This window comes from Gopherus evgoodei, chromosome 2 (genome assembly GCF_007399415.2).
Source record: "Gopherus evgoodei ecotype Sinaloan lineage chromosome 2, rGopEvg1_v1.p, whole genome shotgun sequence".
Taxonomy (NCBI): domain Eukaryota; kingdom Metazoa; phylum Chordata; order Testudines; family Testudinidae; genus Gopherus; species Gopherus evgoodei.
The window spans coordinates 82,270,685-82,414,863 of NC_044323.1; the positions used below are offsets into that span (position 1 = coordinate 82,270,685).

The following is a 144,179-nucleotide window of genomic DNA, read 5'->3' on the forward strand; positions in this document are numbered from 1 at the left end:
AAGTGTGACTAACTTCGCCTCGGCTCATGATACTGAGGAAAATCTTAAAGTTGACATCTACATGAATGAAAAAGGCGAAACACTGGATGACATGACATCAGACTCTGTCTGGTAACTCTAAAGAATGCTAGATAATTCCTGTACTCCTGAAGCTTTCCTGTAGAACTTTATCTGTATTTCTAAGCACCAAGAGGGTTTTCTTTTAGAACTTCTCTATTATTTTGAGTTTGCAGCTGAACAATAAGAGGAAGCTTGAATATTTTCTATAGACAGTTCCCTGGTAAACCTGCATCTGAGAGGAATAGACAGTTTGGGCTCTAGCCGGGTTTGTGTTATAGCCTTAGCAGCCGCTGTAGTTAAGGATTCCCAAGCTGTTCCATTCTAAGCTCTTGTTTTGACCTGCTCATATCTTTCTGTTCTATCCAGCTGAAATTTTGCATGCTTGGTCTTTTTTTGAAGTTGAATTTTCCTGTAAACCACATGGAAAAGTGTTTCAGCCATCTTTGTGGGTGAAGAAAATGAAAAAAATGCCATTTTTTTTCATTATGAAAAAAAACCCCTTACATATTACTTAGTTCTAGTGTCCACATGGTTGGTGCTTGACGTGTGTCATGGAAACAACCCTTGGACCAGACCAAGTGACCTGATGCAATTTGGGGTTAATTTGGCCACATTATGAGCCTTTGAAAATCATACTTGGCCCATGAGCAGTAAGGACCTAATCCAGTGCTCTTTTAAATCAATGGAAGACTTTCATGGCCTACAGTGGACATTGGATCAGGTTGTACATTTTAAAAAATAACGTTTAAGGGTCTTTTTCACAAAGATCACATAATGGTCTGAGCAAAGGTAGATGGCGCTGTGTGTGAATCAAAAGCCTAGCTGATTTATAGTGAACGAGGCAGGTCACATTTAGGAGCCCCACTTCATTCTGTGCCCAATCCAAAGCTATTGACATCAGTCATAAGATTTCTATTAACCAAAGCCAGCAGGCTTTGGACGAGGGTCTCACCTGCACAGGTGCATGTCCCTGTTCCCTCTCCCCAAATAAAGGGCCAGACTGTGGCATCCTGGTTCAGGCTGAGTAGCACATGGCTCCCCAACTAGTCTCATTGCTACCAGTGGTAACGCTGGGGTGTAAACTACCAGTCAGTGTGAGTAAGGAGAACACAATCTGACCCAGTCAGACAGTTAAAGACAGAAAGAGGTAAGACTGCTACAGTGGTTTACAGCTCTCTTCTCACCACGTGCAAAGGCCATAATGCATGAAAAATACAGATTTTTTCCCCTCCATTCTTTAAAAAAGTATATCTGCCATAAAAATGAGTCAGGGTACAAAACTGAGCCCATTTCTTCCTCTAGGGGATCAATATGGTCACTCTGCTCTTTGGGTCCTGAACATGCATGTTAAATTGCAGGGTGCAAATAATTTTGTTTTTAACTTTGCAACCTAATTGCATGTAGGAATTTTCACGTGTGGAATGATGTGTGGATGAAAAGACCAGACTTGCCCGAGGGTTTTGATGGTTGGCAGGCACTTGATTCCACCCCACAGGAAATAAGTCAAGGTAGGATTTACAAACAAAGAGACTCTATTGTGATTTGGGGGGGTGGGGGATATTTTACAAGGAAAATTTTTCAGCAAAGCCCTTAAACACTTTAAGCACTTGCCTAGTCCAATTCATGTCAAACATGAGTGAAGTGAGTTGCCCAAGTTCACACAGGGGTAGAGCTGAGAATAGAAATTAGATCTCCTGGTTCCCAGCCCTATGCTCTGACCTCTTAAATGAGAGTCCTTTGGCCTCACTGCTGGTGCCATGGATGTAAATGTTATGGCATTTTTGCAATCAGAAAATCAAACATTTGATGGCACTAGGAAATGAAAATGGTTTAAGGCGTTGGAGCATGGGCTCCTGATCTGCGTTCTGTTCTCATCTCTACCCTGATTTACTGGGTGACCTTGGGCAAGTCATTTTGCCTCTCTGGGTCTCAGTTTACCCATTACTGAACAGGAGATGATAGTTACCTGCCTAAAAGAGTGTTGTGAAGACTAATTGGTGGTTAATGTTAGCAAAGCATTTTGATGTCCTCAGATTACAAGCACTACAGAAAGGCAAAGCTCTCTTTTTATTTTACAGTAAATTCTGCTGACACACTTTTTTCAGCCTTTACCTTCCAACATCCATCAGCATACATCTCTAGATCCTACAGATAAAGCAGGTTCCAAAGGATTGGCCTGTGCATTAGCCCTTATTACAGATGACATTTAATATGCTGTCCTTTGCCATTTCGGGTTTGGGAACAGAGTAATCAGCAACTGTGTAACTGTAGCAGGAGTCAGAAGAGTTGAAATAAAGAAGGCCTAGAATTATCATTGCAAACTGAAATATGCTGAAATCTAGCACAAGCAAATAGATACAAAGGGCCTGATCCTGCAGTGCTGCGTGGTGCTGAGCACTGTCAACTCTCGTTATAGTCAATGGGAATTGAGGGTGCTCAGCACCTCGCAGGAAGTGCTCAGGAAGTGCCATGATTTTGGGCTTTGGAAATCTTTTGCTGCTTTGTAAAACCTGCTTAGAAATTGCATGTCTGCAGCTGGTTTCATAGGGGAGAATGTGGTAGGATTCCTAGCAGCATACAAGTGATACAAGTCACATTTCATCGTGTAAAAAATCTGCTACTTAAAGGACCATAAAAGTTTTGAGCTCAGAACTAGTGTGGAGGAATATTTATTGCCAGGTTCAGTCACCATGAGGGTGGGCCGCTGCTGTGGGAGGTCAGGGATATTATGTGTATGTGGTGATTGAGGAAAATGGAGCTTCACTTAATACATGTGAAAAGCAAGTAACATTCAACATACTCTTTAGGTGTTTACCAGTGCGGCCCTTGTCCACTAAAAGCCATCAGAAGTGGAGAAGTCTATTTGTTGTATGACTCCAAGTTTGTGTTTGCTGAAGTGAATGCCGACAGGGTCTTCTGGCAAGTGAAGAACGTGAATGGCAAACAGAAACTTGTCAAACTGCATGAGGAGGCCAAGGCCATTGGGAAGAACATCAGCACCAAAGCTGTTGGGAAGAACACAAGGGAAGACATTACAGCACAATACAAATTCCCAGAAGGTGACCAGTAGTCGAGATCTTTCCAGCATCCTGTAGAAGATAAGATGAGACTGTTGGTCATGTGATTTTCTGCAGACACCAGAGTAGTCACATGCTTTATCAGTGTGGAAATCCAATCGGCTGCTTTAGTAATATACATTTAAAGTGTACTACTCAGCAAAATACATTCAGAAACAGTGAGGGAATCAGGAAAATTGGTGTATGAGTATTTTTGTGTCTGTAGTGAGACCTGCTGGCTGTTTTCTAGTAAGAGGTTGTAACAAGCATGCTAGTAACAAGAGAAGTAGGCCCAATAGATTCAGCAGTTCTGTTTAATCCAAAATTGCCCCATTTCTTATCATCTTCTATCAACAAATTATATCATATTTCAAGAAACAGCTCCTCCTCACCCCTTACTACGTACCCAAAACTTGCTGTGTTAAGCAATGTGACTATTAAAACATCTCATTTGAGGAGCAGCCAAGTTGGGAAATCAGAGGGACATTGCAGAAAGGCATAGACTCTGCATTTGATCCTTCTTCTCACTAGTTTTCCAATATAGATATTTTAGATAAGTTTACTTCTCCTCAGCTCTTGCAGTCTTAGGTTTTGTTCTAGCCTATTCCTGAACAGAAGTCTGGGTTATCTGAACCTGCTTCATGCTCCATTCTATATGTACAAAGTTCTATGGAACACTTTAAGTGTGGTTTTTGGCCACCACATATATTGATATTGACTCCCAGTCATCCTCCTTCACCCTTGAGTTGTGTAAACCTGGTGGCTTAAGTTTTCAAAAGAGTAGTGTGTTTTGGGTGCTCAACTTGAGAGACTGATTTTCAAAAAGTGCTGAGCACCTATCTTCTAAAGATCAGGGTCCTCTGAAGTGTCTCAAATTGACAACCCACAAAATTAATGGTCACTTCTGAAAATCTGGCCTGGTGTGTTTGCTGACTGTTTAAATCCTATGGCAGAGTAAAATCAGGAGAGATACATAGACTAGTTTAAACATACAGTGCTCAGTGCTGGGAAGCATGTCCTGCTGTGCTGTCTATATTTTAGCATAAGGATAAACAGAAAAATTGGACCAGATTGAGGAAACTACAGTGCACATTATTTATTATGACTTTAGCTTTGCTTTTCCTTTTCCTGGTATTCAGGCTCTCCAGAGGAAAGGAAGGCTGTGGAAAAGGCTTGCTCCTATCTGAACTCTTCAAATTTGGCAGTTTGTAAGAGCACAACTCCTCTTCCACCCCTCCAGGCTGGGATCCAACTGGATGTAGAGAGCGAAAAAGTTTTATGGCTGGGAAATCCCATTAATTTGAACATCATTGTACAGAACAGTTCTGCTGGTGCATGGACGATCAATCTTGTTGCTTCTTGCCAACTGCAGTCCTACACGGCGAAAGTAAAGGCCAATCTTGGATCCATCAAACAGACTGTCCAGACCGAAGGCAAACCTGGTGGGTCTATGAATCTGTCATATCCCATGTGCTTTCTCTTATGATACTGCAATGTGTCTTCAAGAAAGCTAGAGTGGAATGACTGTGAATCAACATAGGTATATGACCTGTGGTCTGACAATGCTTATGGAATAGCGAAGAGGGATTTGTGCAAGGGAAAGTCTATATAATTATAATTATTATTTATTTCTTCTGTGGTAGTACCTTGGAGCCCTAGTCGTGGATCAGAACCCCATTGTGCTAGGTTCTGTACAGACACAGAACAAAGAAAGACATTCCCAAAATGTTTCTAATCTGAAACATTTGCATTTACTTTGATGGTCTTTTGATTGCCTGAGTGAAATAAGTTTGCTAACTACAGTCCAGTTTCCAGTGGATGAGTGTCAATAGCACTAAAACCAACACACCAATTGGTAGATTTTGGCAGCTAAAATTGATTGGATTATTGGTGGTGAGATCATTAGGGATTGTGAAATTAAACCCGTTTGTGTTGTTTCTGTTTCTAAACTGTTGATGAACTGTTTCAGGGCTTCTGCAAATGTATTCATTCTTGATTGTTATTTGCAGAATAGTTTACACAAACTAATTTCAGACGATGGGCTGCCTCTGAACTGTTATTCATGATGTGTCACTGGGGTCACGGGAAAGTATTTCCGATCCCTGACTAGATGACTGAATTTTTTTGAAAAAGGAGACTAATGAATGACAAATAATTAACAGCAAATAAGACACTTGCAGTAAGAGTCTTCAGAGGACTAGTCACTCAGGCTAAAATACATTCAAGTCTGTGGATTCAAGAGTGTTATTACATATATAAAATGGCCATCTGAATACACAGAATGTATGTGTTAGGACACTAGCTCTGCTATAAGGCGAGGGTGGAGGTCTGCTACATAGGTTGACACTTTAAAGGTGAGGACAGGAAATGTAAAGAGGATTAGTTGGAGGAGGTTTTGTGCTAGATAGAATTCAGTTTCTGACAAGTCAAGTCTGGGGGCCTTTCACAAGCGCTAAGGAAGTTTTCCAGAAAATTTGGAATAAAATGCAAAGTTAAGAAGAGGAGATAATTTACATAATCACAATAAATACCTTATGTCCTGTGCCTCTGGCAAAGAAGTAGAAGTATCCCAAATGCATCTATGCATTTCATATGTCCAAATGCACTTAGGCACTTTACAATCCTTCCTATCAAACTACTTCTGAATCAAGGAAACAAACTATAACTAGGAAGTGTTGAGAGCTGCTGCCAAGAGAGTTACATATGGGACAGAATCTTCCTTTGTCAATCAGATATTGCTCACTTGAACTTTTCTCCCAGAGGGTCTTCATGTCCCTGATTCTCACACATATAGGCCCCATCATTATTGTGCCAAGGCTTGGGTGGGACTTTCTCTGGAGTTCCATTCCTCAATCCTAACCATGGCTTGCTTAGTAACTGCAGCCAGACCTCTTTCTGTGAGTTTCAGCCCAGGCCTCTGCAGATAATTCACCTTCTGCCCATATTGGAACTAGGGAGCTAAAAGTTTAACCGGTTAATGGATAAGCATCAGTCTTATCTGTTTCGGTTAATGATTAAACTCCACTGCTGCTTGAGCACAGGACCTCCTTGCTGCCCCGGAGGTGGCAGCCAGGAGAAACCCCAGGCACAGGGGTGGGCAGCAGAGTCCCCGGGCACTGGGGCCAGCGGCCGGGATTCCCCGCACCGGGGACTGGTAGTGGAGCCCCGTGTAAAATTTGGGGATCCTGCAGCACCCCCAACATCCCTAATTCCCCAGTTAAATGTTTAACCATGTAACCGATAAAATTTTATTCAGTTACATGGTTACTTTTTTTTAAACTGTTATTTATATCCCTAGTTGGAACCATGTTAAACCAGAAGCAAAACAGTCACCATTTATTGGTCCATAATTAAAGCTATGCTGCACATCAAGTCTACGTAGAATAGACATCACCAAACATTTTCATGAAGATCACTGACTTTCTGCTTCAACCTTCTGTTGTTGTGTACAGAAAATGCTGCATTAACATCTTTTTTTTTTCCTGTTGGTCCAGTTATTCAACTCCCTCTGAATATATCAGCTGATGCTTATATGAAGACTGTAACATCTGTTGCGGATGAACTTCTCATAAAAGTCAATATTATTGCTGAGATTCAGGAAACTAATGAAAAGCTCACTGATGAGCTAACACTAACATTCCAATACCCCCCTCTCAAGGTGGAGGTAAGAAGTTAAATGATGGATGAAGCTGTGCATAGATACCCTGGTTATGGGTGTTATACAAATACCCATGGATGGATGGCTAGGTAAATAAGTGAGCTAGAATTGTGACTAGAAAGGATAGTGAGAACTTTCCAAAATAGGGACATGGAACCCTGCTTCCGGATAAATGTAGGTGCCTCAAACTACTCTAACATCGCAGCAGAGATTTTCAAAAATTGGAACCTAAAACTGTGTTCCTCAGTCTATATTTAGATACCAAAATAAGTGGCTTGATTTTCAGATGTGCTGAGCACTCAACACGCCTATGGGAGAGCTGCTGGGAGCTCAGCTCTTTTGAAAACCAGGCCTCTTGTTATAGGGCTAAGTACCAGAGCAAGGATCCTGACTTTCAGGTCCTCTGTTACAAAGGTGACTGCAGTGTCTGACTGGGCACTGCTGTGGCATTTGAAAGAGGCCATAAAGATGGACTTTAAATCCCTTGGCACAGTCCCTCACAAAATCCTGGCTGAAAGATGAGTTCCAGTTGGTATAACTCTGTGTACATTCATGTGACTTGAAAACTGCCTCAGAAGCTACTGACAAACAGATATGTACCAAGTCAAGGGCAGGTAGGCCAGTGGGTGCCGTATGGGGGAAGAGCATGTCTTAATGCATCTGTGAAAAGGAACAGCTACGTGTGCTGACTGCAGCTTACATGCTCACTGGCCTGTGGACTCCTAAAATACACAAGTCAGCATTGTAGAGGGACATCCTCTTCCCTTAGCAATCTCACATTTTAGGGAGAGATCCTAGATCCTTGCATGAAAGTAAGGGGCTTTATCAGCCCTCTTCCTCCCCTAGTCCATCAGTGCAGCACAAGACAGGTATAGAAAAAAAAAAAAAAGAGAAAAAAAAAGAGAAAATGATGATGTTAGAAATAATACACCTTGACAGAGAGATGTTTGAAGCAGAGACAGGAAATACAAATGGTATTTACATCCTGATAAAATGCAAACTGATAGAACCGGGGAATAGTTATCCAAAATATAGCTATCTGATAAAGGGTAATATAGTCCCAGAGCCCTAATATTTCACCTGATCTACATGAAGGAAGGGACTTTTTAAACAGGATTTTGATGCTATTCAGTGGAATTAACCCTGCAGGGCAGAAAATTCAATCCAGGATAGATTGAATTTCAAGGCCCCAGAACTTAATTGGAAAGCAGTAATGGAAAAAAACCCCTATTTTAGGATTATATAGGACTACAAATTAGATGGAAGTTTGAAATGCAAAAAAAAAAAAGAAAGGGCAGCCAGTGCTTTGGTTCTCTAGGGCATATAAAGTAACACCAAATATAGGCTAGAATCACAGAGGCTTCACCTCAGACAAAAGGGAGGTAATAGTCTCACTCTGCCCAGGACTGGTGAGACCACACTGAGAATGCTATGATTATTTCTAGGTAGAGATGAGCCTAGAGTCCACAGATCTTCAAAATCTGGACCTGGGACTGCAGCCTAGATAAAACCTCCAGCCCAGGGCTGTTTAGCTCTGAGTTCTGGTTTGGCCATTATCAAGGGTAATCATAAAATGAAAATCTAGCTTCAGGGTAGAACTATACTTGAAACATTACAGTGGCGCAGCTGTGCCACACTAAGTCTTCAGTGTAGACATGACCTATAGATAATCCACTTTCCTGAGAGGCAATAGCCTCTTCCATCGACCTAGCACTGTCTACACCAGGGGTTAGGGCAGGATAACTATGTCTCTTAGGGATATGGATTTGTCACAGCCCTGAGAGAGGTAGCTATATCGACGTAAGTTCCTAGGGTAGACCACGCCTCAGATTCCAAAGTCTGGGGATGTTCAAACTGGGAGGTTTGGTTTGGGCCCATTTCTATCTTTAGGCTCTTTATTCCCAAAAAGATGTTAACAAATTGGGGAGAATTTAGAGGCCAAATAAATAGAAGAACTGGAGAGAATGACCTCAAAGGAAAAATTAAAAGAGTAGAGTATTTTGTCTGAATGACAGGAAGGATGGTCATGAGAATCCAGCTACCTGTATATAAACACTGAGGAGTGGGAGGAGCATGGGCGGCAATAATGAAGGGGCATGGAATGAAACTGAGCAAATGAAATGTTGGGTTGAATATTAAAAGACTATTTCCTGTCAATGAAATCTATTAGATGGTAGACTTCTAAGGAAAGTGGTGGAAACTACATTGTTTGAGTCATTTAAAATTGGAGCATACAAAGCCCTGGAGAATCGATGTGGAAAACAATTCTGTCTTGGCAGGGAAATGGACGAGATGACTAACATCTCTGGTTTTGGTTAACTCTCTGACCTCAGCTGTTTGGCTTTTTGACTAAGGCATGACTTTCTCATGGTCAGTCTCTCTTTTAATGCCATCTGCCATAGACACCTTCTATGCTGCTTTTTAATAAGAGGATGCACCTAATCTGTGCCGCTGTAATCCGTCTTTATTTTGCAGATGCCAGAAACTGCAAAGATTAATGAAGATTTTACCTGCTCCTTTATCTTCAAAAATACCTTGTCTATTCCCTTGGAAAATTGCAAATTGCATGTAGAAGGACTGGGCATTTTTAAAATGGAAACAATTGATCAAGGGTGAGATTACATTTAAGATAATTGCAGTACTTTGCATTAAATTAATGTATAATTTCTGCTGTCTATAGAAATTTGTACACTTTTAAAAAGCAATTAGGTACATCCAATAATATCTCCCATTGCCTTTATAAAGTCTATTGGCCCTAGTCAGACCTGATGCAAGCAGTTGCAATGCTGCACAATGTATGTCTCTACGTAGCAGCCCATCTAACCTTGGTTTATTCAACATATACAGTTGAAGAATTGACTTTCTTTGCCTTTTCCTTTCAATGACTTTAGCCTTATAAGAGGGTGGGATGGTCTACCAAGGAAAGTGGAGGAAGCCCCATCCTTGGGAGACAGTGAAAAGAAACCTAGGGCTAAATACACAGGACACTTAGGCATTGGCATGCTGGACTTCATGTCAGCCTGCCGCCTGATGGAGTCCACAGCCCCAAATTTAGGCACCTAGGCTCCGACCATACAATGCTTGAGGAGAGTTAGGTGCCTAAGAAGTTGATTCCCAGAAGCCAGCACACTGAGTGGAGAGCAAGTAGGAAACGCTGAGGCTAAGTCCCACTCCTCTCAGGGTGCTCAGTGCCTGAGTCCAGGCTGGAGGGGCGCATCCTCTCCTGGAGTTAGGTGCCTACGCCAGGTGAGTTGCTTAGGTAGCCTGTGGCCTTGCAGCCAAAACCCAGAAAGAAAGAGCCCCACAGGCCATTCTAGCTGATAGCCTAGTGGTCAGGGCACTCACCTAAAATGTGGGAAACCTAAGTTCAAGTCCCTGCTCCAAATCAGGCAGAGTGGGAATCTGAAATATACCCCAGTCTGCAAAATTCCCCAGCAGTCCATTGTAAGGATTTAGACCAGCAGCATAGCTGGGGGGGAGCAGGGCAGCGGCCACTCCCTCACTGAGCACAAGTGGTTCCTTATCAATTTCTTGGTGCCTTTTTACTCACTCAGGGGAGTGATTAAAAAAAAAGGTGCCACATACTGCGGCGCTTTTATTTTACTCACCTGGCAGCACTCCGGTTCTTCAGTGGCACTTCGGTGGCATTTCAGCGGTGTGTCCTTCAGTGCCGCCAAAGACACCCAGAGCGAGTGAAGGGCCCGCTGCCAAAGACTCAGAGTGCCGCCGGGTGAGTAAAAGTGCCGCAGCGGGTGGCATCTTTTTGGTTTTTTGTTCGCTCCCCTTGTTCCCTCCACCTGGCTTTGCCACTGAATTTTAGACATGTTCTAGGAACACCTAATGGATCAGTCACTGAAGGCAAGATAAGTGGGGAAATGCCTATTCTGAGAATCCTGCTGGGACCTAGGTGTGAATGACGGTGCTGAGCAGGTTGGAGCACCAGGAGTTAGGCAGTTTTGTGCATACGTACCTGCAGAAATTTAGGCACTAGTGTTAGGTAGAGCTCAGCAGTGCAGTGCCTAAACGTTGTCCTTTGGTGCCTAACAGCCACTGTAGGTGCCTATGTCCCTTTGTGGATCTAGTCCCTAACCACCAAGTGGCTCATTAGTTCATTCCCCACCCACCCACCACCCCCAGTAGAATTTTTGTTGCACTTTACATTCAGGCTGCAGGAAATACCAGCTCTATGTTGACTACGAAAGCTGTATTTCATTCGCAAAGAAACTGTTAGAAAGCAATGAATACATATAGCATTGTGTTAGTAACGGTCTTTTTTCCCCCTCTTCTCCTTAGGGACATAATGCCTGGTAGGATCTTTAAATCTCAAATAATATGTGCTCCAAATAAAACAGGAGAGAAAAAAATTGTAGCCAAACTGACGTCTAACCAAGTCAAAGGAATATCTGTGGAAAAGATGATTACCATCACCGCCTAGGGGAATTATTCAATATCTTAACAGGGTGTCAGTCTTGGTCTTGCTGAATATGTACTAGAGATGGATGTCACTGGCACTTGATTAGTGGATTATAGGCTATCATAGGAGATAAAGTAATGTAAGTGGCTTAATGGCACAGTTGCTTTGATTCTAGTTAATGGGGATTTAATAAAGATTGTTAAAATCTACTCTCACATGTATTAATGTCAGTTTATGATGATTAAGGACTTGTTTGATAAAGTGGGAATGGTTAGATTGTGGCTCACGCTGAGGTTAGCTTTTCCTTTTGTAACAATCACAAGCTTTGTGTAATGGTAATGCCATTAGTATTTGCACACTGTTTTGCCTTTTTAAACTCCTGTGTTGGGTGAAGTAATGATTTATCTGTAATTACTGTCATGTCCATTTTGGTGTTCCACGTATGCCTCAATTCATAGGATGGATTGTGCTGTACCATATGTTACCGGACTGACAGTATCATGCACTGTCGTGGTCGATATGCAGGTATTATACATTATTGTGCTCATTGTAGCATACCGTGAGGTTTCACCAAACAGAACATGGCTTTTCTTAAAGAAACAGCCTAAAACTGGTTCCCAAGCAGAAGTCTTCTGAACAGTCCCCCTTTTGTTAACTGTTGGGTAAATTCTTTTTAATTTGCACCTGCCTCTTTCATCACAATAAACCTTGTTACTCTCGGGTTCTGTAACTCTGTTATTGCTTCTTATTCCTATATGAATCTAGTGTGCTACAGTCAATGAGCGTATATAAAAAGGCTTGGATTTTTGTGGCACTCTGGTTAAGACTTTCTCTCCCGGTGTGTGATTAGGCTCTAACTGATTTAGGCTCAAACCCACAGTGCTGTCTGTGCAGGCGAATCCAGAAGTCTGCCTCTGTGGTCCTCCTGGCAGGACTGGAGCCTTACACCTGATGTAACTGCTCATCTTGTAGAAGGAAGTGGATGGTCATTGTCTGTAAGATGAGGGTGACCATATGTCCTGTTTTGCCCGGGACAGGCCCTTTTTTAAGCCCTGTACTGACTTTTTTGGCAAAAGTGGGCATTTGTCCCATTTGCTCTTGCTGACTTGATCAGTTGACAAGAGCAAATGCCCACTTTTATCAGGAAAGTGGAGTGCAATGCGGAGGAATGTGCAGGGGGGTGAGATGTGATGCCTGCTCCGTGCAGAGGGGGGAGGCAGGGTTCCAGCGAGCAACGACCGCCTCACGGAGCGGGGGTGGCAGGGCTCAGGCGAGCAGCAACCCCAGCCTGCCAGGGTCAGCCTCATGGGGGGGAGGGGGGAGCACGGCAAGGGGTGACCTCAGGCTGGTATCATATGGTGTCCTGTTTTCCCTTTGGGAAATATGGTCACCCTCCGTAAGATGCTTTTATAGGAAGCTGGTAGAAAAATACCAGTTATTCTTCACGGGGAATTGAGGGGGGGGGGAATGTATTTGTTAAAAGCTCCCATGAACATTTACAGTGGTTTTTTTTAAATAAAAAAAGGAAACCAAAATAATTTTACTTTTGAAAATCCTTTTACTGAAAACATTTCCGTTTCTGGTTTTCCATTAAGAAAGTGGCAAGTGTTGTCAAAAATGACTGTTTTCCATCAAAAGTTTTGTTTGCCAAAAAGCCAGTTTTCATCTCAATTACTTTGACAAAAAATTTCAACCAGCTCTGTTGCTATATTTGAAGGAATTGGCAACTACCATATCATTACAAAATACTGCTGTAAATAGGGTGACCATATTTCCTTATGCTAAATATAAGATACCTAGAAAAATTACAGTTATTCAAGTGAGTTCAATAGCAATCAATCAGAACCCCGCAGTACAAACATTCAAATAAGTCAATTTGTTGAGCCCCCATTAAAGAGAAATACTGTATAGTTGGATTCTTTTTATTTACCTTCTTTCTTTAAGGCTTTAGGGTTCACACAGGGATGGGTGACACAAACACTCTCTACCTCCCTCCCCACAATCACATGGGGAAAGGTGACACACACACACTCCTGTACACCTGTGAAAATGACCGACCTGACCCATGCTCTCTGCCCACCATGCCTGACTGGGCCCCCAGGATAGACCTGCCTCGCCTGGTACCATGTCTTCCCACTGCAGCACATGGGCAGGGGGCAGACAGGGTCACATGCCCCACTCTACAGATTTCTGTCAGGGTTCACACCAGAATGTGGCCAACAGCAACCTTTCAGCACTGCGTGGGAAGGAAGGGATGGGAACTGCTTCCAGCTGCAGGGGATGAGGAGGTGGGAAAGGGATGACCTGGCCTTGTCTTTGCAGAGCTCATCTCTCCCCTGGCTCCCTGTTGGCTGGAAGCAGCTTGTCCCTTCCTGTCCGCACAGTGTTGAAAGGCAGCTGACGCCTCCAGGCTGCTGTTGACCACCAACATAACCCAAACGCCTCCTGACCCTGGGCTACAGAGCAGGCAGGAAGGGGTTAAGCCTAAGGATGCATTGTGCACCAGGGCTCAGGGAACCTGACTGCAGGAGTGTCAGCGAACCCAGACAGAGGGGGCTGAGCAGGGGAGGGTGCCTAGGGGACAGAGCAGCCCGTGCTCCCTAGGGGCAGGACCCAGGGCCGGGGGGACGGGGGCAGATGAAGAGGGTGTTAAGCCCCTGCCTGGGGGCTGCTGTGAAGCCTGCAGGGTTAGGACACAAACAGGTTGGAGATTGCTTCCCCCATCCCCCAGCTCCAGAGCGTAGCTGAGGGGCAGAGAGGCTTCCCCATACCAGCATGCTCTATGGGGCTTTGGCACATGCAGAGCTTGGCTCCTCCTAATTGCTGTGGCCAGTGCCCCAGGCCAGAGGATCTTGGACTTTCCCAGGGTCCTGGCCCAGCCAGAGGCAGGGGGGGAAGGAAGGAAGGAGCCTGCTGGCCCAGGGGTGGGGGGGGGCAGGTTCTCTGCACAGTGCTGAGAGCGGGGTGCACCCGCTGAGGGGGGGGGATATGGAGGAGCAGTGGGACTGGGCGTGGGGGTGAAGGGTCAAAGCAGGGAGAGGACAGTGAGGGGAGTATGTAAAGGGCTGCCAGGTGGGCAGCAGAGGTGACACGTAACTGGCCACCACCGAGTACCTGCCCACGCTCACCAGCCACCACAATGCACAGCCACTACTGGCTGGAAATGGAACGGGGCCCTGCTGGCTGAGAGCTGGCATGCAGTAGGGGGAGTGGCCGGCCCCATGCACTGCAGTTTTGCTCTGCCACCAGCCTTGCACACCCATCCCCATTGTCGGCCACTGGACCTCACCACTCGTGGGCGGGCAGCTGACAAGAAGGGATCCAGCCAGCAGCAGGACCTACCAGTACTCATGGGTGGGGAGAGATAGAAAATACTGGACAATTTGCCTGTTTTTAAGAAAAAGTCAGGACGCCTGCAGGAGGGCTTAAATATGGGACTGTCCCTTTAAAAATAGGACATCTGGTCACTCTAGCTGTAAACTAGTTCAGTATTTAAAAAACAAAACCAAACCCACCATAGCTAAAGACCCACTCTCTTCCACAATTAAATCTAGATTGTAAATAAAGTTTTTAACGGGCTGGGTCTTCCGGTCACACCAGTACAAAGAGTGTGTGTGGTGTCATAAAGCGGACTTCCTTTGACCCTGTTCCACTGTAGGGTATATGGAACTTACTGGCACAAGCTGGATCAACCCTGAGGCTATTGTATGTAGCCATTAGCAGTCTGCCGTGCTGAAGTTTGTCACTTACCTCAGAATGTAGTAAATCAGACCTCCAGCGGACTCTGCCACTGTGCTTCTAGGATTTCCTGTAATCTGATGGTGTGACTAATACTCTGTCAGAGAAAATACAATGTCAGAGTTGCACGGTAATTGACAAGTGGGTTCTTTTGATCAATCACCTGCTTAGAAAAGCTACTAAAAATGTTGAGGGCTGTGCTGTCTTCTGGTGTGTTCTGTATGGGTGTGTACAGTAGAGGAAATGCCTTAAGCCCAGCTTGAAGCATCCTTCTAGAACTCAGGCTAAAGCTGCTCCTGTGTGCTTGAAACATTCTGATGTCAGGATACACCTGTGGGGTTCATTAATGTGACAATTTATACACTCCTGTGGTTATGCAGGGCAGATGCGGCTGTCCCGCCATCCATCTGGGACGGAGGCCAAGCCCCCTTCCTACAAGGCCTCTGGAAGGGCACAGTTCAGGGGGAATTAGCACTGGGGCTCCACCACTTGGTGGGGTAGAGTAATCAATAACCTCAGAGCCTAGATCCTCAGGCAGCGCAGTTGTCATAAACAGATAGTTAAGGGTTAATAGAACAGGAGTACTTCATGTCTCTTTTGACTGTAAAGGGTTAACAAGTTCAGTGAGCCTGGCTGTCACCTGACCAGAGAACCAGTCAGGGGACAGGATACTTTCAGATCTTGAGGGAGGGAAGTTTTTGTGTGTGCTGTTAGTGTTTGGTTGTTGTTCTCTCTGGGTTCTGAGAGTGACCAGACGTGCAACCAGGTTTCTCTCCAATCTCTCTGATACAGGCTCTTATGTGCTCAGAATAGTAAGTACTAGGTGATAAGGTGAGTTAGGCTTATGTTTGTTTTCTTTATTTGCAAATGTGTAGTTGGCTGGAAGGAGTTCAAATTTGTATTTTGCTGAAAGGATTTTAATTTGTACTTGTATACTTAGGCTGGGAGGGTATTCCCAGTGTCTACAGCTGAAATACCCTATACCTATTCCATCTTAAATTTACAAAGATAATTTTTACTGTTTTTCTTTAATTAAAAGCTTTTCTTGTTTTAAGAACCTGATTGTTTTTTTTTAATTCTCGTGTGAGATCCCAGGGGACGGGGTCTGGATTCACCAGGGAATTGGTGGGGAGAAAGGAGGGAAGGGGGAGAGAAAGGTTAATTTCTCTCTGTGTTAGGATGACTTTCTCTCTCAGGGAGAGTCTGGGAGGGGGAAAGAGAAGGACGGGAGAAGGTGGATTTTCCTCTCTGTTTTAAGATTCAAGGAGTTTGAATCACAGTGATCTTCCAGGGTAACCCAGGGAGGCGAAGTCTGGGAGAGGCAACGGTGAGGGAAAGGGTTTACTTTCCTTGTGTTAAGATCCAGAGGGTCTGGGTCTTGGGGGTCCCCAGGCAAGGTTTTGGGGGGACCAGAGTGTACCAGGCACTGGAATTCCTGGTTGGTGGCAGCGCTACAAGTACTAAGCTGGTAATTGAGCTTAGAGGAATTCATGCTGGTACCCCATCTTTTGGACGCTAAGGTTCAGAGTGGAGGATTATACCATGACAGCAGGGCACCAAATAGTTAGACTCTGGCCTGTAGTCAGGACAGAGCAGTGCTGTCTATAAGCTCAAGCCCTCAGGCAAGGCAGGCAGCAAAGTCTATATGCCCAGACCCCCAGACAAAGCAGGGCACCAAACAGTCAGGGGTCCTGGCTGGTTCTGGCAGACTGCGCACAAATACAGGCCTCTTGGCCTAGAGTGGGGAGCCTGCCAAACCCGGGTAGGGTGGCAAGGGGTAGGAGGACACAGGCCCAGCTGGCTTCACCAGGTCCCAGCCCAGAACCCTAGCAGGGGCTGACTGTTCCGCCACTGGGTCAGCAGGGATCCACCCACAACATGCTGGCCAGCTGTCAGTCAACACCACAGCCAAACAATATTCAGCCCTCCGCGGCTACTTCCTACGCTTCCATTCAAGGGGGGATACTTGGGTCCCGGGATCATTGTTCATCTCGCCAGGGTAAACAGCTAACAGCAGCCCCAACAGCTCCGGCAACCCTTCTAGGTCTTAGTTGCTGTAGTGGCCGCTGTTGGGTCCAAGCTCCAACAGTGCATTGGAGACATCCTCCTCCGGTGATCCCTTTCCAATTGAGCTGGAGGGCCCAACTTTTATATTTCCAGTTCCTGTCCTGCCCCTCTGCTTCTGGTGGGATGGGCATGAGTGTCCTGGCTCTACCCCCTAGGAGGCAGTCCTGTCTGTCCCTTCCTCCATCTGAGAGGTCATGCCCCTTCACTACAGGTTACTTAAGGAAAGGCAGTAATTGCAATGTGTGGTTCAGGCACCAAGTGACACTGATTGGCAAGAGAGTTCAGTAGGCCCATTTTCTTGTTTCCCTAAAATAATTCTGTATAATACTGTTTTTTAAAGCAAAATTTTTATCAGTTCTGTAAATCCCTTTGTGCTCTCACAATTAGTTGAAATGTTTTGCATAATAACCTAATCCTTCCTGCTTTGCTGCTTAACTGTATGCTTTGAAATTTTGTGATTTTTAACTAGGAAAATCCAGTCACCTTTTGTATAAAAGAATAGATGCAAGGAACCACATAGCAAAACTTTCGGGGGACTGTGAAAGGACTCATGAAGCCAGAATATCTATGGATCATGACAGACACATCAATGACAGGTTGTGAGGGTAAACACACTCCAAAAATTCTGCTTAGGTCACTGCCAGGGGGGAAAGTGGATGGCAAGCTAAATACCCAGTAATCCAATCAGTTAGCTGCATAACTATAACCCTAGCTGACCATATAAACCCTCCTCAGAAAAACTGATAGTGATGAGTATAAGAAACAAGAATTTGATATTGGCAGGAAAGTGGCAGGACTTTATTGAATGTGGATCATAAAAATGATAGCTCCAGTCACACTTTTTTGGCTATCCAGGGGGAAGATAAATCCCAATGGACCCATTTTTTGTGTAGATTCCTACTTCCTTCTATGAATTCCATTATAAAATAGATATAAAGAGCTAGACCTACAAAGGGGAATTAGGCTCAACATTACAGCACCCAACTTTAGGCATCTTGCCATTCAACAGAATCCTCACTCCTGGGCTAGACAGTCGGGCTCCCTGTATAATGTATGTGGAGAGTTATTCACCTAGGAATGAGATACACAAAAAGGCAGCACTGAGCAGGGAGCTGCCAGAAATGGAAAATGCCAAGGAGAAGGATATGGGATAAGATCTGCACCTGAAGAGGTTTAGGGCCAGATTTAAAAAGATATTTAGGTGCCTAGTGGAATTTTCAAACACATCTAGGGCAGTGGTCCCCAATCTTTTTACCTCACGCCCCTCTTTATTGCTGTCCATGCCCCCCAGGAGCCATGATTGGGAGTGAGGCCATAGGGATGGGGCTGCAGCTGGGCTGCGGTTGGAGCTAGGGCCACAGACGGGACCCAGGGACCAAGGCTGTCTGCAGCTGGAACCACAGCCAGCCCGCAGTTGGGCCAACAGCTGGGGTCATGGCTGGGTGTGGAGCTACAGCTAGGCTGGGAAACAGGGGCTGAGGCCACAGCTAGGGGTGGGGCAGGAAGTGGAGCTGCAGCCAGCGGCAGGTCTGGAGCAGGGCTGCTTTCTCTCCACTCTGTGGGGGCTGGCCCCACCATGCTCCCCCAAACATTTCTCTAGTCCCCAAAGTTTGGGGACCACTGATTTAGGGTGAAATCAATGGGTATTAGATGCCTAGGTGCATTTGAAAATCCCACCTAAATATCTTTAAAAATCTGGGCTTTAGGCAGTTATTTCCACTAAGAAGTCACAGTCATGAATCTTCTCCTGGAGTTAGGTACCTAAGCCACGTCAGCCATTTCTCACAAAAAAACAACATAAAACACAACATGATGGTCATGCTCTCCTTCTATACTCATTTCACCAGAAAGCAAGAATAACTCTCTAGCCCAATGGTTAGGGCACTCACCTGGCATATGGGATGGCAAGGTCCATGGCCCTGTTCCAACTCAGGCAGAGTAAGGATTGAACTTGGGTTCCCACTTCCTGGCAGTGTGCAGTAAGCACTGGAGTATAGGGTGTAAGGATGTATTTTGTATGGGGCCTGACCCAGTAAACCTACTCTAAGGTTGGGCTGTGTAGGTGAGATAGGTGGGGGCATGCCTAATTTGTGAATCCTGCTGGGGTTTGGGCAAGGACTAAGCATCAACACTGAAGCATGCACACAGCAGCCTACCATCAGAAATGTAGGCACCATGGGGACTTTACTGGTGGAAACTTAGGACCTAGGACTTTAGACACCTACAAGGTTAGGTGGCAGCTGAGTCAGGGTTCTGAGGTTCTCTGCTTTATACTTCGGCACCTAAGTCCTTTTGTGGATCTATTCCTAAATTTGCATGAGTCTAAAAGTTAGAGCATATAGTATAGAAAAATCATAAAATCATTTATATACAAATATCTTTATTTAAAAAGTTACACAATTCCAGAAGGCCATTACTACTATATATTATAAACATATGCCATAAAAAAGGGTACAAATTGTATTACCATAGCTGCCATACTTGTTCCCTAACAGTATTACAAATTCTGCAATACATCAGATAGGCTATCAAGTGGGTCTGACCTACTTCTACACTTCACAGCTATCAAGGGCGAGAGTATTGCAGAAAAGGAAGCCTTCATTTGCCACAAGGAATGAAGGGAGCAAGAGTTGAGGTCATCTCTAAAATTACTTCATCTCTGGAAAGAAGTGAATTTCCTGAGTAAGTCTAAATAGGGCAAGTCAACACCCTGTTTTCTGGAGGCTCATCATTAAAGGTTTGATTGCCCTTTTCTCTTCTCTTCCTGAAGAACTTAAAATAGAAGCTACTCTGGAGTATTAGGTTACTTTTAATACATAATATCTGAATTTAAAATCACTGTCATTTAGGCCCTAGTTAATTACAGTAGAACCTCACTAAACTTTATACCCTATAGTTCAACACAAAAATGGTCTCTCCCTTCTTCTCAGCAAATATTTAATAGTGAAGTGCTGTAGTAAGGAATTGCATTACTAAGACTTCATTACTTATACAAAACATTACAAAATATTTACTGACACTATCAAATAGCTAAAACTAAACTAACATTTGTCCAATTAATATTGTGATGCATTATCAATACTTCCCCCTCCCCCCATTTTGAATATTCCAGTCATTTGCAACACATCTCCAACTCTTTAGGGCAACTAATGAGGTTGTACTGTATTCTTACAAGATGTTGCATACATTTAAAACTCTTGATATGGGTTGGACTTCTGTTTGATAGAATTTTTTGTTATGCAGTGCTTAGACAAGTCAGTCAATGAGGTCATTTTCAACAACACTAGTGCAAAATGGTTTCTTGTCACTACAGAAGTTCCTGTTTGAAGCTTATTCAGTGAAAAAAAAACATTTGTTTTGAGCACTTGAAACCCAGAAAGAGTGGAACAAGGGAAAGGAAGCAAATATTATGCCACAAGATTCCAAATATTCACAGTACTATTTACAAATCAATTAACTATTAAATTGCCATTCTTGCTTTATTGAAAAAAAAACCTTAATATAAAACATGTATTTTTGAGCAATAAAGAAATATGAATCAGTTCACAACTTGACAAGTGAATTTCATCATTCCAGCATCAACATTTAGACATCCATAAAAACAACAGGCAGAAATTGTTTAGGTACTAGTTGAATTTGTACCAATTACCTTTCTACAAATTGAGGTAATGTGAAAAACCCCTAGCATTAAAAAAAAAAAAAAAGAAAAAAAAGCATTGACCTGAATTAAAGTACAAAAGGAAGCAAGAAATAGCGAATGTTCCAGTGAAAATTAGTCATTTTTCCTGTACAAGCACAAAGTTGAAAGGAAAATCCTGCACCACCTATGGATAAAGCTGTAGAACAACTTCAATAAGTGGGGGGGGGGGGGGTTAGAAAATTGGCCAGATGAGCTGAAGCAGACTGTTCTACTAAAAACCACCACCTGGTATATTACAAAGACTGAAATAATAAAATATCCTGAGTACATCTGATGAAGGGCTCTAGTTAATAGTGATGAAGGACAAGCTTTACTTTTTAGAACTCTCTCTTTAAAGTCTATCAACATTTTAAAATGATCGGTTTTGAAATTTATTTGTTGTTGTGGCTGATCAAGGTTCTTGACATGATTCAGATTTTTTAATTTCCTTCAAAAAGGTATTTTCAACACGCAATTTTTCAACCTCCTGTAAAGAGAGAGAAATATGGTACTCAGAATTAGAAGAAAGTCTGTCTTCAAGAGATTATACTTATTCTAAATTGTAAAAAGAAAAGCCACTAAATGACATTAACAACTAATTTTTGCAAGCTGTACTACTACTTTAGTGTTTTATAACTACAGGAATAATTAAGAAAATTGAACAATACTGACATTGATGAAACTGACTAGCTATGAATCAAACACTGTTGCATGGAATTGCAGGATGCCAGGAATAGTTAAATAGGGGAATGAGAATTCTAGTCTCCTGATCAAGCTTTTGCTTTCTGTTCTACCTCAAATCATTTATTTAATCTGTATTCTAACTTCTGGGACACATACCTCAGTAAGTTTGGCATAATCTTTCTTCAGTTTCACAAGATACTGAATCTTCTGGTTTAGGTTTTGGTGACCTAATAACTTCCCGTTCTCCACAGCAAGAAACTCTACTTGCTTCCTTAGCAAGTCCATCTCCTGTAATTAAATAATAAATTAAATACAAATGTGTGTCTTTTTTTGACATGTTCAGATTTTAAGAAAGCTGTTTCTTGTGAAATTGGCAATACTGCTACCGTAGAACCTCAGCGTTACGAACACCTCAGGAATGGAGGTTGTTCACAACTCTGAACAAAATGTTATGGTTGTTCTTTCAAAAGTTTACAACTGAACACTGACTTATTACAGCTTTGAAACTTTACTATGCAGAAGAAAAATGCTGCTTTACCCCCTTTTTTAAAGTAGTTTATGTTTAACACAGTACTGTATTGTATTTACTTTTTTTTTGTGGTCTGCTGCTGTCTGTCTGTGTACACCCGGTTCCAAACAAGGCATGTGGTTGACTGGTCAGTTCATAACTCTGAGGTTCTACTGTATTTAAGTCTGTTGTAGCATATAACATAGCTGTCGGTCCATCCACCAATTGATACCTACTCGTTACTCACTCTCATTGGCTACTAGACTAGATTTCTCTAGAGGACAAGTACAGTTGGCTGATCTTTATTTCAGATCACATGTTTGCATAGAACTCCCCTTGGCATTTGATTACTACACTACGAAATACAGTTGAAATAAAAATAATCTCTGAAGTAAAAAGCTACATTTTGGGAGGCAGTCCTTGATTCCTTTACTGTTTGCTGGTTAATTCACAATATTGACTATTTATCATGGGTTTGTCTCCCAGTCAATGAGGTTCCAGTGAATACAATTGGTGAAAGGAAGTCACACATTGCTTATAACCTTTTCAATTTTGTGTCTCTCTTCACAGGTTTCTTCTAGTTTTGATCTCATTTCTTCTTTTTCCTGGAATGTTTTTGACTCCAAAGCTCTTGTTCGTTCTATTTCCATGGTCATTTCAAGATAGGCACTCTCTGTGCTCTTAAGGGCATTTTTGGTCTCTGCTAATCTGCAGATATAAAAGTATTATAAAACACGTCAAATTAACCACGTTAATGCATTCACATCACTCCTCTATATCCCATCACATTCTTTTATTAAAAGGTCCTTTTGGCATACATGCCCTGGTATATGTTAATAGGTACTGTTTAACACTGGTACATAACCACCATCTTCAATTGCCTGATCTTTTAAGGGTATGTCTACACTGCAATTAAAAAGCTGTGGCTAGCCTATTCCAGCTGACTCAGGCTTGTGGGGCTTGCACTAAGAGTCTGTTTAACTGTGGTGTAGGCATTCAGACTTGGGCTGGAGTGCACACTCTAGGACTCTGCAAGGTAGGAGGACCCCAGAGCTCAGACTGCAGCCTGAGCCTGAACATCTACTCTGCAATCAAACAGCCCCTTAGCCTGAGCCCTCGGAGCCTAAATCAGCTTCATGGCCCAACTGTGGTGTCTAATTGCAGTGCAGACATACTCTAGCTAGTGTCCTTCACTTGGAATTCAATGCTGGGCAGAAGTACTCCATTTCAAGCTTAAATTTCCAACTCTTTCAACTACGCTAATGAAATTGGAAATGGAATCATAGCCTACAAGAACTTTCTAGAGTGCACTTCACCCACAAAAATTCAGCACTCAGAAGGTGAACTCAGAGTCTCTTACATGAAGATTATATTACTACTACATTTGATTGCATACTGGTGAATCTCTCTTCACATACAGAATTTTGGCTCACAATTCATTTAGCCTGATGCCGTAAACATTTTTTTTCTCGATCACAAGAAGTGCTCAGGAAACATTCTGCTCTGCCAAAACCTTTCTAGCCCTGGCAGGTTGTGAAGTGTAAGATTTTAAAATGTATGTGTTACCAGTATTTCCACTGTTAATGAATATACACTTGTGAACCTATTAATATTTTACAAAAACTTAATACAGTTTCACTTCTATTTTTCCTCCCCAGAAGTCTGAGAGTACCAGCGCTGCTGCAAAAAGCAGGTCCTGTTTCCACATTGAAGAGGAGCAACAAAAGGCCTAAAGGTGAAAAGAGACACTAATAGACAATATATTTTCTGTCTTTTGTCTGATATTTTCTCCACTTAAAAGATAACTTGCAAAGGTGGAAAAAACCAGGCCTCGTGTCTTACTGCTTCTTTATGATGCAATAAAAACAGCTTGAAAGGTTTGTTGGAAAAGGTGATTCCTCCCATCCCACCTTGCTTTTTTACATTAGTAATTCAGGTCTTTTCTACTCTAGAAAACTCTTTGGTGACCAGAGCACTAGTAAAATATGACACTCCAAGAGATAAGATTAAAAGCTGAGCATTAGAGAGGAGATGAAAATTTTTGTCTGACTGGTTAAAACACTTATTTAAATCTAGTGCTTAATGAACATGGGGGATACAAGGTGTCTTTATTAAGGATTCAACATTTTGCCTCTTCAATTTAGGTGCAGGTGCTCACAGTGCATACCCTGAGACACTTACTCACCCAAGAAATCCTCTAGCTAAGCCGGGGAATTCCAGATTTGACATTCTCTATATTTCCAAGGTTAAAAACATCAATTGGGGAAAAAAAATAGATATTCATGTCATCTTTATATATAAACAGCAAAAACAAAAAAAACCAACCCATTTTTAAAAACATTCTTTGCCAGTCACCTTTAATTCTTTTGGCCCACTGACATTTTTCTTGAATGTAAAAAAGGAACTGCTGATGACAGCAGGCTGCATGGGGCTTTGCTGGAAGAAGAAACCACGGAAGTGATACAAATAGACTTTAATATTTAAACTCTAAGCAGCACCAAAACTACTGTAGTCATAGGAACATTAGAAAACAAAACCAAGTTAAATAGACAAACTAGAAGTTCTATATAATGTTCAACAGCAAATACTGACAAAAATGTGAGGAAATGCATGGTTTAAAATCAGCTTCTTCCCTTTAGAATTTTGCTTCCCTCCCATTCCCACCATTTGAAATCTGATATCACAGGAGAAACCAATAGTCTCAAATTCCTAAAATTGCAGATTAATGGGGGGGGGGGAAACCACGGTGGGCAGGAGAGTTTATGGCAATCAGAATGCTGATGTGAATGTAATGTACAATACTAATGTGACATCAAGGCTAGGAACGAATGCTATACACATTACTGGAAAGCTTAATTTTCCATCTCTCTAAAGGTGTATTCATTTCTAGCACTAAAGACTCAAGATATGAACATTAAATGAAGCAATCTGCTTGGTTCCGCATACCAGCAGTGTTACTTTGACACTGATTCAACTCTTGGAAACTCTCTCTCTTTGTTTACATGAGCTCTGCCCTATTAAAGCGGATTTTGAAGAATATTGAGGCAAACTTGAAAACAGTTTTTTTGACAACTACTACATTTTGAGGGTAACAAAAAATTCCTGCTTACAATTAAAAAGGGAAACTGTCTGGTAGTTCAGGCCAAAATTTAGTTTTTAAAGACAGGTTTTAATAACTAATGACTAAACTCAGAATCGTTTCAATTTTTTACAAGTTTTATTTGCATGGAAAATATGCCCCTGCAGGGTTCATAGTCTAACTATTGCAGCACTGTTATTGCATGAGTACCTGAAGTGACATGGATTAGCTAATGATAATATCAGCACTATTTCAAGACCGATCTTCATCCATTCATCCATCATGTCTTGACTACTGCCCACCCAATATGCAGCGTATACTGCTGAGTTTCTAGCAGCAGGGACTAAATATGGCTCCCCTCATATTTATATGGCATAGGGCAATCTAATGGCACTCAAATAGTAAATTGTTTATTTTCATCATTCATTGAAACTCACTGAAAGGCAAAAATTAAGTAATTAGTACAATAAATGGTGAAAAGTTACATTTTTAAAATTCTTCAGTTTTAAATCTAATGTATTGTTTTAATTCAAATAATCTAAAATAAAATATTAATTTTAACATGAGTGGCCCATATTGCAACCTCTTTCTCATATGCACAGTTCCATTAAGATCAGCGGGGCTACTCACATACATTTTATGCTTCTTCATAGGACTGGCCCTCTTTTCTGAATGAAATTGACTCTGAAAAATCTTACAAATGAACAGAAAAACTACAGTTACTTACCCTGTCATAAATGTAGTTCTTTAAGATGTTGGACTTAGTGTGGATGCCACTGTAGGTATGCAAGTGTCCATGTAGGTGAAATCAGATTCTTTTTCATAGTTGTTTCCGTTGGGTCTATATGATGGCATAAAGAGCAGAGTGGCCTTGACTCTCCCTCATTTCCCTCACAATTTGAAACCTATGTTAGTGAGGACCTTGAAAGTGGGAATGGAGGGTGGGTTGTGGGATCCACACTGACTACAACATCCTGAAAAATCTGTCACTATAGGGTAAGCAATTGTACTTTCTTCTCCAAGAATATGGCAGTGTGGATGCCACTGTAGGTGACTGGCAAGCAATATCTTCTTCAGGATGTTGAGAATGAGGAATGCCATCTGCATCAAAACAAAGATCTGTGTACAGCTCTCTTCAATGAGGCATGGGATCTGGTAGCCAAATCCAGTGCACAATGTTTTACAAATGTAAGCAGACTGCACCACATAAGCAAACTAGCAGATTTTGGATGTCAGCATGTTTGGAACAGGCCGAGGAATTTGCCTGAGCTCAGGTAGAGGGGGTCTTGATGGACAGAAAGGGCGGTTTATTCACCAACAGGTAACACAGGTGATGGTGACTGAGTTATCCATGTAGTCATTGATATGAAATGGCCAGGTCTTTTGAATGGCCAGTTATTGCTACAAAGAGGCATGTGGACGATTGACAAGATTTAGTCAGGTCAATGTAGTAACTACAGGGCATGAGATATGTCTGAAGTGTTCAGTTTCTTCTCCCTAGGTGTGACTTAAGGAAGAACAGACATGGCTTGATTTATGTGAAAATCCAACAACACACTGAGATTAGCTTTGCATGAGGTCTCAGAACTCCTTTGTCTTGTGGAATGAGGTTATGAAGGTTCTGCCATGAGCCCCTGAAGCTCACTCATTCTCCTGGCTGAGATGATGGCCATCAGAAGACTATGGTGGGAGAGCTCAAAGGACAGCCCCATCAGCTTTAGGAAGCCCTGAGGTTTCATGCTGGGCTGAGTCTGCAAGCATGCATAAGGCCCTTAAGAAATTTCAAAACCTTTGATAGGAAAAAGATTGAAAGTGACTATATCAGAAGCTGATAAACTGATATTGCAGCCACATGATCAAATTGAAGGATAGTCTGGAATGTTTCCAATGCAGTAAATAATCCCGAATTTTAGGTGCTGAGGCCTGCTTTGATATTAGGTCATGTTGGGTCATAAATATAGAAAACCTCTTCCACTTGAAGGAGTAAGTCTTCCTTGTGGATTGTTTCATGCTAGGATCTCCTGAACATGTGAAGAGCAGTCGTTTTCCAAAGTACTCAGCCAATCAGCTGTAGAGTCATGACATCTGACTATATATATTTGTCCCTTGTTCAGTGACAAGAGTGGACCATCTGGAAGCCTGATTGGAAGCTGTGCTGACATGCAGGAAGTCCATCACCCAGAAAAGACGGTTACTCATCTTTGTAACTGTTGTTCTTCGAGATGTGTTGCTCATATCCATTCCAGTTAGGTGTGCGCGCCGCGTGCACGTTTGTCGGAGAAACTTTTACCCTAGCAACCCAGGCGGGTCAACTGGGCGCCCCCTGGAGTGGTGCCGCTATGGCGCCCAATATATATCCCAGCCAACCCAGCCACCCTTCAGTTCCTTCTTGCCGGCTACTCTGACAGTGGGGAAGGAGGATGGGTTTGGAATGGATATGAGCAACACATCTGGAAGAACAACAGTTACAAAGGTGAGTAACCGTCTTTTCTTCTTCGAGTGATTGCTCATATCCATTCCAGTTAGGTGATTCCCAAGCCTTACCTAGGCGGTGGGGTCGGAGTGAGATGTGGTGGTATTTAAAACTGCTACGCCAAAGGCTGCATCATCTCTTGATTGTCTGACTAGCGCATAGTATGCGGTGAACGTGTGGACCGATGACCAGATCGCTGCACGGCATATCTCCTGGATAGGCACGTGCGCCAGGAAGGCTGCCGACGCCGCCTGAGCTCTCGTGGAATGTGCCGTGAGGTGGCTAGAGGGGACACGAGCTAGGTTGTAGCATGCGCGAATGCATGCCGTCACCCAGGAGGAAATCCTCTGAGAGATTGGTGGACCCCTCATCCGTTCTGCGACCGCCACAAACAGCTGAGGGGACTTCCGGAATGGCTTTGTTCACTCAATGTAGAAAGCGAGCGCTCTGTGTACATCTAAGGAGTGTAGCTGCTGCTCTCTCCGAGAAGAGTGTGGCTTTGGGAAGAAGACCGGTAGGAAGATGTCCTGGTTGGTATGGAAGGCAGAAACAACCTTAGGGAGGAACACCGGGTGGGGTCGCAGGTACACTTTGTCCTTATGGAAGATGGTGTAGGGTGGGTCCACTGTGAGAGCTCTCACCAAGAAGGCCGTCTTCCATGACAGGTACGTGAGCGAGCAAGTCGCCAGTGGCTTGAATGGCGGGAGCGTGAGCCTGTTTAGGACCAAGTTAAGGTCCCAGGTAGGAGCAGGGCGGCGTACGGGGGGGTAGAGACGCTCCAGGCCTTTAACAAATCTGGCGACCAAGGGGTGGGAGAATACGGAGCGGCCACCCTCTTCTGGTCGAAAGGCGGATATGGCCACTAAGTGTACCTTTAAGGAGGATGTCGCCAGGCCCTGCTGCTTAAGGTACCAGAGGTAGTCTAGGACCGGGGGAATCGGGGCCTGCGTAGGGTTCACCCCCTGAGTAGCGCACCAGCAAGAGAAGTGCTTCCACTTGGCCCTGTACGTTGAGCGAGTGGAAGGCTTCCTGCTGTTAAGGAGGATGTACTGGACCGGTGCGGAGCAGCTGAGCTCCGCTGTGTTCAGCCACGCCGGAGCCACGCCGTGAGGTGCAGGGCTCGTAGGTCTGGGTGACAGAGCCTGCCGTGATCCTGCGTAATCAGGTCTGGGTGGAGAGGAAGGGGGATTGGAGGGTCCACCGATAGGTCCAGCAAGGCGGTGAACCAGTGCTGTCTGGGCCACGCAGGTGCGATCAGGATTAGATGCGCTTTGTCCCTGCGTAGTTTCAACAGGACTTTGTGCACCAGAGGGAATGGAGGGAAGGCATACAGTAGGTGGCGGGTCCATGGCAGGAGAAATGCGTCCAGGATCGACCCGGGAGAGAGACCCTGAAAGGAGCAAAACTCCTGGCACTTCCTATTGGACTTGGTAGCGAAGAGGTCTATGCGGGGAAATCCCCACCTCTGGAAGATGGAATGGATGACATCCGGTCTGATCGACCATTCGTGGCATAGGAAGGATCGGCTGAGTCTGTCCGCCAGCGTGTTCTTGACCCCTGGGAGGAAGGATGCCACCAGATCTATCGATTGGGCTATGCAGAAGTCCCAGAGTCGAATGGCTTCCTGACATAGGGGAGACGAACGGGTTCCCCCGTTTGTTGATATAATACATGGCTGTTGTGTTGTCCGTGAGTACGGAAACACAACAGCCGCGTAGGCGTCGTTGAAACGCCTGGCAGGCGAGGCGGACTGCCCTCAACTCCCGGACATTTATGTGGAGTGACAGCTCTTGGGACGACCAGAGGCCCTGGGTAAGCAGGTGTCCTAGGTGGGCTCCCCACCCCAGGGATGATGCATAGGTTGTTAGAGTCATCGATGGTTGCTGTGGATGGAACGGCATCCCCGCGCATACTAGGGATGGGGTCAGCCACCAGTCGAGGGACTGGAGAGGGTCGGGGGGGACCATCACCAATACATCCAGGTGGTCCCTGCCCGGGCGGAATACAGAATGAAGCCACGTTTGGAAGGGCCTCATTCGGAGCCTTCGTCACGTAAGTGCATGCGGCCATATGCCCTAGTAGTGTGAGGCAGGTGCGAGCTGAGGTGATTGGGGAGGCCTGCAAGCTCCGTATGATCACGACGATCGTCTGGAAGCGAGGTTGAGGTAAGTAAGCCCTGGCTTGGGTAGAGTCCAGGGTCGCGCCTATGAAGTCCAACCTCTGTGTGGGGACCAGGTTGGATTTCTCGGCACTGAGAAGCAGGCCTATCTGGGAGAAGAGGTCCGTAACGGCCTCGACATGTCTCCGCACTTGTGACGGGGAGGACTCCTTCAGGAGCCAGTCGTCGAGGTATGGAAAGACGTGGATTTTCCGCCGACGGAGGTGGGCGGCCACAACGGCCATGCAGTTGGTAAACACCCTCGGGGTCGTGGAGAGGCCGAAGGGTAGGACTGCGAACTGGAAGTGCTGATGTCTGACCGTGAAGCGAAGGTACTTCCTGCGCGGTGGAAAGATGGCGATATGGAAGTACGCGTCCTTCATGTCGAGGGCGGCATACCAGTCTCCAGGGATGGGATAATGGTTCCCAGGGAGATCATGCGGAACTTCAACTTGAGCATCCATTTGTTGAGGCCCTGCAGGTCTAGGATGGGTCTGAGACCTCCCTTGGACTTGGGGATTAGAAAATATCGGGAGTAGAACCCCTTGCCTCTCTCGCCTAGAGGTACCTCCTCTATAGCTCCCGCCGCGAGGAGGGAACGAACCTCCTGCAGGAGGGTTTGCTCGTGAGAGGGGTCCCTGAAGAGGGACCGGGAAGGGGGGCGGGAAGGGAGCGAGGAAGCAAATTGCAGATGGTATCCGTGCTTCACTGTGCGTAGCACCCAACGGTCTGAAGTTAACCGGGACCACGCCGGGAGGAAGTGGGAGAGGCGGTTGGAGAAGGATCCTGTCTTGCGCCTGGTATGTCGTCCCCATGCGCACCTTCAAAAGCTGGACTTGGAGCCCGGTGGTGCCTTGGAGGGCCCTTGGCTTTGGCCTCCCTGGGAGCCGGATTGGCATCTGCGGCCCCCCCTGCCACGCCGTCTATTGAGGTCCTGCCTCTGACGGGGTGGGAAGTATGGGCGTCGTGATTGGGGCCTGAAGGGTCTACACTGGGTGGAAGGTGTATGCATCCCCAGCGAGCGTATGATGACTCGATTGTCCTTCAAGTTTTGTAATTTGGAGTCCGTCTTGTCCGAGAACAACCCTTTCCCGTCAAAGGGTAAGTCCTGGACTATATATTGGAGTTCCGGAGGTAGTGTGGAGGCTTGAAGCCTTGAAATGCGCCTCATGGTTATTCCCGAGGCTAGGGTTCTGGCTGCTGAGTCAGCCGCGCCGAGGGAAGCCTGGAGGGAGGTCCTGGCCACCTTCTTACCCTCCTCCAGGAACGCATTAAATTCCGGGCGTGAGTCCTGGGGTAGAAGTTCGGAGAACTTACCCACCTCCGCCCATATATTATAGTTATAACGTCCCAGTAGGGCCTGCTGGTTGGCCACACGGAGTTGCAAGGCCCCAGCCGAATACACCTTGCGCCCCATGAGGTCCATTTGCCTAACTTCCTTGGCCTTAGGGGCCGGAGCCTGTTGGCCGTGCCGTTCCCTGTCGTTGACGGACTGGACAACTAGGGAGGAAGGAGGAGGGTGGACATATAGGTACTTGTACCCCCGAGAGGGTACCATGTACTTCCTTTCCACTCCCTTAGCTGTCGGCGGGATGGAGGCTGGTGACTGCCACAGGTTATCGGCGGTAGACTGGATAGTCTTTATGAATGGGAGGGCTACCCGGGTAGGTGCGTCGGCCGAGAGGATGCTCACTACCGGGTCCTCGACCTCTGGGACCTCCTCCACAGGTAGGTTGATATTAAGGGACACTCTACGGAGGAGGTCCTGGTGGGCCCTGAGGTCTATCGGTGGGGGTCCTGACGCTGAAGACCCAGCCACTGCCTCATATGGCGAGGAGGAGGAGGAGGAGGATACTCTGGGGATGAGGGCCTCCTGTGCGGTCTGCTGTTCTTGGCCTGGTTCCTGCTCGAGCTGACCCAGGGAGTCTGGTGGCGGCTGTTTATCCGACTCAACCACGGGGGGGCGGGAAACAGTGGCCTCTGGCACCCGATGCTCTGAGGCGGTAGAACGTGTCTGGGGCACGGGGGCACCCTGGGTCTGATGATATGCCCAGGGTGTCCAAAAACCCCACTGTTGGGCACCCGCGTCCTGCAGGTGGGGGTCCTGGAACACTCCCAGCGGTACTTCGGGATCCTGGTCCCTTTCATAGTAGCTACCCGCCTGGGAGGATGCCGACATGTCTCTAGATGGCCAAGGTGGAGCGGCGAAAGTCGGTGCCGAGGTACCGACAGACCTTACACCTCTGGGTAGTGGTGACCGGTGTCGGTATTGGTGATGGTGTTGAGAGCGAGACCGGGACCTGCGACCGGCTCGGTGCTGGGAGGTCGACCGGGATCCTGAGTGCCTCTGTCTCGATCTGCTCCTGGAGGCGCGGCGCCCACCGCGGTGCCGTGAGCTGGAGCGGCACCGGGAGTACCAGGTTGACGCTCAGGACGTCGACCGGTGCCGGGAGCCTGAGCGGTACCGAGGTGACCGGTGCCGGGAGCTCGACCGGTGCCGGGAGCTCAACCGGTGCCGGGGTGATCGGTGCCGGGACCGAGATGGACGTCGAGAGCATGAGCGACGCCTCGATGCAGAGCGACGCCTCGATGCAGAGCGCCTGCGGGACCGTGATCTGGAGCGGTGCCGGTCTGCTACGCTGACCGAAGCTGGTCTGGTCAGGGTCGGTTTGCCCATGGAGTGGAGTACCCGCACCGGCGGTGCCAGGGGTAAGGGCAACGGTGCCTCGGTGATCGCGATCAGATCCCTCACTGTGGCAAACGTCTCCGGGGTAGAAGGCGAAGCAGGCTCTACCCCTGTGTGCACCGGGGAGCCGGCAGGTGCCGGACTCGACGGCCCTCATGGGGTCGGAGTCAACAGTACCGGCTTAGACGGTGCCACGGCAGGTATCGGTGCCGGGCGATCCGTCTTTGGCGCAGGCTCTGACTGCGAGGCAATTGGTGGCAGGATGATCTGCGCCTTCGTCGCCTTCGGCCTCGGGGAGAGGGAGCGGCTTGGAGTCGGTTTCGGTGCCGTCTTCTTGGTGGCAGCACTCGGTGCCGTGGCGGTACCCTTGCTTATTGGCTGACTTGTGCTCGGTGCCGAGGGCGGAGGTGTCAGGGCCGCTTCCATAAGGAGCTGTCTTAATCTAATGTCCCGCTCCTTCTTGGTTCTCGGCTTGAAAGATTTGCAGATTGAGCACTTAGCCTATAAGTGCGACTCCCCGAGGCACTTCAAGCAGCAGTCATGGGGGTCTCCAACTGGCATGGGCTTGTGACAAGCCGAGCACTGCTTGAAGCCCGATGAGCAGGGCATGAGCTTCAGCTCCCGGTGCGGGGAAGGGTCCCCGATCCCCTCAAACTACAACTAAGAACTACACTAATAACACTAGATAACTGACTAACTAAATATATATATATATATATGAATGAGCTGCTAGGGAGTGTGGAGGTCAGCGAAGCCGCGCTCCACAGTTCCAACGACCGACACGGGCAGTAAGAAGGAACTGAAGGGTGGCTGGGTCGGCTGGGATATATATTGGGCGCCATAGCAGCGCCACTACAGGGGGTGCCCAGCCGACCCGCCTGGGTTGCTAGGGTAAAAGTTTCTCTGACAAACGTGCACGCCACGCGCGCACACCTAACTGGAATGGATATGAGCAATCACTTGAAGAACTGCCTCTGCCTGCAGAGAACTATGAGTATGAGTTTGGTTCAATCTCGTATGGCTTTGGCAATCACCCTGGGGATTAATGGGATTGGAGAGGCATACAGTAGCCTGTGGTTCTTTGGGCAGGGAAGGAATCTGGAGTGTTTCCCAGGCCTGTCCTGTCAGATTTCCTGGTTGCTCCTCTGATTCTGGTGAGGGGGCTCTTGCTATAGTTATGCTGAGGGGGACCAGGATATTCTCTTCATGAAGATATGTGGTGGGCCACAACTGCAAAACTGGTGGGATGGTGGATCCCACTATGACCAGAAAAGGCCACAGTGGCAGATTGTGGGTGGTCTATCCGCTGCCAGTCTTATAGGGGTCAAAGGGATTGGGTGTTCTTAGGGAAAGGGTCAGCAACCTTTCAGAAGTGATGTGCCGAGTCTTCATTTATTCATTCTAATTTCAGGTTTCACGTGCCAGTAATACATTTTAATGTTTTTAGGTCTCTTTCGATAAGTCTATAATATATAACTAAACTACTGTTGTATGTAAAGTAAATAAGGTTTTTAAAATGTTTAAGAAGCTTCATTTAAAATTAAATTAAAATGCAGCGCCCTCTGGACTGTTGGCTAGGACCCGGGCAGTGAGAGTGTCACTGAAAAGCAGCTCACATGCCGCCATCCGCACACGTGCCATAGGTTGCCTACCCCTGTCTTAGGGTGTATCCTAGGGTTTTGTTACAGTCTCTCTGGTGAAGTCAGGAAATGAGAGGCCTGGAAAGAGGGAGAACTCCTCCTCTGGGAACAATAGTGCCATCTGACACAGCTGCAGTGAAGATAGTGCTGGATGAAAGGTGAGGGTGGATCCTCAAAAGTACACCTAGGCAGGAATGGGTCATCGGCCCGCGCCAGATCAGTGCCAGAAGGGGGCTCAGTGTCAGGACGAGGCAGAAGTCTCTCCACTTTCTTCCCCTAGGTCTAAGGTTATCTGCATGGATCGCTCCAAGAGAGGCTTCACATACCTGGATTTCCAAGTGTGGGAAGAGATGCAGCAGCAGACGGAGCATATTTTAGGGAGATGAGCTTCCCTGAGAAAGAAAACATCTCCTATACCCATATGTCAGACAGATAGTTAAGGGTTAATGTCTCTTTTACCTGTAAGGGTTAAGAAACTCAGTAAACCTGGCTGACACCTGACCAGAGAACCAATGGGGGGACAAGATACTTTCAAATCTTGGTGGAGGGAAGTCTGTCTTTGTGCTCTTTGTTTAAGGGGTTGTTCGCTCTTGGGACTAAGAGGGACCAGACGTCCATCCAGCCTCTCCAAATCTTTCTGAATCAGTCTCTTGTGTTTCAAACTTGTAAGTAACAGCCAGGCAAGGCGTGTTAGTCTTATTTTTGTTTTCTCAACTTCTAAATGTTCCTTTTTGCTGAGAGGATTTTACCTCTGTTTGCTGTAACTTGAACCTAAGGCTAGAGGGGGTTCCTCTGGGCTATATGAATCTGATTACCCTGTAAAGTATTTTCCATCCTGATTTTACAGAGATGATTTTTACCTTTCTTTTTAAGAACCTGATTGATTTTTCCTTGTGTTAAGATCCAAAGGGTTGGATCAGTGTTCACCAGAATCTTGGTGAAAAAGCCTCTCAAGGCTGCCCAGGGAGGGGAAGGTTTTGGGGGGACAGGAAGTGTTCCAGACACTGAAATTTCTGGATGGTGGCAGTGTTACCAGATCTAAGCTAGTAATTAAGCTTAGAAGTGTCCATGCAGGTCCCCACATCTGTACCCTAAAGTTCAGAGTGGGGGAGGAACCTTGACACCATATATACAGGCATCAGGCCACTGCACAGAGGGCTTAGAATCCACCATTTTAAATGGCTGTGCAACTTCGCCCTGGTGCATGGGGAGGGACGGGGTATGTGTTTCCTTTATTTCCATTTTTTGTTTTGTTTTTTGGAACATCCAACTAAAAGGAAGAACTTAAAAATCAAACAAGATGAATATCTTTTCACAGGTAAATTTGGAGCTTAGACAAAAGCCTGACTGGATTGGACACAGTTGGGATTTCACCTTGCTGCCACAGGTGGGTAAGGAACTGAGGGAGTTTCGAGGCCACTCTGCCCTTTATGCCCCTGCATGGGAACCACAAGGTCATGAATGGTCCCAACCGACATGGCTGGCTATGCAAGAGATTCTGAGCTCACTTGCATGATGTGCATGCATACCTTACCGTGGAAACCACACTGACACATACTCAAAGAATCTCATGCAGTTTCAGCATATTTCAGAGCATTTTACCTAGACAGTAGCTTTGTATCAAATTTAGAAACTGTTACTGCCACCTATTGATAAAAAATGCTATGAACTGAATGTTTATTTTAAAAGGTAGACAGGATTTCTGGTTTGAAGCTTTTTTTGTTCACATCTTCAATGTTAGTTGGAAAATGTTTTTTTTTTTAAGAAGTAAATTATTTTCAGTATTTAAAACAGTTTTTGTGATCCATTTTCAGGGTGATGAAAAATATTTAACTTACTCTGATCTAATTTTCAGTATTTCTTCCATCGCTTTATTCTGAAAAGATTCAAAATAGGAAGCGTTACAGTAGTAAAATTTAGAAGTTATGACAGCATTTATATACGATTATTTAACAGCAAGCTTCTTAGTCTTTTCTGACACTGAAATAATCTTGTAACACTGCTTGACTAATATTACCAACATTCACAGCTGACTATTAAGCGGTATGGTGTCCCTGTTATGTAAACATAATCCCCCGACTGGATGAACCACAACCAGCCAGTGCAGCTGTAAGACCGGGCTGCACTGTCTGGGAAGTGCATAGCCGGGGCTCATTCAGCACATGCCATGAGCAGCCTCCGCTGTAACTTAATATTGCTTTCTTTGGACAGAAACTTCAGGAGAGGAAAGCGGTACAAGCTGCAACTCCGGCCTTGTCTCCACTCCAGGGCAAGTTGACCTAAGTTACACTACTCCAGCTATATGTTTTGTTCTGTTTCATATCAATGCAAAATTTATAATTCTAGTGAATTCTAAAGGATACTGGGCCTGATTCAAATCTAGCATTGCTTTTACACTGGTTTAACTTGATTGAGTTCAACAGTAATAATGAAAAATTCACGGCCATGAAAAACATGTCATGGACGGTGAAATCTGGTCTCCCTGGTGAAATCTGGTCTTGCGTATGCTTTTACCCTATATACTGTACAGATTTCAGGGGGGAGACCAGTGTTTCTCAAATTGGGGGTCCTGACCCAAGAGGGAGTTGCAGGGGGGTCATGGTATTGCCACCCTTACTTTTGTGCTGCCTTCAGAGCTGGGTGGCCAGAGAGACATGGCTGTTGACCAGGTGCCAAGCTCTAATGGCAGCACCCCACCAGCAGCAGCACAGAAGGGTGGCAAAACCACGCCACCCTTACTTCTGCACTGCTGCCATCAGAGTTGTGTGGCCGGAGAGTGGTGGCTGCTGACTGACAGTCCAGCTCTGCAGACAGCAGCATAGAAGTAAGGATGGCAATACTATAGCATCCTTACTTCTGCACTGCTGCTGGTGGCAGCTCTGCCTTCAAAGCTAGGGTCCCTGCCAACAACCACTCCTCTCCAGCTGTCCAGCTCTGAAGGCAGTGACACTGCCAGCAGCAGTGCAGAAGTAAGGGTAGCTGTACTGCAACCTCTTCCCTCCCCCCACAATAACTTTGCAAACCCCACCTATCACAGCTCCTTTTTGGTTCATGATCTCTACAATTACAACACCGTGAAATTTCAGATTTAAATAGCTGAAATAATAAAATTTATGATTTTTAAAATCCTATGACTGTGAAACCGACCAAAATGGATCTTGAATTTGGTAGGGCCCTAGTAATGATGATTTACAGCAGAGTAAGAGAGGAGAATGAGAACCAGTGAGCTTGATTCATCTACATTGGGATATGGAGGCCATATCTACACTTACCGGGCATCGATGCTGCCGTGATCTATGCACAACGCTCTCCCATCAACTTATTTTACTCCTCTCATTCCGGTGGAGTACCTGAGTTGACCGGAGAGCGCTCTGTGATTGATTTAATGAGTCTTCTCTAGACCCGCTAAATCAGCCCCCGCTGCATCGATCGCAGCAGTGTCAATCCTTGGTAAATGTAGACATGGCTTCTATGTCCTGGTGAAGGTTAATCAAGCTCAGTGGATCTCATTCTCCTCTCTTATTCTGCTGTAAATCATCATTACTGTTGTTGAATTCAATCAAGTTAAACCAGCGTAAAAGCAATGATAGATTAAAATCAGGCCCAGTATCCTTTAGAATTCACGAGAATTATAAATTTTGCATCGATACGAAACAGAACAAAACATGAACAGCAACACTTACAATCAGCAAGACAACTGAACATCATATAAGAAGATAATACCTTTGATAGTCTCTCTTCAGCAATTTCCTTCTCTCTCTCTTTTAAGTGCTGAATGTCAGAGTGCTTGTGACCACTGCAGAAGTCCAAGAATGAGAATTCATCTTTCTTATGTGCAAAGGGAACCATTTATAACACAAGAGCTGCACCAGAAAAAACTAGTAATAACTTGTAATTTTCTTAATGCTTGCTCAGAGTCTGATTATCATATAGTCACAAAATATAGTTCTGGAAGCAGTTTAAACTTTTATATTCTTAAGAGTTTTAGTTACCAAAAATACATTCTCTCCAAAAGAAAGATTTTTGCTATGGGCAGTGAAATCAGCATTTTAATTAAAAAACAGTTTCATATGGTGTTGGTTTAAGAACAGAAGTGTCTAATACAGAGCTTTACTTGAAACCCTGAGGTTTATCATTAACATTTTTAGCTGCCACAATTTTGATACTCCATATAGATTGCAGAAAACAACTTCTTTCTAAGAGAACTCAAAGGTCTTGCTCAATTAAGAGGAAATGATTTTTATTCAGAATATTTAGAGACTTGTTTGAGTTTAACAGAAGATAACAAAAACACTCAAGAAACAGTTGGAAGAAAAGATAAACTATCAGAAAACAAAAAAGTGTTTATTTTTCTTTCATGAGTCACTTGTGATTATCTTTTAGATAATATTTTAGAAAAACTGTGAGAAGACATTTACATATACTAAAGGCAGGGCTGGCAGCAAGATGTGTACCAGAAGAGAAAGGATTGTCTCATGGGGAAAGCAATTGAATCTTGCCTTGGAAATCTGAATTTCATCCCCGTCAGACTCCCTGTGTGATGCTAGTCAAGTTACTGACCTCTTGTAAAAAGTTTCTTATATATTCCTTATTTACTAGGTGCCTGATTTGAGACCTTGTGATCTGATTTGCAGAAGTGCTGAGTGCTAGCAGCTGCAATTAAAGTCAATGGAGCTGAGGTCTGAACATATTAAGTGCTACATACTTTGAAAAAATCATGTCCACGTGTCTCATGTTGGGCACCCAAAATTAGTAGGTACTTGATCTTCTCTTTGAGCCTCAGCTCCCTATCTGTAAAACTTTGTAATATTCTAATTTTCAATGCTTTCTAATGGAAAGGCAGATTCAAGTCCTACCTTATATCCAGTTGTAAGGTGCCACACCTTTGTATCTGACTTGTCCTTTATTACATTAAGCTTTTCCTTAATTGATTAATAATTAGTAGTGACAAAATCTCATATTACACTGATCTATGCTTCAAAACAACTCCATATTAAACATTTTGTAAACCCCCTAGGGAGTTCATCAAACAGAAAAACACCAGAACAAATGAAAATTTTGAGGGAAAAAAGAAGTCTAAAAGCAAGAGCGCAGCCTGCAGATTCAGACAAAGATCATACTTTCTACAATCTACGGGTATGCACCAGTTTGAAGCCTTTTCACCAATCTTTGCATTTTGCACAAAGCATAGAAATTTATGTTTCTTACTGTCAAAGATGAGATGTGGAATTCTGACTCCATTTAAGTCAATGGGAAAACTCCAATTGATGGCACTGGGACAGTATTTAGTTTTGTCTATTTTTCTTAATATGGATAGTGTTTATATTTTATTACTTTTCCCAGTTAAAAGTTGCATGAAAAGGTAACTAGGAGTTATAAACTTGTTTCTTTTATAACTTTACAAATGATTACAGTACAATAATTATTTCAAAGGCAATACTATTTACTGGCCATTAAAGCATACCCATGAAAATAGGTTTCATTGAGTTTTCTTAGTTTAACTAGTTCTGATACTGCAAGTATAATATTACACACACCGTAAAGACGAGGAATTACAATTTAGTTTACATAATCACTTAAGGATTAGGACAGCTTTTTACCGGCTCTTCCTTTTTCTCTGATACTCTTCAAGCTGGCTCTGTAGGTTCCTATTATTTTCTGTTAATATCTGAATTTCCAGGCGCAGGTTTTCTAGTTCACATAACTGTCCCTAAACCAAGCAAGAAAAACACGTTATTTGAACACTACACCACAATTCTTGTTTTCATTTACAAGTAAACAAGAAGGAACAAATATTCTGAAACTGTTCAATGGAAGACATAATAAGTTCTCTGTCAAGATCCTATCACAAGCATAATTTGGGGAGCAGGCATTGCCCCTTCGCCCCAAATGGCCAGCCTCACGCAGGCTCAGAATTAGCCCCCACACCCTACTCCACATGCAGCCCCATCGGCCTGACTGTAACTGCTCCCCCAAATACAGAAGTCAAACTACCACCTATGGATTCCATACCAATAAAGCGTGAACAAAATTTGCTTTGCAGAAAGCCAGGGTTGCTGGTAGATCAGCAACAGAGACTGCAACAAAGTGATACAAGAGACTATCTTTTTTCAATCAGCTGATTGCTCTGCTTCTTTAGAATGTTACCAGCCTAGGAAAGGAGATGATCAAGAGCAGGCTTCCTGCATGGCAGTGCTGAGTGCCAAACACCAATCCACTAGGATAGTCTATACATTTCATATTAACTTTAACCTTCAAAACTACCTTTTCTGTTGATTTTACATTACCTTTAGCCTTAGGATTTCATCATTTTTAGCTGTTCTTTCTTCATTTAATTCAGATACAAGATGCTCCAGAGTAATTGCAGAAGCTCTCCGATCTGCTATTTCCTGCTCCTGAGTTTCCAGGAATTTTGCCAGATTAACACCAAAATTAGGGGGAGTTTTTGGACTCTGACAAGTAAAAACAGTCATACTGAGAAGGGGGAGTCTTCCCTATACTTCATAAGCATACATTAAAAGATTTTACTTGTTCATGCTGTATAATTGGAGACAAACATCAATCATGTTGTTTACTTTACAAAACAGAAATAGGATTTCAAACACTATACAACTCTTTTCAATATACAGTCACTATTTCTGTACCCAGGCTAAAGATGTTTTCCACACACACACACACACACACACACACACACACACACACACACACACACACACAGAGCTTTGCTTCTTCAGTGAAGTAAACTACAGTACATAATTAAAATGAAATACTATACCTCTGGCAGCGCTACTGCAGCAGAGTCCACGAAACAGTCTAATTGTTGCATTTTTAGTTCATAGTCACTTTTCCTCTTTTCCAGTTCTTCTGTTTTTTTGTCCAGCTTTTATAAAGCCCAATCAATTAAAATTCAGTTAGCACTAAATGTCACAGAATGTTGAAAGAATTAAAGCAAAAACTAATAGTTTGTAAGTATGCAAGTTTACGCTATATATTCTGAGTACTTTAATATATTTGACTTCAGACTATGTTTTATCCTATCAACAGTTCTTCCACATTTACTGTACCCACGGTCTTGGTTCCTTGTTCCTCTCCAAGCAAACACTATTTAAAAACATTTAAACAAGGTACTATATTAGCAGCTAATCTGCTTCTTTCTGGCTAGCATTCAGCCTCACTCTAGTCAGGGTACGTAAACAACACAATGAAAATCAAGCTGCGGTGCGTAGTTAATGTGTTAGTGAAAGGATCTGGCAGGGGAAGACAGTGGGGAACCACTCTGGCAGTGGGGAGCTTCCAGAGCCTTTCCCTACTGCATCCTCTTGTCAGAGCCTCTCTCTGTTGCCAGAGTCTTTCCCTGTGGCGGGGAAAGGCTTCAGCAGGACATTGCAGTGTAGATGGGGGAAGCACTGTTTGGGCCAATGGAAACCTATACAAGGTACACAGAGAGTGCTTATGTGTCTCTTTACTCACCTAAACAATGCCTCACTATCTACATTACTACTTATACTCGTGTTAGGGAAATGTGCAGTGCACGTACTCTACACACTCCTGTAAGGAGCATGCAGGATAGATGTACCCTAAGGTAGGTGGATATTTGTGCTCCAAAAGATATTTGGGGTGACTTCAAATCACCCTCTTACTTTGTATCATTTACACCGTTCATTGGTTATCCACAAAAACCACCACATATGACAAAGAGGAAAAAGAAAACCCAGTTTTGTATTGTTCAGACCTCAAGTTGTCGTGTCTTTATTTCCACTCTCATGTAAAATCAAAGCCTTCAGAATTAACCCTTGTGCTAGCTTGGGACTCCCCATTAGCAAGGTTGTAAAGCTTATCCAGACCTTTGTTCAAAATCCTTTAATTTATCACTGTCCAATGCAGTGAGAAATATATTGTCAACAAAAAGCAACCAATTAAGGAGGTGTGTGTAGGTTGCAATGTATGATGTAAGTCTCTCAAAAAAACGAATAGCTGACTCTTTAGGAGGAACGTCCTAAATTTTACCTGTTCTTTAAGTTCCTGAATTAAAGCTTCTTTCTTTACTAAGTCTTCTTGTGCACAGTGAAGCAATACTGCATGTTTTTTAGAAGCCTCTGTTAACTTGCTTAGCTGCTCAGTGGTATGGTTCAGGTCTTCATACAGTAGTTCTATCTGTTTTATTTAAATGGGCAAACAAAAGTAGAAAAAGTGAAATAAATAAAAATAAAATACCTGCTTTGGAGGAGTAAAGTGGTGTACAGTAATGGTTTAATAATTACAAGGGTCCCTTTCCCTCTACCTTTTTTTTGTTTAAATAAAGTCAGAACTAAAGTAAATATTCATCCCTAAAGGTAAACTTCTTATTTTGGCTATTCTTGATATGCAGTATCTTAGCCCCAGAGCAAAATTTTGTAACAAAGTTTTCAAAGGTACCTTAGGATATTTTAAAGTTACAGTTAAATTATTAGTCCATGTTTTCCATTATAAGTAGAGCTGCAGGTTTGTCATGGTGCAGAAAAAGTCATTGATACCATGTTTTCTCAGTTTGGCCATGACTCCTCTGTCTGTGTGTGTGACTTACTACAGGAAGGCTCTAAGTGGGTGTGTTGCCAGCCCAATGCAGAGGGGAGGGGTTTGGAAAATAAGCTCTCCCCACATTTATCCGCAGGGTTGGGCAGCCCCCCACCACTCTAGGCACTGTGCCCTGGCGGATTGGGTCACAGTACCACTCAGGTTAACCTACCCAGGACACTATGCCCGGAGCAGACAGCTAGGCTCAGCCAGCTGCTGCTGTTGCCTCCATGTGAGTGCAGGGCAGGTTTCTCTCAACCCCCAGGCCTAGTGCTTTCAGCCTGTGTCCCCCTGCCCCGTCCCAGGATCCTGTCTCCCTCTTCACTGACCCTAACAAGTGTTCCCCACTTGGGCCCACCACCGGGGTGATAGTGAGCGAAAGAAGAGGTCCTGGCCCCTTCTGGGAGATGGGATGGAGAAGAGGTCCCAGCTGGGAAAGGAAGACATGCCAAGCCTGAGCCCTGACTGCCAGGGCGCAGCCCTGAGAGCACATTGAGAGGTACCATGCCACCCTCCAGGTCCCAGTGCCCTTGTTCATCATAGAAGACCTGGAATCTGGACTGCAGCCTCTCTTCTCAATGCTGCGGGGCTCAAAGAGGTCCCAGGGCCTCTCCTCCCAGACTTCTGCATTTGTACTTGAGCAGGGGCTTCCTCAGTTGGGCAGAGATGTGAGTATCCCACCCCATTATCTCCTGTGCAGGTAGTAGGTTTCTGGCTGTGTGGCCGCAAGCACTGCTTTCTAGGGCACATCCAATAAGGCAGGAAATGGTGGCTGCTGGGTTTCCCCTCAGAGCCAGCCAAGGGAGAAGGGGAATCTCCCATCTTGTTGTGCTCTGGGTCTGAGGACGATGACAAAACTTGCCTCGGAGGTAACGCTGAACTTCATTTGTTACACAATTTATTTTTTTAAATTTAAAAAAAAAAAAAATCAATCAGGGAGAAGTCAAGGTAAATTTTTTAGTAACCTGTGGCTTTGAAATTACCATGACTACATCATGATTTTTGATTAAAAAAAAGTGCTGTGACAAATCTGCAGCCCTATAATTACAACTATGTTGGGGTGTAATTTAAGCTAAAACAATCATGTTTTCCAGTTATACTTACCCAAATATTGCATAGTTTCAGAAGTAAGTTAGAAAGTTCAGTGTTTTTTTCCTGTTGCCTTACAATTACGGTTCGTATTACCCTACAGATACCCGAGTTGGAGCCTGATTAAGTACCTTGACCGACTGCAGTTTTGTAAGCAATTCAGTTCTGGCTTTCACCTCACAAAGACACGGTAATATAGACCCCAAATTAGTTAGTTCTAAAGCGAAGTCTGCAATCTTATACTATTCCCTAGATCCCTCATGTAGTAGATCTATTTGCAGAGAAAGGGAAGTTTGGGAGGTGAACAGTTTGTTCTGGTAGATGCAGGAATAACGCTAAGTTGCAGAATAGAGGTACTATGTATACTCCTGGAGGAATTCTGCGCTACTGTGTGTGCGCAGAATTCATGTCCCCTGCAGATTTCTTTGCTTCCCTGCAGAAAAATGGCTGACAGGGAAGCAAAAGGAACCTGCAAGAGCAGCCATGCACCACTCCCTAGCAGCACAGGTACATCATTTCAAGCACCCAGAGCAGCCGGTGGAAAAAGTTGATCACTGCAAGGCTGAGGACATCCCAGCCAGTGGCTCCTACCCTGAGCCAGGATCGGCTGCTAGTCCCAGCTGAACTGGAGGCAGGAGAGGAAGGAACTTCCTCTTCCCCTGCAAGGAGCGGCTGGGGCTATGTCAGACCCACCCCCAGAAATCTGCCCCATCACTCCTCAGCTGCAGGAGGAGGGGTCACAGTACAGGGGAACTGCTCCCCATCCACCCAACCCCCGTGCATCTGGACCTCCCATATGCAGACACCTCCACCAAGCCTCACACTGTACAACCAAAACCTCCCAAACTCTTCATACCTGAACCCCACCCCACAAACCCTCACCCTGATAAGCCCCACACCCCTGCACCCTCCTGAACCCCCGCGTCCAGACCCCCCACTCTCTCAGCACCCCTTTCTGAGCCCCAACTACCTTCACCTGGAAGCCCCCGCAGAGTTCCATTGCCCATGAACCTGCAATCCCCCACCAATGAACCTCTGTACATCCAGATCCCCCATACCTAGACCCCCCACTGAACTGACTGCACCCAGATTGTCCCACACAAAATCCTCTCACCCCACACTTGGATCCACTCCACACTTGGATCCTGCCTGCCCCACACCTGGTACAGAGGGGCAGGGCCCAAGGTGTTTCTGGGGCAGGCCCAGGCCTTGTGCTGTGTCAGAGTTGGGTGCAGCTTCACCACTGAGTCCATGTCCCAAGGGTGAGTGGTGGGGAGGCTGAAGGGTGATCTCCCACCTTCATATAGCCAGTGGCCCGTGCTCCCACTTCCATGCTGGAGCCTCTGCATTTATTTACTAACAAATAAAGCTTTCAGAATTTTGCATAATTTTAAAATATTGTGTGCAGATTTTTTTATTTTTTTGGTGAAGAATTCCCACAGGAGTATATGTAGTCCAAACAGACTATTTTATGAAGACTTAAGTCAAACCTGAGCACCTTCCTCTGTTAGCTATAGGACATGCTCTACAGAAAAAAAATGGGTATGGCAGTGAGAGACTGGATACAGAATATAAAAATAAAACAATTAAAATGGAAAAGATAAAGCCTTAGTCAAACTAACTATGCATGTTAAATTTTACTCCAGCGGGTGGAGCTTCTGGTTAAAATTATGGGTAAAGGAGAACTTTTAAACATAGCAATACAGAAAAAAAAAGACTGTTAAACGCAATATTCTTTTATCATTTTTAGTCAATTATACTTTAAGGACCCGAAACAATTCCCTTTAAACTCAGTTGAATGACTCTTACTAGCTCTTATAAGAGCTGGATCAAGCCTTTGGTATAGGATTAAAAACAAAACAAAACACCTTATTAAATATTTAAGAAAATATTGAAACAATTTGATGGTGTTTGCCAGGTGTTCCACTCTCAAACATTTGTACCTTTCTTTCCAACCAATGATATTTTGTACCCAAGTGAGGTTAAATTCCATGTAAATGCTTAAAACAAAAAAACGAATACATCCAACTCATCTGTAGCAGAAAATCATAATATGGTACTGATGTTAGCACTCTTACATTAACTTTATCAGCTGCCTCTTTTCTCTCCAAGGTTTCTCTCAACTTCTCAATCTGCCTCTCCTGATCCTCTATGATCGCTTTGTTTTCATCTTTTGCAGCCAGGGCACAATTATACTTCCACTAAGAAAACAGCAAAGTTAAGTTTCAGGACTATGACAATGCAAGCAAGATAGCTAAGAAAATTGCTAAAAGCAACTCAGCTGTTGCATCCTGGAATCTTGAGATGACAGAACTATAAAATCATGGTTAGAGAATTGTCTGAGATAACAATACTAAAGGTCCAGTGAATATAAGTGTTACTGCTTGCTAAATCCCACACATTAAGGTTTTGCATCAGAACTAAAACTGAGATTAAATTCAATGTCATCTGACTATTTTAAGATCATATCTATTAGTGATAGTCATGCCTTGTTCCCCTTTCCTAGTTCTGTTAATATGCTGTGCGACCATGGGTCAGTCAAAGGCTCTACCTCTAGTATTTGTAAAACAGGTATGATGCTAACCTACCTCATAAGGGTGTTGTGAGTAAATGTGTTTGGAAAGTACTTTGAGATCTTCCATGAAGGCTGCAATGAAACAGAGAACTATTTCCCATTGGATAAGTGTGTATGTTGGGTGTACCTGATGTAATATGTACACAGAAAAATTATAGTTCATATTCTGAAGTTGTATGTTCATTTCTATGCTGGGTCCTTTTGGGTTCACAGTACATGTAAAATACTGCATGCGTTGCTATATCAGTTTGCAATAAAACGAAGTATAAAAGATTGCAAGACTTCTGTTAAAAAAAGGCACACTAAAGAAGATGACAAAGAAGTCTCACAGCTTCAGTGAGAAAGCACGATTTAATAAGTAAGGGCCCATCTCCGGCAAGTACTTATGCAAGCAAATAAGATTCTTATAATAAAGTTATGATGTCATGGGTGCTTGCAAGACTGGAACCTAGGAGTTGTCTCGTAACTACAGTTTCTTTCCTACAAATGAATTCAGTGACTTTGGCTTCATTTACTGATCTCTCAAACCACCAATTTCTCAACAAAATTAAACATGAATGTGTCAGCTGATTGAAGTTCACAGGAACTGAGGAGGTCGGTAAGATAAACGTCTGTCTACTCACCATGCGGAAAAAGTTCAGTTTCCAAGACCACACTAGGAGTAAACTGCTCAGAAGAATACAAGAAACTCATCCTACAGCAAATTACGCTGTTCCACATTTATGATAAAATATGTAATTGAAAGTGTTCAGCCTGGCATTTCATTCCATTTTTGTGATACTCAACATTGCCCCACATCTTTTCAAAAATGGAACATACATTTATGTCCTCCAGCTCTCTTGTCAGTCCATCAATGGATTCTGTCTTGTGACTAATAGATGTCCTAAGCTCCTGGATTTGGCTCATCAAGTCAGATACAACCTCCTGCAAAAGAAGAAAAATGTTGAACCCCAATTTCACTGGACTTTGTCACTATTTAAATAATTTTTGCTTAGCCCATATTTCACTTTGAACCAAGAAAATATTTTGAGTGGTTTTTTAAATTACTTTGATTAGAGTGTGAAGGAACAGTACAATTTTTGAGGTTAAAAAACACCTCTCTTTACCCTAAGGTTTCATATAAAATGTTAAAGCGCTTATTTACTATTCCAAGATTAAAAGGAAAAAGACTAATTTTGTTGTACAAACTGTTTAGTCCCACTCTGATCCTCTTCTGGTAGAAGGTTATGAATGTTGCTGTAAGAAGCAGGCGGAAACTTAACGGAGCGAGTCATCTTCAAGAAACTACTACTAGACTGTGGATTTATGTGTCAGTTCCCTCCAATCCCACCCAATCTTCCCAAGTTTTTCCTTTGTTATAAAAACAGAGCAAGTCAGGAATTGATTGACCATCCATAACAATGAGTTCCCATATAATTTCTTAAATGTATGTTATACTCAACGATAAAAAAGTTATTCACCAAAGGAGCTTTCAGAAAACTGGTATAACTATCTTAAATGAAACATGGATTGATTTTACTGACAACAACAATTACAGTGAGATTCTTACTGTGTCATTCCTATGGTTTCTAATTCCAATTCCTCAGCAGATGAGCCTGACTGGAAACTCCCTATCAATCAACAGGTTATACGTTCATGACCTTGTGTTAGCTGTTTTGTCCAGAAGACAGCACAACTCCCGTTTGTCTTCCCTCTCCAGCTGTCCCCTTATATTTCCACCCTGTTTTCTCTGGTACTGTGCCAGCCTTCTTTTCCCACCTGTCTTGGAGACCCTGTGTCAGATGTATGAGAGTTTTTTTCACCTATTATCACAGTTAGGAAGGGATTGGCTTCCAGCTCTGCTGCAAATAAGTCAATTTCTTTCAGAACTTGTGAACCAACAATAAAAAGTAGCTACCTTGTCAGCAGTGTTAGTCTTCTCCAGAGAAGCAATAACCTCTTCGGCAGCAGCCAGAGTCTGTTCTAATTTCTGCAACTTTGCTTCCTGGAAGAAACTTTATTTTAGTTATGGAAAAAGCCCTCACTTATCTCTTGTGTACATTTAGTATAAACCTCAACACTAGGAATAATGCAAGAGAGACAGCTGTGCCGCTTAATATGCCGGAGGGCCTAGAAACGTATCATAGTAGTTAAAAAGCAACTGTGATTCCTGAGACTTGAAAGCACTGAATTGGTTTTGCTATTAAACTTTAAACAGTTTAATAAAAGTTCTATTGCCATTAATATACAGGAAATCCAAGAAAACCCAGTTTTCGATTGTCAAAATGTGCTTTTATACCTGCTGCTCACATCGTGTCACCATTTCAGAGGACCGTTTTTCCAGCTGTACATTTTCAAGTACTTTCAAGAGTTCTCTAGAAGAGAAGGAATATTCTTCTTGTAAGAGACTTAATCAAAAAATAAGAAAAGACAGCTTGAAGAAGGAACAAACTATGTAGGTTGGCCTTGGGTCCCATTTAGTTCTAAAGGTTCTTTCACTACCAACTGTTTACTGTTATTCAAAAAACTAATGGTCCAGCTTGCAGCCATGCATTGCAGCTGATGCTAGACCTTTCACATACAAAAGAACATTTTTATAATGAAACTGTTCATTAAAAATAATTTAAAAAAAAGTAGTGCTGTCTTTAGTGGGTAAAGACATGACTAAAAATTCATCAAGTAATCATCTCTATACTGCCTGGGGATAAAAATCTCTAACAGGCTTTTCTGAATGGGTGTTTTTAGGTGAACTGAAGGTGTTATTGTTGCCTCATTGGTTTCTTATTGTTTTCTCTTTTTAGAAAGAGAACAGATATCTTAGATACTAAAACATTTTTATCTTTATATTAAGAAATAGATAATGGCAATTACAAAATATATGAAAAGATACATCATGCATAGTGATTTCAGAGGTTTAAAGAACTCACCAGTCTTTGGGCCAAATTCATTCCTGGTAGTTAACTCAGAGGTGAATATTTTCCACAACAATGCATTTAGAAGGTTTGCATTTTTATTTTTGGAAAAAAAAATGTATTTTATGGCAAGAACTACAAAAAAATGAAACTTAGCATAGGATGAAACCATTGACTTCAACTGTAAATCAAACCAACAACAATACTCACTTTGAATTATGTTCTTTGTCTTCTTGTAATTGCATTGTTAGTTTTTGATTACGTCCTTTTTCAGTTTCCAAAAGTTCCAAAAGATTCTAAAACACACAATTTTTTATAACATTCTGTTTGAAGTATATTGACAAAAATATTTCAAACTCTCTTCTGTTAAGAGGCCTTTGGATATTTGGTACCAACATATATATACATACATATATACACACACAGAGTATTTCTAAAAAAATAATTTAAAACCAAAAGATTAGAAAGGAGGAAGAAAAAATAAAACAACTCTCAAAATGCTACACAAAGCATACACAAAATAGAAAAAAAGAGTTCTTGAACCTGGCCCTGAATAATTCTAAAGGTAAACTCTAGTGCATGCTGACAAGTCAGCAGTTCTAGTGCCAAACACCTCAGTTGTCATTATGAGAGATAGCAGTCCTATGGTTAGATAGGATCCTAAATTATTTAAGACTTAAGGGGCACAAATTAACACAATTTTCAATTTAGATTTTAATTTTTTCAGTAGTAATACTATAGTTATTTTTAAAAAGGAATTTCTAGTTTCCAGTCTGTCAGTTATTTCTTTAAATGCCAAACAAGAGACCTTGAAACAAGTATGCTGATCAGGTAGCCAGCATACAACACAGAAAGGAGGCAAAAGCATTTACAAAAGCCCTTGAGCACCCTTGTTGCTGTGTTCTGCAATCACTGAAGTCTGTGAAAGGTTTTCAAGGAAAGCAGCAATTAACCAGCAGGACAGTGATCTAAGGCCAAGAAGTAATAAATCGCTATGACAAGACCATTATTGCCAATGTATAAAAGCACCAACTTTCAAATATTTCAGAGATGCCACTTTTAGCCAGAATTGAAATGTGAACCCTCCAGGGTATTCCTCCCAATATTAATCTCAAAAGCAATGCCCAGTTTCTTTACCAACTAGCCCATCTTAATCAAGCCCTGTCAAATGATAATGATTTCTTTGGTAGACAACAGAACTTTAGCAGAAGGTGACTGGATGTGTCTTATAACCAATGGTTTCAAGAGTCAGCTGGAAAATTAAATAAACTTCTGAAGTAACACCTTCAGATAGGACCACTATCAAAATAGTGAACTTTTTTGGCCTAACATTGGTAATGTCATTTTAATGAGATGAGTTACATAATTTGATTAAATGAGAAGCGCAATTATACTGTGTAACAGCTTTGGCTTTCTTACATGAAGCTCGGTTTTCAGTGCTTCGCTTTCTTGTTTGTTGTCTTCAAGCTGCTGCTTCAGCTGATCAGTTTCAAACTTCATTACTTCCTGTAAATTGTCATAGTCATCCTGCAGACTTGTTTTTCCTTCAAGAATCTTTTCATGTTCTAGCCTTCATAAAATTTTTTTTGACATTATTAGTAAACAAGAATTTGTACAGGACAATAAAAATAACTCAATTATATTTTAAAAGCTATAAATAATCCACAGAATGCAGTCTTGTTTTATAAGAAATGGATGTCATATCAAGACTTACAGGCTTTGGTTATGTTACTTTTTAATCACAATTCCCAAAATATTAAGTGACACTTCAAGTGTTTTAAACAGGGCTTTAGAGTGGAGCCCAGAGCTGGTGTGTGAACCAGTAGGTTTTTGCCTGGAGCTGGAGCGGAGCAATTCAAAAATTTGATTGCTCCAAATCCCTGGTTTTAAGGGGCATTGGTGGAGATGGTGGGAGAGAGGCTGTGATGTTTTGGATATACAGCCACTGTTGCTTTCCTCTAAAAAGAGCCAAGATTTACACCCTTCAAGGTTTTAAGTGATACTTCAGTCACCATCAGTCATTGTTTATCTGCTGATGGTAGTGATTAACATATTCACACGTTTATTCAGTTACATTCTCTCTTACCCATGTACAGGTTATTTGTCTCACAAGAGCTTTCTGCATATTGTATAGCTTGATTTGTTTTCTTTTAAACTGTTGGCTTGAGGAATATTTAGGTCACTTAATACTTTAGGTTAAAAGTAAAAAGTTAGAGGGGCTATGCACCTGCTGACAAAGGTTATGAAACAAAAAAAAAATACAGAGCTGGTAGATTGGTATTTACTAGAGCACCTCTAAAAGGGTCAGTCTCTTAATATTTAATTAGGGGCAACAGTGAAACCATGTCATCAGTTTTGATGCATGGTTCTCGGTCTTCAATATATTGTGTAGAAGATGTCACATGCCACATAAGATGTAATCCCAATAGGATGCAATAATGCAGTCAAGACCACTTATCTTGTTTAATGGAAAAGATTTCCCATGCATTGAAATTGTGTCACTTTAGTGCAAATGGGCCTGTTTAATATCACTTGCTATTGAATGATAAATAAAATCTTACCAGTTTCCTGCTCCAAATAGCACTTAATGTCAATTACAGCATGTAGTACAGAAAGATTTTCAATCCTGAATTGCCAACTTTTGAACAAACTGATTTTAAATGTATGTTTTCATTTTAGTTATATGGATTTTTCGATGCACACAATGTGAAACAGTGACATCATGGGCAAACTAGAGTGAGGCTTTTAATTTTAGCATAAAAGAATTGAAAAAAAGAAACAAACAGGCTTCCTCAGCAAATTTAGTCTACTTAAGGGAGGTCAGAACACTTACTGGGGGAAAAAAATAAATTAAAAAAAATCACATTTACAGTAGAACCTCAAAGATACAAACACCAGAGTTATGGACTGACCGGTCAATGGGACACCATGTGAAACTGGAAGTAAATAATAAGGCAGCACCAGACAAAAAAAAGCAACACTGTACTGTGCCTGTGTTGCATCTTTAAGGTAGGCACATTTGTGCTGCCTGTCCCCACTCCTCCCCCACGAGGGGCAGCCACTTACAGCAAGACACTGCGGCTCTCAGCCCAAGGCAGTTGGAGCCGGCTGAGCAGGAGCAGTGCTGGGGTTTGCGCTTTCACCCTTGCCACTCCTCACCTCCACTGGAAGGAGGATATGCTGTTTTTACACACACACCCTTGGGCTGGGAGGAGGACACACTGTTTTTTCTTTCTCTCTCTCTCTCTCACACACACACACACACACACACGACAAGCTTGCAGATTCATGCCAGCACTGAGTAGGGAGCTCAGCTGCTTCTGAAGTTTGGCCTGGAGTGTCAGCTGCTGAGCCTGAACTGCACTTTGTTCAGAGTTACAGACAACCTCCACTCCTAAGGTGCCGTAACTCTGAGATTTTACGGCAATGAAAAAATGCTATGGGCACAAATGTTGAAATTAAGGGGGGTTTTCTGTAGTCTCTTAATTTCACCACCTTTTTTCCCTATCATCTCCTAAATATACAGGAAATAGTTAAGCCTGTAAAAGCAGTGTGTGTGTGTGTGTGTGTGTGTGTGTGTGTGTGTGTGTGTGTGTGTGTGTGTGTGTGTGTGTGTGTGTGTGTGTGTGTGTGTGTGTGTGTGTGTGTGTGTGTGTGTGTACCAAAATACAGTGGTTAACTTGAGCTCTGCTTTATAGGAATGATTATTTACAGTGAAAGTTAGCACAGAATTAAGAATCTGGATGCACTCTCATGTGGAAGGCTTAGAAACTTCCACTAAGAAGGAGCTGACCACATACCTAACCTTATCCAGTTGGAGTTGTACATCCATATGTCTCATAGACAGTTGACTCATTTCCTTCTCTTGTTTTTCTCTGAAGGTGTTATACTCCATCTTTACAACAGACAGCTCCTTGTCTGCAGACTGCAGGACAATGCGTAAGTCATGGACTTCACTTTTTAATACTGTCAAAAACATGCAGAAATGTATAAAGTTTTGTTAATTTATAAAACTGCTCACTTGCAGATGCAAAATCAGGGATGTTATAAAAATCTTATGTGAAAGTTAAAAACTACACACAAAACTCTCAGTAAAAATGGTCATTTCCTCAAAAAACTGGGGGGAAAAAAGTTAAAGAGAAAAAAGGAGGCAAAGAAGGGTCAGTGAAGTACTGACTTGTAGAAAAAGTGTACACAGAATCAAAAAGATGCTGGGGGGCAGGGGGATAGGTAATTGTAAGTCAGAATTGTAAACTAAATGCATGCTAACCCAATTTAATTTTATTGGCAGTGTAATCTTGAGGGTAGATTTAGAACTTGCTTATTGTTTAAGTGTTAAGTTGTTTAAGTTGTATTTTGTATTTTAAAAAGTCATCTTCAGTATCTTTACCTGTTAACTACACTCGTGAGTTTCAAATATTCTAAGCTAATCATGTATGAGAAGTATGGTGTAGTATGGAAAAAGAAAAGTCCAACTGCTTCTATATTAGCTATATCAGGAAAATGAGTTCAAACATTACTATATTTCTAGTTGTCTAACCAATCTAACTGAAATGTCAAAAATACATAGGTATGCTATGGCTATGCCCTCAGAATATAATGCAGGCATTCTAGTAGATTGACACCAGTGGGAGTTAAGACAAGTGAAGACAATTTTTAAAACCTTAAAATGATAGAAGGGAACAAATAAGCATGAAGGTTAAAAGTTGCTCCTGAATCTGGGACTGCAGCTTGGTAGAATGATCGCGCGCCTTCTTCCTTTTTATTATTATTTTTAATTATTTTAACCTTCTAAAACAATATTCCATATTCACTTAGGATGAATAATCTCATTCCATTGTCTATAACTGGAGATCCTGTGATATAGAGGAAGTCAGAGTAGATCTGGTGGCCTTTTCTTACCTTAAACTCTATGAACAACTATGCAGGTTGATCAAGACTGGACAGGAAAAGTTAGGACAGAATTATATATATCTCATTACCCAACCAAAGCAATTATTCAGCATTTGTCATAGTAGCTTCTAAACATGAAACCTCTTGAGAAATTCACACAGCATTTCAGTGCTACACAGACTTACTATCAGTCTTGCTCTGAGTGTCTTGAAGTTGTGTTTTGAGAAATGTTATCTGTCCAAGGAGCTCCTGCTGTTCTTTATTCCAGTCACTTCTTTCTGATGAGAATAGCTTTAGAAGAGAAATAAAATTTAAAAATGGAAGGGGAGTATAGGAATGTATAAATCATAGCTGAAATAATAGAAGTATTTTTATGTGTTGTGTATTTTCCAGCTCTATGTAAGATGCATTTCTCTGTATGCTGAGAGAGTAATTTTGGATATTTATAATCAAACCAAACGCATGAGTCCTGAACATTCAAGTGTGTTATGGTTGTGAATAGCTTAGTAAATTGGAAGTCCATAGAGCAAGAACTATTGAGGTAACTGAGGAAGCAAATTGAGATAAAAAAGGATCTATCAGCCTCACTTTAAGTACCCGTCACCTGACAATTTAGAACTTCATATCTGCTCCTGAGCTGAAGTAGTGGAAGCAGGGGGGAAGACTGATGCTCTTCTCTGTCAATCTCATCTTCCCTTTGCCAGACTCATCTTTTCTACCCTTCCATTACAACTCCCACTATACCACAAAGAGAGCATGTTATGGCATTACCCTAAAATCTATTCCTTAATTTTACTGTGAGATCACCATTTATAAGCTCTGCCTATCAACAAAAGTGAATTGTATAACTCAGTGGAATAATTCCTCACACCTAAATTGCATATTTTGTCTTCAATCAACTTTACAATCTTCCCAAACCCTTAATGATATAGATAACCACTTTAGGGAGGTAAGGGGGCTGAAGGGATTAAGTGACTTAACTCAAGGTCACAGATGGGGATGCTCTATGGTATGTGTTACATAGTGCATTGTGCATATATTTCAGAAAAATATTCTACACAACTGTTTTAGTTTTGGTTAGTTAGGCTGGGTAGATCCACAAATAGAAAAATAAAGAAAGAGGACCTGTAAGCTTTATATAGTAATGACAACTTTGTTCATTCACAGATAGAACTAGGAGTATTTTTAGCACTGCAAAATTTTAGGGAAAATATTTTTTGTGACAACTGATAATTTACCACACATGAAATTGGGCAAAAAACACCACCAGTAGATATCTTGGGTGCCTCATCATTTATACATTTCGTCTATGATCAAACAGATTTAAATAGTTCAAAATAAGTTTTAGAAAGCACTGATGCTGGCTGTTGTCTAGCTGGTCTTTCTGCTCAGTTTTGGTGTTATAATTTTAGCAGTTTTGCCTCTTAAAAATCCAAGTAATTCACTAAAGAGGGGCCAAAAAATAGATGCAAAATGTGATTGATACGTACTCTCTCACAAAAATCATTCACACAGCTACCTCACCTCCTGCATTTGTGCAGAATGATGCTCCAGTTTATCAATATGTTGCTGAAGTTTTATGTTCTTACTTTCTTCCTCATCTAGCTTGATCTGAAGAGTGCTCAGTTGTTCCTGTAACATGGCAGACATGCATAACTAGAAAGCTTTTCTTTCAGTTATTTTCATATGTCATATGGTCAGACCGGCTGTGTACGCCAAATACAAAAATCTTGACTATTTTAAGTCTTTATGGCGAAGCAAGGACAGTCAGAGAGATAACTATTGGTTTATCAGTACCACAGGGATATCCCTTACTCCCAGTGAACTTCCAGATCTCTGGGAAATCCCTCAAAGCAAAATACAAACATGGGACCCAATCCTGAAAACATGCACATTCTTAACTTTAAGTATGTGTGTATAAGTTTAAATGGAGGGGCCTGATCCATCAAATTGCTCTTCAGAATAGACAAAAATGGACTAGATTTCTAGGAAGATCTGTGAGATATATGAAATGTTTGAGGGCAGTTCAGCAAGGAGTTCTATTATATAAAAGTTTTCATATTAATGAAAATGAGAGCCACATTATCTCAGACACTTTGCTTTTCTCTTCTATGGCAAAAGCATCTCTTTTCAGGAAATTTAAAAGAAGGATAAAAGGACTGAGGTTTTACACAGTTTTTAAACAGGTTCTCAAATAATGCAGTTTCTTCTAGCTTTGAAATAAGCCACAGTTTTGAATGATGGTGGCCCTTCTGCCTGAGTCTCCCTGTGATTGAACAGTTTGGTTTGAGTATTGAGGTTTAAATGCCCTGGAGCATGTCATTTCTGCTAAACTAAGACTTCTCACAAAATATAAATGAATAATATGTAAACAGAGAAAATGCATAACAAGTTTGAATTAAAATACCCAACTCTTAGTGGCATTTACACTGGAAATGCTAAAAAGGTGCATAAGTACAGCATAGCATGCTACTACACATCACAATAAATTACTAAAATATTTATTAAACATTTACTTTGGTTTTATAAGTGAATTGTTACATTAAAACAAAAGTTATTTTTGGTGAAAAAATGATATTTCTCAATGGACTATCAAAACATGCTTTTGTAAAACAAACAAAAACAAAAAAAACCCAATTACATATGCACTTCCACTCTTATTCTGAAGATTTACCTGCACCATTCTGAGCTCCTCAGCAATGGCCTCATAAGCTTGTTCATTCATCTCTGGAGGAACTGGCTCATTGAAAATATTATCCCTCACTTCCCGTGAACTCTGAATATCCATGGAATCACAGACAAAGATTTCTGGGCTTATTCGTGGCACAAGACGAGACCTTAGTTGGTAAGCCTTTGTTGGAGTAGTCATACTCTGTTGCAGAAATTATGAAGTAAGCATTAGTTTAAATATAAAATAGCCACAGATTATAGTTAAGGCTAAGATTTTGTCACAGATATTTTTAGTAAAAGTCATGGACAGGTCACAGGCTTCCATTAATTTTTCTTTATTGCTCGTGACCTGTCCTTGACTTTTATTAAAAATATCCATGACAAAATGGAGAGTCACTGGGCAGCTACGGGGGCCAGCTGGGAGCTCTGGGGGCTTGAAGCTCCAGGGTCCTCCTCCACCCCACAACTCGGACCTTTGGGGTCCCCTTCTGCCTGTAGTGGCTGGAAGCTGTAGGGTCTGCCTGGCACCTGTGGCAGGGAGGTGCTGTGGAGTCCCCCTCGCCACTAGGGAGATCTGCGGGCCTCAGATGGCGGGGTACCCCAAAGCTCCTGATCACTGCGGGTGGTCGTGGGACCCTGCAGCTTCCAGCCACCTGAAGTCACGGAGGTCTTTGGAAGTCACAGAATTCATGACTTCCGTGACAAAATCGTAGCCTTAATTATAGTGTAACATATTTCATAATTCTATAAACGAAGTACAGGATAAAGTAAAACGGTCAAAGCTGGTCAATTATATTCCACACAACTGCATGTTTTTTCTGATTTGCAACTCAGTTACAAGCAGTAGTGCATCAGGAAGTATTTCAGAACAAAAGACAGAAATGAAGATATCACTTTAATCATATAGTGAGCTCGTATACTGAAAAACTTGTCAGGAAAAATATCTTATACTCTGATTTTTACTAAAGAAATGTTTTGTTTCATCCAACTCAGATGTAACTATATACTGCTGTATTTACCACCTCTCTAACAGATTCCTGTACCTTAATAGTTTCTCTGTGCATTTTATTCAATTGAGAGACTTCATGACGTTTGTGTGCCTTGGTTGCCTCCAAAATATTTTCAAGATGCTGGTTTGCTTTCTGAAGGGATTGAAGTTCTGACTCCATTTCCAGATGCCTTTTCCTGTTTAGACACAAGATTTCACCACAAAGCCCAAAAGTCATCATGCACTCTAGCATCATTAGTCTGACAGTAAGGTGCTGTGTAACTGTCATACTGAAAGACAACCCCAGACACTTTCATCCAAGCCATCAAAATATTTCAATTTTGAGACTATGCTATTTCTAGGATCAGTGGACCCCATTAAAAGAGCTATTAAAAAGCTGCTTTGTGATCAGATAATTAACAAAATACATGCACACTTAAACATAGCCTCAAAATGGAAAAATCACTCCCTCCATTATCCAGCAACACCTGAGTTCAGAGCTTCTTGTTTTCTCTAAAGAGCAGATTGCATCTTCCATACCAAAACTTTGTAAATCAGAGACCTGAACTGAAGCTTGACAAGATTAATAAAAACCTCTAAACATTCTTTTCAAGTATTGTTAAGATAAAAATAAATACTTAAGAATGTTAACACATCAAAGTAATTTATTAAAGGTAAGTAGAAATTTGGGAAGATCTTCACTGTGTAATATTTAGTAGTTTTGTATGTCAGTAGCGTGATAGCTGGCATCATTCACACCATTGCAGTGTCAAGAGTCTCGTGCAAGCATGGATTGTTTGTGAAACTGTTTAGTGTTATCACCATCCACTTCCCATTCTGATCTCAGAGTCAATAACAAAACTTCATAAGCATCAATAGGAGCAGGATCTCAGTTTATTGCTGCTCAGGACAGAGTGGAAACTGGTGCCAATGTATTTGCTGAACCATTAAGTTTGTGGGTAAAACTATTAAAGCTTTAATATATGGGGTTTTTAAATGCAAGTTCCTTCATGGCGCCTCTCCCCTGCCCACACTCTCCACCTACCAGACTGGAGCGAGGGGAGTTCAGGGCTTCTGCCCTGCGGCAGGGTGGTGGGGCTAGAGGCTTCTGCCCAGTGGGGAGGGTGGTCTAGGGGCTTCAGCCCTGCGGAAGGCATCTGCTGGGGTTCAGGGCAAAATCATGAAAAAGTAAAACACAATGGGTTCAGCCCTCCCTTTGTAGCCAAGTCGACTTCTACTATGTAGATAAGAATTTGGGGAGACTGCATACCATAAAGATCTGCTCTCCAGGGACTCCCTACATCCTAATGTGAAGAAGCAGGAGCAGGGTAAGTGGATCTCCAACTATACAAGACTAATGTGATGTCTGTAAACTGTTGCTCAATGGACTCTGATGCTATGGGGAGGATTGTTTTCTCTTTCTCCCCTCACTCTGGCTCTCTCTAGAAGACAAATTAATTTGGGCTGTATTCTGGTCCAGAATTTGACTGTAAAAGAATATCAATACATGTATATTCTAGCAAAAATATATTTTGCAGAAGAATATTAGTTTAAAACATTTCTACATTGTTTCCTCTCACTTGGTTAGCTCTTTAAATTCTTCATATTCTTGTTTTGAACTTGCCAGTTCACTCTGAGTATGCAGCAGACGTGCTTTCAACCTTTCAAAAGACACCAATGAATGGCTCTCTGTTGAGGTAGTGCTGGAATACAATTGATGACCTAAGAAACAAACAAAGATATTCTCTGATATCATCCTGAACAACTCAAAATCATAAGCTCTATCAACAAAATAAGAACAATTCATCCAGCAACTCAGACTAAGCCAGATGGACACTAACAATAGTCCACATGAACATAAGCACTGTGTAATTTTTTTTTTAATTTGTATTACTGTAACACCTAGGCAGGAAACACAATCTCACTGTGTTAGGTGCTGTGCAAACAAAGAGAAGGACAGTTCCTGCTCCAAAGAGCTTACAACCTAAACATGAAAAAAAAAAAGAAAAAAAAGAGAGACAACAGATGGATACACTCAGATTGATGGAGAAGAACAGGTAAACAGTTAGACAACATTGGTCAGTATGACAGACAATGGTTGCAGCACACCAGTTGTTTAGCCATTGCTAAAAAATTTGACATCACAAAAAAGGATGAAATAGAAAATGAATATGTATTGCAAACTACTACACAGTATTATCACATGCACTGAAGGGCACTTTTAAAGAATGTTTTTAACATTACCATGTGGTAGATTCAATTGATGAAAAGTTTAAAAATTAAAATGTAAGTTTTGCAAAAGTGTTTCACATTGAGATGTGTGCATTTTGTATTATGTTTAGACAGATTGCTCATGCAACATTTTAAGATTTTCATTTTAAAATATGTTAAAATATTAATTTAATAAAGAAGAATGTTAAACCATCAAATTCATATGATCACCAGAAGCACTGCCACTGAAAATATTTTAAATGCTAAAGAAAATACTTAGGGTTTCTCAAAAATACACTAATTCTTACATTTTAAATGAGTATTAGCTTATGAAAGGAATATGTCATAGTGTATTTTTACCTCCGTTATTTTTCTCTATGGCTGAAGCCTCCAAGAAAGCTTTTTCTAGTTCTGCAATGGTCTGAGCATCAAGTTCTTGAGCCCTTTTCACTGATTGTAAGGAACGAAGTCGTTTGTTCTCCTCTCTGAGGCTGTGATTCTCCATGGCATACTTAGCAATTCGTGGGTGTTGTTCCATCTATGCATATGTGACATGCAGGTATTTGTTGAAGTGTTGCAAAAAAACAAAGTAGTTTACAAAAAAGGCTGTTTCACAGAGGAGTCAGTATATAGGGCTGCCAATCTGTCATCTTTCACAAGCATTAAATTGAAAAAGGAAAAGGAAAAGGGGACTTTCCTAAACCACAGAGGACTTTTCAGATTTCTTAAAGAGCTGGCAAACTGGTTTTATTACTTCACTGGAATTTACTCTCAAAATGCGTATAGATGAGTAAGTAATGATCAAAGAATTCCTGCATATACTCGTTCATTAGCCCGTTCATTTATAAGTCGACTCCCTGAGATGGATAAGTAAAAACAGCAAGAACTGTACGAGTCTTTCATAAGCCAACTCTATATTTCAGGGGTTGGAAAACTTTGGCTCCCAGCCCGTAAGGGTAAGCCGCTGGCAGGTCCGGATGTTTTGTTTACCTGAAGCGTCCACAGGTATGGAGCACCTCAGCTCCCAGTGGCTGCGGTTTGCTGTTCCCAGCCAATGAGTGCACCACTTTCCGCAGCTCCCATTGGCTGAGAACAGCGAATAGCAGCTACAGGGAGCTGAGGGGCTCCATGCCTGCAGACGCTCCAGATAAACAAAATGACGATGTATTAAATATTCAATTCAATGATTTCATAGAGTTTAAAATCATCCAATTTTGGTGTCGACTCGTTTATAAGCTGACCCCCGCTCTTTGATGCATCACTTTTTTAACCCAAAATATTCGGCTTATGAACAAGTATATATGGTAATCAGTAAATTCCATTTTTAAACATTCTGTAGTATTGCAGGAGGGACATAATTTTAATCCTGATCATTACATATGAGCTTCTTTCTCTAGAAACATTAGGATCACAGTTTAGCCAAGAATATGTAGGCTCAACTACAGAATTAGTAAAGTAGTCTGTCTCTCTGTTCTATCTTTAACACAGGGCTGAGTTTCCTAACTGTAGCGGTAAGAGCTTTCCTTAACATCAGGAAGTCTATCAGTGATTTAAACCAAATAGCATTAAGTATAGTAATTTCATAGTTTAGAGAACTGTGTAGATTTTGCTTATGATCACTGTTGGTTCAAAGGTATCAAGGTCAGTTGTTTTGTAATCTTTTAACAGAAAAAAGCTCTCTTTTTCTGTTGTTCATTAGGTTTATCAGATTGTTTTGGAATGGAACAATACGTAAAAATATTTACCTGTTCTCTCAGTGTCCGCAATTCCTCCCTCAGTTCATCGATGAGATCATCTTGCTCTTTGGGCACTAAACTACCATGAGCTTCTCTGTGTAATCTCTCCAGGCGAACTATATGGTCCTCCCGGAATTTAACTATCATTTTATTGGACTGAATGAATTTCTCCTTTTTGCCACAAAGATCTTCTAGTTGAGCAACTTTTTCTAACAAAGTCTTAAAACAATAAATACTGATTTAGTAGTTGGGGGTAAAAAGGACAATGGCAATCTCCAAATAGATGTATTTATCACAAACTTAAACAAGTTATACCATACTACCTATGACAATATTTTATATACAAAATTAAAACATTTTATTATCCCATTCATATTTTTGTAAGTGAAACTGAACTTGTGACTTTTTCTTTTTTTAAATCAACTCATTATGGGGCACAATCTGATTATTAATCAAAAGTTTCCTATGTTTTTTCTTTATTAAACTTGGACATTACCTTAAAAATTCAAAATTCTACCAGTTTATAATCTCTCCTCCCAGTAACTACACTTTGCTGTCTTTCTAAACAGAATTTTTTATTTAACAAGGCAGGACAATCTCAACTGCAGTGGAGCTTCAGGAGGTTTACTCATCCTTAGCATGAAGCAAAAAATAAGCAGGATATGCTAGAGAAAAGGCAGTGAATTCTTACCTTCTTTTCACTTTCAGATTTCTCCAAGAACAGCATTGCCTCAAGAAAGTAGTTAATGTAATTTGTATTTTCCTGACCTTGTCCACAAGCAGCTTAATAGAAAGTTAAAGAATGAAACACCATATTAAGATTCAAATTATTTAAGTTTTCCTTCATGTTTAACAACTATATTTATAGCATTTCCAACACTTCATTTTTCCCAAAGTAACGTATTGAACATTTGTACAGGCATATTTACAGTAAAGTTATAGAAGGCCCTCTAATGATACTATTAGGGTCTGTCAATTTATGAGATACAACACTTTACTCACTCAAAATTGGCATGCAAAGTTGTACCTAATGAATAAAGGGGTTTTGAATTTAGCTTTTTCAAAACAAAACAAAAATTCATGTGTTCAACTAAGGAAGTTGCAAAATATGGAATTAGCTTCAGATGCCTTTTTAGCATTTTATAACATGAATTTGGCATTAATATTACATTCTGTGCATAATAAAGTGGACTATTATAGATATTTATGGGATACTAATCACCATAATATCTAAAGGGCAAAATAACTATCCCATTATGATTAGAGCTGAGTGAATAATTGATTTTTCAGCTTGGGGGCACAACCAAATAAGGTGAAAATATTCCGGTTTGACTCAAACAATTTTTTAAACATTCTTTTCTTCAAATAAAAAAAACTCAAAAAGAATGTTTCAAATCAACCAGAATGTTTCAAGTTAATTCAAAATGATTTTTTTTTCCCCCAGGTTTTTCAATTAGTTTCAAGCTACGGCAAAATATATTGATCGATTTGAAACAATCTTTTTTGCGTTTCTCATTTCATTTTGGACATTTCAGGTGTTTTCATCCTTGTGTGTGTTGTTTTTTTAAATTGGACAAATTTAAAATCAAAATGAGATTTCAAACTGAACAAACATTTCAACATGAAAAACTTGAAACAAATAGCTTCAGTTGAAAAAAGCCATTTGTCAAATTTGACGAACAGTTTCAGACCCTCCCACCCCCCAAAATCAAATCATCAAAAAAATTTCTAGTTTATATATATTTTCAAATGCCATTGCATTTTACAATCAACTGATAATGATATGCCATATCTTTATTTCTACAGCTCAAAATGCATGCTAAGATTCTTAATTGCTTAGACTATGTCTATTGTGTCAGTTTTCAGACAAGATTTTTCTTTTCTTAAAATGTATATGATAATTTGTAACAGATTTAAAACATCATCTTTTAGTTTTTCCAGCTTCCAAGGTATTGCAACAGATGTGATATGAAACTATTGAGATTTCTGCCTATATCTAGACATGATAGCATGAGTGACTGATTTAATATCACGTTAACCATTATCACATATTTTTATGATTTAAACTCTAATCCTGTACGTAACAGCAGATGTGTGATTTTTTTTTCCTTGCAAAAAACTGAGCAAGGATGTTTTATATTAGCCAAGTCTTTTAAATGCAGTAACTCCTGGAGCTGGATTGAAATCCCTTGTGTCTTTAGAAGATCAGGCCACAATTGGTACAGGAACACAATAAGAGAATTACAAGGCCAAGATTGCTATCATAGTAATAAAATACTTTGGGGTAGCATATTTCAGTGAGGGAACTACGCTCAGTGGGAAGCTGTATCAGGCTCTGTGCAGCAGATAAAACAGTTCAGTGAAAAGCTACAAGTAAAGTTTGAAGAGTAACAAAAATCCCATTAACTTTATTCTCTATGGAATTGTATATAAAAGACTAGCTTTTTATTTTTATTCCCACAAAATATTGTTTCCTAGAATTACATTCAGAAATGAACAAAACTGGAGTAAAAGGAAGCCAGAATCAACAGGCTTGTGCAACAACTTATCTAATGAGAAAAAACAGAACCCCTCCACATTACCATCATAAACAAATGTTTTGGTTTATCTCAAGGGCTTAATTTCCAACACTTCTACGAACTAAATGCCTAGAATTTTCTTCCAGCTTCAACAGCAAAAGTCAAACTATATTAGAAGTTTTGCCTAATGCACACAATATAGCAAGAGTAAAACAAAAACAAAATGTTCATTAGGTTAACACAGGTTCCTGCAAAATTAGACACATTTGCTATTATAGGTGTGTAAAATAGTATGTTGTGCCTAAGCAAAATGCAGTCCTTAAGGCATACAAACTATGTGATGTTATTTGTTCTGCAAGTCAATAACAGAACAGTTTAAAATCTCCTTTTTGCACTAGAATGCAGGAGCTTTCTATTCTTTTGTTTCTCCTACCTCTTGACATAGAAATATCTTGAGTAGACTGCCCTAAAGTAAGTTGAGCAAGTTGCTCTTTCAATTTCTTCACTTCAGCTTGGAGCTGGCTCACATTCCCTTGGGTGTCTTCGTTTATCACAGCCTTTTTAGGAATTTTGAAAGAAAATATTAAAAGCAATGAATAAAAGATTACATTTTTTATATGAAGTAACATCAGAAATGAACACTCTATTCTCAAGGTCATTAGAATCAAATATTGGAAAGCAGGAGATAACTGCCTGTACACCTAACCATTTTAAAAGAGAAGAATCTTTGGGAACAGGACAGAGCTCAATTTCTTTTTTGAATATCTTGAACTTCAATAGTTTCTTAATATCTGAAAATCATTGACACTTGAAAATTTAGTCTACAGTTTGCTGAACTAGAATTTAATCCTGAAAATTTTAGGCTGCACAAAGGCAAACAGCACATAACAGACTACATAGCTGCAAAATCAGAAGCTAATATACATTCAAGCCCACTCAAGAAGCAGAAAGAACTTAAAAGTTACCACACATTTAAACAGGTAATAGCATGTTGTTTAGATCCAAAATTTAGACAGGAAAAAAAGACGGTTACTCACCTTTGTAACTTGTTCTTCGAGATGTGTTGCTCATATCCATTCCAGTTAGGTGTGCGCGCCGCGCATGCACTCTGCCGGAAACTTTTTACCCTAGCAACTCCAGTGGGCCGGCAGGTCGCCCCCTAGAGTGGCGCCAGTATGGCACCAGATATATACCCCTGCCGGCCCGCCCGCTCCTCAGTTCCTTCTTGCCGGCTACTCCGACAGTGGGGAAGGAGGGCGGGTGTGGAATGGATATGAGCAACACATCTCGAAAAACAACAGTTACAAAGGTGAGTAACCGTCTTTTCTTCTTCGAGTGCTTGCTCATATCCATTCCAGTTAGGTGACTCCCAAGCCTTACCTAGGCGGTGGGGTCGGAGTGAGAGGTCGCGGCCTGGAGCACTGCAGATCCAAAAGCAGCAGCATCTCTGGACTGCTGGACCAGGGCATAATGCGAAGCAAATGTATGAACAGATGACCAGGTCGCTGCCCTACAGATTTCTTGAATGGGCACTCGGGAGAGGAAGGCCAGCGAGGATGCCTGTGCTCTGGTAGAGTGAGCAGTCACACGGCCCGACGGAAGTTGGGCCAAGTCGTAGCAGGTCCTGATGCAGGACGTAACCCATGACGATAACCTCTGAGAGGAGATCGGCAGCCCCTTGACCCTGTCCGCTACTGCCACGAATACCTGAGGGGACCTGCGGAAGGGTTTTGTCCTGTCCATGTAAAAGGCTAGCGCCCGTCGGACATCTAGCGAGTGGAGCTGCTGCTCCCTGCGGGACGAATGGGGCTTAGGGAAGAAAACTGGGAGGAAAATCTCTTGGTTGACATGGAAAGCTGAGATCACCTTGGGAAGAAAGGCAGGGTGCGGCCTCAGCTGTACCTTATCCTTGTGGAAGACCGTATACGGTGGGTCCACCGTGAGGGCCCTCAGCTCTGACACCCTTCTAGCTGAGGTAATGGCCACAAGGAAGGCGGTTTTCCATGAGAGGTAAAGTAGGGAGCAGGTAGCTAATGGCTCGAAAGGAGGGGCCATGAGCCGGGACAGGACCAGGTTGAGGTCCCATGAGGGGGCCGGAGGGCGAATTTGGGGATAGAGCCTCTCCAGCCCCTTCAGGAATCTCGCCACCATGGGGTGAGAGAAAACAGAACAGCCGTCCACGCCAGGATGAAAAGCGGAGATGGCAGCGAGGTGAACTCGTAGGGACGACAATGACAGCCCCTGGGTCTTAAGGGACCAGACGTAGTCCAGAAGAGTGGTGACGGGAACCTCCATAGGGCGAAGAGCTTTCTCTGCACACCAGCAGGAGAAGCACTTCCACTTGGCTGTATAAGTCGCTCTGGTGGAAGGCTTTCTGCTGCCCAAGAGAACCTCGTGGACCGGGGTGGAGCACTGCAACTCAGAGTCAGTCAACCATGGAGGAGCCACGCCGTGAGGTGGAGCGACGGAAGGTCCGGGTGACGGAGCCTGCTGTGGTCCTGCGTGATGAGATCCCGATGAAGAGGTAGGGTAACTGAGTTGGTCACTAAGAGGTCCAACAACACGGGGTACCAGTGCTGTCTGGCCCATGCCGGAGCTATGAGAATCAATTGGACTTTGTCCCTGCGCACCTTGATTAGAACTCTGTGAATCAGGGGAATGGGCGGGAAAGCATAATGGAGGTGTGTTGTCCAAGGGATCAGGAATGCATCCGCGAGAGACCCGGGCTCCCGACCCTGGAAGGAGCAGAATGTTCGACACTTCCTGTTCACCCGGGATGCGAAGAGGTCTATCCGGGGATGACCCCACCTCTGGAAGAGTGAGAGGGCGACGTCCGGACGGAGGGACCACTCGTGTGAGAGGAAGGATCTGCTCAGCCGATCCGCTAGGGTATTCCGCACTCCGGGAAGGTAGGAGGCGGAAAGGTGAATAGAATGGGCTATGCAGAACTCCCAGAGACATATCGCCTCCAGACAGAGGGGAGAGGACCTGGTGCCACCCTGCTTGTTGATGTAGAACATGGTCGTCGTGTTGTCGGTGAACACCGCAACACAACGACCGTGGAGGAGATGAACAAATGCTTGACAAGCAAGGCGGACCGCTCTTAACTCCCGTACGTTGATGTGGAGGTTGATCTCTTGCGGGGTCCACAAGCCCTGAGTTCTCTGAGTGCCGCAGTGAGCTCCCCAGCCCAGGTCGGAAGCGTCTGTGGTTAGGGATGCGGAAGGCTGGGGCGGACGGAACGGGAGCCCCGCACAGACTACGGATCGGTCCAGCCACCAGTGTAGAGAGTCCAGCACCGCCTGAGGGACGGTGACGACTGTATCCAATGACCGTCTGGTCGGTCGATATTGGGTAATCAGCCATGTTTGAAGGGGCCTCATGCGGAGACGGGCGTGCGCTGTTACAAACGTGCAGGCCGCCATGTGGCCTAATAGGGCCAGACACGTTCGGATTGAGGTCAGCGGGGCCGCTCGCAACCGGAGAATAATGTCTGACAATGACCGGAACCTGGGCAGGGGTAACAAGGCCCTGGCGAGGGCAGAGTCTAGAACAGCTCCGATAAACTCTATCTGCTGCGTGGGGAGTAGAGTGGACTTGTCGGCATTGATTACGAGGCCCAAGGCAGCAAAGAGGGTGCTGATCCTGGCGACATGATCTCTGACCTGTTGCTCCGACGTACCCCGGATCAGCCAGTCGTCCAGGTAGGGGAAGACGTGGATATGGCAGCGTCAGAGGTGAGCGACGACTACTGCCATACATTTTGTAAATACTCGTGGGGCCGTAGAGAGGCCAAATGGGAGGACCGCAAATTGATAGTGCTGGCGGTCGGCCACAAAGCGGAGGAAACGCCTGTGATGGGGGGCGATAGCAATGTGAAAATAGGCATCCTGCATATTGAGGGCGGCGTACCAGTCTCCGGGATCCAGGGACGGGATGATAGTTCCAAGGGACACCATGCGGAACTTCAACTTCACGATGTACTTGTTGAGTTCCTGCAGGTCGAGGATGGGCCTGACACCGCCCTTGGATTTGGGGATCAGGAAATAGCGGGAGTAAAACCCCTTGCCCTTCTCGTTCTCTGGAACCGCCTCTATGGCTCCTTTGGCCAGGAGCGTGTGCACTTCCTGACGGAGGAATTGCTCGTGAGAGGGGTCCCTGAAGAGGGACGGGGAAGGAGGGTGGGGGGGAAGGAGGGCGGGGGTGAGGAAAACTGCAGGCGATAACCGTCCTGTATCGTGTGTAGGACACAGCGGTCCAATGTTATTTGGGACCACGCCAGGAGGAAAAAGGAAAGGCGGTTGGAAAACTGCGGTAAAGGATCCGTAAGGGAAACTGGTACTGCGCCCTCGGGCGCACCTTCAAAATGAAGGCTTAGGCCCTGGGGGGGCCTTAGCGGAGCCCTGGCTTTGTCCCGCTTGATCTTCCGACTGCCTGCGGCGGTTGTTCCTGCCCCGGCGTCGTGAGGGGTCCTGTCTCGGGCGGAACGGGGGGTATGGACGCCACTGCTGCTGCTGGTTATGTTGTCTGAAGGGCCTGCGATGGGTCGCCAGAGTATGCATTCCGAGCGACTTTATGATGACCCTGTTATCTTTTAGGTCCTTCAGCCTAGGGTCAGTCTTGTCCGAAAACAGGCCCTGGCCTTCGAAGGGGAGGTCCTGGATCATGTGCTGGAGCTCCGGCGGAAGGCCGGAGATCTGCAGCCATGAGATGCGCCGCATCATGAGCCCGGAAGCCAGGGTTCACGCGGCCGAGTCAGCGGCATCAAGGGAGGCCTGGAGTGATGTTCTCGCCACCTTCTTGCCCTCGTCCAGGATGGTGGAAAACTCCTGGCGTGCGTCCTGTGGCAAGAGCTCCGCAAACTTCTCAGTCGCTACCCAGGTGTTAAAGGAGTAGCGGCTGAGGAGGGCCTGCTGGTTGGATACACGGAGCTGCAGAGCCCCTGCCGAATAGACCTTGCGGCCCAAAAGGTCCATGCGCCTGGCCTTCTTTGACTTAGGCGCCGGGGCCTCCTGTCCGTGGTGATCCCTGTCGTTCACCGACTGGACCACCAATGAGCAGGGAGTCGGGTGAACGTACAAATATTCATACCCTTTAGATGGGGCCATGTATTTCCGCTCCACCCCCCGAGCGGTTGGGGGAATGGAGGCCGGTGACTGCCAGATGTTATTGGCATTATTTTGTATAGTCTTTATGAAAGGCAAGGCAACCCTGGTTGGCGCATCGGCTGCCAGGATGCTCACCACTGGGTCCTCCACTTCCTCTACCTCCTCCGCCTGTAGGTTTAGGTTTTGAGCCACTCGGCGGAGGAGATCCTGGTGTGCCCTTAAATCCAATGGCGGGGGGCTGGAGGATGAGGTACCGGCCACCGCCTCATCCGGGGATGAAGATGAGGAGATTCCGGGCAACAGAGTATCCACGGGGGGTTGTGAAAGGGGCTGCACCTCGGTATCCTGAGGGAGCTCCGGGTCCCAGGAAGTGTCCTCCGTTTGCGGAGAAAGGGGTGGCCTGGACACCGTAGCCTCCGGTGGTCTACGCTCCGCCAATGGACGGGGGGTGATGTGTTGAGGACCTTGTGTCTGGGCGTATGTCCGCGGGGTCCAGAACCCCCACTGTGGATGTCCTCGATCTTGCTCCGGGAAGCGGTTTTCGTGCCTGTCGAGAGTCTTGTCATAGGCACTATCATCGAGGGAGGAGACGGAGGGCTCCGTAGCAGGCCAGGGAGGCGCTGAGCTGGAATGGTACAGCGCCGCCGGTGCCGCGACTGATGTTCCCCTCGGTGCCGAGGCTCGGTGCTGTGACTCATACCGGGACCGGGACCGAGAGCGGCGTGATGACCTGCGCCGAGATCTCGACCTAGAGCGGGAGCGACGTCGATGCCTAGAGCGGGATCACGACCCTCTGGAGACCCGGTGCCGAGACGGCAATGGAGACCGGGACCTACCACCAGCGCGGTGCTGGGAGGTCGACCGGGTTCGGGACCTGCCACCGGTTCGGTGCCGGGAGATCGACCACGGTGCCGAACGCCGAGGCGAACGACTCCTGGAGGCTCAGTGCCGATGGTGTGACGAAGCCGATCGGGACCGGCCAGATGGTGATCGGTGCCGCGAGTACGACCGGCACCGTCTGGGCGATCGGTGCCGGGACTCCGAGCGGTGCCCCGAGCGTGAGCGGTCGCGCCTTCGGGGTGATCGGCGTCGGGACGCGGGAGAGGACGGACGAAGCATCAGCTTGCCCTTGGATATGATGCGTCCCGTGGGTGGCGGCTGTGGTTGAGTTGGCTCCGTGAGAGCAATCAAGTCCCGAGCCGAGGCGAAAGTCTCCGGCATTGACAGGACCCTTAGCTCGACCCCTGATCGTATTGGGGAGCTAGGAGGAGCTGGACTCGACGGACCCTCCGGGCCCGGAGTCGACAGTCCTGCAGGCGGTGCCACGGCTAAGGTAGGAGCCGGGCGGTCCACTCAGGCCTGCCTGGGTGTGGAGACAGACGTTGAGGGACGTAGGTCTGTCCCCGGTGCCGGAGATGGTCGGTGCCGGGGAGTCTTGCCGGTGCCGGCGCGGTCCAGTGCCGGAGCCGAAGCGGTGGACTGCGCTGCTGGTGCCGGAGAGAGAGCCGCTTCCATGAGGAGGGCGCGGAGACGTTGGTCTCTCTCCTTTTTAGTGCGCGGCTTAAAGGCCTTACAAATGCAGCACTTGTCACTAATGTGCGATTCCCCCAGGCACTTCAGGCACGCGTCGTGGGGGTCGCTTGTAGGCATCGTCTTCTTGCAAGTCGAGCACTGTTTAAACCCTGGCGAGCCAGGCATGGGCCCGGTGCCGGGGAGGGCAACAGCCCACCCACAGGCAACGTTCAATAACTATTTACAAAAACTTAACTAACTACAACTATACTGAAAAGGTAACTATAACTAACTGAGAAAAAAAGTTTTAGAAGCTAAACGACGAGGAGAACTAGGGACGTGGAGGTCAGCGAACCGCACTCCACAGTTCCAGCGACCGACACCGCGGTAAGAAGGAACTGAGGAGCGGGCGGGCCGGCAGGGGTGTCATGGTGGCGCCACTCTAGGGGGCGACCTGCCGGCCCACTTGAGTTGCTAGGGTAAAAAGTTTCCGGCAGACGTGCACGCGCGGCGCGCACACCTAACTGGAATGGATATGAGCAAGCACTCGAAGAAGAACAAAGTATTACAAAGCTTTAAAATAATCTTGAAAGCATTTAATTAAAGCTTTATTTGAATTTACACATTTCCATGGAATGCTGCAGATTCAAAGAAAAAATAACCCATGAAAAACAAATGAATGCAAATAGAATGTTGCTATTGTCCATGCTGAATAAAATATAAAGGACAAACTGCAGAAATAGTGAAAAATACATTCGATTTTTAAAAAATAAACAGTTTTAGTTATTCTAAACCAGGGGCGAGCAAACTTCTTGCACTGAGGGCCACATCTGGGTGGGGAAATTGTATGCAGGGCCAGGGCAGGCGACTGGGGTACGGGAGGGAGTGCAGGGTGTGGGAGGGGGTGCGATGTGCAGGTAGGGGCTCAGGGCAACGGACTGGGGCAGAGGAGGAGTGCGGGTATATGAGGGGGTTCAGGAAAGGGGGTTATAGGGTACAGGAGGGGTGCAGGGTGAGGCAGGGGACTCAAAGCAGGGAGTTAGGGAGCAGGAGGGGCACGAGGTGCAGGCAGGGGGCTTAGAGCAGGGAGTTGGGGGGCGGGGTGCAGGACGGGTTCGAGCTCCGGCCTGGCGCTGCTTACGTAAAGCAGCTCCAGGGTGGCAGCGCATGCACCGGGGCCAGGGCAGGATCCCTGTCTGCCTGCCCTGTCCCTGTGCCGCTCCAGGAAACGCTGCAGCCCCTGGGCGAGAGGGAATGAAGGACTCTGCAAGTGCTGCCCTTGCCACGCCTCCAGGTACCTCCTCCAAAGCTCTCATTGGCCGCAGCTCCCCATTCCTGGCCAATGGGAGCTGCAGGGGGCGGTGCCTGGAGGGAAGGGCAATACACAGCACCACAGGGGGCAATCCCGCGGGCCGGATCCAAAGCCCCGAGGGGCCAGATCCAGCCCGTAGTTTGCCCACCCATTCTAAACCCAAGCAAGCAAATTTGTTTTTGCAATATGATTTTCATTTGAGTTAACCCTAGTGAAATGCTTCTTAAAATGAATTGGTTCACATATAATATGACAAAATATTGTATTTAAGTCATGATAGTAAAGATATTAAATAATTTTTTACCTTGTTTTTAATCAGCTTTGCTCGTTGAGCAAAATTAAGGGTAGACAGAGTTTCACCAAAACATCTAGATCCAGGATGAACATTTGCAATTATGCATGTTTTTGCATTACCTCCAAGGGAATCCTGTTTGAAAAATATGAAAATAGGCTTAAATTGAAGATTTTTTGTTACAGCTAGAAATTAATAATTCTTTCACAAGTTGTCTGGTATGTAATTTTAGACTAGAATGGGTTTACTTGAAAAATCTCTACATTTGTTTGTGAAGCTTTATTTCAAAGCTGGTTATGAAAGGAGGACACAACCTTAAATATAAATAAGAGTTTAGTTTCAAGAACCTTAATCTTGTTATATTGTGAAGGGATTTGTAATTAAACGAGGATCATTTCAGAAATTTAGAACGGGGCAGTGTGCTATCATTGGCAAAAGGAGACTCAGGAAATCTGTAATGAGATATCAAATATTTCGCTTTAGAATTCTGGTCAATAGCAATTGAAAGTTATTACCACCTTGAAGGCCAGCCATTTGGCTACCTATGTGAAATATGTTGATTACCTGGCTATATTTTCTACTGGATAAGCATCATCATCACAAAAACATCACTCACAGACACTTGTTGGTAGTCTTAGCAGACAGGCTGGAAACTGACTGATCAAAGAGACAACTAACTTCTCCCTGTTAGTTATAGATCTTTAGATATGTTAGTATTATTTGTTGAGTGCTGGCAGTGCACTTATATCTGTACAGAATAGAACAGCTAAGGTATCACCTAAGGCACTTGCAATCTAAGACCCCAGTCCTGCAAGAAGACTCTCAAACTTCAGTGGTGTTCTGTTTGGGGGTAAGGATCTGTTGTTGTGGATCTCTTTATAAAAAGAGTGGGTAACAAGAAAACAATGGACACAGACAGAATTTCAACTTTTTATACTTATATGAATGAGAGAGAAAGAAAAATTCTTAAAATAGAGCATTAAGACCAACAGATTGCATGGAAAAAGTGTTTGGAGAAGGAATGGGTAGAATGCTGTCATAGTGGAATAAGGAACAAATGTCTGCGACATCACTAATACTACCATGGATTGCAATCAAACTTGGTATTTGATGTCATAGAATGAATTCTGGTTAGTGATGGTATTCAACAGAGAACACTGGAATTCACTCAATCCTCATAACTGCTTTGCAGTTTCTCTTTAAAAGAGCCCTTCATACAATGAGAATACTCGTCTTCTAATCTTCAGGAAGTTTCTGTCACTAATACCAGCTACATCTTCCTAACATTTGGTGTGGCTACTTTAAGGATAGATAAAATCTTTAAGGTTAGAAGCATTTCATGTCAGTGACTATTACACTTCTATGATATACAGGCTTTTCCATACTGCAGGGGAATAGCGCTTATCCTCCATGCTCATTAAAATAGATTAGCATACACACACACACACTAAAATAAAAGCACAGATAACTGAAGACATTCATTGCATCAATATCAATTTGATATTATCAATATCTTTGTCAAAGTTTCTCTTTTTCCTTCTTCAAAAAAAACCTTTGAGCAGAGAAACGCTGAAAAGTGTGTTTTTCAGATCCTTACAATTCATCCTAAGACCTTACTACAGGCAAAATGATAATTTAAAATCCTATGGCATGTAGAAATTGATTTTCCAGGAAATGTTAGCAACAGTGAAAGCAAGCAGCCCAATTTTACAGAACTGAGCTCAGTTTCTCTTCTCAGTATAAAAATCTTTTTAAAACTATTAAATGAAAACTGAACATTATATGTTACCCGTAGTAGAAAAGTGAGCTTTGAGTCCCTGTAGCAAATGTGCCTTTGTTTTCCATTACCCACATCAACAAGCGCTGTGATCACTTGGCCCAGGCAGCTTAATGACCGGTTTATGTTACCTGCCTCCTAAAACATACAAGAGAGTGTAAGTGAGAAGACAACTGTCCTGATTAAAACAAGGTGTTTTTTAAAAAAATCTTTAACTGAAGAGAAAAATAAAGTAACCACAGATATGCAGCACCAACCTTTAACCTGACTCCTTCAGTATGGGTATCTTTTTGTCTCTCAGACCCTGCCAAATCCACCAAGTTCAGCTGGGAGGATCGGATGTTAACAACCTCACCGTTCTTCTCCATTGAATCTACAGTAATAGTGAAGACCGCATGCGATCTTGAGGATTCTCTGTTCATTGAGGTAGATGCTACACGGCGATTTCTCCAGCCCATAGTTAACACCTAAACAGCAAGAAGAGACAGCAAATAGCACCATCTAGTGTATTTCAGAGTGATCCCAATACTCAGATACAATGGGGGAGACAGAGTAAATATATTCCAGTATGAGGCCTTTCAATAAACCATTACAACTACTGACTTTTAGCACCAGAATATCTTCATATAAAAATTTAATACAGTTGGAAATCCTAATGAGTATCACAGTGTTTATGATTTGAACATCAGCTTATAGATTTAGAAATAATTATTCACTTTCTTTCACTCTTGTCAATCCAATTCCATGTTTAGACTATAGAAATTGTAAAAAATTGCTGTGCTACATTTTGACTGCCAACTCACTGATATGACTTTCCAAGTCTTTGCTATATAAAATATCCTTCTGTTTTCCAAAGTTCTATTTCCCCTTTTTATGTTTTTATAGAAATATGTTAACACTGTACAAATAAAACCTTTTAAAATCACAGACAAGCCATGTGCTCTGATCATTAGAAGAGTAAGGCTTACTCAACACCTGGAAGTACAGTGTGAAGGATATCTGGAACAACAGTGTAGTGGGACAAAGAAACCTGCTACTATACCACTGAGGTCCACTGCAAACATCAGCAGATGATTAACATCAGTGCATTTTTATACTCCCCAAATCCTACAACTTTCATAATCTCTAACATTCATCTAGGACTGATGTGGAACATGCATGCTTTGGAAAAAAGTTAGAACAAACAAAATATTTTTCTGTTTATAGATGTTCTATTTCTACAAAATATTTTTCAAAAGATACCAGCATTTTATTTGTAGGCACTTTAATTTTTGCTAGAGCTAATACTGTACAATGTTGCTGATAGAACAATGTCCAGATATCAAACAGCATGAAACAGACTACCTGATATGCTTCAGCAGCGGAGGTTAACACCTGCTCCACAGCACCGACGACAAAGACTCCCTTCTTGATATGTTCCCTGAGAAAGAGTCCAGCTGAAGCAGAATCCAGCAAGTCAAATATCTGTTCATTGTAGATTTCAATAAACGAGCACTTACAGAGAAAACTCTTACCAGTACCGGCCTGTAAAACATGAAAATTTTCTATTATAGATGTACAGCTTTTATGAGACCTGGTCTCTAACACAGTATGGCAGCGGTTTGTTTCACTTCCTTCATAAAGGTATAAAGTTATTGTTGATGTATATTGTACCTTAACACCATTTATAGTGCCCAAAGGACAATTTTTTTTTACCTCGAAAGATAGCTACTTTCAGTATAGAAATTTAAATCTTTCCATTGGCACTTGTAGCTATCAATATACAAAGGATACTATAATAAATGTAAACTGGTAAAGTAGATGCAAGACAGCTATAACACATGAAACTTGAGCACTAATCAAAATTTAATTTATTCAGCTACTTCATAAGCAAGACATTCCTATGACCTCAGTAATACAAAAGTTTTACCTTTTCTTTTTCACGTTCAATTAGAAAAAAGAGATATTCAAAGCTTCGAGGAATAACTCCTCTCAGGTTGTGTGTGAAATTATCAGAGTCAGATGGCCCTAAAGAGATTTAATTAAAAACATTTAGTGGTTTAATTAAGAAACGCTATTCAACAACAGCAGTTGGTTGGTACTTATATATACCATTATACAAAACTGCAACTACCAGTCTTTTAACCAATCATTCACAGCAAAACAAAGAAAGAAGAAATCAAGTTATTTCTCGAAAAATCAGTTGATTTTGCTTTGTCAACTGACATTTAAAAAGATGTAAATTAAATTAGTGCCTGTGAACGGCTGAGAGATTTACAGCTCTGGATACTAAAGTCTATTTATTCAGAGAATAGGTGCACACACGGACCAAGAAGTTGCAGTGCAAACTTCCTACCAATGTGCCTGCCTCAACCATGGTCTGCAGACACCATTTCAAGTATTGAAAGTAATTCAGTTGCCTTGTTCATCCAAATCTTAGCAAGTCCCTGAGCCATGCACTCCCTTCAGTTTAGGGTTTTGGCAACTGTCCCTCTTTAAAAGTAAAAAGGGAGACTGACTAACTGTTGTATTTAAAATAACCAGTGCTATGAATAGCACAAGAATAATGTAAACTCCTTTTATATACAGATGGACCTTTAAATTCAAGATTGGGAAGGCAGCCTTTTTGAAAACGTCCATATATCTCTATCTATATTTAACATAGAAAAGAGGTACCTACCACAGTATTTTTCCCAGAAAGTGAGGGGTTGGGAACCAAAAAAGGGAAACAAAAAGATGTTTTTAAATTTTTCTAAAACTACTCGACTACAAACATTTGATTTTATTGGGCTATTTACTTCAGCTGGAAAATAGGGAATGGACTTTTTCACCTCAAAGAAAAGAGGGCAAGATGGTACCCATCCCCATTCTCTGGGAATGTTGTGAGAAAGACAGAAACTGCACTAAGAGTGCTATGCAATCCCAAAAGCAGTAAGATTAAAAAATTATCTGCAGACGAAGGTAAAACCAAATCACATAATTTACAGAGCATAAAAAAAGTTCTAAAACTAAACCATATCTCAAAACTAGTATTGAGAAAAAATCTTTATATAAATGAGTCTTTTATACACTTACCCATCATAGTAAAAGTCTTCCCTGACCCAGTTTGGCCACTAAAGAAAAAGAAGAGAACAAACAAAAATCTCAAATAAGCAAAATTTATTCTAGCAGTGACATCCCTCATTGATCTGCATCTTTCATGCAAATTGGCAGTTTGACATGGACAAATTATTTCTCATAAGCTGAAGATGTAAAAACACATTGTAAACTCGAAGTCTATTACTGTGGTAAGTAGTGTTGTTGCAACCATGTTGGTTCCATGGTATTAGAGAAGAAGCTTTGTGTAAGCTTGAAAGCTTTTCTCTGTCACCAACAGAAGTTGGTCCAATAAAAGATATTACCTTAATGGCCCTAATGCCCTGAGACCAACATAACTACAACCACACTGCATCAGATAGATAGCCTCAGAAATACTGATTTAGAAATTAAATACTCTTCTACAAGCCAGTTGCAAAAAGTTTCACCATGTCACACTTTGGAATGCTGTATCAAGTGAGAAGGCAGCTTTTTTTTTTTTTTTAAACAAATACACCAGAGTATGAGGTTATACCCTGATACTTAAGTTGGTATTCATTCATGTGAGTAATTTTTTACAACTCATGTTTAATATGAAATAAATATAAATGTCTTACTATGCAAAGATGGTTCCATTGTAACCATTCATACAAGATTCAACGATGTTTTTGGCTACACTTGAAAACACTGCCTCCTGATGAGAAAAAGGACAAGGAAGCTGGCATTAAGGTTTCATAAACATGAAAGACTTTCTACAACACTTTCTTCCCCAGTATTTTCCACACTATAAGAAAATTATAAAACAATGTTACATACAGAACTGTGTGTGTTTATATATTAAATGATACATAGCCAGGCTAGATGCATCAAATGACTACATCCCCTCCCACCCCCCAAAGCAAATGCACCAACAATAGGCCACACAACCCTTTACTAATGCTGACTGCAAAACAGATAAGTGAACTTTGTTATGGTACTGAATCAATTGCTCAGTGTTATAGAACTGAATTGCCTAACTACTACTCCCATCTATTGTCATGTATTATTCTGTTAAGCCTACAGGGCTTCAGTGATAATTTGCTTATACAGAATGTTTCTCTAGCAGCGTCATACATTATAGGCCCATAATAGCCTATCTATCATTAAGCACAATTTCCCACCAATTTCATTGTACAAATGCAAAGAGCAATTCTTAAGAAAACTTTAAAAAAAGAAAAATTCTTAAAGCAGTGGAGAGGAAAATGAATTTGCCATTATAGCGTAACTATAACTGAGCTTTGCCAGCCTGGTTACTGTAAAAATCAGGGAAAGAGATACTGATAAAGATATTGTATAGTTATTGCAACCATTTTTTTGTATTTTAGTGAGCTTGTCACTTTAAAGACATTACCTGGGTTGTGTCTATATTTGCAACATGATCAAAAGTGAAGATCTTGGGCTCAGGCTTTGAATGTAGACGAAGAGTGTTTGATGAAAGAACTGATAAGCACAAGCCTTGATCCCCATCAGCTAATGCAGCTCCCTCTGAAGGGGGACGTACTCTCACATAGACCTTGATGGCATCACCTTCCGTACTAATGAAGGAATATTTATATATAAGGTTGTCTGAAAACATGTCTGTCAGCTACTTGAGAAAATATATGAAATTAGAGAAGTCAGACTGAGTGGAGAAACTCATGCAGAGGTTTATCCTGAAGTTGCACTAAACTAGATAACCTCTATAAGAGATTAGGAACAGACCTACTGCAGGGGGCTTATTAACCCATATCTGTTTAATGCAAAGTTTCCTGCACCTTCCTCTGAAGCATTTGGTGGTGGCCACTGTAGGAAACAGGATACTTGGTTAAATGGGCCACGAGTCTGATCCAGTAAGCCAATTCCTATGTTCCTAATCACTATTATACATTTAACTGGTATGTCCTTCAAAAAATTAGTCCAAATACAGTTTTGCATATGATCATTTCATGATATTAAAAGGGATCCCCTGAAAGTTTAACATACTGCAATAAAAATACACATTACGGTAGAAGACTCTTGTTCTTGGGTCAGCAGAGATGACAGCCTCAAACTTGGGTATGTTAACTGCGTCACTCCTGAATGCTTTTCTAGGGCTTGGCTACACTTGCAGATGTTGAGCACTGGGAGTTAAACCAGCCTTCAGAGACCACGGCAGGGAAAACGCTGCTGTGTGTTTACTGTTAGCTGCAAGCGCACTGGCGTGGCCACATTAGCAGCTCATGCAGTGCCACAAAGAGCAGTGCATTGTGGAAGCTACCCTAGCGTGCAAGTGGCTGCAGCGTGCTTTTCAACTGTGGGGGTGCAGAGTGTGGCAGGGTGTGTGCTGTGTGTATGTGGGGGAAGAGTGTGTGTTTTGGGAGGCAAAGAGTATGGCCTGGTCCACACTACAGCGTTAAATCGATTTAAACAGCGTTAAATCGATTTAAACAGCGTTAAATCGATTTAAACAGCGTTAAATCGATTTAACGATTTAAAATCGATTTCTGTACTCCTCCCCAACGAGAGGAGTAACCCTAAAATCGATATTACTATATCGATTTAGGATTAGTGTGGATGGAAATTGAAGTTATTGGTCTCATTCTTTTACTGAGCTACTCAGAGTGCACCGCTCCGGAAATCGATGGTAGCCTAGGACCATGGACGCACACCACCGAATCAATGTGCCCTAGTGTGGACGCGTAAAATCGATTTTATAAAACCAGTTTTAATAATTTCGATTTTATGCTGTAGTGTAGACGTGGCGTATGTCAGCATGCTGTCTTGTAAGTTCAGACAGCAACAGATTCCCCTGCCACCCCCCCCCCCCCATACTCACAACAGCAGCATTCCACAGTAATGGTGTGCTTTGTCCTGGAGCACATAAGCATGCCAGCCATCAGAAATGGAGCTTTGAAAGGGGACATCCACATGCCTGCAGCCGAGTTCAAAACAATGGCAGCTTGACTTCAAGGGATTATGGGACGTTTCTGGAGGCTAATCACAGCACAGTAATGCAACATGTTGTCCACACTGACAGCTGAGCGTTTCAGCAGGGACACAGCAAGCTTTATGCTTCTTGTGGAGGTGGATTACGAGGAGCGCTCCAGCTGCAGGGTCCAGGCACTCTAAATGCCATGCCAATGTGGATACCTTGGGAGTTAGGGCGCCTGGGGCTAATTTAATGTGCTCTAACTTGCAAGTGTAGCCAAGCCCCTAGAAACTGATTATAGAACTAGCATTATAGAACTAGCATTATAGAACTAGCATTATAGAACTGAACTTGCTTAAAGGAAAAAAATATGGTTGGAATAACTAAATATGAAAGTGGGAGGGATAATTGCAGTATCAAATGATGGGATGAATTGAAACAATACATCATATACATATCAGACTTTCCCCATACAGTCTTTTAATGTTAGTATATGAGAAATTAATATAAAAATGAGCAAATAGTCTTTTACCTTGGTGTATTTGACAGAGGCTGTGTGGCATCACGTGCATCTCCTGTTTTTTTTTTTTTTTTAAAGAAAAAAACATACATCAAACTGTCAAAGAAAATAATTTATGACTATCATTAAAAAAGTATTGCAAGTGATATCAAGGGAGTTAAAATTGGAAAAATTGTCTATTTGAGAGCACTCTACAATCAGTATGATCTCAACTCTACAATTGTTTGCACAAGCCCAGACCACTGCAACTGTGTGGAACACCACAGAAGCAAAGATGCAACCAGTGCAATCGGCTGCAGGATTACAGTCATATCTATTTGGGTGATATTTCTTACATGCATAGACTACAATGGACCATTGTGATCAGCTAGTCTGACCTCCTGAATAGCACAGGCCATAGCACAGAACATTAAGTCCGGATTGTACTGTTTACACTGACCATTGCCCTTCCACCTAGTTGCAACAAATTAAAAAGTCTCTCTCCTGTAAGTGGCTACAGTTTGCCCCCTCCATGCTCAGAGCAGTGTCTGTCTCCTTGTCCGTTGCCCCACCCCCCGAGATACTCCAGCCCCTGAGTCAGACTTGCCCCATCCTGTGCAGAAAAATCCTTGTTCCATGGAGATGGGCCTGTAGTTGAGAGACAATCAAAATCGAGGAGTCCAGACTGGTCTGGATGCACCTTTCCCGAGCAGGGGGCGGTTGTCTAGGATGTGTCATAACAGGCTGCCCTCAGGCATGTTTAGACTTTCGTTCAGCACTAGCTAGAGGCTGGCACACTTCATTGCTTCTGAAAGCCAACCTGACTGGGTTCCTTGAATGCCTCCATTCTCCCCCACAAGCTCTCAGTGCTATTTCTCTCTATTTCTAACCTCTTGCAAACCCTCACCCTCCCTATCACTTCCCACCTACCTCAGGGGCTCTGTGTCCTCTTATTCACCCCTTCCACCATGCCAGGGGCTCTGTATCTCTCCCATGTGTCCCACCCCAGGGGCTCTGTATAGGTCCTGCAGGTCCCTCTCCTCCCTTATCGCTGTTCTCCCGTCTCTCCCTTTCCCCCTATTCCAGGGACTACCCCTCCATCACGTGCCACTGTGCCTCGTTCTTCCCCAGGCCAGGTGCACTGTGTGTCCCCCATTCTTCCTCCCCATGCCAGGGCCCCCCGTGTGCCTCCCCAGTTCCCCACCCCTTGTTGTTATTTCCTGACTTTCTGCCCGGGAAACGAGTCCCTCAGGCTACCAGCATTTCACACGCCATTGAGACCCCGGGCAGAAGGGAAAAGTCGTTCAGTTGACTGCAGGGGCCTCACTCAGCTGAGCCACAAACGGAGCTCGGGATCGGATGGGGCAACTCCCCCCCCCCCCGCCCCAAAGGCAAATAGCAAAGGAAACGTCCCCCAGCAGCGCTGCTGGCACAGGGCGGGTTGCCCGTGCTTGTCACAGCTCACAATGGGAGCGGCTGGTAAAAACCGTTAGGGGAGAACGGGGGGGGGGAAGGGCACCGAAGCTCTGAAAACCCCCGAGGCGGCAAGACTGAGGCGCGGGGCGTTAGGAAACGTGGCCAAGCCCTGGCGCCAGTTCAGATCGCTCACTCCCCGCGAAAGGCCCGTCCCCGCCTCACGCGACGGGCAGCTGCCGGAGGCGGTTTCTAAGCAGCCTTTTATGACCCGAACGGAACAAACACAGACCAGCCGCCGGGGCACCGCGCAGTGACCCCGTCCTCCTCCCCCTCTCACCTTTGGTCCCCGGAACCATTGTCCGCGCAGCCCCCGGCGCCCTTCCTCGCCTCCAAACCCCGTTGCGCCCGGCGCGCCCCCCTCCCCCAGCACTTGGAACTCTCGGCGGCTCAAAATGGCGGCCTGTTTGAATTTGGCGCTAACTGCCCGGGGGGCAGGAAGGGGGAAGTCATCACGGGGGCGGCCATTGGTGTGTGTGTGTATGTGATGGTACAAACCAGCCCCTGTCACGTGACGCTGGCAAGTGTAGCGTCGGCCGCTCCGGCGGAAGTGCGTCGTTGCTCTCGCCGCCGCTGCCGCCTGTTCCTCTGGCAGCCATGAGCAAAAAGACGCAGGTCTCGTACGTGCCGCCGGCCGAGCCCGCCTTCCTGAGCCGCCTCAAGAGGCAGGTTGGGTATCGGGAGGGGCCCACGGTGGAGACCAAGGTAATAAGCTGCTCCTCTGGGGGTCCGGTCACAGCCCGCCCCGCTGCCGAGACCCGGGGATGGGCTCCCTGGAGACCAGGTGAGCCCCCGGAGCCTATAGCCGTCTCCCCCCGTCCGCTGGCAGCTGCCCCAACCCCCTCCCGCCCCCCGGGGAGACAGCGTCCCGCCCCGAGCCTGGCGTTCGCAAAGCCGGAGTCCCGTTGTCCCGTGTGTGACTGGAGCTGCCCCCCGCCGCGGCCTGGGCAGAGGTGTCGGGAGCAGCCGCGCAGGGCTCCCCACTCAGCAGGGAGAAGTGTCTCCTCAGCCCCTGTTGACATGTGCCCTTAAGGACCTGACCCCATGGCCTGCTGCCAGCCCTGCGCTGCTGTAGGGCAAGATCCCGTCACGTTAAATCGAAGCGAGCTCTCCTCAGTAGGAGGCCCCGGGAAACCAGTTGAGGTCAAGGTTTATTTCAGAACCAAGGGCTGTCACCAGGGCTGTCCTTTCCCCTCTTGCATCAACAGCCAGTTGCACTGAGCGAGTGAATAAAGTCCTTTTAAAAAAAAAAATCAACAGAAACTGGTAACCTTCAAGCCCTAAGATGTGTAATAGGGAGTTTTTAAAGGGACACTCAACTTAAAACAGTTAACAGTTCTGTTAGGCAATTCCTAAGATCATTTTTCTTAATGATTTTCCCCGTTTTTCATTTGTTTACATTGTGCATTAACACTCTGTATAGTCAGTTTCACTATTCCCCTTACAGAGTCAGTTACTCCTATTTATTTGTGTGGGTTGCTCACACGAGCAGAGATGAGTAAATGGCTTTTAAAATGGGAAACTGCCTAGAAAATCACAAGTGGGCAAGAGGGACACAGGCAGATGTAGACTTGGACTCTAAATACATGCTGTGGGTGGCATACCTGAGATCACTTATTCATTGATGTTTCAAAAACTCCCACACCCCAATCTGGGTCTATGCTGGTTATGTATTATGTATATATCTTATTAATTTGTAACTGGCACTTGAAATCCCTCATAACCGAAGCCTGACCCCAGAGGTACAGTACCTTCCTTCTTAACTTGTGTAAATTTGATTTTAAATATTAACTTGAATAAGATTTCTAAATGTGAAATTACTTCTAACTCACTGTTTCAAGTAAGTGCTGTCAATTAATACTGTTATTTTTAGAAGTGTGTGCATAATTTAAAGCAGCTTTCCAGACTGCCCTGAAGCTTATAACACAAACTCTCTGTACTTCTTAAAACAAAAATGGTCCTCTCCCTCTGTTTTTCTATCCTGTTCAAGGGGAAAAGAATCTAGCCCCAAATGAGCTTCTTCTCTCTTTCCCCTTACTGTGTTTTCCTGAATCTATCCTGTTTAAAGTAAGGACTTGAGTAATTTTTACTTATAGTGGTACTGTCATCTTTAAAGGTAGACAAGTGAAAAACTGAGTTAATTGCATCTAAGGGCCTGATCAGGCACTAGCTTATAAGTATCACACCAGTGCTCTAGTTAACTGAGTAAATATTATTTAGCATTTGTATTATAGCACCTAGAAATCTTAGTCATAGACTTATTGTTCTAGGCCACTGTAAAAACAGAATAAAATGACTGTCTGTAGAGCATCTCATATATTCTACTCTGCTCCAGATTTTTGGGAAAAGACCAGAACAGTAATTAAAAAAAAAAACAACAACACACACAGCAAAGTTGTCATCACTAACACCTAGACTCAAGGATAGTAACCAAGACAGTACTTGCACTCTCACTTCTGTTTGCCTCTTTATCCATTATATACAATTTCCTGTTACCTTAGTGGGCTAAAAGATTGCAGCTCACACTCTTCCAGCTTCTGATTGCTAATGGCCTTTAGTAGTAACACCTGGCTCCTAGGTGCATGAGTTTTGGCCCAAATGAACCTTGAGGGAAGAGAAGAAAGGAAGTAACCTGGTCAAACTGAGCCGGCCTCCTAAAGTACTTGACTGGCCAGTTATAAAGTTATTTCAGATACTATCCCTGACCTGAAATCCCTGCCGATGTTCTTTAAACACACATAGGGATACTGTGTGTGCCTAAAGTGCTGTCAAATGCATAAAGAGCCTGATCCTACTAATATTAAAGTTAATGAAAAAACTCCATTTTACTTTAGTAGTACAGGATAAGACCAAAGTAAACAAACTAAGAAGATATTTCTTCATACTGAATGATTAGAGAGAAATAGTAATCTGAGGGTATGTCTACATCTAAAATTTTGCAGCGCTGGTTGTTACAGCTGTATTAGTACAGCTGTATAGGGCCAGCGCTGCAGAGTGGCCACACTTACAGCAACCAGCGCTGCAAGTGGTGTTAGATGTGGCCATACTGCAGCGCTGTTGGGCGGCTTCAAGGGGGGTTCGGGGAACGCGAGAGCAAACCGGGGAAGGAGACCAGCTTCGCCGCGGTTTGCTCTCGCGTTCCCCGAACCCCCCTGCAAACCGCAGGGAAGGAGACCTGCTTGTTCGGGGAACGCGAGAGCAAACCGGGGAAGGAGACCAGCTTCGCCGCGGTTTGCTCTCGCGTTCCCCGAACCCCCCTGCAAACCGCAGGGAAGGAGACCTGCTTGCACGGAGGTTCGGGGAACGCGAGAGCAAACCGGGGAAGGAGACCAGCTTCGCCGCGGTTTGCTCTCGCGTTCCCCGAACCACCCTGCAAACCGCAGGGAAGGAGACCTGCTTGCTCGGGGTTCGGGGAACGCGAGAGCAAACCGGGGAAGGAGACCAGCTTGATTACCAGAGGCTTCCTCAGGTATGCTGGGATACCTGCTTATTCCACGGAGGTCAAGAAAAGCGCTGGTAAGTGTCTACACTTGATTACCAGCGCTAGATCACCAGCACTGGATCCTCTACACCCGAGACAAAACGGGAATACGGCCAGCGCTGCAAACAGGGAGTTGCAGCGCTGGTGATGCCCTGCAGATGTGTACACCTCCTAAGTTGCAGCGCCGTAACCCCCTCACCAGCGCTGCAACTTTGTGATGTAGACAAGCCCTGAGATGTTACTTTTAACAGCAAGAAAAATAATTTTATATACAAAAGTTGATAGGTTTCTTCTTTAGCTTCTAAACAATATTTTAAAATCCTGTATTGTCATTTTTGTGTTATAATATTAAAAAAGCTACTACCCTACCTGCTTTACTGTAGTCTGCTTTTGCAGAATTTGCCAGCGGAGGGAGCATGTTAACCAAAAAGAGCTGTTTCTGGAGCTTTGCTGTTGTAAAGGCTGATATTACCGATTATTCTAAAAAAGTAAGCAACCAAAGGGGGGAGATAAACTCTGATCAACACGGCTAACTGAAAATGTTAATGTTTGCTCAATAGAAAATGGAGAGCATTGCTATGGAAAGGAATCTCTTTAGGTCTTAAGACGGTTTTAAAAATAATGGAAAAGGGCAAAATGTTACAATAATGTTTTTTGTTTTTTTAAATCGAACTTTAACATAAATACTTCCGTGATGATATGCTACATAATTGAAAGGTAAGTAATGTGGTTCTGAGCATGATGTCAGGCTGATTAGTGTGTGTCCTGTTCTCTTGGATGATTTGACTATAACTTTGGGCTATTTGGGTAGTCCTTGTTGAGAGAGGTTGACACTGATGGCCAAATCGCTCTCCTAACTGACCTTACCACAAGAGTTGATTTGATGTGATGATCAGAGTTGCTTTTATTTCTGTCTCTCATCTAGAGAGAGCAGCTCCCAGCTCCTGAGGAAGATTGTGAGAGTGGCAGTGACAAAGAGGATGAACAACCCCAAGTGGTGGTACTGAAAAAAGGGGACCTGACCCCCGAAGAAGTGATGAAAATTAAACAGGAGATCAAAGATGCTTCAAAATCAGGTAAGTACTAAGACCTAATGAATTTTAGAATATTAATCTTTTGTTTTATATAGCCCAAAACAAAGAGACAGTAAGCAAATAAAGGAACAGGCTTGCAGAAGTAAGATTAATTTTCTACAGTTTCCTATTACCTCTCATTCACAATTCTTCATTTAAATAAATTGCTCCAGTGGTTCCCAGGCTGAGCTCTGTAGTTCACATAGCACTTGCCTATGATCTCCAGAGACCCGACTAGTTACATGATCCTGGCTCTGTGGTTCCAGCTGTGAATTAGCAATAAGCTGAAAAATACCATTGTTTTGTGAAAGTCATTTTTGGTTCCCTCTCCCCTTCCCTTAATGAATAACAAGCTCAGTAGTGTTTGGTTTAACATTTTTTTCAACTTTAGTGCCATTCTTATGTATTTAAATGAACATAGACGAAACTTTAAAATATATGATCCTCAAAACATTAGGGTCTAATTTAAAACTGTGAATGAAAGCTTAACTATCATACAATGCTAAAATAGAAGTGATGAGCGTATCACTTGTTATGTCTGTTAAACTTACAAGAAACAGTAAGAAAGTTATAGAACTCTCTAGAAGCCTAGAAAGGAAGAGGTCTCAATAGAGTTATAGGTGATAGAAAAGAAGGATGTAGCTAGTGTGTGTAATCAACTGTCATTGGTGCAGATTTGAACTGCTAGTGGGATTTGGGTTGTTAGAATCTGGAGGCTTCTGGAGGTAGGCAGGACATCTGTTTGCATGGTTCTCTATAGAACTGGGTGGTTCATCTTCTTTTTCAACTTCCACAATGTTGAATTCACCTGGTGCTAGTTTCTTTTTCTAACACCAGGAAATGTGAAAGCTGATCAGTACTACATATTGGTAATTTAATGTATGGTGACTAACAAGTATCTGAATGAATTATCCATTCAACAGGCTTAAAATTGAAAGAAGAGGGAGCAAACAAGCAATTGAATATATTGAAGTAAATAAAATAAAATTCGTCTTTAGTAAAATGTAAACCTTGACAAGAGTTGTCTCTCAAGATAGATTTGTTTTCCTCACAGAGTACAGAAAATCATTTTCTTCAGACTGCTTAAGATCAAATGTTCCATTTTTAGAATAAACCAAAAGGCAGATTTGAATTTAATAAGAAAATTGTAATCTGTGACCCAAACATTATTTTGAATATAGCTCAAATGAGCAATCTAATTTCACCCTAAATATACTCCTCCAGACAGATCTTAACTCATATGTACACTACAAGATGCTGCAAGCGATAAAATAATGGAAAATTAAAGGAGGAACTAAAAGAATCCAATGATTCAAATGCAAGCTTGTTGCTTGAACATGAGAAATCATTCAGTAATGGCAACAAACAAGTACAGGAAAATATGTTCATACTTAATGTTGCTTTTGATTCTATGTCTGTAAAGACAGCTATAGAAAATTGTATCCAAGTTGTTGAAAAAACCATTCAGGAATGCAAAGAAGAAAATGACAATGGGGAGGTCTCTCTAATTTATTGGACAATGTAAGTATTATGAAATGAAATAATTTAATGAGTGAAGTTTTCTTAGAAGGTTGATTGTATGAGTATTCAGAATAATATTCAAACATTGTCAACCCTGAACACATTTCTAAAACACACTGTGGAAGTTCAGAAATTCCTTCACAATGATAGCTGCTTCATGGTGTGTTTTTTTGTTTGTTTTGGTTTGGGTTTTTTTTAAGTGATGTCCCAGCTTCACAGATGATGGAACTCTCAAAGTTTGTGGCTTTACTAAGTAAACTGAAACTAGAAGAGAGCATGAAAAGGACTTGGTCACACATAGCATGCAGTTACCCAACAGGCGACTATTTTGAGAAGTTCTAAACTTATAAAAGGAATTGAAGGAGGTTTTGGAGGCTTTGACGATTTACCAGATGATGACATTGCTATCTGAGTAGAAATCTCTTAACAACCAAGAACTTGAACTGCCCAAGGGGGGGAAAAATGATCCAGAGAAGCTAGGAATTTTTGCCTGTTTTTCCAGTATGTTTTCCTTCCTCCCTCCCCTCTAATACAAAGGCTAAAAAATGAGCCCAAAACAGAAAAGCTAAAATGTAGCTGCTGGAATGAAATCTTGAGTTCCTTCTTTCTTTTCTACCATTTAAAATAGAAGATACAGTTTTTGTAGTCAAAATTTGTGCTTGTGAAGGAGGTTGTGTCATAGTTATTTGCAGCGAAATTATGGGAAATTATAGAAGTAAAATTACAGAAGAGAAGACAATTTAATCCAGAATTCTGCCAGTTTTTAAAAGTTTTTTCATTCCTGTCCGGCCAGTAAAGCAATGAAAGTTTTTTTTTGTTGTTGTTGTTTTTTTATTAGTAGAGCTTCAGGATTATGTTGGTCTGATCTTCATAATAGGCTAAGTACTTAACTTGAGAAAACATTATTTGCTTCTTATCTCTGTTAAAAAGAAAATCCCCAAAAATGGTGGGCCTTATCAGTTAGTAGACTGGAGGCGGGGGGGGGAACTCTATTTACAGAATTGCAAACTCTTCATTTCTGAGACTGTGTGAACAGGTTTATGTTTATTTATAAAGATATTTGTTACTCAAGCATAATGTGCTTTGTGTTTCATTTTGTATAGGTTTCAGGGGTTCTTCAGATAAGTGGATTTTTTTTTTCAGCATGTCAAAAACCTCAACCACTGTGAAAAATACATTAAATGGTTTTCAGGTATTACTTTTCCATGTAAACAATTCATATAGCAGCCACAGGAATCTCAGTTAATCACTGTACAGGAGAAGCGGTCTGCATAATCATATGTGGAAAGGGAGGGGGTCCACACTATTAAAAAAAAAAAATCTGAACTGATCTGCTCTAATGGGTAGAATAATAATCTGTGTGGAATAAAAGTAATATCTTTCATAATGTCCGTCCCTAATGCAGATTCGGTGAATTTTTTAATTGAGAGAGGAAAATTAAAACCAGACAAATTTAAACTTCAAAACACCACATGGCCGTTTATTAACAAGGAGAAAATCACAACTTGGGCTGGGGAGGAGCACTTTTACCAACTAACAGTACTATTGGAACAAGAAACCTTTACACAACCAGAAGCAATCTATTTACATTTATCAACAAGAAACCAAATGATTCAAAATTAACTGCTCTTTAAAAAAGGTAAACGAATACACCAAATAAAATAAACTGTGTGCTCACTAACCAAATACTACTATCAAATACACCAATTAACTTCAATAGCAGTTATTACAACAACCCAGTTCTTACATACCATATATACACAATTTACATCAGATAACAATATATGCAGTTCTGTACCAAATAAGAGAGGGGGAAAGAGAAGAGGCTAAGCAAAGCACAGACAGAAAAATTAGAAAGCAAGTACCGTATTCCAGGCGCAGCTGACCAGCAGAACAGACACCAGAAGCATACCGAATCCGTAGAAGATAGTGCTGAAAAAGCAATAAAACGACACGCCCCGAGCCGGCTATATCCGGAGGAGACCCCTGGCCGAAGGGTTGATCAGGTCCTTCAGTCAGTACGTGGATACTCCTGCAAATCCTGGCACGAGGCGTGGTTTTATTCAAAGGCCCTTTTACACTTGTCATGATCTGATTGGTCCCCAGCTCCTACGCCGTCCAGATTCCGAGCCGTTGCTCTCTACATGGATAGGATTTGCACACGGCACACTAGAAGCTGCACCCGGCACACTAGAAGCTGCACCCAGCACACTAGCATGGTTTTGCACACAACCCTAATCTGACCGTTTGAACTGAACTACGATTGGTCAGATTGGATCTCTTTGCCCACGGCAGGCTGGTGTTATGCACACAGCACTAACCTGACCCCTGGGTTACCAGGTAGAAGAGCAGGAGACTGCACACGGCACTAGCCTGGCCCCTAGGTGACCAGGAAGAAAGAGCGGGAAAATGCACACGGCACTCTGATGTTGCACACCGCACCTTAGAATTGCACACAGCACCACGGTGTTGCACGCAGTACCAGTGTGACCTTTAGATGACCGACAATTGGCCATACAGACGCCATGTTGGAATAAAGACCTTAGGGCTGCGACACATAAATAGGGTCAGTGAGTTGATATGCAAACACACCTGTACGGTTTTGCCACTGTAGCTTAGTCCTGAGCTTTAGCATCTCTCATTTATCTTCAGTCCTAAGCCTTTTGAGTAATGGCTATCAGTTGTGGCAAATAGTGTAGATTTTTGTGATATGGCCAATAGTAGCAACTTGGGCTTTAGAACCACTGTTGCAAGTAGCCACTTACTTGTTACAATCGGGCTCTGAGACACTTCACTGTGATGACTGTTGTTCTCTTGCCTAGACATTGCATTGTCTTAGGCTGCTAATGCTTTGCTTGAATGCCAGTGCAGTTAATATCAATGGGTTCATCTCCTGCCTTTGTTCTGTTGACTTGTGTTAACGAATGCAAGGGTTAGCATTTGCTTCTGTGCTAGGAGATTTCTGCTGTGAAAGGGCCACATGTGAAAGTGTCTACTGCCGTGTAGATGGCTGTGGTGTGATGGCACTCCAGCTCTCTTTAATCATCTTTACCCTGCCAACCTCATTTCCAATTACAGGGATTCAAATTCAGGTCTCTGTTAACCATTGGTAGGTTCAGCTGGCTAAGCTCCACTCTTTATTAGAGGTTTTGAATATTGTGTTTGTGGTTTTTGCCAGTTACTTTTCATGTTTAAAAATAGCAAAGTATCATGAAAAGATTGTTGTAGAGCAATTTCTTTATTTCTTACTTTTTATTTTTGAAGTTGTCAACCTCTGAGTTGACAGTGGAATGAATGTAATTATAATAGTGTATATCACACAAGACAGTTCATTAACTTGTATTCATATGAAGACTGAATGGAGATGGAGGAAGAAAATGCCAGAATTAACATTCCATTTTACATATCGGGATCAGGACAAAGGCAAACAGGTTCCAAGCAACTTATGCCCAACGACCAGATGTGGATGGGGACTGATTTACACTCAGGGTATTGTTGAAAGTATTCAAAAGTACCTAAAATATCCAGGTTTGACGTTCTGCCTTCTCATTTAATATGGCCACAGTGATTCTTCATTCCAAAGGTCCCTGCCCACAGGCATCAGAGTGGGATATTATTCTGGGATTTTCTAAACCTCATTTACATTCCTCCCTATACAGCTTTGTTCACTAACCAGTCTGACACGACTGTACCTTTTATTTCAAGCCACAGTCCTCCCTGTGATTGGCTTTTTCTGAAACTGATGAACTATACTCTTGCATTAATCTGGAAAAAATAGCTGATTTAATGTTCCAGCTTCACTTAGCCTTCTTCCAAGGCAGAGCAAAATTTAATAATGCTCTTACGTTGGCTTTTTGGAAATACAGTCATGGTGAGCACTTTAGCTATGATTAACCTTTATGCATAATCTTCTCTACTGAAATCATTTTATCTGTGGAGGACTTGCTAGAGGTTTTAAAAAACTTGCTATTTATTTACCAACAATCTTTTTGCTTAAATTTTCTTTCATGCAGCATTCTGAAAAGAATTATTGTAGGGTCAATGGTAATAAAAATGGTTCCATGAAAAATAAGATTGCAGAAAAGTAAAAATGGTAATTGATACAAGATACTTTGTCCCTGCATTCACTATAATCTCTAGAACAGGGGTTTGTAACCTTTCAGAAGTGATGTGCTGAGTCTTCGTGTAATCACTCTAATTTAAGATTTTATGTGCCTGTAATACATTTTTAACGTTTTTAGAAGGTCTCTTTCTGTAAGTCTATAATTTATAACTAAACTATTGTTGTATGTCAAGTAAATAAGGTTTTTAAAATGTTTTAAGAAACTTCATTTAAAATTTAAATAAAATGCAGAGCCCCCCGGATCGGTAGCCAGGACCCGGGCAGTGTGAGTGCCACTGAAAATCAGCTTGCATGCTGCCTTCGGCACACCTGCCATAGGTTGCTTAACCCTGCGCTAGAATTTATTTTTCTGGTGCTTTTCTAGTTCATCTGGTCTCTGGGACATTCTGATATATGCAGAGGACCAAAGCTTAGAAGCAGGTGTCCTTACTCATTTGAAGTCTCTTAATATTATTCCAGGCTTGCTCATTTTGCTTGGGGGGTGAGGGGGAGAGAATTCTGCCTGCTCTCTTGTGGGTGCATCAGAGAACTCCTTTCTTGTCTGAAGGAGCTATTTTAGCACTTCTAGAGGTCAAGCTGCTGGTTAGCTGGTCTGTAGCCTTAGTAAGTGGCCTTGAGTTTAGCTGTTTCTAAAACTTTGTATTAAACGTCAATTTTGACTTCCAAAAGTACATCAAAAGTTTGCAGTAACATTTCATTTCCTTTAGATTACCTCCTTAAATGAGTGAGGCTGATTATGTGAGGAATGTCAAATATCACATAGTTAAAAACAGTGGTTTGGAGAATTCCTGTAATAAATGGTTAGTGAGGCAGGTACGGATATGGAGGGAGAAAGCTGAAGAGTACTTTTGGGCTAAGTGAGAAAGCTCTGTTATAAGAGTACATTAATCAGTTATAAAACAGTTGTATCCAAACCTCCAGAGTCATGCAACCATTGAGAAATTCATCAATGCTACAAAACCTCTTTAGTCATTCTCATTAAAGGGGCACTTACAACTTGAAGTCCAATCACATTTTTATAAGAGTTTTATGTATTACATGTGACCTTGAGTCCCTGTGAGCTTTTTCTGGCGTTTGTGTCTTCTGTTGCTGTGTGACTGACCCATGTAAATAGAAATTGACTGACTTTACAGGAAAACTGGTGAAACTGACTACATAAGTTGCTATCAAACAAAAAGTAAGCAAACTAGAGAAAAATGCTACTTTCCACTCTGACCCCAGTCTTTGTTTTATAGTTATCTTGTAAGGTGTGACTTGTAACAAAAAGGCAATCCACATTTTTTAGAAGATGACTTTTTTTTTTTTAAAGTTAGAATTTTAGATCAGTTTTTGAATGCAGTCCTCTTAATCTTTCAAAATACGGATTTGGGATCCAGGTAAAAGAAACTATGGCTAAGGTCATACAGTGCTTTAAAAAGAGCCTGTTAATGCAGTTTAGTCCTTGTTTTCAGAAGTAATGCTTTACACTATATTTTGCATTCTTACATTTGCTTGTCTGCTCACTTTTCTGCTGTCTTCAACTCTTTTTGAGTACATTGTCAGAAATCCCACTTTCCCTGATTTGTAGTCCTGGTGTTGGCTGTTATCGGGTTTTGGTGTAAGAACTTCCTAAGTTTTTCACTGACCTTTTCCAGGACGCATTTTTATCAATTTTTGGAGGTCGTCAACACAAATATAAAAGGCAAGAAAGACTAATCAGTCCAATGTAATCTGAGAACGGATGAGATTAAGTTTATTACTAGCTAAAAGAAGGCATTCTTGGCGACGTTAACAAATCAACACTGCTTTCCTTAAGCATTTTAGATAGATTTGATTTAGGATCTCATTTTCCTGTTCTCACTCTTTCCATAGATTTCTTAGGTAAGACCATATTTGCCATATTTCCTCACCTGATTCATTCTCTCTGTCTAACATTATTGACATATTTTAAGTGAGAATATAGGGCTGCCTGAAATTGATCTTTTTTTTTTTTCCTCCTGCTGGAAGGAGTGTCCTTGAACATCTAATAAAAACTTAATAATGTCTTTCCAGGCAGAAATCTAAAATCTATCTAGCTACTTCTGAGTACTCCATAAATAGTATTCAGTCCTTGAAAGCCAATGCTAAGGAAATTACAGTGTTGCTGTTGGCCTGATCCTTTGCCCTTTCTCTAGCATACCCTTCCTTATAAAGACCTCAAACCAGGTTAAAAAGACCTCTGACCAGTTTCTCCACTTTACAACTGGGGTAACAAAGAGGTGAATTGGCTTGTCCCAGGTCACACACCAGGTCAACAGAAAGAAGAGCTAGTTATAGAACTTGGAACTTCTGACCCACCATGCTTCTGTACTAGACTACATACCTTTGCTATGTTTATTCTTCTAGAATTTCCCCATTTGGAACTAGACAGACTGAAACTGTCATATGTGGTTTATGCTGACTCCTGGAATGATGTTATTAAGTAGTCAGACAAGGTGGGTGAGGTAATATCTTTTGTTGGTGAGAGATGCAAGCTTTCAAGTGAGATACTATTCAGTCACTTTAAAAAAAAAAATGCTAATGGAGTTGTCCCTCCACAACCCTATCCTTATTATGTACATTCACTGCATTCCTTTTTGTTCAGTCTCTGGGTTAAGCTATATGCTAAAACTTATTCCGCCAACTTATGCACACAGAATACAGTGAAGAAATGTAGTGACCAGAAAAACTTTCAAGGCTTTTTAGTCCCAGACTTGATTTGATTAAACTGTTATTTATATTATGACAGACAAATTATTGGTTCTTATTTAAAAAAAACAAAACCTGTCACTCCACAGAAATGCAGCAATCACTGTGTTTGTAGGACTGAGCAAAGCAGATTTTGTGCTGCTCCTTTGCTTTTGCAGCAGCAATTTATTAGTGAATCCTATTCCCAAAACTGAATGACATATATTGATGGTGGTATGCATAGAGGCCTGGATCCTACAGAAACTTTTATACTTGGTAATTGAGTGTACTCACATGTATAAAGTTAATCAGGTGTGTAAGTGTAGTGGGGTTTTTTTGGTCACATGCCACAGAAATAGACGATCTTGTTAAACCAAAGCTGTTTTTCCAAATAGACTAAAGCTCAATGTTTGACAAATACAAAAGAATACTCAATAAAGGGAATTGTTTAATTATTAAACATCTGAGAGCAAAATCTAAAAAATAGAGAGATGGGGCATCGGAAATGTTTTTAAGTCTCTTGTATCAATATTTGAATGTGATGATATTTTTGGTAGTCCAGGATGGGGTGTATTTTTGGTGAAAACCTAACAAATCTTTTCCATCCATTCCAGAGCCAAAGAGTGAATGCTTCTTAAGTTTATTTTTGTATATTAAATACAGGACAAATTAATAAACAATAGGATGCATGAACAACAAACTCATCTTATGTACAATTCAGAATAGGCCTGCTAATAAACATGCTTATATTACTATAAAAATCATATCTTATTCACATTTACTTTTGATATTAAGTTACTGGAGGGCTTTTCTTTGGCCATAATTTTTATTAATGGGAACCACCATTACATTTTACAGTGCACAAGTTTACTCTTCTTCCAAAACCAAGAAGCTGCTGAGTTGATTCATTTTGTGAACAGTATTATGCCTGTAATACCTGCTCCAGTATAAGTCATTGGCAGGATTGGAACTCCTAGTCCTTTAAAGGTTATGTTTGCTCCTGGAGAAGATTTGTTAAGGTGAGAGAGTTTTGGGGTTTTTTTAGGTGATGTTTCCTCTATTACTCATAAATTGCTAAAATAGCGATGTTGTCTGACCTGCTCTGTGAATGCATATCTGAGTTATTTGGATCCTAAAAGTATTAATATAATATAAACACTGTTACATTGTTTATACAGTCTTAGCATGCACTTTAAACGATCTTGGTCAGTTTCAAATAAGATTTCACAAGGCTTTCTGTAACTGAAAAGTTACAGTGCACCTCCTCTCTATAATAAACCTCATGATATTAGTGGTAAAAGGGCACAGAGTACGTTATTAAATGGGGATCAATAAACCACAACCTTGTCAAACACTGCTATTTCATGTCATTAGGAAGTTTCTATTGCACAATTGATTTTAAAACAAATTATTGTACTTAAGAAAAATGTGCACAGCAGAATCTCAGATTCATGAATGTTCTTTTGTCTATAAATCGTTTCAGTTGTAAGCCACTGCAGCATGAGGCTTTGCTTCTATATATTGCTTCTATATATTCTATATATTCATAACGGTAGTTTTACATTTATCAAAACAAGATGGTACATTCATGCAGCAGTTCTCTCTCATTTGGTAATCCCAGAATATCTCTTTCATTTTAAACTCTTATCTTCGTTAGCACAGGTAGATGAGTAGAATTCATTAATCCTCACACATTTTCAGATCCAGTGTGGTGACCATGCAGATACACTGTAGGTAAATGCATAAAGTAAAGAGACCTTATGAAGTTGTTTGCAAAAGTAGTAATGTCAAGGTTTTGGGGTCTTTAATCTCAAAGCAGCAATTGGACATAGTTTATGGAAGTATATGCAGATCATCTACCCTTTGCCACTAAGATAAATTTATCATATGTAGCTCTTCAGAGAGCTTGATGAGACATTACCGAGGATATACTATCACCATCAAGGGGTGAAATTAAGGCTGAGAAGTTAAAGGCACAATTGCTCTCTACTTTTGCATGTGGATGGAGCTACATATAGGTTGTTTGCAGGAGATTGTTTCTAGCTCTGCAGCATGCTCTTTCTTCTCCTTATAACTCTGACAATATCCACAGAAGCCATGCTACCGTGGGACAAGAAATGGGTCAAACAGATTTGTGGATGCACTCCACAGAGCAACCGTGTGCGCGTCAAGGAAATTACTCCATGATGACTTTATAGTAAACAGGAAATGGGACACTTTATTTTGGTGGTTTTTTTTTTTTTTAATTTCAGAGGTCTTCTCGTGCTGATTTTAGCTGAGGAAAAGTGAAATTCAGTATGTATGATCATATAAAAGGAAATCTTGATTTTGCTATCTTTTGTTATAGATGAAGAACCAGAGCCTGATGATGGAAAAATTGTGTTCAAGAAGCCAAGTAAGCGTTCATCAGAAGAGAAATTTTCGGGCCTGACTGCAAGTTCAAGTAAGAAGAAAAAAGAATCAAAGAAAACTAAGAGGGACTCAGCACCCCCACAGAATGCAGCTAAACAAATTAAAAATAGCAGCCTTCTCTCATTTGATGATGAAGAAAATGATGATTAGGAGTTGTGCATGTTCTTATGTTTTGCATACTTTCCCTTACAAGCATAAGAGCAAAAATGAGGTGCCTCTTTTAGGTGGAGAGTTAGGGCCTGCTTCTCCTTTTACATTGGAGTAAATCCACTGATGTCAGAGGAAGATCATATAGAACTGGTGTGAGGTGAGAGTCAAGTCCTAATTTTTCAGTTCAGATGGTACTGCATGCACAGTATTTTGGACTATTTTTAAAAGAGAACTTAAATGTGTGTGCAAAATAAAACCCATACAAATTGCTGTTTAAGATCCCATATATTAGCAAAATATTTGTGTACATGTAAAACTTATTATTACATTTGCAAACAAAATATTTTAAAATCATTTCCCCATTTATTTATTTTTTTCTGTTTACTGAGTGGCCAAAGACCTGAGTTCATAGTTATATATTTTTGTTCTGTTAGAGTTGACCTCCCTATAACAGTCAAAACAATATAAAGACTTGGGGGCTAAAATGTTTGACCTTTACTCAGGTACAACTTGAAATTCTCCCTCCCCTCCCCCTGCCCCCCATATGTGTGGGCTGAATAATTGGGTCTGTGTCTTGTAGTCCTTATGTGTTTGACTCAACACCTAGTAAAGCCATGGGAATTTTAACTGCTACCCTCAGTGGATGCAGATGAAGCCTGCAAGCACTGACTTCAGTGGAATTGCTCTGTGAATCAGAGTTACAGGATTGGATCTTTAGTGATTGCATCAGATCTTGCACAGGAAAGAAATCTCTGAACTGTGAACTTGGGAGATTATGTAGGGAAAGCCATTTAGTCCATTTTGGAAACCATGGTGATGGGCTGTGCATAAAAAACTAGATAAAGTATTTTTTTTGTAATTATGTCTATGTATTCATGATTATTTGGGATCTCAGCTTGTAAAATATTTCATTTCACTTTTAAGCTATAGAAAACTGTTTGTGTAGAGTAGAAACATTGTAAGCAGGAACTGTTGTGGAAAGCTGCCGATTTTTATAGTATGAGATAAAATAAGTCATGAAGTTGTGTAGCTGGGACAATATCTAATTTGTGAACTCTTCTACTGTCACGTACAGTAGGTGAAAGTCACCATTCTTAAATGGCTTACACAAAAAGGACTTACTGAGATTCAAGATAACGTTGAGAGCTGATGTGGTTTCCAACAACAACAAAATCCTCTTGAAAATACTATGTCCTTTGAAACTGTTTGGACGTATTGTATGTTCTGTAATTATATGTGACCAGGAGCTGATGATAAGACTGCTGCAGAATTATAAGATAAGAGACCAGGAACCCATTTCCTTGGTTGTGACAGAACATGTGAAATGAATGGGAATACAGAGCTTCATTAAGGAGCTGATCTAAAGTTGCTGTATGAGACAGCTATTTTTAGTTTAACTCTGTTAATGTTGGTATTAAAACATTAAATGTGTGATAAATAATTTTCTTTTGTGTATATTTTATAAGTGGTCAAATATATTTATATTATTTCAGTAGGTGACATAGTTATCTAATCCATCTGATTTGAAGCCATTTATACTCTAAATCAGTGAATCTGGCCATCATGAAATTTTATGTTGCCATACAGCACTTGCAGTGATTCCAGTACCAATGACATCTCAAAACAATATTTTCTAATATATGTAATTTAAATGGGAATGTCACTAGTGCATTTATGGATTTGGTTTGAATTTTTCGTAATATGTTTTCTGCCCATATTTAGAACATATATCAAAGAAAATCACAGCAAATAGTTGGTAAGTTATGTGTTGCAGCTAGTTAATTATGTGCACTAAAAACTCATTTGAGTCCAGTTTTCTGGAAAACATAATATAATGAAAAATCTTGTTTAGAATATCTACAGCATGTTGCCATGAACATTTCAACATATATTTTCTTGGACTGAAAAAATAAATACTTTAATTCAGTAGCTCTCAATCTGAACAGACTATTGTACTCTTTTAGGAGTCTTGATTTGTCCTGTGTACTCCCAAGTTTCACCTCACTTAAAAACTTATTTGCTTACAAAATCAGACAGAGAAATACAGAAGTGTCACAGCACACTTACTGAAAATTGGCTTACTTTCCTATTTTTATCATATAATTAGAAAATGCAGGCAGTCCTTGGACTTACAACACAATTGGTTCCTAAAAATTGCGTTGTAAGTTGAAACATCATAACTTGGAACCACAGAATATTCCATTGCAGGACCGAGCATCATAAGTCAAAACCAATTGTTGTAGGTCAAATGAGGGTATCCATTCAGAAATGTCATAAGTGCTGTTCATCGTATGTTGAACATCATGAAGTTGAGGACTGCCTGTAAAGCAACTGGAATATAAATATTGTACTTACATTTCAGTGTATAGTATATAGAGCAGCGTGAATACCATTGTATGAAATTTCAGTTTGTACTGACTTCACTAGTGCATTTTATGTAGCCTATTGTAAAACCGGGAAATATCTAGATGAGTTGATGTACCCCCTGGGAGACTTCTGTGTATCGTCAGGAGTACATGTATCCCTGGTTGAGAACTGCTGCTCTAACTCACTAAAACCCCTTTGAAAGAATGAGTTAATCTGTGAGTACAGCAGTGCGTATTAAACTTTTCTGGACCTATTTGTCAGTTTAAAAATACTCTTTACATCTTTCTCATACAGCCTGAACGCTCTTCACATTAGCTGCAAGGCAATTCCAGGGACATGGTTATCGGGAGATAAATGCTTGCCAAGGGATCAGAGGGAATTTGGATTTACCTAAAAATTACAAAGAGCCCCACAAACTTACAGCTGATTCTGCATGTTCAAAATAAGGTTCATACGTTGTTTGAGCACGGTGAATAAATACACTTAAATAGAACTGCTTATTGTGTAGTGAAAGAAATTTGTAAGTTTGAGAAGAATTATTTCCAAGTATTAAGTAGTATTTTTGAGTCGTCATACCCTACTCGGTACAGTAATAGATGCACAGGCCACTAAAATGCAATTAAATTGAAGTGGACTTGCCAGTTTAGTGAGAAAATAACAATGAAAGTACATGCTGGTCTTGAGGCAACATATCAGGGAAAGGAAATGTAAATATGTAGAATCCCAAATTCTTTCCTTTAAGATCTATAGAATTCCAAACAGGAGAACTTTTCATTACTTGTATTGCACCTACTACTAACTATGTAACTAGTTGGATATATTTAATTGGAAAGTGAATGATACACACGCAAAAATAGCTAATTAGACATGGGAATTCACTACACTTAATGTGACACACCAGGAGAATCATACACACTATTAGCTCAACATGACACCTACAAGGGAACTGGGATTCAATCCCTGGCTCTCTCACTGGCCTGCTTGGTGACTTGGTGCAAGTATGATGTGGTGTACTCTCCCCACCAGCCCTAAAAGAGATGAATTAGGCCAGGTGGGCCCAATCAGCCAATTAAGCTGCAAAGGGAAGAGATTTAGGCCATGTGGAGGTTGGCAGGGAGGAAGTTTGCAATCTCTTTCCTTCAGGTAAGGGAGAAGGAAGTGGGGATAGGAACCCATGGGGAAGGGTTTACTTAATAGGCCTAAGAGACCGGGGTCTGACTAGGAAAGCTGATGGCAGGGGGAAGCTTAAAGAAGCACAGGAAGAAGTAGTCCAAGGAAGAGAGCAGTTGGGTTGGTGAAGTCCCAAATCTTAATTGCTTACTATAGAGCCCTGGACTGGAACCCAGTGTAGAAAGTGGGCCTGAGTTCCCGTACCATCCATTGCAGCATAGTATGTCTGGAGCTGTGAGTGGGAAGACTGCCTGAGTCACTGTGGGAGTGACACAGGGCAGCAGGCATGTAAACTGCTTGTGCTGAGGGACTTTGGAAGACTCCCCTGGAAGGGGAAATCACAGTGTGACTTGGGAAGGCACAAAGCAGACTCCATGAGTGGGAGAAGAACTGCAATGATGGAAGAGAAGAAAGGGGGTGCTGAACCAGGCAGAGTTGACCACCAGAAGGAGGTGCCATCCAGAGGTCAGTAGAGTGCACTATGACTTCATCTTTCTCTGTGGGAATATGGTATCTATCTCCTTTGTAGGATGTATTGAGATCTATGGATGAAAAGTGCTATAGAATGGCTAGGTTTTATATTATTTGAGGATATTATTGGGCAGACTCTTTAGACAGGTTGTCTAATATGGAAATCTCGCACAGGTTTCAGTTTGATGTTTAAATAAAGGCTCCAGGAATTTTTCTTGCTTCATTTGAGACAATGAAACATTCATTGGTGACCATGCTAGTAGTTCTACTTATTTAAGCAGTAAGTTGATTCTAGCCCAGCAGACAAGAGCAGCACTACTATGATAGATACCTAGGTTTGAGAGTTACTTTTGGCATCTGTGATTCTCTGTCAGGTTGCAGAACTGGAACTGTCTTGCCTTTCTTGAGCAATTCCTAGTAGTTGATTTCAGAGCAGCCCTCGTGCTAGCCTTGAAGGAAGCTGATTGCTCTGTCTGCAGAAGGAATAGCACCTCTGTCTAAAAGAGAGACAATGGAAAAAATAGAAGTAAAACAGTGAGAATCCTCAGTATGCTGACTGGTCAAGCCTTATTAAAAGCAGATACAAATACGTGTGCCAAAGCAAATAAGAAAATGGTAACAGTTTGGGGATGTTTCCCAAAAAAATCTGCTCCTGATTGTATATTTAAATTGTCTCAAGGTTAATTTTATCTCCAAGTAAGACCAAATAAATCAGTGAGGACTTGTAAATGATTTTCACTGGACTAACCGGAAGTCAGAAGAACAAGAATCCTATTCCTACTGTGTCTATATAATAGAATAATAGGGTTTGAAGAGACCTCAGGAGGTCATCTAGTCCAACCCTTTGCTCAAAGCAGACCCAAAACCAACTAAATCATCCCAGCCAGGGCTTTATCACGCCAGCCCTTAAAAACCTCTAAGGATGGACATTCCACCTCTCTAGGTAACCCATTCCATTGCTACACTTCCTAAAGGAAACACCTTATGCTGTAGACGGTGGAGAGAAGGGTGTGCTTTGAGTGTGCCAGGAGCACCAGAAGCCTGTATTTAACTGTGCTTTAAATATTCTTGATAAGCTTCAATGCTTGTTTTCATTTACAGTGCTTTAATGTATAATCCTGTTAAGAAGATGCAGATTTATAATGAAGCAGGACTGTCATTGTTTCAGTTGAAAATACAATACCGAAAAGGGAAAGAGTGATGCTTCATATGGTTACAGAAGACTGATTTCATTTTCAAGGACATCTGGAATGCTTGAAAATGAGTCATTACTTTTGGTGTAGCACAAGAGGTATGATATGCAGTCTCAGCAAGTATTCTCCAATGAAGCCAGTTAATACAGTAATTTGAACCTTGATTATGCTATCCTGTTCCTTTTTCCCCTGCCAAAAACCATGCATGAAGTGGATGCTCTGTGCACTGATCACGCACAAGGGGTGGAATATCAGCTGCCTCTGCAGCACCATGCTACTGTCTCCAACCCCATATTGAGGTGATATTCATTTTTAAGAAGACATTTTCCGTGCTGTAGATTTCCCCCCTTTAAGAGAGTTCTAGGTACTGTGAATAGCACTGGAATTAGTATAGAGGAATAAGATCTCTGTGTGAATGGCAGTGTGCTGCAGTGATCACTCAGGATCTCAAGGATAAATTAATTCTTGGGTCCAGGCTCCTGGTGGCATCCTGACTCCACGCACTTTGCCCCATGGAACAATTTGGTGAAAACTCCATGAGATTGAATTTGTGGAGTTTTCCTCCCCCTTAATCTCCTCCTGTAGGTTTTCCATGAAGGGACAATTCAGTACCTGTTTACTGCACTCATGTCTTTCTATCAGTTTATCAGGACAGCTTGTAATCTGAACTAGAGTGACAGCTAGCAGTAGCATTAAGCACTGGTCACCCTCCATGTGGAGAAAGAGCGTGTACAGTAAAGTGGCTCAGGTGCCACTCTAGTGTTGATGGTGAAGGATTCCATCCCCCTTGGCTCCCACATTATTCCTTATTGCAGGGATTCTCAAACAGGGCTCTGACCCATCGGGGGGTCACAAGGTGGTTACATGGAGGTCATGAGCTGTCAGCACTATGGAGCTGACAGCCCTGAGACCCTGTTAAATTAAATTACCCACCCATTTTTAATTTATAAGGGGGATCACGCTCAGGGATTTCCTGTGTGAAAGGGGTCACCAATACAAAAAATATGAAAACCACTGCCTTAGTGTAATGCCAGTTTACTAGGACTTTTTGTAGTAGGGAGAATTTAGGCCACAGTCTTATGTTCTGTAATACATATGAATTAGTATAGGAGGTTGTTGTAGAAACTCTGCTGGGTAACAGTGATCACTGCACAATTTTAATTTTGATATCATGAAAGCGAGTTTCTTCCTTAGACACAACATCGTAACAATGAACTTTGAAATTAGCAGGCTGCAGGGCACAGTAAAATACTTAAAATACATACGATCTGCCTGGAAGCTATTTAAGAACATCATATTATAGATGCAGATGTTTTGCATACCTCTAAGCAAGAGCATGTAAAGAAGGGAGAGTGAAAGTGGTATGGTTACATAGAGAAGGATGAGTTCAGGAAAGAGACAATCTGAACAAAAGATGAGGACCAAGATTTTCAAAAGTGACTAATCACCTTGGGCCATATTATTAACTATTTATATTACTGTAGTGCCTAGGAGACCTAGTCATGGTTAAGGCTATGATTATGTCACGGAAGTCACAGAATCCGTGGCTTCCAGAGACCTCCATGACATTTTCTGCTTCAGCCCTTGGGCCACAGGGCTGGAGCTGTCAGCCAGCGGGGGCCCCACAGCTCTCAGCTGCGGCAGGCTCCCCACAGCTGCCAGCCTCGGAGCGCCGAGTCATGGCAGGGGGGCCTGGAACTCTGAGCTGCCGTGGGCAGGAGGGACCGGGGATCTCCCAGCTGCCAGCCAGAGCTCTGAGCTAGTGCTGCAATGAGGGGACCCTGCAGCTCCCAGCCATTGCGGGTGGCGAGGGGACTGTGGAGTTGCAGCAGCGGTGGGTGCTGGACCCTCCACTCTCCATTTTGGCACAATTATTTTTAGTAGAAGTCACAGACAGGTCATGGGCTTCCATGAATTTTTGTTTATTCCCCATGACCTGACCCTGACTTTTAAAATAACTGTGACAAAATCTTAGCCTTAGTCATGCTTGTGCTAGGTGTTTTGCAAACACAGAAAAGATGATTCCTATCAGAAAAGGCCATGCCCCTGCCATCTAAAAATCACAACACTTTGGATGAATCTTCATTAGAAAAAAATATGTTCTTAACTCAAGTTAGCTAATATGAGGGTAAAATCTTAATGAAGACAAGGCAATCTAAAGTTTTCACACAAGTTAACAGGTTAAGTTAAAGGCTCCAGGGAAGCCTAGGGTTCACCTTGACCTACTAACATGTTAAAACTACAACCTGCCTTGTCTTCACTAAGATTTTACCAAGATGTTAGTTAAGAACATGCCTTTTTTCTTCATGAGGGCAAGGCCTTTTAAGACCTGAAAATCACCAGTCATTTTTGAAAATCTTAGCCAAAGGATATAGATATAACAATAAATAAATTTAAACAAAATCTACAGATATATTAAAAGGAAGAAGGGCAAATGTGGGACAAGCTTCGGCCTGGAACAATGTTTGCACAAAACAGATGCTTGCCACGTGATGAAAATGAAACAGGGATTTACAAAACATTTTGTACTGATGTAGAAATAGGTCTTGAACAAACATTTTGTAGTGATAAAAAAAAGCCTGAATATTTTGATTGATTAAATGAAAACTGGGACATTTCATCATGTGTCCTCAAAGAAGTTCTTGGGACAGCATGACGTTGTCTCCAAAACAGTAACTGTCCTAGTGAAACTAGGACATGCTCTCTTCAAGCTTAAATAGAGAAAAAATGGGAGAAGAGATGGAGCAGCTGTTTTGGAAATATATACTTGATCTGCACCGTTAAGATGGGACTGGAACATAAGAATCATACTGTTTTATTCTGGCCAGTAAAACTGTAGCAAAAATATCATTTAGTTGTCAGTCTCTCCTTTTTTCCTCTGACATACCATCTATCTATAGAGAATAAATTAAACATCATTCTGAACAGCTGCACAGTTTTGTAATTTAGGGGCTGCTAATAATTTATGGAGTACTGGATGGAATTTAAATCAGTTTTATGATTGTGGTAAATTATTGCAGACAGACTAAATTTGTACGGAAAATCAACAGACTTCAAGCTGTTTAGATTCTAGTGGACAACAACCAGATCAAACATTCAAGGCAGGCCTTTTCAAAGGCACCTACGGTAGTTAGGTGTTCAATGCCGGTGGAATGTTAATGGAAATTGAGCATCCAACTTCATTAGGCTCCTTGAAAATTCCAGCCTTAAATGTTTTTTTTTTAATGATTCCAAATGGTTTTAAGTAATTTGTAAAAATCAAAATTAGGAAAAGGACAAATTAAAAGCAATAATTTAATTTAACTGGGTTTTGCTTAGCCTCTGCTTAAAAAGATTCTAATTTGTAAAATCTAGTTCAAATGACTCTTGGGTCCAGAGCAGTGACTACGTACTGGATTGGGTGGTACTTATCAGATTTCCCTCTGCAACATCAGCCTTGGTTGCTGGTTATTACCCTTAGTATGTGTCTTGATCTTTCTATCAGTCCAAGGCTGTATTTGTGAGATCGGGGACGGCTCCAGGCACGAGCAAGCCAAGCGCATGCCTGGGGCGGCAAGCCACAGGGGGCACTCTGCCAGTCACCGCTAGGGCGGCAGGCAGGTTGCATTCGGCAGCATGCCTGTGGAGGGTCCGCTGGTCCTGCGGCTTCGGCGGACCTCCTGCAGGCGTGCCGCCGAATCCGCGGGACCGGGGACTTCCCGCAGGCAAGCCACTGAAGGCAACCTGCCTGCCGTGCTTGGGGCGGCAAAATACCTAGAGCTGCCCCTGTGTGAGATTTACCCTGCTTCCAGAACAAAGGATCAGTTTTATAGTACAATATAGGGATTGAGGCCCTTTAATTTTTAGTGAGGTCTGAATTAAAAGTCATGTGATTAATAAACATTTGCATATTTTCAATACTAATATAGAGGAAAATTAATTCATAGGCAGAAGGTCAACACAGGATGTATGAAGCATTTATGTCCCGCTTCACCCTGGTTTGTAGCCCTCTGCACAGGAGAGTGAATTTCATCCATGGGAAGATATTTTGGAGTCTTTTCATTGTATCAAACCAGAGAGTGTTTATTAATATTTCCAAGCCACAAGCTGATTTTGTTTGTTTCATTGTTCAGGCATGTTTTCGACATCCAAAATAAATTGTCAGATCATTGAAGGCTTGGACTTCATACACTACAACTGAATGGGAATAACTTTATTGAACACATTTACTCTGGCTTGACATCAGGCCAAATTCTCTGTTGCTGTGACTGTTGGTCTCAGTGAAATTACAGCAGCAGAGAAACTGGCTCCTTGTTATTCTATAATATGGAGCAGACATAACTAAAACAAATTCTCCAAATCCTTTCCCCTGCATAGGTGAAAACTGGTAAGGATTCTTTGGGTGTAGCCTTTACCTTGGTTATTCCCAACTCCTGATCAGGAAGACGTGGTCTTTCTAGGATCTTACCATTAAATTTAAAAGGCAAAGTATGCTATAATAGTGTCTGGAATCTGACTTGAACTGACAACATCCAAGAAATTCAAAGATTAATGTTGGCACCCCATCCTTAAACAACCAAACATGACTACCATTTAATAGGAATTGCAGCATATATTGTAAGAATTATAAAACAACAACCAATTGTTCCCAGACAGTACTTAGGGGTGATACAATTAGGTCATTTATGTCCAGTTCCTGATCTCAGTTGCACTGATGAAAATACAGAGTAACAGTACTGAAATTACTGCAGATTTACACCGGTGTCCCTGAGATCAGAATCTTACCCAGGCTGAGAATATTCACTGTGAATTTCCTTGCTCTTATCTCTTCAAATCAAAGATGTAATAAGCATCATTTTTTGGCATTTAACATCTAGGTGGGGTTAATCTCATTTACTAACCTATCATGGTTTGACCACGTGCTATGCTTCCACTCACTTATTTCATTGCATCCTTTCCCAGTTCAATTTATCATCAGTCCAGTGCTCTTGTTTCACTATATGGCTGTGTGAAATCACTAACATCACATTGTATGCATTCAGTACATTTCCCCCTCTTTTTCAGACAGTTTGTATTCTTCCTGCTGCTTCTCTGTTGCTTGTTCTTTTATTCCTGTTGATAACTTTCATTTTGTCTCCTTTTTGCATTTTTCCCTTCAAGCTGTGCTTATGTTACAAACTTCAGTTCAACAGTTTAGCAATTGGACTCTGTCCAAATATTACCAAATGCCACATCTTTTAATATTAGGCAGAGCAGCTTGAATTCTCTTCATCATTGTGTCTTTTAGAACACTTCGGCATGTTTCCAGTGCCCATGCAAATGGGGAAAAAAGTTAGATAAATAAAAAGAAGGAACCCAGGGAAAGAAAGCTAAAATACTTGGAGGGGGGCTGGAACACTTTCCCCCCTATTTTAAGCTTGTATTGCATGATCCAGATGCTCAGCTAGTGTAAATCAGTGGAGCTACACCAGCTTGCACAAGATGAGGATCTAGCAACATGGCTTTAGTGACTGGTTGTGCTTCTGTGTTCAGCTTGTGTTTATGCAGTGAAAATCACAGTAATGCCAGGCTGTAGTGTTCATAAATCATGTCAGGCCTCTACAAATCAGGAGAGGGTCTTAAAAACTATGAGATATTTGCAGTAATTCACTTTGGAGTTTTATTTAATTTTGAATCTTTAGGGTTCATGTTTTCAAGATTTTGGCCACAACCCTCAGAGCTAGAAATTTACTTTTTCATTTTTTTGATTACAACTGTAATTCTCACATAATCATACGGCTTCAGAAGCTGGGTTTTAAGAAAAACACCACATATCACAAAAGTTGGCCATACTGTCATTTGTTGTCCTGTCATCGAGTTGTCCTATCTTGTATGGACTGAGAGGGTTGCCATTACTTTCTTACAGGTACCATAATAGTCAGCAAGCCCTACTGCCTCCCTTTTCCCTGTGCTTCATTGGTCACCCTTGACTCTTGCATACAGACTGGCCACGTTCACTGATGTTCCTGGCTTTTGAGCATGCCTGCCATTGACTTCAGTAGACTTTAGAGCAGACCGATAGAGTCTATGGGCAGGAGCAGTTTTCTATGGCTGTTTCACTTTAGGCTTACAGTAGGTGTAAGTGCTTTAGTAATAAAACTTCCAAGAGATGAGTGGAGGACAAGTGAGGGAGAGTTTTGTCTAGATCACCACTACCTTCCCCCCAAGATCACATCATTATCTTTGTAGTGCATTCCTCATGCATTAAGTGTGTGTGCTTCAGTGTACTCAGGGGATGAAATTCATCCCTCTGCCGTGAGCCTGCACAAATTCCATGCACCCCTTAACTCACAGCTAAGGTGAATAGGCCTTGTCCTGGCCTTTTGCACAAGGACGAATTTCACCCAGGGTGAGCTTATGAGTGCTTTCTTTTTAAGTGCCTTGCATTACATTCACCTTTCTTCTCTTGGGTGCACAGCACATCAGGTGGGATTATTTAGCTACAAAGAGGGGTTTACGTTCTTTGCGCTTTTGTTACCACTGCCATTGAGAGGAAGGATGGTCTTGTTGTTCAGACCCCAGACTGCGCTCTGGAAGCTCTAGGGTTCAATTCCTAGTTCTGCTGCAGACTCCCTCTGTGATGTTGAGCAAGCCCCTTAGCTGCTCATTGTCCCCATTTTACAGTTCATCTATGTGTTTGTCCAGCACCTGTCACAGAGAAGCCCTGATCTGAGTTAGGGCCTAGTATTGGAGTATTCAAACCATGCACTGATAAGCAAGGGGTTAAGCAGCTACTCTGGGATCAGGCAGCTCCACCTGCAAAGTGCGCATGACTTGGAGAAGAAGCACAGAAAGAGAGTAGCTCAGGGCAGCAGCCAGCGGAGGTGAACTGATCTACACCTTGAGCTCCTGAGCTATGCAGGAGCACCTGCTGCCTGAGGCCTGGCTGTAGCGACTCTGTCAAACTCAAAGGGATGGGACTTGTGAGTCTAAGAAGGTCTGAGCCTTTATTTGATTCCCAGGACTTTAGTTTTGGTGGTACAGGACTCAACAGAATGCTACCCTGTTGCTGGACTTTTTATATATGCTGAAAAGGGCAGACATAATACACGTGACATGGCCGAGGGCTGAGTCACAGAATGGGCAGACCACTGCAGAAAGAAGAGAACCTGCCATGCCATCCCCTGGCAATGAGTTCCACAGATTGACTGTGTGTGGTGTAAAGAAGTACTTATGTTTGTGTTAAATCTGCTGCCTATTAATTTCATCAGGTGACCCCTCTTGTTATGTGAAGGGGTAAATAACACTTCCCTATTCACTTTCTCCACACCACTCATGATTTTATAGACAGCTGTCATATCATCCTTTAGCTGTCTCTTTTCTAAGCTGTCTCTAAGCTTTTCTAAGCCCTATCCCAGTATTTTAAAACACTCAGCTTACTACTAATGCTGAGACAGGTGATAACTGGAATTGCCCTAATAGGAGTGTGTTTCTATCTGTGTCACCAAAGTAAAAGGGCCAGAGTACACCAGCAGCCTGGAAAAACATGGTTACGCTTGGATATAAGGTGGTCATATGTACACATACATATATGCCCATACACACTACAAATATATATGCAATATCCATATAATTCATATATATTAATTATTTGGGAGTTCCTCTAAGGCTCAGTCATAGTACTACATTCCTTAGTCATAGCCCCGGGCCTAACATTCCCAGGCCCACCATAAGGGACTAAAAAAATAATTGGATAATAAAATCTGCCTAACAGTCGTACGAGGGAATGTGCAGACTAAAAAGACAGATGGGGCATGAGTGTATGGATGGTAAAATAAGGTAACCAGAGAACAGTGTTTAGCCCACTGGGTTATCTTTAGTCCATGCATTATGCTTTTCTGGGACGATGGGTAAACATTCTCCCCATAAAAAGACAAAGAGTGGGGGAATGTAGTAAGAGGAGGCCCTAAGATATAAACCTTGGTATCAGAGGCCCGGTATGAGGCCTGAGGCCTGAACTAAAGTAATGGTCAAGACTTTGCTAACATAAAGCAAAGTTAAGCTGTGAGCCAGAGGCAGGCCCTGCTCACAGAAGATGGCAAGGAAAGGGCTGATGCTGCAAGAAGAAACGTACCTAAAAGGTACTGAGCACTAGAGATCAGAACATTCACATACTTGTACATTCCACACAGATAACAAGGAACAGACTGACCCATCCCAATGACAGGGGCAAAAGGGTAATATGATGGATAGAGTTGTTTTGTTCAAACCAACATGTACAAGGTGAGAGGTGGCACCTTGCTACGTAGAGGGGTTGCACCTCAATACGTCAGGAGTAATGTGTAATTTGTTTGTACCTATGTATAAGAATGCATTCCTGGGGCAGTGTCTGGGTCCAGCCGAGGGGGCAGTGGAAAGTCCCGCCACTGACTGAGCTGAGTCCATTGCCAAGAGGCATTTTCTCGTAATATGCCCTGAGCTAGAGTAAAAATCTACAGGGAACTATCATTGTGTCCATACGGCAATAAAACTAGCCAACGTGCCTTCGTACCTTACTAGACTCTGTAGTCATTGGGGGTTCTCTTCAGGTCTGCTGTGTCAGCTATCTGCAGAGCTGGGGTAACACACAAGAGGGAACACACGCACGCAGCCTAGTGATTCAACATTGAACAGAGCAGAGCACCACACCGGTAGCTTCTGACAACACACCATGCATAGTCAATCTGTGGAACTCATTGCCAGGGGATGGTGTGAAGGCCAAAGTACAACTGGGTTCAAAACAGAACTAGATAAGTTCATAGAGGATAGGTCTGTTGGTGAATATTAGCCAAGAGGGCAAGGGATGCAACCCTGTGCTCTGGGTGTCCCTAAACCTCTGATTGGCAGAAGCTGGCACTGGATGATGGGATGGATCACTCAGTAATTGTCCTGTTCTGTTCTGTTCATTCCCTCTAAACTACCTGGCACTGGCCACTGTTGGAAGACAGGATACTAGACTAGATGCACCATTAGTCTGACCCAGTGTAGTCATTCTTACGTTCTTAAGTGGACAAGCAGATGGATGATGGTAGCAATCATTATGGACTGCAGGGAGCAAATCAGTAAGATACAAGAACTGAGGGGGCGATTTGTAAAAGGCTTTGAAGGTGAGTTAAAAAGCTTGAAGTTGATTTGATGTAAGGATTCGGTTTAATGACATGGTTAGAAGCATGGACAGGGAAGATGATTTTGGTGGCTACATTTGGATGGGCCATGGGGAGAAGGCAATGTGGGTTTCAGGGTGGCATTTTCCCTAGAGATGTGACCAAGCTGTAATGTTTGTGTGAAGATTAGGAGCCATACTTAGCTAAAGTTCAGAGGTGGGTCAGGTATTGGGTTTTGGTTTGCCCCTCTCAGTACAGAGATAGGACTGGGCTACAAAGTTTGAATCCAGATTTAGATATGAACTATCCCAAGATTCAGGCATTTTGTTGCAAGTCCAGCTATAACTCCTATCTCACTTCTAGTGCGGGGAAGAAGCCCTGCCCCCAGGGCCGGTGCAACCATTTAGGCGACCTAGGCAGTCGCCTAGAGCACTAGGATTTGGGGGGGGGCATTTTCTTCAGCAGCGACCGTGGCAGCTGGATCTTTGGCCGCCCCGGTCACCGCCGGCATTTAGGCAGAGGGAGCTGGGGCAGGGGAGCACGGGGAGGGCTGCCTGCAGCAAGTAAGCGAGGGGGAGCCGCACGCAGGGGAACTCCCCGCCCCAGTTCACCCCTGCCCCACCTCCTCCCCGAGCACAAAGTGGCTGCTTCACTTCTCCCTAAGCTGATTGGCACCGCAAGCCTGGGAGGCGGGAGAAGTGAAGCGGCGATGGCGTGCTTGGGGAGGAGGCGGGGCAGGAGTGAGCTGCTTCACTTCTCCCGCCTCCCAGGCTTGCGGCACCAATCAGCTTAGGTGCCACAAGCCTGGCAGGTGGGAGAAGTGAAGCAGCGACGGCGTGCTTGGGATGGAGGCGGAGCAGGGGAGAGCTGGGATGGGGGGATGCCTCAGGGTGGGGGGTAGGGAGCTGCCGCGAGGGGGGAGCCTCAGGTGGAGGGGGAGCTGCCGTGGGGGGGGTGCCTCAGGGCGGAGGCTTGGGGACGGGGGAGGGCGCAAGGTGGAAGTTTCACCTAGGACGCGAAACATCCTTGCACAGGCCCTATCCTAGCTAAAAGAACAGGAGTACTTGTGGCACCTTAGAGACTAACAAATGTATTTGAGCATAAGCTTTCATGGGCTACAGTCCACTTCATCGGCTGCTACTCTGAAACCTATCCTTGATAAATGACTCTTTGGGAGCTCACTGAGCCATAGCAGCGGTGACAATAGTCATTTACCTCTTGCACCAACACTGCCATCTGAGAAGAAATAAATCACTGTTTGGAAGTGGCTCACACATAATGATTTTGCTCAGTAGTTCCCGCCACCAATCTGTGGTAAGATAATAGCAGCATAAGTTACATATCAGGCACCCGTCGTTCAGATAATTCATGGGACTGAATGTAAGCGGTAATGTGTGAATTGTTTCAATCTGGCATTCAGCTGATGCAAAATAAGTGTTAGTAACACACAAAAGGTAGAGGAAAAGTGTGGAGGGAAGCAACTGGAAGGTGAGCGATAAAGGAAAGGAGGCTACCGCTCCTCTGCTTTCCCTTCTTGTCCTGCCACATAAGCTACACTTATTTTGCAAATACACTGAAGTCAGAGCCAATTACTTCACAACTGCCGCTAACATCACTGCAGAATTTTGCTCAGAGACTTCTGGGAGAGTTTGCAACCAGTTACACCAAGGTCCAAATTCTGCCTTAATTTACACCTGAAATCAGTGGGGATGCCAGGGCAGAATTTTCTCCTGCTTCAGCTGGTTGTTTCTTTAGTAAGATTAATCAAAGCTGGGAGTGAGGGAGAAGACTTGCAGGTCCCCATTGGTCAAACAGTATCTTTTTTAGGTGATGCAGGCCTAGTGCTTGCTCTGCATGAGCTATTGGTACTGTAGTTAGAACAACACCACGATGACACTGGCTTTCCACATCTGTGTCTGCTGGAGAATCTGCTGGAGAAAGGAAGCATTCAACAATTCCACAACAATGAGTCTGTCACATGTGAGTCCTAAGCTCTATAGAATTGGCAGCCACGTGTGTGTGTTGGATCATCAGAGCCCTTATGTGAGAGTTGGAGGGTACCTACCAGTAGAACCAGTGTGATTCAGCTACACAGAGGACAGCGGTGGCTCCCGGCACCAGCGCTCCAAGCGAGTGCCTGGGGTGGCAAGCCGTGGGGTGCTCCCTGCTGGTCCCTGCAAGGGCGGCAGTCAGGCTGCCTTTGGCAGTGCGCCTGAGGGAGGTCCGCCGATCCTGCAGATTCAGCAGCGGGTACACTGAAGCTATGGGACCGGCGGACCTCCCGCAGGCATGCTGCTGAATCTGCAGGACCGGCAACCTCCCGCAGATGTGCCACCGGCCAGTTGAAGGCAGCCTGCCTGCCATGCTTGGGGCTGCGAAAAAGCTAGAGCCGCCCCTGAGAAAGGGGGCAGCATTTGGGGAGTGCCAGGGAGGGGGAAAATACACCTTGGACAGTCTGGAAACAAGTTCATTGAGTTCACCATAGGTAGCTTTATAAAGGAGATGTTTGCAAGAGCCCTGGGAGCTGTAGGGGCAGGGCGGGATGATCTGTTGTTGCTCAGATCCTCATATGCTGTGGGGGTGTTAGGCTGCACAGCAGCTTCGACAGAGCAGCTTGACAGCTGTTCCATGGCGTTGGGAGAGGATTCCTTCAATTCTTTTCCCTTACAGGTCTCCTGAGCACCTGCCTGAAATATTTGGGCTAAATGCTGAGGACCAGATTTGCTTATCGTCAATAGCTCAGCACCTGCCATATCTAAAAACAAAACAATCTGCATGAAATAAAACACTAAAAAGTGCAAATCATCTTGTAAGTTTTCAGCATTTCTCTTCTATCAGAAAAGGGGCAAAATTTGTGTGTGTTTTAAGCAACACTCTCTGCTGTGTTTTAGCAGCTCTAGACATTGTCTGACTTGCTTTATGACTATATTAGGATTTCAACTAAGCACTAGACTGTAGCTGTGCCTTTATGTAGATAAACATAATTCTGTTATTGAGTAAAGAGAAAATTACATTTTATTCCCACTTGCCTTGCTACCACTCCCCTAAAAAGAAAAAAAACCCACCTCCAAGTGGACATTCTTTCTCATTTAAATAAATTCTGGTCATTTTAATCTGGCTCTGATTGTCCATGTTTCATCACCAAATATTTTTTTATTTTCCCTTCACTCCCCCACCTTGATTCTGAATGTGTCCTACTCAGTATCATAAACTGATGAGCACTGTCAAAAAAGGAGCAAATAAGATTTTATTCATTCTTACTTCCTGACAATAACTTGAACTTGTGAGCATGCCTCTTACCCAGTCAAGACCCAAATGTGGGATGAAATGTGTACTAGTGGCCCAAAGTGAGGGATTAAAAATTACTTATGCAGGACACTTAGAAGGCTGGGGGATTCCAACCTTAACACAAACCACTCTTTCTATACTGTCAGCCCCATGATTCTTTATTTCCAGTGTAAATCATTTTTAACAATCAAAGTGAGGGGACCGAACAGAGTGCTCTTGGGAATAAAATCAGAAGATGGCCCTTGAAATGAGGGACATTTGAAAGACATCATTCTGAGACAAATGGACACCTCTTTACTGATTGCATTGTTAGCTGATGCCTTTGCTTCCTCCCTTCCTGCAATGAGGCTAAGAAACTGCAGGTGGCAGCAGCACACCATCCAGGACAGAGCTGCCACAGCCCATCTTTTCTACTCTGCAGGAATATGCCACTGCAGAGCTCAAAAAGTTCTCCTCTGCAGCAGGGGAAATCTTCCTAGGCTATATTTGCTTTTAAATGGATTATATCTGGGTTTTCTTTATTAAAGCTTCTAATATCTGGCATTCAAAGAATATAATCACTCCGGACTACCAGTGCTGGTACTGGCTTGTATTAAATTTTCCGTTGTCTTCCCAGTGAAATACCTTTTTCTCTTGCTTGCTTTCTTTTTCTGACCTTTCATCTCAGCAGGGGGTCTGACTAGAAAGAGGGTTCTGGAAACGCTGTGCGTTTTTCATTAGGTTTTTCAGCATAAGTGTTGCATGGCACATTTCCCCCAACCCCCATATCTACAGTAACACCTGCTGCTTAGGTTTTATTTAATTTGAGATGAACGAGAAACAAAGTACTGCCAGAACCGAGATAAAAAAATGTCAGCTTTCTGTAGAGTTTTTTATTAGTATTATTATTTTCTGTTCAGATTCAGCAAAATGGAATTCCTTGTAGCACCGAGGAGGCCTGCTGTGCATTCTTTTTCTGTAAGATTGTTCTTAAACACTGACATATGTTATAGCAAGGTACATGCTATCCAGGGGGTAATACTACCTGCTCCTCTGCTGTAATGAGCCACAGAAGAATTTTACAGTAAACTCAGGGTGTGTTAGATGTTATAGCAATGAGTTAGTGGGGAGTTGCCAACACAGACTCATGCACTGCCCTATGTCACTGAACAGTCAACAAGGCAGTATTAGAGCAACCTATTTGATTCTCACCCTGACATACATACACGTCTGATGGTTTCTGAGTTACTTGAGGGATGATGAGAGAATAAGGATAAAAAAAAAGACTAACAGTGCTCAGCAAGACAGCCTTAAAATACTGTAGAGAGAACGCAGACTCAGGTGATGGCCAGGACAAAAATGGCTTCTTTTATCAAGCCCTAATAAAGGTTACCTACCGGATCCTAACTCTGGGCTGGATCATGCCAACCCTTACACACATTGGTGAGCACTTGGTCATGCTAGAAGTCCCTATTAACTTCACTGAGATTACCTGCGTAAGTGCTCACAACTGTAATAGCAGCCCTATGTGTTTGCTGCTGTCTGAAACGTCCCATCATGAATGTTTAAATCAGGCAAATTCCCTGTGATCAGACAGATCAGATTCCTCAAAATATAACCTATCAGTCATGATTATTTATGACTTATTTAGCAGCACAAATGTGCCTAACACTTTATTAAGCAAAACAAAAACCAGAGTTAAATATTTAAACCATCAGCTAAAGTGATATTTGTAATGCAAAAGGGAAAGCTCTAATAAAACGTGATGTCCATTATATCATAAAGAGCAGTGGAGTTCAAATCAATATATTGATATTTGTAAAATTATACAATTAAATTTCTAACCACTAAATGCTTGAAAAAGGATATTTGGTCACCCCACATAATGTGATTACACCAAGCCTGTATGAATATAAGACATATGAGAAAGACAAGACTTAAGCATCCTGGGCTGAAGTGATTGGAGTTATATCAGGGAGGAATTTTATCATATATCTTTGAGTCTGAACTCTTGTTTATATACAATAGGCAGTGTATCCTATTGGAGAGAGCATTGGACTGGGAATCAGGAGACATGGATTCTATTCTTGACATTGTTCAAATCATTCCCACATTTTGAGCCATGTAAAGTGGGGTGAATGATACTTACTTCCTTTGTAAAATGCTTTGCGAGCTGAAAGGTGCTATATCAGAGCTAGGTACTATTACTATTTTTATTACATTTCCTATTTTCAGAAAAGTGTTTGTAGTTTTCCGTTTTGAAGGAAACATAATTTAGCTACTGGTATACAGCAATGCTCATGTTATGCAGTTAAGTCACGTTGCACTCAGCCCCTATATGGATGCATGAAAGAAGCAAAGGATCCCCACCACCACCACATCAGAACCAGACACAACTGCTGTCCATAAACTCTCCTGAGTGCAGTTTAAAAAAAAATCAGAAGAAAAACACTGTAAAATAATTGTGATTTCCCCATTTTTCAATCCTCAAAATGTTAAGATTTTCCAAATTAGCTCTATTGCTGATCACAAATATGGGAAACAATATTCGTGACAAAAATTCATGATTTTTTTGGTCAAAATTTTGAATTGCAAAAAAATTTCAACCAACTCTACTTTGCTAATAGTTCTAGTCACCCCAAAACAAGGGAAGGAGGAGCAAGGATCATACTCAGAAGGAAATTAATGTTGCACCCCCCTACAAAGGTAACAATGGCTGTGTTCACCAGGATCTGCAGGAAGCTTTGCACCTGCTTGAGGCTTGATGCCCCCGGGAGCTCCCACTGGTATGTATGTGTTCCTTGTGCAGGATTGTGACTTCCTGCCATAAATGAGACCTAAATGTACAAAGCATTCCAGATATGAACAAGCCATTGGCATCATCCCACTACCTTGAAGTTAATGGGACTTCTGCCATTGACTTAGAGGGAGCAAGACTTGGGGCTTATAATTGTTGTCATGTATGCACACACAACTCTGCTGTAGCAGCAGCAAAGAATCCTGTGCTGTGAGGGTCAAATGCCTGGTGACATGGTGTAGTTGGTTTCTGTGAAGATTGCATTGAGGTGCTCCAATTCTAGCCAAAAACAGAACAAGACAAGGGCAGACTGTGAGCCTTAACTTTTATTTCTCCCCTGCTCTCATTGGATTGTGCTGCAGCAATAATGCTACTCCCATGAACTGTAGGTTTTTGATGTGCTCATTTTTTCTCTCTTTTTCTATTGCGTTTTTTTAATGGAAACAAGAGACAAACAAGTGGCATGATAGCCACTGTAGAAACTCTTTAAAGCCCCAATTTAGCCAAGTACTTAAACACGTACTTGCCTGAATTAGGGCCTAACTCAGTTATAGATCATAGAATGCCTTTCAATACTATGGTTTGTGAACTCTATTCAGATACTTTCTTAGAATGTGGCTTATCAACCTCAATAAAACCAACAGACTGACATGTGGTGCCATTCTGGTTTGTCAAGCAACTATGTAGGCCAACATTTTTCAACTTGAGACTTCAAAGTTAGGCATCTAAATTCATAATTAGGTGCCTAAACATCCATGTTTAGCACCTAAATCTTGTGAGATTGTATTTTTTTAATGCTAAACTTCTTAGAGCAGAGACCATTCCTGTGCCTGTATGCCAGCTAGCATAAATGGCCTCAGGTACTCTCAGATTATAAATATTTAGTGCTAGTAACAAATAAATATGTAGCCTTATTTTCAGTAGCGCTGAGCACCCTTAGCTCCTATTGACTTCAGTGAGACTATTTATCAGGAGTACACATCCCCTGAGCAAGGGTCTGAAGGATCAGGTACTTTATTGTTGGTTAGAAGTTCCCACAATAAAGAGAGACAAGACGGGTGAGGTAATATATTTTATTGGACAAATTTCTGTTGGCGAGAGAGACAAGCTTTCGAGCTTACACAGAGCTGTTCTTCAAGTCTGAGAAAGGTACTCAGAGTATCACAGCTAAATAAAAGATGGAACAGATTGTTTAGCATAAAGCAGTTAACATATTTCAAGGGACCACTACTATAGTTTAATTACAGGATATAAATGTGGTAATATTAGTGTTGATAGCCAAGAAGATTCAGTGTCTTTCAAATGATATGTTTTGACAATGATCTGGGTATCCACCTCTAGTGTCATCAGATTGAAACTCAAGCTGTCCTAGTACTTTAAAAAAAAAAAAAAAAAGGACAGAGAGGATAAATTCAGTCCCCTGGACCATATTCCCACCCCCAACAGTCATGCAAAAATGTTTACAGGATCAGGTCCACCATTAAAACATAAGTTTAAATTTCAGACACAAGCATCTCCTACTACATGCATAGGCTTCAATATTGTACGGCCCAGTCACAATCAAGTTCACTTGATCCAAGTGCTCCTTTATAGAAAGTTATATTTTGCAAGAGCTAAAAAATAACTAGTGGTGTGTCACATCCAAGCATGTGCATAATTATTGCTGTTCACAGGGCTGCCCCATTTGCCTAGCCGCTCCCTGTTTACAAACCATGTAAGCTACCAGAGCAGTCATGCGCCACTCCCTAGCTGTGCAGGTACATCATTTCAAGCACCCAGAGCAGCCAGTGGAGAGGTAAACCACTGCAGGGCAGGGGAAATCCCAGCCAGTGGCTCCTACCCTGAGGCAGGATCAGCTGCTAGTTCCAGCTGAGCTGGAGGCAAGAGAAGATGGAACTTCCTCTTCCTCTGCAAGGAGTGGCTGGGGCTATGTCAGACCCACCTCCAGAAACCTCCCCCGAGCAGCAGGAAGCTCAGCATCCTCTTCTACTTCCTTCCTCATCACTCCTCAGCTGTGGGGGGAGGGTCACTGTGCAGGGTGCTGCTCCCCATCCACCCAACCTCAGGGGTGTCTGGGATGGACCTCCCATCCCAGACACCCCTGCCAAGCTTCACCTTGTACACCCAGAACTCCCTTAGCCCTCCATACCCGAACTCCACCCCACTGAACCTCAGCCCCTGCATCTGGCGCCCCCCTGCACCCAGACCTCCTGCCTCCAGACCCCTACCCCTGAGCCCAGACCACCCCACTGAGCTCCTTGCACTCCAGCCCCAACCCTAACAAACTCCACCCTCCTGAACCCCCCTGAGCTCCCACCTCCAGACCTCCATGCCACCAAGCCCCACTCTCCCAGCACCCAGACTCCTCTACTGAGCCCCAACCACCTTCACTTGGAAGCCCCCACAGAGTTCCATTGCCCCTGCACCTGGAACCCCTCCAATGAGTGGAAGGGGGGAACAGGGAGGCATGGGGCCAGAAGGGCATGCAGAGCATGGGGAAGTGAGGAATGTGGGGGACACATTCCCTTGCATGAGGGAAGGGGTGGAGATTACAGCAAGTCTCTGAAATAGGAGAACGGAGCCAGGAGGTGGCACACAAGGAACTTGCGTGGGAGAAAGAAGGGATGCCAGGAGCCCATGGCCAGGTGTGTGAAATGAGCTTGGCCTACAGAAGCTACAAAATAAGCAACCCTCTAGTGTACTCACTGCTTATAGGTTTTTTTCTCCTGCAATAATGGCTCATCTAGCAAGTTTTCAGCAGGTCTCAGAAGTCATGACAAGAATGTTGGCTTCTTAGATTATCCATCTGTAATACCGTTTCCACTGGAGTCTCACAGTCTGCAAACTTCTTCCAGCTTGTAACTCATCTTTCTTTTTTCATTTTTACTCTGGCAGTATTCTTTGCTTTGTTAAACTTGTGTCTTGGATCATCTCATTGCTGCATAGATCTTGGCAATTTGGACTTCTTTTTCTGGTCTTACATGATCCAACTTCTAAACTAGCTCACTTCTGGGGGCCAGACATCTAGCTGGTGTAAATCAGTGTAGTTCCAATGGAACTACTCTGGTTTATACCAGCTGAGAATCTGCTTTGGCTTGTCTCCCTCTGTATGGGTTTTACTTTTTGGTGTAAGGCAGAAATACCTGGTTCTTTGCACTCTACTCTCTTTAAAGGTACAGCTGTGTGCTAATTACCTCTCCAGTCCGCTAGGAGGAAATATAAAGGGATATAGAATGCTCCTACACTGCAGGAACCAAGTTCTGCCCTCACCATATAGAAAGAGAAATGCATGGGCCCTTTTCTCTTCTCTCTTACATCAGTTTTACATTCCTTTAATTCCACTCACCTCAGTATAGTCACTCCTAATTCACCATGGTGTAAGTGAAATTAGAATTAGGCCCATTAGCTTTAATGGAATTATTCTGGATTTACATCATCATTAACAGGGTCAGAGTTTGGTCTTTCACAATGATTTTTAAAGGCCTTTCTAGGCTCCAGACAGTGCATCCACCATACACACCCTTCCCCTAGACCTACACCACTGCTACATAATTATTTTTTTTATTAGGGGGGAAAGCTGCTTTGGAAAATAGGAGCAGCTTCCAAACTAGGCTTTTAAAATTATTATTATTTAGTTATTAAAAGTTGAAAGGTGCATAGTCATGGCTGAATCAACATTCAAACCTTTGACTGCATCAACGTCCAGGGAAGGTTTTGGAGCTATTATTACACTGATTAATTACATTTCATGGGTGTATTGGAAACACTTGGCTTAGTCCTATGCCTCAATGCATATCCAAGGTGTGCCATTAATCTGCCTGACTGTACAGTCTGTCCTATCTTATTGCTTAATTAAGACTCTTCAGTAACTTACTTGTTATTAATACCTATTTATATGGAGCAAAAGATTCATCTATTTGGGGATGAGTTATTGAACTGCATTATATGAAGTAAATCAATAAAATATTACTGGAAATGAAAATTACTCTCTCTCTTGAGCTTCAAACCTTTCATAAAGGTACAAAGAAAAGACATTTAAGTGAGGCACAGAAGCTAAGTTTCTGCTTTGCAGGGGTGCCAACTTAATCACCTTTCCTGTGTTCCTTGGTTGCTGTAATAAAGCTATGACATGTTGGAGTGCTGATAAGAAGCTGAACTGCCTGGCCCGAGTCAGCTGACCTGGGGCAGGTTTCCAATTCCCCTGTCGTAGTACAGCAGTGGCTCTCAAACTATTATACGGGTGACCCCTTTCACATAGCAAACCTCTGAGTGCGACTCCCTTTATAAATTAAAAACACTTTTTTATCTATTTAACACCATTATAAATGCTGGGCAAAGCATGGTTTGGGGTGGAGATTAACAGCTCCCAACCCCCATGTAATAACCTCATGACCTCCCGAGGGGTTCTGATCCCCAATTTGAGAACCCTGTAGTACTGGTCTCAGTATCCACTGTCTTTTGTGTTTACTGCAAAACCAGCAACTTCAAACCAGAGAGACAAGGTAGGTAAGGTAATATCTTTTATTGGGCCAACTTCTGTTGGTGACCGAGACAAGCTTCTGAGCCACCCAGAGCTCTTCTTCAGGTCTGGAAAACTTATTCTGAGTGTCACAGTTAAATACAAGATGGAATAGATTGTTTAGCATATGGGACCACTTCACCTTGAAGTTCAAAAGTGTATCTCTCACTAACAGAAGTTGTTCCAATAAAAGATATTACCTTATACACCTTGTCTTTCAATATCCTGTGACTAACACAGCTACAACTACACTGCAACCTCAGACTAGTCTGTTACAGGAGTGCTGTGTATCTGTATATGTGGAAATAGTTGGTTAATAGAAGGTGCCAGTAGAAGGTGCTCAGGAGCAGGGCCGGCCTTATGGGTGGGCAAGATGGGTGACCCCCCAGGGTGCTGTGATCAGAGGGATGTCGTGGTCAGGAGTCAAGGAGCAGGATAAGCCTGGGGTGCAAGACCACTGAAGGGAGCTTGGGGAAAGGGGAGAAGGCAGCAGGCCCAGGGACAATGAGAAGGTGGGAGGGAATGTGGAAAGGCAGCAGAGGCCAGGGGCACCAAAATACAAGTTCGTCCAGGGAACTGTTTTCCCTAAAGTCAGCCCTGCTCAGTAGCATAATTCCTGGGTTTTGTAAACCCAATGAAACTTCTTGTTAGATACGGCAAACAACTTCCTCTGAACAGCTCTTTCCATCAGCTAATACACTTTTTCTTAAAATAGTTTGTTCTCCAGTGCCCTGTTCAGCTGATCCTGGTGACTTTCACAGTCTGACTAGGGATGTTTGTTTGGGAACTGAAGCTGACAATACACAAAGTGCTGTCTAATGCACCAACAAAACAAACTGGGAAAAAAGCCACTTTGTCTTTAATATTCAGTTATAGCAATCTTAAGGGTTATTTGTATAATAGTAAATAGATTTCAAGTTGATGTTCCCAAATCATTGATTGCTTATCTGATCCATTGGAAGTTTGGGACAATTCTTAGCACAAGTTACGGATTTAGCACCCATTACTACAATGAGTTCCAGAGGTGCAGGAGCCAATCTGCAAGGATTGATTGCAGGGATGGGGCGTGAGGCATTGTTAGTAAGATACCTCTTTCCTGAGATGCTAACTCTAAAGACTTCTGATTGAAACAGTACTCCCTGGACACATGGCTGAGGTCTGTCATGTGACAAGAGTATTAACCCTCAGGACAATGTCCCAGGTCATGTGACTGGGGTCATGAAGTAAGTTTCAGGTTCTTGCTAGTACTCCTGTTCTATAGGCAACTTGTACACCTGTTGTTTATCTGCATTTGTGTACTGTGGACAGCATGTGTGTGACTTACTATTTCACTATGTGATGTTGCACTCTATATGATTTTATAAAAATATGCTAATGAGTGTGACTATAATGTAACTGGAACATGCTTCATGCAAAAGGTCTCTTGTAAGGAATCATTACAAAGCTTATAATTTACTGAGTGTGGTCATCCTATTTGTATAAATGTATCACTTTTGTTTCAGAAACTAGAAATATGAAATATAACTCTGAGGCTCTATTGTAATTATGCAAAGGGTGGGCCATTAATTGTGGTTTGGAATCTTGATAGGTCCCATCAACCAGGACAATTGATTGTAGATGGCTCTGTTTTACTTGTAAGTCTTCCTGTATACGTGTGTGCTGGCAAGTAGATAATGAAGTCTTACAGTGACATATGATCATGTCACCTGAACTGGAATCCATCTTTAACCTGATACTTTTCCATTGAGCAGGAGGGGGTGGGAACCCAGAGGGACAAAGGATTTCTGCCTTATGCAAAAGATATATAACAGAACAAATGGGGCAGCCATCATGAGAAGTCCCTTAGCTACCACCTGAGCTGGAACAAGAGCTGTACCAGGGGAAAGGATTGTGCCCAGACTAAGAAGGCGTCCAGTCTGTGAAAGAAACTTATTGAAACATCTCTGAGGGTGAGATTTTATCTGTAATCAGTTTTATTACTGTATTAGGCTTAGATTTGCATGTTTTATTTTATTTTACTTGGTAATTCACTTTGTTCTGTCTGTTACTACTTGGAACCACTTAAATCCTACTTTCTGTATTTAATAAAAACACTTCTTACTTATTAATTAACCCAGAGTATGAATTAATACCTGGGAGGGGAAACAGCTGTGCATACCTCTCTATCAGTGTTATAGAGGGCGAACAATTTATGAGTTTATCCTTTATAAGCTTTATACAGGGTAAAATGGATTTATTTGGGGTTTAGACCCCACTGGGAGTTGGGCATATGAATGTTAAAGACTGTAACACTTCTGTAAGTTGCTTTCAGTTAAGTCTGCAGCTTTGGGACATGTGGTTCAAACCCTGGGTCTGTATTGGAGTAGACAGGCGTGTCTGGCTCAACAAGACAGGGTGCTGGAGTCCCAGGCTGGCAGGGAAAGTAGGGTCAGAAGTAGTCTTGGCATGCCAGTTGGCAGCCCCAAAGGGGTTTCTGTGATCCAACCCGTCATACACTATTTCAAGTTCATGTGAGTGGAATCCATCTTTAAAGAGACCATATCACACTGATTTCCAGCCTGCTTTTTTTCTTCCCCCATATTATACCATGGAGCATACTGAGCCACTCCCTGCTACCATGAGACCTGGCACAGTGACATATCCTATAAGCTATTGTGGGTGGCTGTTAAAGAAACTCCAAAGTTTAGGCTATTGTGGAAAAAAAAAACCCTAAAACCTTAGGTTTTTCCCCGATTGGTTCAGAGTGCAAATAAATTAAAGACACTCCCTCTGAGAAATTGAGTCAAATGGCTAGTTTTACTGAGGCACCTGAAGCAAATTGGCTAGATTCAGCGGATCAGGAAACCAGAAGTACCATGTGACTTCTACAATGATTTGACTTCCACCAGTTAGAAACACCCATTTAAAGCTGGCTGAAAATTTTCATAGACAGCCTGATAATGCAAAAGCTTATGAGTCCAACATCAATGCAAATATCACTGATACAAAAAAAATTTGCTTGAAGAGATACCACTAGAAAATTTAGAGGTTTCTTAATTTCACATCTAAGTTTTGGGGTGTTCAGATCAGTAGTTTTGGTCCAGGTTCACTTCTGATATTAACTGTGGGGAAAGAGACCAGCAAGGAGGAGAAAGAGAAGAAGTAACTGTAAATCATCTAGACACTTTTTGTTTTATTATTAGCTAAGTTTGATATTCCTCAGCTGCCCTTTTCCTAACCTTTCCCTCCCCTACCTCCATCCTTCATTTCACTGAGCTTATTCTGTATGCTTGAACTCTTCCTCTACAAAAGCAAAGTACAAAATCTTGAGACATTTGCCCCTGGAAAAGAAATATACTTTAAGTAATATACAGGAGGAACAACCCCAGGAGGGGTTGGGGCCAAAAGGTTGTCACAGGAACTTGTAACCAAATAGAACACCTTTAATACTGACTGAAATTTTACCAGCCCTGCCATAGCCAATCCTTCTCACCTCTTCAATCATATTTGAACATTCTAGCAGCCTTGGCACTTCAGTGAAACTTTATTTAGCCACTTGTCTAGCTTCTTTTTTCCCACAAAATATTGGCACACACACAAGGGTGGACACTGCCAATCTCACACAGACCCATTCTTACACAGTAGTTATTAAACGTTTTACGCTCTGTTGGAAACAGCTTTAATAAACCTCCACCACCTCAGATTTTTCAGTGCCCCTTCTCCATGCCCTTCCTTGTTAAACATGCAGACTCATGAAGAAAAATACCAGTGGTGTTGGTATACACATTCACCTATGTGGTATAAGCTATAGGAAATATATGTTTGTGGCTGTAAATATAATATACCTTTATACAACAACATACATAGATATCCAGGGTCAGATTTTCAATTTGGCCTTTAGTGACCCTCCAATCTCTGTGGGTATAAAACTGCCAGCACAAATAACTAGATGCTGTTTTGTGCCGGCAATGTAGGTCACTTAGGGTCTTAAGCCATTTTTTTGCAGTTGAGTCAGGGACGTGGGCATGTCTGTGAGGGAAAGTTTTACTAGTTAGACAGCTATAACCCCCTGTGTGGACACACTTCTGCTAGTGGCTTTTTTATTCAGTTTAATTTCAGCCCATCTTAAGTGACCTAAGCTAAATGAAAAAATGGCCCCTTTTCTACCAGAATAAGAGTGTCTACCTGGGGGAGGGGATTATACCATTATAACTATATCAGTTTAAATTCACGTGCTATTTAGTACCAGTATAACTTTCCAGTGTAGACAAGCTCCTAGCCACCAGAGTGACCTTAACTACAAATGGAAAAAGGTCAGGGTGCAAAATGACAACTACAGTTGTTTGCACTTGCAACAATGGAAGCTAGTGTCAGAAAAATTGCCCTGTAATTAAATATACAATATGCACACATACTTTCATAGCACATATATGGTAGCGATATATATGTGCTAAACTGCAGAGCCATGGGCTAATTGTATCATGACCTCCTCACTCACCTGTCCTCAGTTGACTTTAGCCATTCCCTCTAACGACTACTTTTTGGGTGGGATTTCCAGTGGGAATTGCACACCTGGTTTCCTAACTGTCTGTCTACACTATAGTGAAACACTCACAGCTGGTCCATGTCAGCTGACCGTGGCTTGCAGTGCTCAGGTTGTGGAACTGTAAAATTGCAGTGTAGACATTCAGGCTTAGGCTGGAGCCAGCTCTTGGACACACCGCCCACCCGTCAGAGGGTCCCAGAGCTTGAGCTAGGACCCCATGAGTACAGAGGGTCCCAGAGTTTCAATGTCTACACTGCAATTTACAGCCCCACATGGCCCAAGCCAGCTCATTCAGGCCAGCTGCAGGTGTTTAACTGCAATGTAGACATGCTCTTAGGCAGCTTTGGAAACCTCACCCCATCCCCATAATTCTCAGAGCAAGGTTTTCTACTGCAGCCACTTTATCTAATTCCCCCACAAAAATCTTTCCCCTCAAGTGTAAAATCACTCCTCCCCATCAAAATAAGTCACTGGTCTGTTTTGTTATCTGAGCTATATTCAGTCCTCAGCCTGTCGCAGTCATAAGGGCAAGTATCTCATGAATCATCACGGAGGCTAGAAATGGAGGCTTTTTAGGAAAAGCTAGGTAACATCCTTTGCAACTAGATACATGTCACAGTCTTCAGGCAGCTGCCAGGCTCCTTCTACTGGACAGGCACTGAAATGTCTTTAGGGCACCCCCATCTGCCTAAAGAGGAGACCCTATAACACAAATCGTTAGTCTTTTTTGGCTGATGGGGATGGGCTTAGCTCCCACTCCCTTAGTCCCTGGGGTCTGTTCTTGGTCTGTTCTCAGATGCTTTAACCCCCAAAGGGGTAGAGGATAGCAGCACCAATTGACTTGCCCTGGGGCTTGCCAAACTTATTTACTTGCCAGTATACCAGGGTTATTGTCTCCTTATAAGTGCAAGGAGGGCTGGTAAACAGCCTGCCTGAACACCATCAGGAGCTATAGCGTCATCATCTGCTCTGTCCCAGCAACTGCTGGAAACGTCTTGATTTTAAGCTCTTATTCCCCTCCTTGACAAGACTGATAGAGTCAGCCTTGCACACAGCAGCTCTTTACCCCCTTCATCATTGGTGCAGGGTTTATACACCCTGTCACAACACAGCAAGTGTTTCTAGCCATGGCAGTTTGAAAATATCAAGGCTGTAGACTCGTGACATTGTGATGGATAGAAAAGCTATTTTAGAGAGCACTTAGTTGTTTCTAAAATGTATTGGTTATAATTTCCTCTCTCTTAGGCCTCTGCTAAGGCAACTTAGCTTTACAGGTGGAGGGATTAATAAAATATCTTTTAATAATATTTCTTAATTAATTTTTTTTCTGAAAATTCTGTGCTGTAAACAAAACAAGACAATGTGGCATAGTATAAAAGTTTGATTGTCACTCACTTGGAATCACTTGTATAACTTACTTGTGGCCTTGTTAATCATGAATAAAGGAGGCATCTGACACTTATGTCAATAATAGCTTTATGCCACACCAACCCATTCTGTATCTACTACCTATATCCTTAGGTATACATACAAAGCTAGGTCCTCAGCTGGAATAAATTGGCAAAGCTCTACTGAGGCCAACTAAGCCAGAGCCATGCTGATTTCCAACAACTGAAGATCTGACTCGTACTTGATATTATCAATTATTAGATTTATTATTTGTTGAGTGTCAACAGTGCACTTTGTGTTGTGCAGATCAAGGTGCTTGCCCTATTATCTAATCAGACTTGGAGCGCCTCCAGATATGTGCTGAAAATGGGGCCTGGGAGATCCTTGCTTAAAACTCATGACTATAGAGAAGGGTGAGATGGTTTCCTTGCCCCTAGTGGATTTTATACCCTATTTGGGTTCTCCATGATAAGCTATCTCTAGCAGGTATCCCTGGGGTTCTGAGGAGTGTATTTGTCAATGAAGTATCAGAGGGGTATCCGTGTTAGTCTAGATCTGTAAAAACAGCAAAGAGTCCTGTGCCACCTTAACATCCGTTAGTCTATAAAGTGCCACAGGACTCTGCTGCTTTGTCAATGAAATGAACTAGCTTGCATCACATTGGTATTTAAAAAAAAATCCTGGGTAAAGATGCACACAGAGCTCTTTACAGGGTCTTTACTTACTCACATTTCAAGCTACACACTTTGAACATTGTGCTGTACTGTCACTATACTAATAAGAACTTTTTTTCCTAAAAAAATATAAACATTTCCACTGAGTGCACTTTATCTAAGTTCATTTGCCAATACCTGGAAGTTTCCTCATTGAGTATGTAAGTGAGAAAATTATTTCCATTAACACATATGTCACTCAAATACCTGAGAAACACTTTGAAGAAAAGATGTATTTGTTAAAGATCCCAGCAAAACCACCCTCCCTGCAATTATAGGCTGAAGATCAGCAGGCACATCTCTGAACTCTCCAAGGTGTCTTCCAGCAGTGACATGGAAGACTAGATTTGACATTCCTGATTTTTGTAAGGTGAAAAGAGAAATAGAAAATTAACCTAGTAAGCCTTCTTTATTCGTCATAAAGATGCCCAAATTGACCCGATATCAGTTTCCCCTCCCTCTCCCTTCACAGGTCTCCTTTCAAACCTATTTATTTCAATATTTCATGAAAAGATTCATCAAAGGGTAAATTTGCAGTGCTGTTTAGGTTGCCTGAAACCTCTGTGCTATGTTTTGAAAACAGCAGGATAATTTATGCATATTGTTTGTCTTTGAAATTTAGCTTTGCTTAACCTGTTCCCTTGACTCTGACAAGGAGCTGTAATTAAGGGCTCTACTTGCTCGCACACAGTTGACACTAGGAAGAATGTCTTTTGGGTTACGTCAACGTTCTTGGGTTATGTCAATAACGTCTGCTACAGCATAAGTGGCCTGTCTGGATGAAATGCAAGTTTCAGATTTCACTGGACGTTCTTGAGTCTGAGAGAAAATGGCACAGTTGATGTTTCCTTTCAACACGAGCTGCAGCGCAGAGTGACTAAAGGGCAGCAGGCCACAGGCAGCTCTCAAGCGATTCCGATGTAGTTCAACCCAGTACTCAGTCAAAACCTTCACATGCAGCCCAACAAGGACAAAATGGGGCAGTCAAATGGACAACCACCTGCTTCCATTTGCTCCTGTTGTTACCCTGAATCAATGGGGAAAAGAGAGAGGAGATGAGTGTGGGGCAAAGCAGAGTGCTTCTCCCAAGCATTGGGGGGGAAAATGACAAAGGAAGGCAAGCAAAGGGCCAGTGGCTTAAGGCAGTGCAATGTTCCAGGGAGGATGAGCAGCAGCAGCCCTGGGACAGCTGCGGGCAGGATTGCCATCTGAACAGTGTAACCTGCTTTGGGTTTTTCCCTGCTGACAGAGAAAATCTTTCATTAGACTTATAGAAAAGTCTCTTACACAGCTTAGATTGGGATTTTACAAAACCATGCACATCACCACACCACCATGCAATCGATAGGCTTGGCAATGGCTGGGAGATCTCAGGCTGAAAGAGCAACAGTTTCTGGAGCTCGCAAGTGAGGTACGCTGATGGAGGGGCACAGTAAAGCATGCCCTGTGTGGTGCCTGCCTGCATTTTGCTTACTTAGCACCAGTGTTACTAGCAGAACTAAAAACCTGAAGGTAGGTGAAAGAGCCTAGTTCTAGGCTTCCCTGTAGACTCAAAGCCGGCCAGGTCTCTGATTGAATCTGATCCAAGTTCTGAGTAAGCCTGGGAAAAGTTTCAAGAGAACTTGGGTTTTGAGTTTTGAGCAAGTTCAGGGTACATCTACATTACAATCGAGTGGGGCCAGTGATTGCAGCATGCGTAAACATATCCAAGCTAGCTTTGACCTAGCTAGCTCATGTACGCCCATGGCAGCATGGGCTGCTCAAACCCAGTGGGGATTATTGGTAATTACTTGTGCGGCTAGCTCATGCTGAAGGGACCTCGGCTGCCAGCTGCTATTAGTACCTGAGCTAGCTTGATTGAAACTACCACAGGTATGTCTACATATGCAGCAATTACTCCCCCTGCTTGCAGTGTAGGCCTGGTCTACACTACGCGTTTACACCGAATTTAGCATCGTTAAACTGATTTAACCCTGCACCCTTCCACACAACAGGGCCCTTTATATCAATATAAAGGGCTATTTAAACCGGTTTCTGTACTCCTCCCCGTCGAGAGGAGTAGCGCTGAAATCAGTATTACCATGTCGGATTAGGGTTAGTGTGGCCACAAATCGATGGTATTGGCCTCCGGGCAGTATCCCACAGTGCACCATTGTGACCACTCTGGAAAGCAATCTGAACTTGGAAGACAGGAAAAGCCCTGCAAATTTTTGAATTTCATTTCCTGTTTGCCCAATGTGGAGCTCTGATCACCACGGGTGGTGATGCAGTCCCAAATCCAAAAAGAGCTCGAGCATGGACCGTATGGGAGATACTGGATCTGATCGCTGTATGGGGAGACAAATCTGTTCTATCAGAGCTCCGTTACAGAAGATGAAATGACAAAGCATTTGAAAAAATCTCCAGGCTATGATACAGAGTCCACAGCACAGTGCTGTGTGACAAGCATAACAGAAAGCCAAAGAAACAAACAGACGCTCATGGAGGGAGGGAGGGGGTACTGAGGACTCTAGCTATCCCACAGTCCCCGCAGTCTCCGAAAAGCATATGCATTCTTGGCTGAGCTCTCAATGCCTGAAGGGTCAAAAACATTTTCCCGGGTGTTTCAGGGTATATGTCGCCAATTTACACCCTTTTCCCCCCAAAAAAGAAAAGGGGGAAAAAACGTTTCTCACCTTTTTTCAACGTCACCCTATGTCTACTGCATGCTGCTGGTAGACGGGGTGCTGCAGCTCTGAACACTAGCATCCCCTTCCCGGTGGATAGCAATCATATTGTACTGCTGCCATCGTCATCATCAGCCCGTGAGTGCTCCTGACTGGCCTCGGTGAGGTCGTCCGGAGGTGCCTGGGTAAAAATGGGAATGACTCCCGGTCATTCCTGACAGATGGTACAGAACAGCTGGTAACCGTCCTCATCATAGCAACTGGAGGCTGAGCTCTATCAGCCCCCCTTTCATGTCTAAAAAAAAGATTCTGTACTGCCTGGACTATCATGGCAGCTGAAGGCTGCCTGCCCCTCATTTTATCTCACTAAAATGTCAGTGTTTCTTATTCTTGCATTCTTTATTACTTCATCACACAAATGGGGGGACACTGCCACAGTATTCCAGGAGGGCTGGGGGAGGAGGGAAGTAATGGGTGGGGTTGTTGCAGAGGCACCCCCTAGAATGGCATGCAGCTCATCATTTCTGCGGGATCTCTGGGGCTCTGACCCAGAGCTGCTGTGTTCTCTGGTTCTCTAGTACACTTGCCCCATATTCTAGGCAGGACTGACTCTATTTTTAGACAAAACATAAAGAAGGGAATGACCTGGGGAGTCATTCCCATTTTTGTCCATGCACCCCCGGCCGACCTCAGCGAGTCCAGCCAGGAGCACCCATGACAGCAGCAGACGGTACAGAACGACTGATAACCGTCATCTCATCGCAATTTACAATGGTATGGCAGACGGTGCAATAGGGATAGTAACCATCTGCTACCTTGCAAAGGCAAATGAATGCTGCTGTGTAGCACTGCAGTACCGCCTCTGTCAGCAGCATCCAGTACACATACGGTGACAGTGACAAAAGGCAAAACGGGCTCCATGGTTGCCATGCTAGGGCGTCTGCTAAGGCAATCCAGGGAAAAAGGGCGCAAGATGATTGTCTGCCATTGCTTTCACGGAGGAAGGATTGAGTGATGACATTTACCCAGAATCACTCGCGGCACTGTTTTTGCATTGTGATCTCAACCCAAAATTCCAATGGGCGGGCAAGACTGCGGGAACTATGGGATAGCTACGGGATAGCTACCCACAGTGCAACGCTCCAGAAATTGATGCTAACTTTGATACATGGACACACATCGACGAATTAATGTGCTTAGTGTGGCTGCGTGCACTCGACTTTATACAATCTGTTTTACAAAACCGGTTTATGTAAAATCAGAATAATCCCATAGTGTAGACATACCCTTAGACTGAGTTGCAAGTGGACCTGCGTTTTGTGGACTAGTTTATTCCTCTGGATGAAAATCACATGGAACTTGGTGTTTTCACATAGATTCAACATAAAACCAGGCAAAACTTATCTATTTCAACCATTGCATTGAGGTTTGAGGAATTGCAGTGTTGCCTGTTCTCATGGTTTTATGAATCTCAGAATATTTGATGTTTTACTTGAAGTTCCATCTCCTGGAAATAACTGATGACATGAGAATCTTAGCTTTACTTTTTTTCCTTTAAAAAAAATAAGTTTCTAGCTCTTGTCATTGCAGAGAAAACTTATTAAGATTTAATGTAAAAGCTCAAAAAACAGAAGGCAAATAGAATAAAGCCACATTAATTATTTTTTTTAAATGTCATGATTTTTTAAGCCAGTCTCATGATTTTGGAGAGCCTGGCTCATGATTTTCTTAACAAATGAGGCTGGCAATACTGGATTTGTTCAACTCTGAGATTTCCAGGCTGTTAGCCCATATGAAATGAAATTGGATGGGGAAAAAAAGATTCAGATAAATCCTGGGACCTGAAACCAGTTTTGCACAAATTTAGCTAATATTTAAGTAATTTCCATCACCTACATAAGCATAAAATTCACTTAAAGTACTTTGTGGAACAGATTTGCAAAGTTGAGTGCATGCAATTTCATGAGTTCAATTTGCGCACACAGATATGACAACTCTGCTGGTGCATATACACATTGAGTTTTTGCATGTGCCAATGGCTGATCAGATATATAACTGCCCAGTTGTGTGGGCACATGCTTGCCTTACAAGCACAGTCATGTTAGTTTGCATGTGTGTGGCTAACTTTGAAAATCAGACCAGTAGATAAAACCAAGAAAATCAACGTATTATGAAGTCTCTGTCTAGATAGCCTGGTGATCAGGTTGAAGGAATTTGTGTTCAGTTCCTGAGCATGAGATCCTGTTTCTGGAGCACTGCAGAGACTAGGTTGCCTAGCTCCTGGGGGAAGAAAGCACCTTAGATTGCTCACTAATCCTTTTGTGGTAGAAGCCTGGAATGATATTGATGGACTCTGCATTGTCCAGCCCTCCCTTGACAGAAGGAAGGTTGCTTGCCATCAGATGGTGAGGCATTTGAAAAAGAGGGACTACACCAGGACCCCTGGGGTTCCAAGATGGAGTTCTAGGGCACCCTCCCTCCCCAAGGGATTGAAAAAAGGAGCCACTATCTAATCACTAGCAATAAATATTAAGCTTTTTAAAAAGACTATTTGTCTTTAGCTTTTCCAGCTCCTTAAATCCCTGTGGCTGTTCTCCCTCTTGGGCTGGTCTTACATCTTTAAACAAACTTTATTGACATTAAAATTCAGTCATTTAAAATGCTTGACTTCTAAGAAACCCAGCATCACTGGAGGCAGCATCCCATAACTTCTGCAGCCGCCACTGCTACCTGATCATTACCGCTGTGGATTGAAGCAAACACATCACAGGGAAACAGGCACGAGCTGTTAAAAACATACTTCCTGTGGCATTCCTTTGCTTGTGGTGGCAGATGGTGCTGTCTCTTACCAAGTGCACCCAGAAGGGTTGGGGCGGGGAGGGAGGGCAGGGAGATGAAGAGAGGCAGGCTGGGAGAAAGGAAGGCTCTTGGGAAAAAGCTCTCAGAACCTCACAGAGTAGTCATTTAGTGTGACTGTTTTATTTGCTGTATGGCTTAGTGATGTGCACGTACATGTCAAGTTTGTAATACATTAGGCAGATGTAACCACAAGTCTGACTCCCACAAGGGTCAGCTCAGCCCTTAACTCTTTTGACTAGATGTGATGGGGTGTAAAAACCCACTCTGGGACCAAAGGGGTTAAGGAATAGTTCTAGACCTAGGTGGCTCCACCCCACTGTACCTGCAGAGCCTGCTCCAGTTGGAGGAGCTTAAAAGAGAACCAGACAGCTCAGAAAAAGGAGGGAGGTCAGATAGGACAGAGGTTCTCTCTGTGGGGCATGGAATGTATTCCGAGAGACATGAAAAGGATTAGGGAAAACACTTACTGTGCACATTTAGAGATGGGCAGCCGCAGAGCAGCAAGTGCAGCCGGGCACCCAGCTCTGAAGGCAGTGCCACTTCCAGCAGCAGCGAAGTGAGGGTATGATATGGTCTTGCCACCCTTACTTCTGTGCTGCTGCTGGTGGCAGTGCTGCCTTCAGAGCTGGGCCGCTGGCCAGCAGCCGCCACACTCTGGCTGCTCAGCTTTGAAGGCAGTGGTGCCAGCAACAGCACAGAAGTCAGGGTGGTATGATATAGTATTGCCACCCTGACTTCTGTGCTGTTGCTGGCACCACTGCCTTCAAAGCTGAGCAGCCAGAGTGTGGCGGCTGCTGGCCAGCTGCCCAGCTCTGAAGGCAGCACTGCCACCAGCAGCAGCACAGAAGTAAGGGTGGCAAGACCATATCATACCCTCACTTCGCTGCTGCTGGAAGTGGCACTTACTTCAGAGCTGGGTGCCCAGGCAGCAATTGCTGCTGTCCACTCTGCCTTCAGAGCTGAGCAGCAGGAGAGCAGTGGCTCCTGGCCAGGCACCTGAGGAAGGGCGAGGAAGAACCACAGGGATAGGAGGACACATCTTTCTAGGCTGCTCAGGAGTAAGGGCCCAGCTGGAGTCCTGGCAGCAGGAGAGAAGTCTGCAAGCTGCAGCTACATCAGTTCCTCAAAGAGGAACCAACCTTATTCTAACCCTAGGCAACCCTTCAGTCTATTGTCTGGTGGATCATTTGTGATGCTTTCTGACCACACCCCAGACTGGGTGAGTAAGTGCTAGGAAGTGACTCAGAGAGCAAGCTCTGAAGCACTCCTGCATGTTTGACATTGCTGCCTCTTGTAGGGTCCTGGGCTGGAGCCTAGTGAAGAGAGAGGGCCTGGGTTCCTCTAACAACCTCCCTCTCATGAAGGGTGCACAAACCCCTTCCCCACCGGAGTTAAGGGGGATAAAGATATTGTAACCCCTGAGACAAGGGCACAAAGCCCACAAGAGCCTGGACATGGGCTGAAGACTCTTTCCTTTGCAGGGTACTATTACACTTATATAATTCTGTTAACCCCTTGTCCCCCTGTGAAGGTGGCAGATTCAACTGGTGACCTGGCAGGAGGGCCAAGTTACCCTTCTCCCAACAGGAGATTGTCACTATGCTAGAGCGCTCACCGGTAGGCAATGCTACAGACAGGGGAGAGTTGTGACCCAGGTAACTAACTGCTATGTGGCACTTCCAGGGAGCTCAGCTCATCACAACATGATAAACTGAAGTCCAGGTGATGTATTCTGTGTGTGAGTGGACTGGACCAAAAAGCCCAACCCAAACCAAATAAAAAACAACCACAACAAAAATGCAGATGCTGTCTGGTGTGTGTGAGGGGAAGGGGCATTAAAGATCCCATAACACTTCTTTGGAAGAGTAAATCTTTTCTCTGCTGTCCCTGGCTCAAGTGCCCTCTTTTTCCATTGTTGTGCACCTTGCTGTGTAGATGAGTGTCGCCCTTACTGAAGCAGTGTATCTACCAGGCCAGATCCCCAGTTGTCGTAAATCAGTGTAGCTCTACTGTCTTCAAAGGAGCTAGGCTGATCTACCCTAGCTGAGGATCTGACGCATCGTTTATAAAGCCGTTCGGGCAAAAGCGGGTGTATACATATAAAATGTTCTTGCAGTTCTAATCTTATGATGACTAGTGCCACTCGGTTATATTTCATCTCTCCGTGGACCTTCATGGGGAGTAGCTAATACTTACTTTTGACAACCTGGAATGATGTTAAATCTCTACAATTCAGCTAAAAATCAGTTTAACTTTTTTTATTTGTTGACTTGTGATAATTTACATTTACACACCACCTGTCATCCAGAAGGAGCTCAGGCACGAGGCGGCAATGTGAATGAACTCAGATGTAATGCAGTTGTAAGTCACAAGCTAGCCATGCTTACTGCAGCTGAACCTCTCACACCCTTCTCTGCAACTGTGCTTTGCACTAGGAACCTCTCAGTGTAAGGCACAACCACAACTAACTGCATCTTTTTCCTAGGTTGTTGTTGTTTTTTTTTGCTCAGACATTGAGATTCTAAATTATGAAATTAAGAGTTTTGCAAACTGTATATTGAAAGTGCTTTGAATCCCACTGCATAATGGAGTTAGCACAGGCTAACACAGGCCAAACCCATTTCGCGTTACTAGTCCACTAATCTCCCAAGTTACAACAGATGCTTCTTAGTTCAGAGTTCATTCATGTTTTTCAAACAGGCCCTTTTAAGCTTTTTCATAATAGTCTAGGATTTTGGGGCAATTACTGGGTTTAACTAAATCTTGTTTAGATAATGTTTCATTTCATTTCTCCTTACAGTTTTTTCCCTTCTTCTATTTCATTCGTCAGTGTGATGCAGAGAAAAATGCTTTGGGCCATGATATATTAGACTGCTTATTCTCTCACATGTTTAAACTCCTGTGTTATAAATCCTACTGTCATAAGACATAGAGCTATCTTGCCAAAAAATTCACTCAGATCAGAGAAAGTAGCAGATTTTCCTGTTTCCTTGTAGGTGGGTGATCACAGTGGGGAGAGATAGGGAAGGAGGAGGAGGAGGATGTCATGTCAGGCTACTGTATATTTCCAAATTTATAGTGAATTAACATAGAGGCTGTTTTATAGAACCATGCCTAGAGCCGAGGAGCTGCAGTTCAGTTTGGTTCAAGACACCATCCCAGACAGGTTGGAAAAACCATAATCTTAGGTCAGTGTGTGTGGTCACAGTCGCTCCCAAAGTTGAACACTGAGACCATGGTAATTGGCAGATCTCATCATGCTGGTCAAAGGGAGTGCTCATCTGAAGCAACTATTGCCTGGAGGGAAAGGGAAAAACCTGGAGGCAGGGAATTAGAGTAAGCAATGATGAGCTGGCAGATGCTGCAGGATCAATGGCTGTATCATGGCAGGGAAACCAGCAGCAGCCCGTGCCTAGCTATCACTCTGTGTTGTTTTGGGTAAATGCCAGCAAACCGAGCTAGAGGAAAGAAAAATGGAAAGGGGGAGGCACGCTGGGACATTTTTAATTACTTAGGTCATGTTCTACATATAACTGCACACAGGGACAGAACACTCCTGATCAGAGAGCTGAACGTGTCCAGGACAATAATGATAACTTACATTTACACACCACCTGTCATGCAGAAGGATCTCAAAGCACAATACCAACCAACATACACGCTAGAGCACGTTGTGCATATCTGAGAACCCCATGACATGCAGCCTCCCCCGGGCCGCAGCAGTTAGTGTGGCATCTAACCGCTTACAGCACAACACCATCAGCCCCATTCCTTAGTAACCTGCATTCAAATTCTTCTGCTTCTGTATACACTCAGGGCTAGCAGCAGCAGCAGCAGCTGTGAGGGTAATACAGTGGTTGATCTACAGTTTATAATTGTAGCAGGTGGGGTGGTAGACTGACGATGCTGGAGTCCTATATACGAATGCAACAGCTCAGTGCCAGAGTAAATAATCAGCTTGTCCCTCTTTGTTGCTGAGACAAAGACATTTATTTGAGGAGAAGTAGAAAAGGGATATTCCAAATGCACAAACAGATGAGTAGGTGAATTTACCAACTTTGTTTGCAGAGCTCTTACTCAGTAAGGGCCCAGTCATGCATCCCTCACATTAACTTCACTGAGAGTTATACTTGCATTCGGACTTCATGATCAAGCCATTAACTCAGCAAACTCACAGGGTACTCTGAGCTCGGCAGCACTTTGAATGGCTATGCCCTACTGAAAATCCATCCTACGCTATTCTATAGCACATTTCAAAATACTATTGCCCAGATTGTGTGATGTCCATTCTCAACTTGAGAGGTACTTACATCACAAGTAGACCCATTGACTTCAATGGGAACCACTCTCAGAGTAAGGGACTGCTTGTCATGAGTAAAGATATCAGAATATGGCCCTATAGAAACCCTGTTTTGGGGGCATTGGATGAGCTATAGACTTTCCAATTCCAGAAGTCTCTGGGTCAAGAAGAAAGTGCTCATTAGCTAAGTAAATGAAAGTACAATTACATAGTGCTACTATTTCAATACCTTTGGACTTTCTTTAAAAAGAATGTGCTGTTGGTATCTGCCTCTGAAAAAGTCATGCTGCAATGTCAGCTCAGTGCCCTCCCCCACTTACAACCACCTGGAGCTGGACAAGAATTGCAAATTTGGATCCAGGTTCAGATCCAGAATTTGAACAGCCTCAAAATTCAGTGTGTTTGAATTTGGACTTCCAGTTTGGACCAGAAGACAGAAAGACCTTGATTTTAAAAAGTGGGGGCCAGATCCTTTAGATGATATACATGATATAACTCTGTCTGGAACCACGCTGGCTTTATACCAGCTGAAGATCTGGCTTCAGGACCAGATTTTGAACTATCTGCTGTATCCGCACTGTGCACTTACACCCACACAGGTTTCAGGGATGTTTGAATTCAGGGTTCGGTTTTGGTCCATAGAATTTTGTCATATTAGCATTTTTCCGATTGACTGGCTTGAGAGAACTACATCGGAATAGAGGAGCTTTGAGAGAATGCTGTAAATTTCTGACACAGAGCAGCTCTAATCACCATCAACAGGATGTCCCTTGACCTGAGTTGTTGATGTCTTCTCCTATAGTACTTATAGCGATGCCTTCTAGTGCCACTATATCATTAAGTCTGGGTCAGCATTTCCATTATAAACATATTTATCTCTTACCCAGTTCTTAATTTGTGCCAGAGCTCTAGCACATCTAGGCTTGGCAATTCATAACCGCTGTACCTCTGGGTTCCCAGCCAGCAGCCACTGTTCTCCAGGTACTCAGTTCCAAAGGCAGCACCACCATCAGCAGCAGTGCAGCAGTAATGGCCGCAATACCATGCTACGGCACCCTTACGTTTATGCTGCTGGTGGTGGCACTGCCTTCAGAGCTGGGTGCCCAGCCAGCAGCCTCCACTCTCTGGCCTGCCAGCTTGAGCCCTGGCAACTCTTTCATTACAAATTAAGCACTACTCTTACCCCTTCCCTCAACAACCTCTTCACTCAACCATAAAAATTCACCTAAAGTTGAAGATCAGTGTTCATACTCTCAACCAGTTTAAATCTGGAAGATGCAAAGGGGAAAATACAAAACTGAGGTCTTATCAAGCTAGACTTTTTCTGTGCTTTGGTGTAACTTCAGAATGGTTCTTCATGATCAGTTCCTGTACAAATGTTGTATGCAAATGTTCATTAGCTTTCCAAATGACTCTTCAATTCAACAGCATTCTTACCGCATTTATTTATTTGCTGTTCTGATAATCTGCATGCAGGGGAAATATTTGGGGAATGGCTGTTCTTTCACTTGCAACCAGGAATATTTGCACCCACAAAACAGCATTTATTCTTCGTTGTTTGCTATTCTTCATTCATTTATATTGTGGTAATGCCCAAAGGTCTCAGTTAATAACAGAATCCCAGTGTGCTAGGCACTGAACAGATACATGGGAAGATAAGGGCCCTGCCCTGAAGAGCGCACAATGTAAGAATTAATTATTCTCCTGTTTGTAAAGTTTCCATCATCCAATCAGGGAACAAAAACAACTGATTTGAGTGAGCAATTACAAACTATGAATAATGAACAGCAAACAAGGGAAGAAAACAATTTACAACTGATTCTGAATAGTGAACTGGTAAAGATCAAAACATGTTTGCAGTAATTCACAGACAGAAAAAAACAGCCTGACTGTTCAACATATAATGTGACCAGCACTATGATAAATGTGGAATGTTGCAGCTTGTTCATCCTCAGGACCTTTGAGATGGTAGGCTGTGTTTTTTGGAGAGTGTTTAACACAGGGTTGGAGTATGCCCCAGTCATTTGACTGAAGGTTGGAGGCCATTCAAGAATGGTTGTGAAATTAATTAATTTTCTCAGTCCAGTTCTTAGGAAATAAGTGTCCAACTCAGAAAAGAACCAAACATCCCAGTCATAACTAGGCCTCTTTGTTGACGGTCTCTTTGCTGAGACAAAGGATTTGGTTGGATTTGGATTACAGACAGTATCTTGTCATGTCCGCCTCCTTGCCCATCTCTCTGATTCCCTACAAGTGGCCCTTCCAGAATAGGGTGAAGTACGGGATGGCAAGGACACTGTGCAGGGTTGTAATATGAATTTTTCAGTCTTGTGACCTAAGGATGTCAAATCAGCACCTTTTAATACAACTTAAAGCAAACAAGCAATCTCTTTTTGCTAAGCACCTGCTGTAGTACACATCCCCAGCAGCAACTTTTTAATGACTAATATTTCCTAAGGTCTTCATTCATGCCTGGAAACAGTGGGCGTATACAGAACCCATATTATGTATTAATAGGACCAAGCATAACAGCACCTGCTGCTGCTGCTCCTGCTGCTACTAAAGAGGTACCAACTAATCTCTTTAATGACTGGAGAAGAATTAAGGCTTTGATTTGTCCCACTGCAGAAACACAGATAATTCCCCTCTTCAGGCCAGAAAGGAAGGATCCTCTGCCCTGCCAAAAGACTGGCATGAGGGCTGGCTGATGTGTGGGTGGCCAGCCAACACCCAAAGTGGAAGCAGAGTCATATAGGGAATGGAGGTGTGGGATCCTCCTGAGTCTGTCTAGGGACCTGCACTGCTGTAATTCCTGGCAGTGATCAGTGCACTGTAATGCACTGATAATGCATTAATAATAATGGGAGGACCTCTTGTTCCCTAAAAGCTATTGTACCAATGAATATTTCTGTTCATCCTGTCATGGCAATGGTGAAGATTGGTATGGTGGAGGCAGTGGCTGGCTTCTCTCAAGGCAAGTTCAAATGGGAGTGTGAGTGCCTGGGCACCTTTGGGAGCATATCTGTGTACGGATGCATAGCAAATAATAGGCATGCTATAGAGAAACCACATGGCAGTAAGTACACCACATTTCTCTACTCTAGAGAAGGCCTATTAGCCAGTTTGGTAGGGTAGAGGAAGCTTGTGAATTTGAAATTTGAAATCTGCCTCTTCTAGATGATGATATTTTGTAACAGCACTAGGACCATGCAAATACATTGTCAGGAAGATTGCCGTGCATTACTCTAATATCCCATCCTGCAGTCAAAGAAGCTCTTGAATATCCTGAGTAATAATCTATTGCAAATCTTCCCATATTAAAGTTGGAGGTTCCCTCTACCAGGCTGTGTCCCAGCAGTGTTCCCTTGAACTCTCTTCACATTTTACCACCATCTCTTTTTAACCCCCTCCCTAAACTCACTTTTTCTTCCACATTAGTTCCTGGGAACCTCATCACCAACATTAAAAAGAGGGGGGCGTCGTGCTGAAAAACATTTCCATCCTTTCCGATCCTTCCTTGCTTCCCTCTTTCCCCACAAGGGCATCTTAAGTATTCCTCTGCATCACAAAAGAAAGATGCTGAAGGTTCTAGGACCGAAAGGGTTAAACTCAGGCGAGCACTAGCTCCAGCACAGTTAATCCATATAAAGCTCATGGATTTCTCTGCAGTGATCTTTGTGGTTGTCATTTGCATTTTTTTCCTTTTGTGAAATCTTTTCTTCTTCCCTTTTACACTCATATGCATGCGGAAATTAGCATATTGTACCAAGAGTAGGAGATGTAAGAAGCCGACCCCCTGCTGTTCAGCGGCTTGTGCAATCTGCAGGCGGCATCAATTTTTCAGCAGTCTTCTCATTACAGTCAGGGAACTGCACAGCTCCCGATTCCACGCAATCCCTAGTGGTCCTGCAGACAAGCATATGGGCTGTCAAATAGGTATACCAATTCTTTCATAGTATTAATACCCTTGTTTATGCTTCCACCATAATTAAAATCATGGTATTAATACAGTCTAGGCTTTGCCTTACTAATTATATGTGGTATAGTGGGATAATCATGTCAGCAGACTCTGACACTGATGTGTGACAGCAATTTACTAACCTTACAAGAGGCCCATTAGCCCTCTGGCCTATCCTGCCTTTCAAACGAGGAGAAGAAGGGGCTGTAGAGATGCTAAGTCTAATAACCAAAAATAATACTTTTTTAAAAATAACTAAATATTACAGCACAATAAAGATGTCCTCGGGTGTCAAACTCTGTGGTTGTCATAGTGATGTGTGCCTTATTAAGAGGGTGGTGTTCATTCCCGCAGCTAATCTTATAATGAGGATAGCTCATTATGAGACCGAGGAGGGTTCTTTCCCCTGCCCCCCTGCTTTTCCATTTCTTTAATAGAGCTGAACTTTTGGTGTGATCCCTTCCCCCATCCCACACCAAATCAACTTTTAAAGATATAAATGCAGTTAGGGATACACTGCCTGGGAGAATGGCCAGAAATAGTCTGGTTATTTTCTGACTTTCCCGTCTTTGTGCATGGGGTTGACTTCTTTCAAGTGCCACAGCTACTTTAGCCACCCTGGCTATCTGGTCCCTGTACTCATTAAAATTACAGATTGGAGGGTTTAATGTGATCAGTTGCTTTGCCTTTATTTCTGCACCTGTTTCTGCTGCCTGACCTTTTCCAGTGAATATCCTTGAAGGAGTCAATGACACCCTTTCACATCAGGCACATGGCTTAGTGAAACTGCCTTTTCTTATCATTAGCCACTTCGCATTTTTATATAACACTATTAACCAGGATACTGACTCACTTTTAATTACATTCGGAGGTTGGTTCACTGTAGTTATTCTTCCCCCCCCCGCATCCCAACATCACAGTTTGTCACACAAGGACTTGCGGTCCACTTCAAGATTCACACCACCTGCAATATTGTAGGGTCTGATTCTTTGCAAAGTCAGTAAAATGTTAGAATTACAGCTGCATGGGGAAAGGTTTGTGGAATCAGAGTCCTTCTCAGCTCTGTCTGCTCCCCCAAATTCATCTTCTTTGTTTTGCCAACTGCTTGCCACAATTTTTTTTTTAAGTCAGTAGCGAAACTATGTTGTGTGAAGCTCTGGAATTTGAAAATGGCTTGTTTTGTTTTGTAAAATAGTTTTACATCTAGAGAGGCAAGCTGTGTATTAAATTACAGTCAGATCTGAAATGGCCCAGACAGAGTATAAGGACCAGCTCAGCCAGTTGCTCTGAAAAGTGGAAGTCAATGGGACTTGTTCAGTTAGGCCCCAGTTCAGGAAAGCACTTAAACGTTCATGGTTAAATCCCATTGACCTCAATGAGATTTATGGGTGTTTTCCTGAATCAGAACCTTAAAGCCTGATCCAAAGCTCATTGAAGTCAATGGAATGACTCCTCTGGTCT

General features: G+C 42.8%; 3 protein-coding genes across 4 annotated transcripts in view; 2 read left to right on the forward strand and 1 right to left on the reverse strand.

Annotated features, from left to right (window-relative positions):
• TGM4 (transglutaminase 4) overlaps positions 1-11,209 on the forward strand; it is a 24,465-nt gene extending 13,256 nt beyond the window's left edge. Inside the window, exons 8-14 of the mRNA XM_030549341.1 lie at positions 1-111; positions 1,465-1,568; positions 2,868-3,119; positions 4,256-4,558; positions 6,611-6,780; positions 9,250-9,386; positions 11,068-11,209. The exon at positions 1-111 is cut by the window's left edge and continues 28 nt beyond it. Coding sequence (XP_030405201.1) covers positions 1-111; positions 1,465-1,568; positions 2,868-3,119; positions 4,256-4,558; positions 6,611-6,780; positions 9,250-9,386; positions 11,068-11,209 — 1,219 coding nt within the window. The remainder of the gene's footprint in view (positions 112-1,464; positions 1,569-2,867; positions 3,120-4,255; positions 4,559-6,610; positions 6,781-9,249; positions 9,387-11,067) is intronic.
• An 8,153-nt stretch (positions 11,210-19,362) lies between these two features.
• On the reverse strand, positions 19,363-82,459 carry KIF15 (kinesin family member 15). 2 transcript variants are annotated; one of them, XM_030551178.1, is made up of 35 exons: positions 82,259-82,459; positions 80,539-80,581; positions 78,471-78,654; positions 77,698-77,774; positions 77,081-77,118; positions 75,936-76,033; positions 75,371-75,550; positions 74,284-74,493; positions 74,039-74,164; positions 72,262-72,384; positions 64,459-64,582; positions 62,198-62,289; positions 61,516-61,725; positions 60,131-60,308; positions 59,140-59,281; positions 57,615-57,756; positions 56,576-56,773; positions 55,426-55,533; positions 54,087-54,192; positions 52,809-52,974; positions 50,428-50,578; positions 49,219-49,304; positions 48,396-48,471; positions 48,015-48,101; positions 46,937-47,041; positions 45,621-45,743; positions 41,908-42,054; positions 40,676-40,780; positions 40,188-40,352; positions 39,501-39,610; positions 37,624-37,696; positions 35,739-35,776; positions 22,407-22,572; positions 21,513-21,644; positions 19,363-21,159 (listed from the first exon to the last, which is right to left on the reverse strand). In XM_030551178.1, the coding sequence occupies exons 1-35, from the start codon at positions 82,275-82,277 to the stop codon at positions 21,085-21,087; spliced, it is 4,203 nt and encodes a 1,400-aa protein (XP_030407038.1). In that variant the 5' UTR covers positions 82,278-82,459; the 3' UTR covers positions 19,363-21,084. The 2 variants fall into 2 exon arrangements, with proteins under 2 accessions (XP_030407038.1, XP_030407039.1); XM_030551179.1 differs by lacking the exons at positions 19,363-21,159; positions 21,513-21,644; positions 22,407-22,572 and adding an exon at positions 33,886-34,292.
• Positions 82,460-82,503: 44 nt separating this feature from the next.
• Positions 82,504-99,360, forward strand: KIAA1143 (KIAA1143 ortholog). The gene is made up of 3 exons (XM_030551180.1): positions 82,504-82,683; positions 86,385-86,535; positions 97,209-99,360. Exons 1-3 carry the CDS (start codon positions 82,576-82,578, stop codon positions 97,421-97,423), a joined length of 474 nt encoding a protein of 157 aa, XP_030407040.1. The 5' UTR covers positions 82,504-82,575; the 3' UTR covers positions 97,424-99,360.
• The last annotated feature ends 44,819 nt before the right edge of the window (positions 99,361-144,179 follow it).

Coding starts and splice junctions, on each gene's coding strand:
- KIF15 (XM_030551178.1), bottom strand. Junction 55,534..56,575: donor AGGAGCTCAGAATGGTGCAG/GTAAATCTTCAG, acceptor GCCATGTTACAG/GAACAACTGAGCACTCTTCA. Junction 37,697..39,500: donor CAGAGAAAAAGGAAGAGCCG/GTAAAAAGCTGT, acceptor GGACTTCTGCAG/TGGTCACAAGCACTCTGACA.
- KIAA1143 (XM_030551180.1), top strand. CDS start 82,576: ATGAGCAAAAAGACGCAGGTCTCGTACGTGCCGCCGGCCGAGCCCGCC. Junction 82,684..86,384: donor GGCCCACGGTGGAGACCAAG/GTAATAAGCTGC, acceptor TCTCTCATCTAG/AGAGAGCAGCTCCCAGCTCC. Junction 86,536..97,208: donor CAAAGATGCTTCAAAATCAG/GTAAGTACTAAG, acceptor CTTTTGTTATAG/ATGAAGAACCAGAGCCTGAT.